Genomic DNA, 141,367 nt, shown 5'->3' with positions numbered 1-141,367 from the left:
GGGCTTTTGTTTGCTTTCCTGCTGGGATAGATAATGTCCCACAGAATCTTCCTTTGGGAATCCTTGTCAGAGGATGAAAAGAACAAGGTTTATTAGGCAGTGCCAGCTCCTATTTCGTTCAAAAAACCCGAACTGAACAAACAAAGTTACCTCTTTCTGTAGTTTGCCATGTGGATATAGTAAAGTCAGTTGACCTGCTATTCATTGATCTGTGAAAAAAGGTAATAGATTTATTTTAAACACATTTAGTTAAGATTCTGCCTAAATGGGGTGGGGGGTGGGGGATGGGGGAGTCTGAAGGAGGATAATATTGGGAGCAAAATCCCTTTGGCCCCCGATCATTGATAAGTTGATTATGACACCAATCAAACCCCCAAGCTGAAGAGCAGGAAACCTGGGGACAAGTTTATTAGGTTTTCATAAATAATCCTAGCTAGGTCTTAGAATTGCAGTGGCACTGCTCATAGCCATAACATATTCTAAGGGGCAGAGTAGAGCTAGACAATCTGATTCAAATTTTCTTACAGTCTCTAAGGAAGTCCTTATCCTGTATTCCCTGGTATTGTGAGAGCTGGACAAGTGTCACCTTTACTAGGTGGAAGCAGATTTAAAAATGCCAGTTACACCTGGAGACAACAAAATAGACTTCCTCCATCAACTTAACAATAAAGAAACTGAGAGCCAGATTTCTGAACGGGTATCCCTCACATTGATGAGGCTATGGGAGTGATGCATGGGTTTTGTCTCTCAGCAGATCATTTGCAGATTGTCATCTGGAATTTTCTTCCGACGGGTAGCATAACTCCAGCCATCTTCTTTATATTAGACTCTTTGATTTACGAATGACAGAAAACCCAATTCAAATTTGCTTAAGCAGTAAAAAAAAGTTCATTGGCTTGGGAACTGCAAAATGTCAGGCTAGAAGTAACTTCAGATGTGCCTTGATCCAGCTAAAATGATGCCGTCAGGACCAATTCTCCTGTCGTCTCTCCATCTGCCTTCTTTATTGGCTTTATTCAGAGTTCTGTTTGGTAGCAAGTGGGAAACTTGCAGCTTCAGCCCTACATCTTCCAAGGTTCATGTCTCATGACCAAGTAGAACTCCATTCCCTAAACAGTCTAGGTACAAGTCTTGGCACTATATCTAATCAGCCCAGCTATGGTCCTCATCTCAACCCCAAATAAGGCACTGTGGCTAGGAGGATGGAATTTTCTTCTGAGTTACATGCTCTTCTCCAGCACTGGGGAGTGATGGCAACTGCACCAGAATTCCATACTAGGAGAATGGAAAAGGGAGTTTAAGGAAAGGAAATGGGAAAGACACTGGTACCACAAAGGGGGCAGTGAATGCTGCATGGCTGAAAGATCACAAAGCCCAGTACATGATTTTGCATGCTTCCTGAAGAGACAACAAAGCCCAGTTCCTCCAAAGACTAAAGACACAGACTTAAGTTGAATAAGAAATTGCAAACTAAGTTTTCCACTGAAAGACTTGGGCCCTGTGCTTACATGGAAGCGATTGGAAGACAATCACTTTTCTTTCTAGCCCTTCAGAAAATAGAAAGTTTGTCTCTGGGAAATGGACTGCTGACCTCAAAAGAAATCCTATATAATAAAAGGCTAATATGCAAATAGACCGAACAGCAGAACAACTGGAACAACCGAACAACCGGTCGCTATGATGTGCGCTGACCACCAGGGGGCGTGTGCAGAATATGGCAGGCGTCGGTCGCGGTGGGATGGTGGAGCAGGTGAGTGGGGGCACCAGACCAAGGTGAGGCACCAGTTGCTGTCATTGGGGCAAGCCTCTGGTGGTTACTAAAAGTCTTTGCTCCTGTGTACTGTGGTACTGCCTGGCGCTCTCACCGCTGCCAGCGCCGGAGCCACCACTAGCACCCACTGCCAGCGCCAGTCCGGCTTGTACGCACAGCCGGCGCTGGAGCCGCCACTCACACCTGCTGCTGGTGCCTCGCTCCAGTCCTGATCACTCGGCGCCATCAGTGGGTGCAAGTGGCGGCTGCCGGCCCTGATTGCCCCTGAGGACTTCGCCACCTCCTCCTGCTCGTGAGGGGTGATTAGGGCAGCAGCTACCACTCGCATCCACTGCTGGTGTCGGCCCCAATTGCTCTACACCAATGATGGCGAACCTATGACACGCGTGTCACTCATTTTTTTGGTTGATTTTTCTTTGTTAAATGGCATTTAAATATATAAAATAAATATCAAAAATATAAGTCTTTGTTTTACTATGGTTGCAAATATCAAAAAATTTCTATATGTGACACAGCACCAGAGTTAAGTTAGGGTTTTTCAAAATGCTGACGTGCTGAGCTCACAAGGTTTGCCATCACTGCTCTAACTGTCAGCAGGTGCAAGCAGGGCTTGCGCCATCAGCGCATGGGAGTGGTGGCAGTGGAAGCGGGGCTGCCGGCAGACAGGGGATGGGGGGCCGTGGCAGGAGGGGCCAGGTGGGGGTGTGGAGGATGGGCTGAGACCCACCCCTGTGCCTACGGCAGCCTCATGGCCCACAGTTCCTTTCAAGATGCATGAATTTGTGCACTGGGCCCCTAGTGCATATATAAAACTCAGTCATTTCATGTGATACACTTTTATTTTTTGCTTTCCACCAACATGAAAATTGAGGGATGTTGTCTATTGTAGAATATTATCTAGGTTTCAGAGGCAGAGTTAGATCTAAATAAAGATATTTTCAGACACAAGGAACACCATTACTCTGGCACCATTATCAGTAAAAAGTTGGATTTTCTTAAGGCCTTTTCTTGGTCTTCTTTTTGTGACACACTTTATCTGAGGGAGATCATCCACTTTTAAATACAGTCAGATGATACTCATATCTTTCTCCAGATGAGATTCATATCCTCAACCCAAAGTATAATTAGATTCCTACTGGCATCTCAAACCAATTATCCTTAATATTGAGCTCATTGTCTCTAGTCCTGTTTTACTTACTGTGTTCTCTATCTTGGTTTACCATATCGTCATCATCAACTCAATCATCCAAACTGTAACCCCCCTCCCACTGTTGCACAACAGTTTGCCAAAGCCCTGGAACGCACCACAGGACACAATGGGACCAAAGAAAGGTTGGTGGAAGGTTCTAGATGTGAGCAAATCTGATCTTGTTATGCCACTTTTCAAATTCACCATAAAGGTATACTAAATGGATCCTGTTGAAGAACTAATTCCCACTAAGGCATTTCCATTTACTGAAAGGACCATGGGAAAAGCAAATTTCCACCTAAGCTATCATTATTCAACATTGCAAAACTCAGGCATCTTTCAGTGCCTTCTTACTTTATTTTCTAAGCTAAGAAAGATAAAACCAAGAGATTTAGTTCCAGTAATTGTAGAACCAAATAGTGAAGTATTAGATATGTTTTCTAAACTACATGAAAATTCTCATATTCCCCTTTTCCTTCATTCCCTCCATTTCTCCCTCCTCCCACTCTCTTGAGAATCATTGACCTAAACACATAAATGTCTAATAGGGGAATTTCAGGTATCTGCTAGAGGCCGCACAGGAAGAAATCTCAGTAGTGAAGCATATTACCCCACTAAAATCATACTAGCAACTGACAGCCAACTCTGCCTGCTATTAATTACAGCCTGTCAGAGTTCACAGGCTCTTGCATTTCAAAAGGATGTGTGAATTGCACACATTTTATATTTCTTAGTAGGGGCCTGCCCATGGCAATATTTTTACAAAATGACACTTTTTTTTTGTTTTATTTTTGTTAATCTCCACCCAGGACATTTTTTCCATTGATTTTTAGGGAGAATGGAAGAGAGAGGGAAAGAGAGAGAGAAACATTGATGTGAGATAAATACATCAATTGGTTTCCTCCTGTACAAGACAACCAGGGCCCAGGCCAAGAAGGAGCCTGCAACCAAGATATGTGCCCTTGACCGGAATTCAATCTGTGCCCCTTTGGTCCACAAGCTGATGCGCTATCCTCCACTGAGCCAAACCAGCTAGGGCTACAAAATAATACTTTTCAGGAAGGTATAGGACCTTATTTGAATGAAAAAATCAATAACAATAATAGTTATTCTTTACCATGGGACTATAAATGAGGTGGTACTTAATGAACTTGCAGAGTCAGGAACACTACTATGGGCACTAGCTCAAGTTTGGTTTGGAGCTATTTATTTACAAGTCCTTAGGAGACCCCAGACTCGAATGGGGTGACAGACAGTGTGGTGTTAATTTCCTTATCGCCTTTTTAAAAACCTGTTTATCAGATCTCTTAAAAGTAAACTGCCTCTCTTTAATCTACCTATGCAATATAAAATTAAGAGCCAGTTACACCACCATCAAATACAGGAAGACTTTTAAAGGATAACTGGTGATATACAAGGTTTCCTAATTGCTACACTTAATTGCAAAGAAGAGTAAATAATTTTTCAGGAGTATCTGAACTATCATTAAGTAGAATGATCAACTATGAAGTTTCCATTATTTTAATAGTGTGTTCTCTGAGGCAATCATACCTTTCCCAGGAGGAAATAGCTTACTATTTGTGGTCAATCAGATGTGTATGAAAAAGAAGATCATATAACAAAGTAGGAAATAAGATAAGACTTCAAGGAAGTAGCTGTAAGAACTCCTGAGTCGGGAAGAAGTAGAACTTTTGTAGGCTAAATGGATAAGAATTAAATGAAAGAAAAAACCAAATAAACATGAAATGGAAAGAAGGGTGTTGTGCCCAGATTTCAAGATTCCCAAGGTCCCACCAGGGAGCCAGCGAGTCCGATGCAAAAGCAAAGAGTCCTTCATTTCGAACTAGTTCGGCTCCCCGACCACTCACTGATGCAACGGTAAGCCCAGTGGCCGAAAGAGAGCGAGGCCTGATGGGATTGTGGGTTTTATAGTAAGGGCAGGGGAGGGGACTGTGGGCCCCGCCGATTGGCCAGGCGTGAGTCGGGTCTTGTTACACAGGATGTGGTCATATTGATGGCGTGCACTTCCCTTGATTATCATTGGTTAGTCCAGAGAAATCCTGGGCGTGGCCAGCAGAGGCCTGGGCCTCCAGGAAGAAGCCCCTGCTGAGCACATGGCTCTGCCCAAAAATGGAGGACCCAGGGCAAGATGGAGGGCGCAGTCCTCGCCCCCCACAGGGCGAGCTGAGCCCGGGCTCCAGGGGCCAGTCCAGTTGCCGGGGGTCCAGCAGATTGACCAGTTCCAGCCCAGACAGGAAGTCTACATCCTCCGTCTCGTCCCCGTGGGCGCCGGCGCTCGCCTCCTCCTCCATCTCCTCAGGCGAGGGCACGCGCCCCACCCCGCCGCCGCTGCTGCCACGTGGGTCCGGTCCGGGGGGCGGCGGGCGGGTGGCCTGCGCCGGGCTCCCGCCGTGGGCTGGGGAGTCGGTGCCCGAGGCCGCCAGCAGCGTGGTCAGGCTGTGCCTCATGGGGCCCGGCGGCCGGCCCACGTAGGCCCTGCGACAACTGGCCCTTTCAAAGGGGTAGGTGGAGAAACAGGAAGCGGGGCTAAAAAGGAGGTACAGAGATTGTGTCTCTAATCTGCTAGGGGAAGTCGAATGAAAAGCAACCAAGATTATAATTCGACATTTGTATAGTACACTTTAGAGTGCTCACTACCAAAGATCTAGTTTCCATTCATCTACACGATTTCTTACCTGTTTGCCCTCCTCCCCCCACCTACCCCTCTGATAACCATCAATATTTGGTCACATCTATGAGTTTGTTTTGTTCTGTTTGTTCATTTTTAAAATTCCACTTGAGTTAAAGTATCTCACTTAGTATAATGCCCTCAAGGTCCATTCATGTTGTCCCAAAATGTCAAGATTTCATCTTTTATATGGCTGAGTAATATCCCACTGTGTTTGGGTATATATGTATATACTAGAGGCCTGGTGCACAAATTCGTGCATGGGTGGTCCTCGGCCTGGCCAGCGATAAGGGTGGATCGGGGCCAGCAGCCAAGGGGGGTAGGGGCTGTGGAAGTTTGGCTGGCCAGGGAAGGAGGGGCCACGAGAGGTTCCAATGGGGGTGATTGGGGTTGGCTAGCTGGGGGGAGGGGCTGTGGGGGGTCGCCTGGCCAGGGAAAGGAGCCATGGAGGTTGGCTGTGGGAGTGCACTGACCACCAGGGGGCAGCTCCTGCGTTGAGCATCTGCCCCCTGGTGGTCAGTGCATGTCATAGCAACTGGTTGACTGGTCGTTCCAGTCATTCGGTCTTAATGGTTGTTTAGGCTTTTATATATATGTAGATTTCATCTTATTTTCCCATTCATCTATTGATGGACACTTAGGCTGTTTCCATATCTTGGCTATTATAAATAGTGCTGCTGTGGTGGTGAGCATACTGTGGTGTATACAGATGTCAGATTATAATGTTGTACACCTGAAACTTATATGATAAAACATGTTACCTCAATTTTTATCCTTTTTTGTTTTGTTGTTGTTGTTAATCCTCACCTGAGGATAATTTTTTCATTGATTTTTAGATAGAATGGAAAGGAAGGTGGGAGAGAGAGAGAAACATCGATGTAAGAGAGACACATTGATTGGTCACCTCCTGCACATGCCCCTATTAGGGGTAGGGATCAAACCTGCAACCCAGGTACATGCTGTTGACCAGGAATCAAACCCATGACCCTTCTGTGCATGGGCTGGCGCTCTAACCACTCAGTAACACTGACTAGGGCATTACCTCAATTTTTAAAAATTGAGGCTATGTAGGCTGTTTAAAAAAAAAGAAGCAATTTCCCACCTGGACTTCATTAGAAAATTCTTCACCTGATGAGGCCAAATTTAGATTCTAATTCTTTTCTGCACAGCAATTGACTACTAGATAAGCAAGGTACATTTAGAGCAGGTTTCCCCACTATTGTGGAAGTAAAAATTCCAGAAGGAAGGCTTCTCATTGGGGGTGAATGTGGAAAGTGGAAAAGTATTCTTTTCCTTCTAAGGTCAGGGGATTAATTCATTTTTCTTTGATTTCACATTTCTTTGGCATTTCCCAGGTTCTAGCAAAAACACTTTTTTTTTTTTTTTTACAATTGTGAGTCAGTCCAACAAGTTTGCTGCTGCCATGGTCGTTATTTTTGGGCTAAAGAGTAATCAAGTAATCAAGTAATCAAGACAATATAGGTAATAACATCTGCTATGAAGACATTATGGCAGAATGATGGGATGGAGTATACGTTTTCTTAAGTAGAATGAATTATTAGAATCTTGCTGTCTTTTTCTTCTCTCTTGCTATCCTTTTCTTCTGCCTATCCATTTTTTCCCCACACATTTTAGTGAGTCCATATTATGTGTCAGGAATATCTAGTGTTTATATTCTCTAACCTCTGTCCGAGATAAGAAATATAGTGTTTTGCATGGAATAGGCACTTAATAAGTTGTCTGAAAGATTTATTTTTTCACAAACTTAGATTCTATTAAATGAAGAACATATATGAAAAGAGAGAAAAGACCAAAATTAAGCATAATCAACACAAAAACAGGTTAAAATTAGATGACAGTGAGCCTTATTGGCACACATAATGACTATATCAATATGGCATTTGAAATAGCAAGGCAGTATCATTTATCTCACTCTTGTGTCTCATCTGTCTTACGAATTTGGAAAAAGCATGGCATTTTGCCAAACTTAGTAGCAATTAAAATTTTATGTATTAAGAGTTTTGACTGAAACTTGTGTATGTCTGTATCTGAGCTCTGATTGCTGGCAAGATAAAACTTCCTAGTTAAAAGAAAATCAGTTCGTAAGACTCTGAAAGAGGGAGGGAGTGGGAAAAAGAGAAAGAGAGAGAGCAACCCAATGTGCAGATTCACTTGTAAAGAATCAGGAACAGATGGACCAGCATCTTTTTAAGAAGTGGAAGGGGAAACAGTGATTGCCAGAATGCAATTTGGAGGTTGTTGCCTTTGATCCCAGAGCCTTAGTATGTTGGGTGACTAACATGCTCAGGCCGATTTCCCTGGTAAAGAAGCTTTGGATGACATTAGCCAAACATTTTTCCTCTTAATTCTCCTGGTAATAGCAATTTGTCTTTTTCAAACAGATAAAACAGTGGTGGGAATGGAGGAATGCACATGAATGCAGATACCAGACCTCTCTGCCTACCTCATATGTAAATGTCATAATAGGATTTACCTGACTTAGCAATACAGTATAGTGGAGGCACCCAGAATTCATTGTGGTTCTCACCCTCACTCACAAAGGTTTGTAGGAAAGATCAGTATGAAGCAGAAAAACGCCATACCGACACATTTGGAAAGTGTGTGTTTACCATAAAATACAAGTCAATCCAAAATTCTAGTGAAGTTTTGGGTGTCTTAGGATGTCAATAACCGATCCACAATGGACTCAAGCAGATGTTGTAACTGGTATTATCTTGCATTTCAGCGTTCATGAGTAAATTCCCTCAACCTAAGGCTTATAAATACACATTCATGAAAGAACCCACACGACTCCTTATTTTTAGGAGATTACATAAAATATTTATGTCCCGCTGTCCTCCTAACCAATTACTTTCACTAAGAATAAAAATAATACATATGAAATGTGATTAAAAATTTACCTTGTAACAAATAACTGGCAATTAACTCATTCATGTCCACATTTCTTCTTTCTCAGCCACAGCTGGGATGTATTGTAAAATAACTATCAAGTTTGAACCTTTCAGACTGGAAATACACCATATCAAGCATGGCAGGCAAGTCAAAACACAATGTAGATTTCCTATCAATCAGAATGTCAAATGATCTCATTAGAGTTTTAGGTCTATATGTGGGTGTATTTCAACTACTCTGCTTTTCCTGCATAAAAGTTTAGCAAAGATTAAGTCATTTACCAGCGACAGTTGGCTGAGGCAGTGAGTGGAAGCTTTGATGAAAAGTGTCAGTCATTTTCCAGTAACTCTGCCTTCAACTCTATCGGAGTAACCGCTGTCACTGAGATATTGCCAGTATGGCTGGAATTCTTCTGACAGGATATTCCTTCTCCAAACTTCCTCTTTGATTTGTTTGTGAGTCTTTTACTTCTATTGCGTTTACCATTAAAATGAACTTTCTGACCATCATAGCCTGGAATTATGTTTTGAAAATTATTTTGGGGGAATAATGATTTGAAAGGATGTGCTTTAGAATGTGCATAAAGAATAGTATGTAGGTAGTACACAGCTGAACAGTGAATGCCACATACTATCCCATTTATATAATACTAGAGGCCCGATGCATGAAATTCGTGCAAGGGGCTTGGCCCTCACAGCCACAGTGGCTTACCTTGGCCCTTGCAGGCTGGCTTCATCCGGAAGGTCGTTCTGCTGCCCGGTCTAATTAGCATATTACGCTTTTATTATAGATTTTGTTCCAAGCTTTACTTAAAATCAACTACCTACTCTTGTTTAGCTTAATTCTGAGAGTCCTGGGAGTAAAATATTGTTTCTGGTGTTGTCCCTTTCAGAAGCCTGAAGCAAATCCAAATGTGTGGTAGTGTGGGTACACAGCATAAACTCCGAACACCTGCGTGTGGCAACTTTAAGTAGAGCAGGAAAATCTTGGCCTTCTAAGGGTCTCAGTAACAGATCACATCAAGAACTAGTTCAACTATCTCAGACACTGAGCTTCCAAAATACTGCTAGTACTTCTTCTCTGAGGAATTGGTAATGATCAGATTCTGACGAAATTTGGAGTCTCTGAGCACGTGAACACAACTATCACATAAAACGACAAGCAAGTTTAACACATAAGAAAATGAATTTGAGGCAATGACCCTCTGTTATTAAAACAGTGAGTTTACCTAGTCTTTAATATTTTTCTTAAACTAAAAGAAGCTATTTTAAATTTGTCTTATATAAAAAATCAGCACAAGGTCCACGACTTCTGTTTGAAAGGGCCTCATGAAGTTCTTAGACACACAACACTGTGTTTTAGCTAACAATTTGGTAATGCCTGGGTAGACTAACCGTTTGTAATGAAATGTGTTAACCTGGGTACCATTGCCATCAGCTGGAGACAGAGGACTCTCTACCTCAAAACTGTCCTCTCAAATTAGCTTATATCTGTTTCAGAAATTTAATATTCATTTTAGGATTTTATGTATTGATTTATAACTTTAATGAAAGGGATGTATTAAGGAAACTGAACTGAACAGTAGAGGTATTGTTAAATATTTTGTAAATATAAAGGAACTTTATTTTGGGTTAATTTTTCAAGGAGAAAATTTTACTTAAAAATTGTGAGTTGTGTTTTAAAATCTTGAAAACTTTCGGTAGGTGAAGTATCAAGTGGCATTGATTTGAGGGGAAAAATGACATGTCAACAGATAATCATAATAGAATGTGATGAGTGTATTATAAGGATTTGTGCCAAGTCCTCTGAGAGAGCTCCTCCCCTTCCATATGGGAATTTTGGCAATGACAGCATCAGGGTGTGGGTGCATTTGCTGAAGTGATTGCAATCAGGTCAAAGAATTCAAGAACACTTGAATAGGAACTTAAAACAGTCTTCCTACTAATGGTATATTGAATATGAAGAAAATAATGTTAAATAGGATAAAAAAGACATTATTAAAATGATCTAAGAACTCACTCTGGCATTCTAATTGAAATTAAAATTCCACCTAAAATTGAATACAGTTATACTGCTTAACATTTATAACACTTGTGCTTTTTCAGAGTAATTTCTCATTGTTAACATTTGCCTTAGAAGGTAATTTAATTTTTAATATATTCATTCATATACTATTAATTAATCAATCCATTCAGTAAATATGTTTCATGCCAGATACTGTGTTAGGAGTTGATAATTCCAGGTGGAATATGACACCACTCCTGTGTTTACAGCATTGTATTCTTGCTAGAATGTGAATATTTTTTGAGGACAAAGGTATTTGAACATAAAGTTACTCACTGAATGTTTTTGGAGTGAAAAAATAAATGCATGCTTTGATCAAGTTGGCAAGAAGGATTATTTGACCAGATAGAAGTTTGGGAATGATACACTCATAGGTGATAGAGTCAGAAGACCTGGTTCTAAATTTTAACTTGGGTATACTAGTATGTTAGTGGGAAATTTACTTAACCTTTTCCAGTCTCAATTTCCTCACTGTGGGGATGAAATAATAGCGTTCCTTCAAGGTTATTATTTAGGTGGGTAGGAATTAGATTATACTTCTAATCTAAAATGCTATTTAGATGTTAGTCATTATGACAAATAAGATTCAAACATTCTATATTATTATAGTTCAACATTTAAAAAGAAGTGTCTCTATCTGTTGTAAAGCCATACAGTCTTTCCAGAATGGGTCAATCAAGAGTGCTAATCATGGCAGGATGCCAGATACTCTAGGGCAGGGGTGGGCAACTTTTTTGTGAGTGCGTGCCCAAACCAGCAAAATCTCTGACTCAAAATTCTTCTGCATGCCAACCCTAATTTTTTGAGAACATGTTATGCCTACTTGATATCTCTTAAGGTGTACGTATGTGAAGAACCTTGGAGAAATAATAAAGTTCATTTGAGCGACAAAAACACAGTATATGATGATGAAAAATACATTTATTTTTTAATGTATACGTGTTATGTAAAATTATTTATTTATCTAAGATGCACCTACACTGAATTTATCTAAAAAATAAAAAAGTCGATATTAAGAAAAAAATTGTAAATGGAAGGTTATAAGAGAGGGTTTCGCATGCCAGCAAAAGTTACTGGCGTGCCATGTTTGGCACCTGTGCCAGGGGTTGCCCACCCCTGCTCTAGGGCAAGCATGTCAAACCCATTGGCCTTGAGTTTGACATGCTTGCTCTAGGGGACATTACACCAAAGATTACATCAGAGGTCAAGACAGATGTCTCTATGTAGATGGGCAGATTATGAGGATTGGAAGTGTTGTGGCTTGGGGTAACACAGATCCCAAATAGTTGTAACGTAGGTACAATGTTCTAGGGCTGACTAACAACGAGGTAAACTTGCTCCAAGGTCATGAATGGTCCCAGCAGTCAGCACTCAGGCATCTGAATCTTGGTTCTGACAATGTTTGGAACTCCATTGAATGAGAGGTAAGGAGCCAAATGAGTTTATTGATAAAAGGGTACCATGTGTTTTGCTAAAAATATGTGAAGACAGAAGTAATTTAACTGAGGTAGGCTTGTAGGCAGTGGGCTGGATGACAGATGATAATCATTCTATTACTACTATTGCTGCCACCACCAGCACCAATAACTGTGTTGACAGTTTACTGAGCATTCTCCATTATCTCTGTTAAAACTCATGAAAAACGTGTAAAGCATGTATTTTCATTCTATTTTATAGATAAAAAACATACACTCAGATACATCAACTGTCTAGGCCATATTGACTCAGCTCTGGTATGTCCAGGTACCCTGCTATTTCATAGGAAATGCCTGCTTTTTTATGGCAGGGTGCCAGGACGTCAGGGCGTCCTGCAGACTGGACTTGGGGATGCCTTGAATTGTCTTTTACACATGTCTGTTTCCTCCCTTATGAAGTGAAAATTCCTTGAGAGAAGTAAACATATAAAAAGAAAAAAATAGAAAAAGAGAACAACAACAGAAAAGCAAAAATAGAGAAGTAAACATGATATTTTTCTCCCTTTTTATTCCATGAATCTCCAAAGACAGTATTTGTACCTAGTAGACTAGATAAATACATTTGAGCAATTAATATTATAATGAATAATATCTATTAAAAGTTTGCTTTTCTTTTTTTTTTAAATATATTTTTATTGATTAAGATATTACATATGTGTCCTTGTCCCCACGTTACCCTCTACCCCCCCACCCCCCGCTCATGCCCTCACCCCCCCACCCCCACCCCCGTTGTCCGTGTCCATTGGTTAGGCCTATATGCCTGCATGTAAGTCCTTTGGTTGATCTTTCCCCCTTACCCCCACCCTCCCCTCCCCTCCCTCCAAAGCCTGACAGTCCAATCAATGCCTCTCCGTCTCTGGATCAGTCCTTGTTCATCAGTTTATGTTGTTCATTATATTCCACAAATGAGTGAGATCATGTGGTATTTATCCGCTCTCCAGTTCCATCCATGCTGTGGCAAATGGTAAGAGTTCCTTTTTCTTCTTCCTCTTCTTAAAGAATACCTTTCAGCATTTCATATAATGCTGGTTTGGTGGTGATGAACTCCTTTAGCTTTTTCTTATCCGTGAAGTTCTTCCTCTGACCTTCTATTCTGAATGATAGCTTTGCTGGCTAAAGTAACCTTGGTTGCAGGTTCATGCTATTCATCACTTTGAATATTTCTTGCCACTCCCTTCTGGCCTGCATGGTTTCTGTTGAGAAATCAGCTGACAGTCGTATGGGTACTCCCTTGTAGGTAACTGACTGTCTTTCTCTTGCTGCTTTTAAGATTCTCTCTTTGTCTTTTGCTCTTGGCATTTTAATTATGATGTGTCTTGGTGTGGTCCTCTTTGGATTCCTTTTGTTTGGGGTTCTCTGCGCTTCCTGGACTTGGAAGTCTATTTCTTTCACCAGGTGGGGGAAGTTTTCTGTCATTATTTCTTCAAATAGGTTTTCAATATCTTGCCCTCTCTCTTCTTCTGGTACCCCTATAATTCTGATGTTGGTACGCTTGAAGTTGTCCCAGAGGCTCCTTACACTATCTTCATATTTTTGGAATCTCTTTTCTTTTTTCTTTTTCAGTTGGGTATTTTTTGTTTCTTTGTATTTCAAATCTTTGACTTGATTTTTGGGACCCTCTTGTCTGCTGTTGGATCTCCGTAGATTATTCTTTATTTCAGTCAGTGTATGCTTAATTTCTAGTTGGTCCTTTTTCATGTCCTCCATGGTCTCACTATACTTATTGAGGGACTCATTAAATTTATCGGCGGTTTCCATAAAATTCTTGAAAAACCTTATAAACGTGGCCTTGAACACTATATCCAGTCGTTTGCTTTCCTCCATTTCTGCCATTTGTGACCTGTTTCTTAGTCTCCGCATTTTGGCTGCTTCCCTGTGTTGATAGAGTGGCTTTGTGTGCTAGGTGTCCTGTAGGGCCCAGTGGCTCAGCCTCCCCAGTTACCTGAGGTGGACACTCTTGGTGCACCCCCTTGTGGGCTTTGTGCACAGTCTTGTTGTAGCTATGCCTTGGTTGTTGTAGGATCACTGGGAGGAATTGACCTCCAGGGCAATTGGCAGTGAGAATCAGCTGTGTCTGCAGTGGGAGAACTTCTGTGCTGGAGACACCCGTCTGGGGCAAGACTTGCTTCAGTGGGGCTTTGGTGCTCACTGAGACTGCACCCTGAGTGTGTCCCTTATGGATCTGAGGAGTTGTGATCTGGATGGTCCCCCTCTGACCACTGGGTACAGTGGCTCTTGGATCTAAGGAGGTGCTAATTTAGCCTCTTCCTGAGGTTACACAGCAGGAACTACGAAGAGAACTGCAGATTCCCCTTCCTTTTTTTTTTTTTTTGGAGTTTGGAAGTGCCCTGATGATGCTCAGCTGTGTAGCAATGCAAGCCGCTGTGGGGCCTTGGGCCTTCTCTTGGAAGCTCTAGGTCTATCTGGCCCGGCTGCAGTTAGGTAAGTACAGGTTGCAAATGGCCGGGGCATTCATATGCAAAAGCCTCTGCTGCAGCCTGGGCGGGGCGGGGTCTCAAGAAATCAAAAGGGCGGAGAAAGCAGCTATGGCGGAGCCTCAGCCCCGCCCTAAGGAGTCCTGAGTCCCAGTGTCCCGGCAATGGCTGCAAGCACCTCTGAGGGAAAGCCGCTCTCAAGCTCGCCCGCTGCCAGACAGTCCAGTATCTCCCCGTATGAGTCCTGGGTCCCCAGTGACTTCCCGGAACCGGATTTCAGAGCCGTGGGGAGCTTGTGTCTCCCTCTGGATTCAAAAAGACAGCCGCGTCCTCAGGTGCCAGACCCTTTCCGCGCGCGCGAGCCCCGGTACCTCTGCACTCCACCTCCGCAGCTCCTCCCGCTCGCAGTGTGTTTTTCTTTCCTTCTAGTTGTAGAATTTACACTCAGCCAGCCCTCCTGTAGTTCTGAATGATGTCCACCTTGTGTTTTTGATGCATTTATCGATTGTTGTGGGAAGCAGTAATTTCCCGGTGTTTATCTATGCCGCCATCTTAGTTTCTCCTAAAAGTTTGCTTTTCATTCAAATAGTTTATTTGTGAACTATTAGCCATCCTCCCCTCTGTGACAGATACACAGATTTCACTACTGAGCCCATTTCTTTTCAATGGTGTATCCCCCAGCCAGCACATCATGACAAGTCCCACGGCAGGCAGGACGTTCCTGAGCATGGCTCCTTGCTGACAGGTTGCCCATGACCATGACCCTCTTTTCTATAAACATGGCACATCTAATCTGCAATATATTATCCCATTTTTTCTTGCTTGCTTCTCCATTCTTCATAGTATTTCAAAACTAAATGTTCAACTTATTAAAGGGAGGAGAGACAGAAGGGAAGCATAATAGGTTAAAGTAGAATAATGAAGAAAAGCAAATTAAATAAATGTCACACTTTAAAACATTACTTGCATTCAAAATTAATTTGTGTGTCGTGTCTTTAATGATTAGACTATAAGCTTATTCATAGAATAGAAGCTTAGGTTCGACCAGAATGTGGGAGCGAAATCCATTTTTGTTGTTTATAAAGCTGCATCTGGTAACATAGGCTCTGTCTGGCTCTTGTTGTCATGCCAAGCTAGCTCTCTCCTGGCCTGATCTTTTTAGAAACCAGGTAGCAAGGGCTTCAAATGGTGATGAGCTAAAATTGACCATACCGAGTCTGATGACTGCAAAAAAAGAAAGCCTTACTCGGTTGTTCTCAACCAGCGGGCTGTAACAGAAACACCTTGGGAGCTTTTCAAGCTATCCAGGCTCACTAATCCTCTCTTTAATGAGATCTCAGAATGGCTGGTGAGGTGGCGTGTAAGATTGGAAAAAAACTTCCTAGTTGGTTTAACTCCTCATATCTTTGCTCTGACAATTGCTGGCCTAGTGGTTAAGAACATGGTCGTTGGGTTCAGTCACTTTTGGGTTCAAATCTTGGCTCAGCCACTTGCTAGCTGTGTGACCTTGGATGAACTATATAATCTTTCTGATCATCTTGTTCTCTTAAAAAATGTAGTTAATACTTTTTGAAATACTTAGACAAAATTTGCTGAAATATGTGCAAGACCTGTGTAGTGAGAAACAAAAGATCATAAAAGAAAATTAAAGAAAACCTAAATACAAGGTAGGATATATCATATTCATAGACTGGGAGATTTAATATAGTTAAGAGTAATTCTTTAGCCCTAGCTGGCTTGGCTTAGTGGGTAAAGCATCAGCCTGCGGATGGAAAGGTCCCAGGTTCGATTCCGGCCAAGGGCACATGCCTGGGTTGCGGGCTCGATCCCCAGTGGGAGGCAAGCAGGAGGCAGCCGATCGATGATTCTCTCTCATCATTGATGTTTCTGTCTCTCTCCTTCTCCCTTTCTCTCTGAAATCAATAAAGAAATATATTTTTTAAAAAAGAGTAATTCTTTATAAATGGATATATAGAATCAATCTAATGCCAATAAAAAATTTTAGTGTGAATGTGATTTTCATAAATATGACAAGTTGATTCTAAAATTATAAGGAGAGGCAAAAAATCTGGAATATATAAAACAATTTTGAAAAAGAGAAATGAAGATGAAGAATGAATGCCACCTGATTTCATGATTTAGTATAAAACTATCTTAATCAGTACAGTGTGAAATTGGCATAATGATTAATGGAACAGAATAGATTGACCCATGTTCCTTGAGGTAGGCCTGTAGTGCTATAAACTTCCTCTCAGGACTGTTTTCCCTAGCAGCTCTGCATATGGGGGTAGGTTAGATGTTGGCAGAACTTATGGGGTTACTGGGCCACAATCTCCTATTTTCCCTCAGGCTAGCCTGGGTCTGTTCTCACTGCAGAATCAGGGGCTTAAAAAGAAAGAGCTGAATGCGCAAGGCCTCCAGAACCTAGACTTAGAACTGGCATATCATTTTTTTCCACCAAACTCTTGACCAGAGCAAATCACAAGCCTAGCTCAGATTCAAGAGCTGTGGAAATAGATTCCACCTCTTCATGGACAGATCTGCAAATTTACATTGCAGTGAACACAGATACAGGGAGGCCAATAATAGGGACCATCAGTGCAATCAATCTATCATAAGATGCAATCATTAAATAGATGAGAAATGCTAAGATAACCCTGTTATAGAATGAGACCCTCTGCAAGACATTATAAGCGTTTAACTACATTCCCTGTACAAAGTTTCTTGGAAGTAATGGAAGGGTGAGGCACACTGGGGCCCTGTCAGTCTGACTTTATTTTTAGTTAGTGTCCCCAACAGATGTTCAATAAGCTGACAAGTATATACAAATTTAAAAGCAGCAGATGATATCAATTATAAAATTATAGTGTCCAGAGTAATTTTGCCAAAGGGATCAGAGTAAATAGCCAGCAATATGAGTATTCTAGAGGAATGAAGATTAATTACATAGTGTGAGAACCAGGGACTTTTGTTTACAGACAAGAAGTTAAACTCCCACAGCAGCTCCAGAGAAGACTTTTGAATTAATGGCTAATTTCAAACAAAGCATTTAATGTCACCACTTGAAATGTTTCAGCAATAAATTCAAATGGTTTAATTCTAAGCCACTTATGATTAAATTTCAAATATGCTAAGGTATTATTAGACATTTATAGGAAAAGTCATTTTCCCCCTTGCAAATTAAATGTTCTTCTTTGACAATGATTCAAGTTATGATGAGGGGTTCTTGTTTCCTTTTAATTATAGCCCAAACACTTATATGGATAAAGCGGCAATATGATCACTATTTCATTTTGGAGCCATTATTACCGAAATGCAGAATCTCTCAATCTCTAGCCCCTTCCCCCCTTCCCCTCCCCCTCAGTTTTCTTTTTAATCCCATAAAAGCATCTGTCTTTGATTTCAAGTGGAGTACCTGCTGTGCAGGATGCAATGCAAATCCAATTTGTGTGTAACAAAACCAAATGGGCTGAAATGAACTCTGCATTTTAAAGATGTTTTTGTTTAATCATCGCCATCACTCGTCTTTAATGAATGCATAATCAAGTTAAACTTCAGGCAAGAAGTGCAATGGCTCTTCTTAAGACAGAGAAAGCAAATTCCTGTGATAACCCTCATTGCTGATCTGTCTCCTATTCCTGTGTAGGTGGGATAAAAATGAGAAAGATCTTCAAACGCACTTTATGGCAAACTGTCGAGAACCATGGCACGAGCAGCAGCACTGCTCGTTTTTCCCCTGTCCCCCCCCACCCCCCCGAAAATCATAATCATTACTGTTTAGAGCAGGAGTTGAGAATGCAGGATTCCTGGGTTCTCTTTTCATCCTCCCTTCTGCATCTCACACAAGACAGGAGGTATAATAAAGTGCTTTGGGAGTTTAGAGGAGGATACAATACCAGGCATTTCTGTGTCATATATTATCTAGCTTAATGTGAGTATATAATTTGCTAATATAGAGTTTTTTTTCCTGCTAATGAAACTTCTATGGTTCTTTCTTTTAGAAGAAATCTTCTAAAATACCTCGAGATGTCAGATGACCTTAGTACAGTTATAATATTAGACAAATAGATACATGACAAACAAGGAAATGGGATGAGAGAATGTTTTATAATGACAGACCCTTAGAGGTTATCTGATTGACTTGTTTTACAGATGAGAAAGCTGAGTTTTAACTGTGTACTGACTAGTGTGGGGTCAGATGGTTAATGAGTGGGAGAGTCAGAGCGGGAACGCTGGTCTCTTGATCCTCAGTCTTTCCAAAGCAGTCCTGAAATATAACATTGTGTTCCCACAAAACAGAGATGGCAGACCTCAGAAAGGAAATCTATTCTAGAAGAATCATTAGATGAGCTATCTACATGAGCTTTATATTCAATGTTGTCTTTCCTCACTGAATGATTTTAACCCCCAAATTACACTAGCTGGTCATTGAGACCTCTTGACCCTCGGATTTTTTTATTTTCCTCTGTCCTGTCAAAAGGAAAACCCCTTTCAATATTGGTGTACCATGCACACCCTGAGGCAGAAGGTCATCTGTATAAATGGACCAAGTTGAACAGTTTATTATGTTCAGTTTTTTAACAAAGAAGTTAATGTCATCATGTACTTTGGTTTAATATGGTAGCTCACTTTGAGCCGTGGACTATGACGCAGTTATTAAAAAACATGATTTTGAGGGGAGATATACTTTCCAATTGAACTTTAAATACAAATATGCTGGCTGCCATAGGGTCAAGAGGTCTCAATGACCAGCTAGTGTAATTTGGGGGTTAAAATCATTTAGTGAGGAAAGACAACATTGAATATAAAGCTCATGTAGATAGCTCATCTAATGATTCTTGTAGAATAGATTTCCTTTCTGAGGTCTGCCATTTACAATAATTAAAAAATCACCCAAACCAAAAGTGTTTTTAGACCTCTTGCAGCACAAGAGTTTGTATCGAATCATCACATATCACTGTAGGGATATTTCAGTTGTTATCAACCTTCGTGGCCACTGGATGTCCCCACTCTTCCTCAAATGCAGCCGAGGCATCACCTAACTGGCAGTTATAAAAACAATGCATTTTGCAGGGATCCTTTAGAAAGATTCTGTTTGAGTTCTGGTGTGCTTGGCAGCACTGCCTGCACTTGGCAACTGCAGGATGGACTAGAAATGGGCGACTTAGAGACTGACTGCAGTGGAGGGAATTCTTTGGGTCACGTCACCCTGTGTCATTGCATATTTAGTTCTATACTCCTCTCCAATGACTAGTTTTTCTAAAAAGCTCTATAAAGGAAGAAAGTCTGAGGATATGGCTATTATAATTCCTGCAGGTAAAACAAACATGAATTGGGAAGAATGAGAATACGGGAGCATGCTAACCTTGCAAAATACATGAGAAACTGCTACCTTAGAGCGAAGGATATAAAGTCTATGCCATAGACTGTATGGGATTCTTCCGCATGGTAGAAGCTCTGGATTTTGATCACCTATTTATTCTCAGCAGTTGTACCTACCCAGGTGATAACTATAAGATAATTGACTCAATATTGAGCTTAGAGTTAGGAGGCCAGGATTTGAGTTTTATATCTATTACTTGCTCCGTGACATTGGACAAGCCTGCTTGTTTTCCAGGACCTCGGGCCCTTGTTTGTAAAGGAGGATAATAGTGCCGTCCCCAGATTTGTCAAGAAGCTTAAGTGATATGTTATTTATATGAAAGAGCCTAAGACTTGGTGCTTACAGAATAAATGTCCGATATATTAGGAATTTGGGAGGCAATTAAAAGTTAAAAAGGCATTTTAAATCTTCAAAACCTTTGGCCTAGTTAAAATGGAAAATAGGAAGATTTCATTTTAATCACAATACTGTATATTTTATTATCAATTCAGAGTTAATAAAAATTTATTTAACCACATCAGCTCTTCATTTTATTGGGAGGAATGGAGGGAGGGAGGGAGGAAGGGAAGGAGGAAGGGAGGGAGGGTTTCTGGGAGGGAGAATTATGCACAGCTACTGAATGCTTCACCTAAAAAAGAAAAAAAAAAGCCTTCAAAAATGGAACCCTCTTAAAAGTAAAGTACTTAGTTAGTTCTTAGGGTTTTGTAAAGAGGGAAGAAGGAGAGTTCAAAAATGAAACAAGTTTCTTTACTGAGAAGAAGCTGGAGCACAAACTGCTGTACAAGGTTGAGGAGAAGCGACTTGGCACCATCAGTCACAGGGCTGTGCAGAAGTCAAAGTGAGGACCAAGTGCGGCAGCATTCCTGCTGTTTGTTCTGGAACCGTGGTCTGAAACAGAGCATATGGAAAACTGAGAAAATTTCCTTTCTAAACAGTTTCGATCAGGCTCCCGAGTGAAGTCTTGTTTCTCTAATTCTATTCTACCACTAGACTATTCTATTTTCATTTAGGGAAAACAATAAAACTTACTTGTAACTAAGGAGCAGTCCCAGCATGCAGTTCCTGCTGGGAAAACAGCATTGGAGCCCATCAACTGGGGGAGTTTTGTGCTCACTTCCAAGCACTGATGGCCAGGCTGCTAATTAGTATTTCTCAGAGGAGGAAGCCCATCCCTTTTTTGGGTTATGTATTCTCTACCATAGCACCAATATTTCTACTGGTAACTAAGAACTGGGGTATATTTCACTGTTGGTTTCCTTTTTTGGGAAACTAATACTGTGTCTTGATTATAAGTTAGGTATGTTTGCTCATTAAAGAAATCCCAAATGGAAAACATATTGCCCATTGTGAATAAAAATAATGCACTCGAAATTAGTTTCCCAGTTTGGCTAATAAGCTTGACTTTATCTATGCAGACTGTTTCTCCACATATCCATGTTGCCTAACTGCTTGTACTTTGAAACCAATGAATAAATAAGGAAAGGGCAAGAGTAGAACTGCCAAATAAAGTCGACCCTTCTATCTGAGAATTGAACTATAACTTAATTTGATCTAATTAGCTGAGCTAATCAATCACTAAGTCTAAATTGAGCTCAAAGTTTTTTTGTGTGAATCATAATTATCTAGGGGGATTGTTTAGACAACAGTCTTGGGCATCATCCTTGGAGGTTTTAATTCAGTGAATCTGTGGTGAAACCCAAGAATCTGCATTTTAATAAGTATTACTAGTGGATATAGCCTCAGATGGTTCTTGGCCCAAACTCTGAGAAACAATGATAAAATCATGCCCGAATTATTCGAATTCACTGGAGACTAATCAGGATACTATGAGGAAACAAAGCTTCACCTTGCTCCTCAGGGAAGAGAAGCCATAGAGCAGGGAAACTGAGGGAGAGAAGGGGACCAGAAGGAAATGAAGTTGGCGGAATGTCTGTGGTATTGACTGCTATAATCATGCGTCCTGGGAAATGTAATGAAAACTTTCTCTCACTGTTAGAAAATATTAACCATTGTCTGTTTAGGACTGTGGACCTCACATAGTTTGTAGGGCAGAGGGGCCAAGATCATGCACACAGGGACCAGACTGTCTAGGTTTAACTCTTGGTTCTGCCACTTTTTAGCTGTATGGTTTTGGGAAGGTTACTTAATCTCTAAGTGCCTCTGTTTCCTGTCTATAAAATAGAAATAATAATAGTACTTATCCCATAGAGTTATTGTGAGGATCACATGGGGGAATATAAGTGAAACTGCTCAGAACAGTGCCTGGCCCGGAGTAAGTGCTAGATAAAAGTTAGCTATTAGTACTTTTCCAATTCAGTGCTTCCCTGGGAAGGAAAGGGGATGCGGATAGAGCTGGAAAATGAAGCAATGGAATGAGGTTATTGAGAACAACAACAAAAATAGAGCTTGTGAGCTCTTAAACTGTGCCAAGCCATTTTGTGATTAGACTTCAGTTACTTTAAGATGCCTCTATCTTGTAAACTTGTCTATGTTTGAACTTCTATATTTTCAGTATTTGTTTTTTATTTTGTTTTTGCTTTGCTTCTTGGGAAAGTCCTGTATGAAAAATTATCACATTGACATAGAGGAATGAGTGCCCTAGAGCATGAATGAATTCTTGAACTTGAAGGGGTCCCTGAAATAAAATGTTGCCTATATGTACTTAAGTGCATTTGTGTATAACAGGTAAAAAAATTTCCAAACAAATTCTGTGAGAGTAGTGAGCCACCATATAGGTTAACAGTCATCCTCTGAGGGCCAGCTTACCTGTGGCCTCTTCCTGACCTCACTTTCTATGATGTAGGTGAGTGGTTCTCAACCAAGGGCAGTTTTTCCCCCTCCTTCTCTGGGGGCATTTGGTAATATCTTGAAATGATGTAGTTGTTACTACTAGCGGATGCTATTGGAATTTGGTAGGTAGAGGCCAGGAAAGCTGCAAAAAAACAACAACCCTACAATGCACAGGACAGCCACTTAAATAATTATCCAGTCTAAAATATTAACAGTGTTGAGGCTGAGAAACCCAGCCTTAGAGGGAATGTCAGTAGAAGGCCAGCTGGGGACTAGGGGCAGATCTGATGAAGCTGGCACCCAGTGAGAAGTGGCAGAGTTGAGGACAAGGGAGACATGGCTCCTTTCATGCTGGGCTGCTTCTTTAACAGTAGCCTGGACTTCCTGTACTGTAGTGCCATGCCAGATGCCAATGGCAGCTAATCTTTTATGTATAAAGGTACTCCTACCAACACTGTCTTTGACTCTTCGTGACTTGGTGCTATGGGGGTATACATCTGTCATGTTGAGTCTTAACATTTACTCTACTTAAAGGTCAGATATTAGACTCACTTAAAATTTGGATGTTTGCATCATAAGCACAGGCACATTTAAATTTCTTTTTATATAGCACAGACTTTATCAGGGGAGACATTTCCTCATTTGGGTAATGGAGTCCCAATAATAATTAGCACTAATTGAGATCCAAGTAGGCTGTTTTAGTAAAAAGGCTGACAACTAAATCACTCAGGTGGTGACCTAGGGGACTAGTCTTGCGGGTCCTGGTTTTGTCACTTGAATGAAGAGGAGGGAGGCAGAATTGAATGAGATTGTTGAGTTAGTTTTCAGGAAGCATTAGATTTGTCTTAAATAGCACACTATTTATTCAGGCTACATGCCATGATCCAAACACACGCACGCACAAAGATACACACACATATACCTCTCAAAGAGAATCTGATCTATACAATTATAAATAGAGAGCAAAGGGTCAGCAAGATTATTCTGTAAATAATATAGGGTGTCCCAAAAATGTATGCACACACTTTGAATAATTATAAAGGCAGTATTTATTAAAATACATTTCATTTTCAAAATTGAGCTATCCACTGTTAAAGTGTGTACACATTTTTTGGAACACTCTCTCTATAGGCTCTGTTTAGTAGCCTGGAAACAAAATCACACATGTCTCAGTCATGTCCATACAGTGTCTTTGTTTGACTCCTACTTAACTTTTCTTTAGTTTCTCCATTATGAAAATGACCTAAATCTTTATTGTTTTCTTCTCTGTGAAAATTCTTCTATACCTCTGGAGAACTACTTTTGGAGGTGAGGTCAACGTCAGAGAGAGCTGTGAAGTTTAAAGAGATGTGAGTTCATCAGTTTTCTAGAGTTATATCTTAGTTTTCAGAAAATAGAGTAAATGTGAGAGGAAGTTATTTAGATGAGAACGTTTCTTCTAGATGGATCACAGATGAGAAAAAAAAATCAATGATAAAACTGGAGGAGTCAGGGTACTTGCTATGGAAAATAAGCTGTAAGACTTTGGCTTTGTTATAGTGACCTAAGGAGTAGACGCCAATCAAAATTTTCAGGATTTTGACAGCTTCTCTCTAATATTTCTCATGAGAGTACAGAGTAAGAAGTGATGTAATATTTCTCGAGAGTGCAGAGCAAGAAGTGGATGGTATGAGGGCAAGTTTTCCATACTCCAAGACAAATGTGGCTAATGCCAAAGCTACAAGAGCATCAGTAATCTCTGCCCTGTTCTTGTGATTTTTCCATGAGGAGAAAAAACAAAGAATTACCTGAGTTCTATTTCCAAGTTTGCCTCTCACTAACTGCCAAGAAGAAGGCATTATACTAGATGACATCTAAGTTCTCATTCAGGGCTAAGTTTCTATAAAACTTAACTTCAACACTTTTATGACAGAAGTTTCTATGAGAAATAGAGCAATATTTCTTTAATTTATATCCTTCTAACACTCAGTTCTGAACAATATCTCAAGCTCAGACCTTTTCCTGTCCAAATTCATCATTAGAATTAAATTGCTGCTAGTGAGTTCCAACCCTGAGTCTAAGCTGCTGTCACTGGAGACAGTTGGACACATCTCCTTTTGGTAAAACTAGGCCAGTGAGACCACTCATCAGGAGCCTATTTGCACAGTAGACCCATCAACTTTATGTATGCTCTGTCCAGAGAAGAAATTCTTGGAGAAGAGTGTTCTAGGCACCAAACTTGCTCTAATCACTAGCCTTGGTAGTCAACGGAATTTAAATACATAAAACCTGTTTTTTTTTTTTTTCTATTAGCATTTCCCCATGGGCATCACCAAAAGACCTACAAGTGCCTGGCTACTCTACTTTGGTATTTGTGTGGCAGTGCAGAGTGCAAAATGGGTGAACTCTTTGGCAGGGCACAAAACTGGCTTTGGTAAATTAAAAGCTTCAGAATACAGACTCTAAAGGCTCTATAAGGAGCTCTGGAGATACCTAGAGGCTCCAACAAGGGTGTCTGGTAGTGATGGTATTTGCTTGGGGAGGTCTTGGGCACACTGCGAAGCTGGACCCTAATAGTTGGTGGCCTCACTGTGGGTACATGCTGCGCTCTGCCAGCTACTTCCTCTTTAGTGGCTTTTTAGGGAGTATGTGTGTGGGGGGAGGTGGGACATAATAATTGGTACTCCACATGGGTGGAGAAGGCTCTTCCATGAAAACACATTCAATTCTGCCTCCCTCTTCTTCATTTGACGAAACTAGGCCACCCAGGGTAGGGCAGGTGCTCCAAGAATCAGAGGTCCAGGGGGGAGTTGGACAAACATAGTGTATATCTGAAAATGTGACTTCATTTTCACCCTTGTTTTCACTCTCCCTCCACTACCTAACACCTCAACTCCTCTCTCTGGCCACCCCCTGTCAGAGTGACATCTCATGGGAAGTCTGAGTAGAACAGAGCTAAACCAGCTACAATGCTGGATACTGCAATGTTTTTAAGTAATTCTTTCATGAAAGTTAGAAATAGAAATGATATTTTGGGGTCTGGGGTAATTTGATGGTAAATTTGTGATGATAATGGTAACAATGCAGGGAAAATGCAAAAAGAAGCATTGGAATGAAATATTCTGGAACATGGACATGAGTAGGGCAGATAATGGGAAAAGAGACATTGAGTTCTGATGCTATGATGAGCTTTCCATAACATCACATCAAGGGACCAGGACTGGTTTCACGGGTCTAGATCCTGTGCAGGTTCACAGGGCCCTGTGCTCAGATAGACCCTGCATTTGGTTTATTGCTTAGCTGCTGCAATCTTGAATATCTTACTACATTTATTTTTGAACTTGTGTTTGTAAGTGAAGTTCAGTGGGACCATAGAGCATGCGTGTGAACAGAGGAGTGCACGTAATACATGCCTGCCATTCCTTGGCACCCTATTTGCATATAGCATTCACGATGAACCAGAAGCACAGAATTCTAGTGAGCCCCGGTGTGTAGAGGTTCAGTGAGACTCAAAGCAAGTACAAGGCAAGCCTGTCATGTTTATGACCGAGTAAGCAGGGGTGCTGACAGTCCTGAGAGGCCATGCTTCCCCTTTGAATCAGAATCTACTTTGAATGCAGAAGGAAGACAGTGGCATTCTAAGAAACACAACTGACCAAAGCACCCTGTCAGATCATGTCTTGCTTGTATGTAACTTTCCTGTGTTAGTCAACCATTTACACTGAAAATTCTGACATGGAAGAAAAGGGAAAGAAAGGACAACCTTTCAGTCCTTCCATACTCATTGATAAATCCAGGGTAGAATGCGTATGTATCAAGAAGTGAAATAAAAACATTTGAGTTAGTTTCTGCAGCGTTTCCATTGTTCTGGTAAGAATAACATACATCTGCATGTACAGGCTACAAAGTATAATTGTGCAATTTTGATGATTCTGCATGTGAATTAAATGATCTTACACTTACATTTAAAACTGGCATTGTATAATATAGAGGAAATATAGAGGTAATATTCAGGTTAATAATTTCAACTTTTTAATTTTCCTTTTCTTGGAATCATTTAAATAGCAAAAACTAAAAAAAAACAAAACCATTCAACAAACCCCCAAACAACAAAACTACCGTGACAAGTTAGAGGAAGGCCAGAGATGAAGGAAATAAAAGTATAATGTTAGAGTGTTTATAGTGGCAATTGTTTCCCTGCTGTTGAAGCAGGGGTGCCACATTATCATTTTTCATTGGGTTCTTCAAATAATATATTCAGTCCTGAAGGGCCTGGTATTGCCTTGCTAGGGCTGCTATAACAAAATGCCAGACAGTGTGACTTAGTCAACAGACATTTATTTTCTTGAGGCTAAAAGCTCAAGATGAAGGTGCTTTCAGGGTTGGTTTTCTCTGAGGCCTCTCTCCTTGGCTTGCAGATGGTTCCCCGTGGCTGCCTCTCCACATAGTCCTCCCTCTGTGCATGTGCACCCCTGGTATCTCTTTTTGTGTCCCAATTCCCTCTTTCTATCAGGACACCAGTTAGATTGGATTAGGGTCCGCCCATATGGATCTTAAACACACTTCTTTAAAGCCCCCATCTCCACATCCAATAACATCCTGAGATACTGGGGGTTAAGCCTTGAACATAGGAATTTTGAGGTGATGCAATTCAATTTATAACTAGACTTTTCAATGGTATGAGCCAATACATTCCTTTTTTCTTTATGTCAAGTGCGTTGGAGGGCCTGCAGCTGGTGTATTATTAAATTAAGAATATGCAGATGATGACCTGCTTGATTGAGGAGGTACAAGCTGCCCACATGGAGTTGGTAGGTGTCTCCTTTAGCATCCAAGCTCTCATTTGGGAGAAGTGAAAACCCTTGGGTCATTTTGATTAAAGGTACAATTTCAATACACTCACTTAAAGGAAACAAAGTCACATGACTTATTAGAGATCCCAGAAACAGGGTGGGGCAGAGTTGGTTGGTGCAATGTGCCCAGGGAAGGGTAGTCCTTCATCCTAGGTCATGATAGAGCAGGAGATAGAAAGCAGGGTAGCAAGAACCTATTACTTATAAGGTGGTTGGAAGAGAAGTTACTAACTTTTATTGGGCCCAACTGTACATAGTTATTTTATTTTATTTTTATTTTTTAAATATAGTTTTATTGATTTCAGAGAAGAAGGGAGAGGGAGAGAGAGATAGAAGCATCAATGAGAGAGAATCATTGATTGGCTGCCTACTGCATGCACCCTTCTGGGGATCAAACCTGCAACTTGGGCATGTGCCCTTGACTGGAATTGAACCCGGGACCCTTCAGTCTGCAGGTTGACGCTCTATCCACTGAGCCAAACTGGATAGGGTGTGGTTATTTTAAAAGAGTAAAAAAATCTGTGCTACATATACACAATGGAATACTACTTGGCCATAAAGAGGAATGAAATCTTTTGTGACTGCATGTCTGGACCTAGACGGTATTCTGCTAAATGAAATGTCAGGGAAAGACAAAAACCATATGATTTCACTTATATATGGAATCTAATGAACAAAATAAACTGACAAAATAGAAACAGACTCATAGATAAAGGGAACAGATTGACTATTGTCAGAGTGGAGAGAGGGTTGGGGGGCTGGGTGAAAAAATGAAGGGATTAAGAAGTACAAATTAGCAGTTGCAGAATAGTCACAGAGGTGTGGGTTGCAGCATGGGGAATATAGCCAATTGTCATGGTGGCTACGTGTGGGGCCAGGTGGGTGCTTGAGGTATCAGTGGGGAAGGTAGGGGGCCACAATGTGAAGTGCATGGTTCTCTGGCCACTCTGCTGTGCATCTGAAGTTGATGCAGAATGGTATTGACTGTGAACTGTAATTGAAAATTTAAAAGAAAAGAATATGAAAATGGAACAAAAAACAACAGGTGCCTTGGGAAAACCAAAGTAGGAACTTGTGGTAGAATCCTAAACTGAGGTTCTTATCTAAATGTAGACTGTGGTGTGAGCAGTGTTGTTGTACTGTCAAATTCCCAGGCAGCAATTCAAAATAGCTGTTTTCTCATCACATCAAGTTAGGCTGTGTGTTTATTTGTTGTTGTTGTTTTGGGGGGGGGTCTCATCATTTAGAATTTGAGTCTAATTGAGACTGCTTCCCAAGTGCAGCCTCTCAGCTCTCTCCTCAGTCCTTGGCTCTCCATGACCAAATATTGGTAATGCTCTTAAGAGACTTCAAAATGGGGGAAGAGGGACAGATAAAGTTGCTGCGAAGTACAACAGGTGCTTATGAAAATATACCTTCACACTTTGTGCTTGAAGCTCCAAAAAGTCGGTGGCAGTGGAGATCAGGTGTCAGTCCCTTCATTTTCATAGATGACACAGACAGCAGTATGGTGACCACCAGAGGGAAGGGGGTCAGAGGAGGTGGAGAAGGGAAAAGGGGTGATAAATTGTGATAGAAGGAGACTTGACTTGGATGGTAAACACATAGTGCAATATACAGATGATGTATTATAGAATTGTACACCTGAAACCTATATAGTTTTATTAACCAGTGTCACCCCAATAAAGTTAACAAACAAATAAATAAAGCACGCTGGGGGAAATAAAATTAAATCCAGATAGCTTGGAAAGCAAATACTAGAACTCACTTTTCTGATGCTTAGAATTCTTTCCACACTACTCAATGGTATTTACCTAAATTGTCTATAGTACAGAAATGAAGGATATAATTTTGATCCCTGAATTAACTTAAATGTTTGATAAAAAAACACCTCTCCAGTAGTCTTTGATTGCAATTTTTTTAAAACAAGAATCATTTGAATGAAATATGCACCGATATACCAAGATTCCTAGCTAAATTCAACCTAGCAAAATATGTGCTATAGGAGAGTGTTTTCTCATTTTTAAACAACTTTAAAAAAATATAGAAGTAATGCAAATAAGTGCATTTCTCATTCAGGAAAAATCACAAATGCTACAATCTAAACTGAGATCTTTGTAGATGTGACTTCAATTACAGTATGTGCGGGGTAATCAATAATTATAGATGGCAACTTCTCTAAGGCAATATTGGGCTTCTGAACCAGGATTGAGATTTGAAATTTAGAACACCCTCTACCCATCCCTGGAGTCAATTCCAGATGCACGACATAGGCTTTGGTCTCAAGAATGAACAGGGAGCAGAAAAACACAACTTTACTTGCATGATTTTCTAAAGAGGAATCACGTACAGGGTGGGTGGATATTTTTTATTTATTGAATGTTCTCAGCATTTCTCATTGGTGTCTCTAAGCAGCCGAACTAAGATCAATAGAAAGGCATAAAGTTGCAAGATGGGAATGAAAAATGAGATTAAGAGTAATGCTTGTAAAAATGCAAAGATACCTGCATGAGAGACAGTGCAGCCTACGTGACCCGGACTCACTCAAGCTATCCTCTCTTTTGCACGACAGCGCTTATGCTGTGGCTTCTTTGAAAGAGCCCTTTCCAAAGTGTGGAGAAACAGAAGACGTTCTGGAGATTGACACAGTGGCAGAGAGCATGCAATTTCAAGGGAAATAGCCATTTGGTCAAAGCTGCTCTGAATAGCCATCACTATAAAGAAATGTGGCCATTTTTGGATTGGTTCTTGTTTTTCACAAATATGTTAATTCAACCAAATGAATGTTTTCATTCAAAATAGTCACCTTGGCAACACATGTATTACAAAACAGTAGTCATTGCTTAAAACAACTTTGGGATTGCTTTTATTCTTTGGGTATTATACAGAGCTAATAAATGTGACCTGTTTGCTGAGTTTTGGAACTGGCCTGTGCCAAGTTTGGTGAATAAATCCATGATTTAAGCAAATAATTTGTCTCTTTCTATCTCTGTCTCTCTGTCTCTTTTTACTTTTTTTCTTTTACAATTTATAATCAAACACGGAGAATCAATATAAACTAATGGGATTGATTTTCCTGTATGGTTTATAAAATGATGCTGAAGGTTTAAGAAAGAGTTTGAACAATGACAACATCATAAATAGAATCTCCCAAGGTGGCTATTCTGAAGGGTCCAATATTCAAGTACATTTGGTTATGTTTGTAAACACATAAACACACACACACACACACACACACACACACAGAGAGAGAGAGAGAGAGAGAGAGAGAGAGAGAGAGAGAGAGAGAGAGAGAGTTTGTATGTATACAGATTGCAGTATTTTCAAGTGCCTTGGATGTATAAAAAAAGACCTTTATTTTATATAACTCAACTAAGTATATATTCAAAGACACCAGTACTCCCTGCTTATAAACAACACAATCTAAGTCAGTTCTGAGTTTCCTTTATTTCTGGTTTAAACTCCATTAAGCTATAATTTCTCCCTTTTCCTGGGACTGATCTAAACTGTAATGTTTTCACAGTCTCACAGCAATAGTGAAGAGATAGTATCTACTCCTTGGTCTTTGCTTGTCCTGCACTGGTTTCTCCTGAGATATACAATTCACCCATTTGGTCCTTCATGCTGCTTCCTGCTTCTGTGGCCTTTATCATGACTGCAAGGCACACCGGGGCACTTGTTTTTTCTCTCTCTCTCTCTCTCTCTCTCTCTCTCTCTCTCTCTCTCTCTCTCTCTCTACCTCCCCTCATACGCTCTCTCCTTTCTCTTTTCAGAGGTAACTTCTGTAACCCAAAAAGGTAGGAACGAGGGGAAAGGTCAGTGTCTCCAAGTCTCCAGCATATCATTTGAAGAAATCTTAGGACCTCTGCCCCAGAAATCCCATGAAGCCATTTGGCCCCCCACTGCTGCCTTGCTTTAGTGGCATAGAAGAAAGGCCTATAAAGATATGCCTGGAATACAAGGATCCCTATGAATCTTGTTGATTGCTGACTGAATGGATGTAAATGCTGTTTCCCAGGGTTCCAGAAGGGAGTCTGTTGTCACTTTTTTTGCATTCCCCAAATCATTCAATAATTGTATTCTTCTTTCCACTCTCTTTGAAACGAACCCTGGAAATGGGAGTGAAGAGAAAAGGATGCGGCCCCTTCTAAGAGACCTGGCAAGAATAATTCTAGATCTCCAAGGATTTGTTATATCCATGTATTCACTTGAAGAGGCTGCCTAATGTCCCACCTTGTTTGGTCAAATTATAACCATCTTTCAGGGTTTAGATGAGACTTATTCCTTGATTCTTCCCTGGACTGTGTACCCCAGAAGTCCTTCCTGTCTTCATCACATTCGTATTATTAGGTGTCGAACTTGCTATGCCATTAGTCAGCATATATCTTTGAAATAATTAATGTGACCGTGAATAATTGAACTATTTGAATCAGGCTGTTTTGACATTTCAGAGGGTTACTGGTTTTTCTAGAGTTTCTCAGTTCAGTTATCTCAGAAGACAGGAAGTAGTGTTTTAGGCATGGCTACATCTTTGCATATCTGAAGATAGGGGTTTAAGAGGGAAAGACTACTATTCCTAAGTAACTATCCCTTTTACAGCCAAACAAAGGGAGATGATCTGGTTTTAGGATGTTATTTATTTAACTTTTCCAGTAACTGGTCTCCCCCCAAATATTTTTTGCACACATTTAAGGTCCTATTAGAGTGTTTTGGGACAATTGGAGATCTGACAAAGCCTGTAATCATATGTAAATTTTTAGTTTTATAACCAACAATCCATTTCTTAGAGTTCAGATTCCTCAGTGACCATAAACGACTTTGAAAGGAAAAATAACCCTCACCAACTAGTACAGGGAAATCTCCAAAGGACACTTTGCACAGTGAAGATTAGGAATGGCTGGTAAATCTTTAATGGGCAATTGGCTCCACTCTTCGTGGGTTTATGAGAACATCTGCACCAAACTTAGTAAATTGAAATGTTCTGCATTCTGCTGAGAAGGGTCAACTTTTTCTTCTTTCTTTTCTTCCTCCTTTCCTGTTATCCTCCCTTTCTCCCTCCATTCTTTACTTTCTTTATTTTACTTTCTCTATTACACTTCTAGCCCCCATGTCTTTAATCTAAAGATTTGCACATTTAAAGTAATTGTACTTATGATTGGCATCTGGGGGTAAGAAGAGTACTTATTTCCACTTGTTAAACCTCATCCATATCCAATTCAGCTATACATAGAAGCTAAATCTGGTTAGGAATGAAGAATAAAATCCAAGGAAGATACCAGTAGACTGGTATCTCCTCTGGACAGATGCCTTCCTTTTATCAGATACCAAAGGCAGAGAGTTACTACACATTCTCAGAGTTAAGACAAAAATTCATCATGTGCATACAGTATTTCCCCTTTATTACGTTGGGCTCAGCACAATGTGGCAGTACAGCCAATAGGAAAGATGGGAATGAGAAGATGCTAGTCTTTTATTTTAGATTGGGGGCATACTATTTAGCTATAGTTTTGAAATCTGGAGCTTCTTTCACTAGGGCAAACATATACATTCAATATGGTTTTCATTTCCTGTTTCTTTCCCTTAGTTTTGACAGTGGATCTTCCAAACATTAGATGAAAAACAAAACAAAACTGAATTATCAAGAATCATCTATTAATGGGGGCAGAGGAAGGGAGCAGGCTAGAAGGGGTCAATGGGGTATAAAGGGGACATGTATAATACTTTTGAAACATGAAAATTGAAAATTGACCTGGAACGCATGCTGTTCCCCTGGGCAGGGTACAATGATGGCTTCCTGGGTTCTTGTCCAGGTAGATTTGAAGAATGAAGTCACGGACAAAAGGTGGTATAGGAAAAGGTGGAAATTTATTGAGAAACAAGCACAGAATCCCACGTGGGGAGGGAGCAAGAGAACCTCACTAAGTCCCTTATTTTCTAAGGTTTATAAAGGCTGCAGTTCTGTGTGTCTTGATATCACCTCTGATTGGTCACTATAGCAGATCCAGAGCCCAAATCTCGAGTGAGGTTCCCCTCTTCTTCTCCCTTATTGTTTTTCTATTCCCTCTGGCCTTCCTCTTCCCTCTCTGAATGAGTGTCTTCCTTTCCTTTATTCTGTGAATGTATACCTTCTGGCAGCTCTATTATTCTGTGAATGTATACCTTTGGGCAGCTCCCAGCTTTGTAGCCCTGTGGTTCTCTCCCATGGACCCCCTAATTCCTAAAACTTCCTAAACCTGCCTATTCTATCCCTAAAAATTCTTTTCACTTTCAACAATAAAGATTTTTTTTTAAAAAAGAATCATCTGTTGAACATCCAATTGCATATGTCACTGACATACTGATAGCTTTCACAACAAGCACACCTTAAACAAAAGTTTTTAGTATGGAATATTTCAAAGATACACAAAAATAGTGAGGATGGACCTAATCCCAACTTTAGTATTTACCCACTCATGGCCAAATTTGATTGATAAGCTCTCACCACTTTCCATTACTCTAAATTATTTTGAAGCAAATAGTTATCTCAGCATTGTATCTATGAGTATTTCTATATGAATAGCCAAAGGATAAGAATTCTTTTAAAACAACATAACTACTATGCCATTATTATACCTAAAAATTAACAATAATTTCTTAATATTACCAAACATTGTCAGTGTTCAAATTTACTCCAGTGTTTTATAGTTTTAAGTATACAAGTATTTCATCTCCTTAGTAAGTTTATTCTTATTTTATTCTTTTTGTTGCTATTGTAAATGGGATTGTTTATCTAATTTTATTTTCAGAAAGTTTGTTTTTAGTATATAGAAATGCAACTAATTTTTACTTGCTAATTTTGTAAGCTAAACATTTACTAAATTTGTTTATTAGTTATAACAGTTTTTTATTGAGTCTTTGGGATTTTCCATATATAAGATCTTGTCATCTGCAAACAAGGACAATTTTATTTCTTCCTTTCTCATTTGGATGCCATTTATTTCTTTATCTTGTCTACTAGCTATGGGTAGGATTTCTAATACTATATTGAATAGAAGTGGCAAGAGTGACATCCTTGCCTTGTTCTTTTTAAAAAATATATTTTTATTTATTTCAAAGAGGAAGGGAGAGCGAGAGAGATAAAAAACATCAATAATGAGAGAGAATCATTGTTTAGCTGCCTCCTGCATGCCCCACACTGGGGATCAAGCCCGCAACCCAGGCATATGGCCTGATTGGGAATCAAATCGTGACCTCCTAGTTCATACGTCCATGCTCAACGACTGAGCCATGCCAACCAGGCTCCTTGCCTTGTTCTTGATCTTAGAGGAAAAGCTTTCAGTTTTTCACCACTGAGTTAGTGTTAGCTGTGGGCTTTCATATATTGCCTTTATTGTGTTGAGACCTTTTTTCATGGAAGAGTGTTAAATTTGTCACATGCTTTCTCTCCATCCATTGAGATAACCATGTGACTTTTATCCTTTATTTTGTTAATGTGGTGTATCAAATTAATTCATTTTCATATATTGAGCTTTCCTTGCACTCCAGGGATAAATCCCATTTGGTTTTAGTGATTCTTTTAATGTACTGCTGGATTAGGTTTGCCGGTATTTTGTTGAGGATTTTTTGCATCTATATTCATGTGTCCATACAATCCTATCAGCATTTCCAATGTACAACAAAGAAAACCAGTGCTGAGAAGTGTGCTCTGAATAAAAGATTGTATGGCCACACGAATTTAAAAAACTCTGAGTAACAAATACACTTTTTAGTGATTCCCAATGTACATAATAAAGTTTCTGAGAAGTCCTAAAAAAACCATACTAAATTGTTAGTTAAATCCAGTATTTGACTATGAACACTTTTCTTTTTCCTAATAATTCTTTGGAGAATCCACACTCTACTAAGCTAGATTTAGAGTCAGAAGTACTGGAAGCTTCACCAGTTAAATAGGCATATATCTATGGATAAGTTGCCTCACCTCTGTGGGCACAAATTTCCTCATTTATAAAATAAAAATTTGGCTAGATGTTCCTTAAAGTCTGTTTTATGTATAAATGCTTTATGACTCTGAAGATAATAGTAATTTGAAGATCATAGTGTTAGTGAAAATTATATGAAATGATTAAATGCACAGTGGAAATTCAGTAAATGGTTTCTTCCTTTTATCCTGCCTTTGAATCTCATTATATTTTCCCCCTTTTCCCCATTCACAGTACTGTCATCCTAACTCAGACCTCATTATCTCTTACCAAAATTCACTTCCAGATCATCACCAACCTGGGCTAACTCTTTTCTAGTCCCTACCGATTTATCCTCTACTGTTTTGAGTGAGTATTGTATTTGAAACATGTCTGTCATATTATTCTGCCCTTGAATTATGTGCTCCAAACAACTGCTCTAGTTGAAGGTCCAAATGACTTGCAGTTCTCAGAATAAGCTGTGTTCTTTCACACTTTGCTATTTTGCTTATGTTACATTACTTATGCTACCATTAGGTACTTGAAATGCTCTTGCCACTGCCCTTTGTTTGTCTAACAGATATCTGTTTCTCTTTTAAAAAATGCCACAGCAACATTTCTGGTCCCAAGTGAATTTCTAGCATCTCACCCCTTCTCCTGAAGAGATGGAGCCTATTTCCTGCCTCTGTAGACAGTACTTTCTGATTGCCTTAACAAATAGAATACAGAAGTGATGCTGTGTAGCCCCTGAGGCTAGGCCATAAAAGGCAATAGGGTTTCTGCCTGATCTCTTTCTTTCTTGGAGGATACTAGCCACCAAGCTCCAAAGAAGCCCCAAATAGCCCTTGTAGAGAGTCACATGAAGAAGCCCATATGGAGAGACACAGAGGTTCTTAGCCAATAGCCAGCATCAACTATTGGCCGGAATTCTCTCTCTTGCTATATATGTATATGCTACATGTATATGTATATGTATAACCCAAATATGTGGAGACATAGAGATCCACAAAAATCTCTGTTTTGTGGATCACAAATCCTCTATAACCTTGTGGTCATGTGTAGGAAATAAGGATGCTGGAGTAAAAGATGTCCTCAATGAGGCAAGTAGAGAGGAAAGTATCCTTTATTTTTTTATTTATTTTTATTTTTATTTTTTTAAATATATTTTATTGATTTTTTACAGAGAGGAAGGGAGAGGGATAGAGAGTTAGAAACATCGATGAGAGAAACATCGATCAGCTGCCTCCTGCACACCCACCACTGGGGATGTGCACGCAACCAAGGTACATGCCCTTGACCGGAATCGAACCTGGGACCTTTCAGTCCGCAGGCCGACGCTCTATCCACTGAGCCAAACCAATTAGGGCGGAAAGTATCCTTTAAGATGGACTTACTCATTAATGTGAAAAACCATTTACAATTTAGCATAAATTAGAAGTGAAAGCTGGAAGGAGAGAAATCCTTGGATTTTTTCCACCTGCTCATCTAGCCAGTGAACTTCATGGACAGTTATGCATTCAGGCTTCTTTGTCATGTAAGCCCTCTCTGTGCTACATATGGCGATCTGAGCTGGCCGTCTGGGATGTGACTCCTGCTTCAAGAGTAATAATAAAGTTTCTAGCACTCACTGTGGCTGTGGGAAGCAGACTGTTGTTGAAGTGTTATTATTAATGAAAATTACTGCTGGACAGCTTGAACTAGAAGATAATTTATTCTCCGTGAACTTCTAATTGCAGTAAAATGGTTCATTCACAGCCACACTTGTCCATCTTGTTTGTTCCTGTCGTTCAGGCATGGTTGGCTGTAATGAATTAAGGCAGAACTGCACAAGCTGCACCAGAAACAGAAGTCCGCATTTCTGGAGACACTGTGGAAACTGGTCAGAAAGGTTTAACCCATAAAAGAGAGGCTTGGGAAATGGTAAAACACATTCCAGCATGCTCATGGGGTCATAATCCATTCGTATGAAACGAGGCACCTACTGTGCGCAATGCAGTATGTCAAAATGGGAAGTCAGTGTTTCCAGATGGCCTCTCACTGCTCTCGCTTATGAAGCTCACACTTCCTTTCCACATTTCTGATAGAGAGGTCTTTCCCTTATTTTTAAAATTTAGCATATTCTTTCCACTCTATCATCTTGCTTCAAGAGATTGCTTTGGGAAAATGAAAATTGTCCATGATGATAAAATGTATATTTTCTTAGTAGTATCTTTGATGTTACAGTGTCTTCCTCCTGATTTTTGCCACATTTCATCCTCACATTGATTCCATTTTCCTCCATCTTTTATGCCTGGCAGAATTGTTCCTTGCTCTTTGCATAAATGTCACTAAATGTACTCCTGACTTGCTGCTACCACAGTAATAGGCATTTGTCATAGGCTGTTGACTCATTACTGTATTTATATGAGGTTTGGTCACTTGTGGTTTAGCAGGCTTAAGAAACAGCCTGATTCCCAGCCAGTAAATGGATTCAAACCTGTCTAAGATGGATGATAGATTAGGGTTTGGGTGCTGTCATTATTTAATACTTAGTACAGTCTCTGAGTGGACTAGTGACAGTGTATCACCTTGGAATGTGATCTTGGCTGTCAAATAGCATCCATTCTAGACAACCTTAGTGGGACACACAGCGAGAGAGAGAGAGAGAGAGAGAGAGAGAGAGAGAGAGAGAGAGAGAGAGAGAAAGGAAGGAAGGAAGGAAGGAAGGAAGGAAGGAAGGAAGGAAGGAAGGAAGGAAGGAAGGAAGGAAGGAAGGAAGGAAGAAAGAAAGAAGAGGCAGAGAGATACAGAGAGACCACATCTTGTCATCACAATCCATGATGATCCTTGGCAATTTTGCACTCACTGGAGAACAGGCCTGGAGGAATTCCAGGGGATGCCTGTGTAGATGCTAAGGAAGTGGAGAGCCTAGTTGACCTCAGATTCCCATCTTGATCCAATGATGACTGTTTTATTTGAGGAAAAGATGGTTTACATTGTGATTTAAAGAGCACTAAAAAAGTACCCATACAACCAACCATTCTTAGATGTACTCACTCCCACAGAACCAGAAATTCCGCCTTTAGAGTTATACCTTTGAGTTTAAGCAGAAGACAGTAATTATCCACAAAAGGGGAGGGCACACTATAGAGATATTAAGAATCGCTATTGTTTCAATCCAGCAGTTACTGGATGGAAGGAGTTGTATTCTTGTTTATTGGGACAGAAAAAGACTGAAATCCCCCCTGAGAATATTATAAGTATACTAGAGGCCCGGTGCACGACATTTGTGCACTGGGGGTTGTGGGGGTCCCTCAGCCCGACTGCACCCTCTCCAATCTGGGAGCCCTCAGGGGAGCCCTCTCCAGTTCAGGAGTTTCTGTCTGTCTTTGCAATCATATGAGCGAATTGTGTGAGACCCCAACTCAGTTTGGTTTGTTGCTCACAGAATAATAGAGGCATTTTCTTTTCTTTGCTTCATTGGTGGAGATTTCCTGGAAGTTTTAGGGTATCTTCCCTTTAATTTTTCCTAGACACTCTGATTTTACTTATGTCTCTCACCTTTGCTTATCCTCTATCCCCCACCGCAACAGTAACTTTGCTCCAGGCTTACTTTGCTCTAGTGTCTAGGAGATCCATCTGCCACCAGAACTATGATTCCCAGCATTCCTGGTGCTCCCGGCGCTCTGGGCTTCTGCTTCCGGTCCTGGGGCTGCCACCAGAACTACTATTCCCAGAATTTCTAGTGCTCCCCACGCTCTTGGTTTTCCTTTCCTGCTCTGTCTTTGTTCCATGACCTCCCACTCTGCCAAGTCCTCCAAGCCTCCAGGCTTCCTCTCTGCTCTCTGTCTGGTGGCTTGGTGAGCCAAGTTCCCCAAGCTGCTCCACTCTCCGCCGGCTCTCCCACCCTGCTCTCTGCCCGATGGCTTGGGGGATGTGGCTCTCTCGGTCACTGGGAGTGACCAAGGCAGCCACACTCCGCAAGCCTCCAGCTCTCCCACTCTGCTCTCTACCCGGTGGCTTGGGGGAGTGACTGAGGGAGCCACATCTCCCCAAGATGCCAGCTCTCCTGCTCTTCTCTCTGCCTGGTGCCTGTGTATGCAAATTAACCTGCCGTCTTTGTTGGGTTAATTTGCATACTCACTCCTATTGGCTGGTGAGCATAGTAGGGGATGGTCAATTTACATGTTTCTCTTTTATTTTATAGGATTATAGACAATAGCTGTACTAGAAGCAATTATGTAGAAAGGGCTAGCCCCTGGATTTGATAGCCAGACTCTTGGTCAAAATATTTACTTTGTCCATAGTGCTCATATAATCTTTGAAAACTGCTCATTGCTGGACTGGTTCAAGTAATAATGCTAAAGTTCTGTTCTCATAGAACAAGGAAACTTGACTGTTTTCAGAAGGGGTAATTCTCCTTCCTTCAATTTGTGAATCACACAATATTAACAGGAAACTTTTGGGAATCATGAGCTGTTTTTTTTTTTTTGGTGATACCATTAATCTAATAGTCAATAAAACACTTTCAGAAACCAAGAGAATTAGAGGTTGGTCAGGGAGGAATGAATGCTATAAATCAAGATTACCTGAAGGGGATATGAGAGATAAGGGATTAAGCCAAGTAAAGAGATAGCAAGGGGAAATATCCAAGAGCTTGGACAGATTTACCAATTTCTAGAAGTGGATTTCCGAGTGCTTTTCAAAAAAAAATAAAGTAAAAATAACTCTGATGAAAACATTTTCATATAATAAGAAATGGTTTCCTTAATTTTGTGTACGGCCTCAATATAGGGGCTTCTGGCTGCATTGGACGGCAGTGTTACAAGAAAAAAAGAGGAGAGAGATGTCCCTGTCAGAAGCAGATGGGGTCAGACCTGTGCTCTGTAGGTCACAGACAACGATCCCAAATCCCCTGCCTTTCAGGTCTCAGCCATGGACAGAAATAGAGCACAGAAGGCGCTTATTAGGGAAGGCTTCATTTCCCCAATCTTTTCCAAGTGAAAAATAGAGCAAATGAGTGGCTGGGTGCAGACCCTTGGCACCGAGTACCTGGGAGTAAATGGAACACCACGGGGACACAGAACCTTGCCCGCCACTGATCATATTACCAGGGAAGTACAGTACAGACTCAGCAGGCTTCTGCAAACAACGCATCCCTTTAAGTTAATTGGTGTTATAGAGAAGCTGAAATGCTCGGCTTATTTACAAAGCTACAGATTTATGTAAAGCAAAACCAATTACACTTAATGCCTAAACTATTCCAGGTGCTCAATGATAATGTTGCTAGGCACTAGAGGAGAAACTGCTGTTTGGATGCATCCCGTTCCGAATGGAAGCATGTGTAGTTACCGCAATTTAGCTAATCACGAGTGTCAATCTCAATGTGAGAATTCTAAGCTCTTTGGGTGTTTGCTTTGGGTCCACTTTATAATTCTGTAGATCTCTTTTCATCTCGAAGGACGAGTGAAAGCAGAATGAGCACTTTTTTTCTGTCATGATGTAGAAATTAAGAGAGGAAGGCACATTTTGGGGGAACAAACAAAATAAGACCCTTTTTCTAATGATGAGAGAGACTGTTCGAGCTTCGCACGTGTACTAAGGTGAAGTGTTTACTAGTAAAGTTGTCTTGATCTTTTGGGTGTTCATTAAACTCAAGTTGCAAACTTGGCATTTAACCCTCTGTAACAAAGAAAGCGTCTATGGCCTCTCAGGGGTTGGCCTCACTGTTTTGTCAGAGAACAAATGCTAGAAGATGACTGGAAGCAATTATAGGGCAAGAATTGATGTCCGTAAGAGCTAGGTGTTTTGTTTTTTTTTTCCCACTTGTCCCTAAAACAAGCCAATGAACAAAATATTGTTTGAGTAAGAGAAACACCTGGTGCTTTACAGCTGCTCTTTTGCAATAAAAAATGCATATCATTCCTAATCAAGATGAATAAATGTTTTATTCTACAGATCTAAAATAATTTAGGTATACACAAGGGAGAGCGCTTAATTGCAGAATCATTTGCAATCGGCTGATAAACCCGCCTATCCTATCCAACATGAACTGTCCTGGAAGGCAGTGGTGCTTACTCAAGCTTTGGGGAACTTAACAAATAATTCAGGTGTGTTTGTTTAAACCACTGACTCTTGGAAAAAGATTGGGGTTAAGGCAGTCTGTGGTAGGAGCCAGAAGGTTCTCCTTAAGCAGGTGGTCTTCAATCAAAATTGGACATGCACTACTACAAAGATATGGGGTGGTAGTTTTATTACTTTTTTAGAAAACGAGTTTTCACATATTTTTGCCTATATAGGAAAAATCTCTCTTGGAAGACATTTTTCTGAATGTGTTTGAATTGGTAGCAATGGTGACTCAAAAATGTCATTTGGGTTAGGAAGCAGTGGTTCTCAACCTTCTGGCCCTTTAAATACAGTTTCTCATGTTGTGACCCAACCATAAAATTATTTTCGTTGCTACTTCATAAATGTAATGTTGCTACTGTTATGAATCATAATGTAAATATCTGATATGCAGGATGGTCTTAGGCGACCCCTGTGAAAGGGTCGTTTGACCGCCAAAGGGATCGCGACCCACAGGTTGAGAACCACTGGGGGATCCTGTAAGCATCTCTATTTGATTTGACCTGTTGCTCTCCTCTCAGCACTCATTTAACCTTCCTTAATTTTTTTCTTTAAGTTCAGTATTTGTACCACTTACATTCATTTTATAACTTCTTCAGCATGTGGGTATCTGCTCTTTGTTAAAATTCTTTATTTTAGTAACATTGCGTTTCAATTCTGAGAAAATTTCCTTAGTTCACATCTTGATAGTGTAACATCAAGATCCACTATAGTCAAATCACATGTAGATTTAGTATTTTCTCAGACATAGTATACGATTGCAATGCCTGGCATATAATAAATGCTAAATAAATATATTAAAAGGAAGAATATAACTAACATACTGTTATTTTGATTTTAATGGCACATTTACTAAACTCCAAAAAATACCACATATGTTGCTTATAATGGCTGAACCATTGTAAAAAGTTGTGAAATATTATGATGTATGGGAAATTGTCATTTTGTTGTTGTATTCACTTAGACTTTGAAATTACTGTATTCTAATGGATAGCATATGAACGCAAAATCATACTAATTTATTAGAGTCATAATTAGTCTTTGTAAATGTACACAAATAGTATTCATAAAGGCACTCCATACATATCAGCTCAAACTAAAATGCATAAAGTGTTCAGCTGAGGAAAACAATGAATACTTTGCTCATAAGACAGGTGGAATCAAATATAGTTTCATAGGGCTGTCTCCCAGAGATCAATACTGGAAGAAAATTCCCGTGTACTGCCATAAAATTTCAGAGACTTTTCATGGAGGAGAAGGGTTTCTTCAGGATGACTTTCACTAATGTTCCCGGCGTTAAAATGATTTAGATTACAATATCTAAAAAAGAAAGAAAGAAGGCTTTTTTTAGGACCAGATGTATATGACTTGATAAATCATTTGTGTTTCTCCTGTGCTTGTGTACCTTTTATTACGGGGCCATACATGCTGGCACAACAGTGATGATTATTTAAGAGGACTGCTCACCAAAAAGTCGTTTATAACCAAGGAAAGGAGGTTTAGTGCATATGAAGGTGTCTCATAAGGACCTTTAGGTGGCGCTCTTTCACAACATGCAGTGAGTCTGACAGTGAGAAAGTGAAATGTGAGACCCTGTCACCTTTACAGATTTTGAGGCAGCCAGGTTGACGAGAAAGGTTCATCAGATGCACTGGGGATTTGTAAAGTTGGTGCTGAGACTATGTGGAAAACATCATTGTTGAAGAAGAAATCCATGAATATATTTCTAGAATGTGTGCCTTTTTCCTTGATCCAAGAAAGACCTGTCTTTCCTGAGTGTCTTCAAAGTGCCAAGTACCATGCTCGGGTACTAACTATACTCACCCCAACTTACTGAATTTTCACGACAGCCCTGGAAAGATGGAATCATCCCATTTCACAGGTATGGAAACTGAGGTTCTAAGAGGTGAGATAACTTGCTTAGGGTTCATATGAATAGTAGTTGGCAGAGTCTGGATTTGGAATCAGAACTCATTGTTACTTGGAGTCCTGGCCTTTTCCTTCTATGTCATGCTGCCTCTAAAGACAAACTATTTTCTTAAACACTTTTGAGTAAGCCTCAGGAGGATAGGAATCTAAGACTGCTTTATTCACTGCTTTTTCCTAGTGCCTTGACCAGTGCCTGGTACATAGCAAATGCCCGATATATATTTATTGAATAAACAAGTGAATATGGATTATAAGTCCAATTTTATCAAGAACATATAAATTTCTGGGATCAGACATCTATTTTTCGACTTGTGAAGGTTTTCAAAGCTGATTTCACCTTCTTTTCCTTCCTAATATGTTGCTAAAAATAACTGTAAGAGAAGAATATTCATAGTCATTTATATCTGACTTATGTCACTTTCGATTGTTATAGGTTATACACAAAAGATCACTGCATCATTGGCAAAATAAGTGCAGTGATAGATATAAACTTAATAAGATGTGTTTACAACATCCTATATAATAAAAGCCTAATATACAAATCAACTGAATGGCAGATGATTGGTCGCTATGACGCGCACCGACCATGAGGGGGGCAGATGCTCAACACAGGAGCTGCCCCCTGGTGGTCTGTGCTCTCCCACAGGGGGAGCACCACTCAGCTAGAAGCCAGGCTCATGGCTGGCAAGCACAGCGGCGGTGGCAGGAGCTTCTCCCACCTCCACAGCAGCGCTAAGGCTGTTTGACTGATGGCATAGGCCTACTCCCTGTGGGCCTGAGCCATCAGTTGGACATCCCCTGAGGGCTCCTGGACTGTGAGAGGGTGCAGGCCAGTGCTGAGGGACTGCCCCCCCCAGAGTGCACGAATTTCATGCACCGGGCCTCTAGTTGACTATAAAACAAACACTCTTTTGCCACCTCCCCTGGAAACATCTATACAGTGGGGCCTTGACTTACGAGTGTCCCGACTAACGAGTTTTTCGAGATATGAGCCGTCTCTCGGCCGATTTTTTGCTTTGAGTTGCAAGCTAAAATTCGGGTTACGAGCCAGCTTCAGCTACCCCACTGCTAGTTGGCGCAGCGAATGTCACAGTGAACGCCACAACATCAGCCCAGCATCACGTGTCTCACTCGTTCACTTTATGATTTGACATATGAGTAATTTGAGTTACGAGCTCTATCACGGAATGAATTAAACTTGTAAGTCAAGGTCCCACTGTAATACCTTTTAATGTTAGCATCCAATGAGGGATAGGTATTTATGCTAAGTACTACAGATATGTTTATCTAATACTTTTCAGCAAGAAGAAGAGATTTTTTTATCTGTCTACTTATTTCATCTACAACCTGGAGAGCCTCAGGTATGACATGTCACTATTTCTCTATTTCAGATTTATTTGAGGAGACTCTATACAAAGTCAGGGAGCTCTTGTTTTTTGTTTGTTTATTATTGTTTTTTGCTTTTGTTGTTGTTGTTTTTTGTACAAATTAAAGGTAAGTTTGGCCTGACATTTATGGGTAATTCATAACTGTGATATCTCAGTGACCCTGACAAGATTAGGATGGATTTTGGACTTACGCCAGGATGGCATCACACTGGATCCTTATGCAAGGTGGTAGGGGTACCTTCTGGTGCTAACACAGACCTAATGACACCTGTATATTGATGAGGATACTGTTTCATAATTATCCACTGTCCTCAAAATCTTGGGGGAAAATAATAGGTCAGGTCTTTCCTGTTCTTGATAGATGTGCCATTGCTGTTATCTGGCTCTGAACACCTTTGGGTTTGGTAAAAATTGAATTGTGATTGGATGTGTATTGTGATCAAACACTATCTGACTCATAAATAATGTTTCCACAGTACTGTCCCTGAGACACCTGTGTTTTCTCCTGTTTCTTTGCATACTTGTTGTTTGTTAGCATTTGACAATAAAAATCAGTATAGAAATAAATCAGAGTCATGCACTCCTCCCTGAGGTCACTGATATTCCCACCTTAACTTCCATACAGTTTCTTGCATAGATCTTCTGAGTTGGTCCATTTTATCCCAATGGGCAGCACATACCCAAGGCAATATGTGCCTTTCCTCTAAGAGTTGGTTCTAGCTATTTAATCTCTGTAGGCAAGTTTTCCAGACTTTTTTCTTCTAATATGTGACACTCATTCTTTCCCTTTGGAGTGGCTGATTAACAGATGATGGTGGTTATAGTCACTTTAATGGAAGGGACTGGTTTCCTATCTACCTACCAGAGTGAAGGGGTTGAGAGAGAGAGAGAGAGAGAGAGAGAGAGAGAGAGAGAGAGAGAGAGAGAGAGAGAAGAGAGAGGGAAGAGAGGGAGAGAGGGAGAGAGGGAGAGAGGGAGAGAAGGAGAGAGAGAGAGAGAGAGAGAGAGAGAGAGAGAGAGAGAGAGAAGAGAGAATTTGTTGTTCCACTTAGTTATGCATTCATTGGTTGACTCTGATAGGGGATTGAATCTGCAACCTTGGCATGTTGAGATGATGCCTGGCCACAGCTCTTACTTTAGTTCTTTTAAGTACAGTGTAACAGGAGGTGTGTATAAATGAGGCTATCTGTGTGTATCTAGCATGCTGACTAAGACCCAGGAATGCTCAACACATGGAAAATTATTTTTTTCTCCTTCTTGCTTGTTTTATCCTCTCTCTCTTTTTTTCCTTCCCTTAAAAAGTATGCATTAAAAGAGAAAAGAGATGAAGAAGATTTAGTAAGAATCAAATTCTTTCTAAATAAACCCTTATTATCATTTAGTTCGTTCTCACCTTTGGTTCCTCTAATCTCTGGTGTTCTGTATATTTTTATTTTTGCCTCCTCTGAATCCCACTTCTTTATAGTAACTCATTTGCTTGACAACCAAAGAGAAAGAATCACACATATTTTAATTTGAGCCCTGGATGTTAGCTTCATGTAGACTGGTGCTTTGCTTTTTTAATTCTATTTTTCTAGTTTCTGGAACAGTGCTTAGTAAATTGGTTGAATGAATGGATGAATAAGTGAGTGAGTGAGTAACTCCCTGAGCTAATAGTCTCTGGTCCCAGTGCCAGTTCTACCTGAACTCAGCTCAGAATCATGGTCATCTTGGCCACACCTCAGCATGAGTCTACAGCCGTGGGCAAACTACGGCCCGCGGGCCGGATCCGGCCCATTTGAAATGAATAAAACTAAAAAAAAAAAAGACCGTACCTTTTATGTAATGATGTTTACTTTGAATTTATATTAGTTCACACAAACACTCCATCCATGCTTTTGTTCCGGCCTCCGGTCCAGTTTAAGAACCCATTGTGGCCCTCGAGTCAAAAAGTTTGCCCACCCCTGGTCTAGAAGAATAAAAAGGAGGAAAAGGGGAGCATAAAGCAGAACATGAGGCCATTATTAATATTACTAACTTTCTGAGCACTTACTCATCCTTACAATTTTACAATTGCTGTTCATATTGTTTCCATTTTATAAAAGAAAAAACTGAGGTTTAGCAAGGTTAAACAGCTTGCTGAAGTTAGTACAGCTAAGTTGTGGGTTTGAATTCAACTGGGCTGACCCTAGAGATTGCCTATTCAGCTACTCCAAAACAGACAAGGGTCAAATCTTACAGTGGGGGAAAAAGTAAAAATTGAGAAATAGTACAGGCTTGTGAGAATCAGCAGATGGGCATCAGTTATGTGTTTGGAGCCAATGGATAAAGGGGAAAAGGGCCTTGCTTCAGCTTCCGTTTTTGTTGCTGAGTCTATTTTTACTACAAAGCTGAGGACATTCTTGCTGGGTCCTCTTGCAAGACTGAATTTCTTATTTTATTTTTAATTTCAGAATGAAATAGGCATTTTAGGGAAATCATACATCGTGGAGGGTCAATTTGACAACATACACTGTGGAAGGAAAAGAATGATGAAACTCATGTAGCCAATCAGATTTTTTTCATTTGATTTTTGCCTCTTTATTTTATTTTTATTAAATATATTGGGGTGACATAGGTTAAGACAATTATATAAGTTTCAAGTATACAATTCTATGATACATCCTCTGTATGATTTGGCCATTAATCCTGCCTCTCTCTTATACTGGACCATATGCTCCATGAGAGCAGGATTATAGGTGGCACTCTGCATAATTGACTTACTGACTTTGTATTTTCCTAGTTGACCACAGTACCTATCACATGACTGATGTTCCAAAGGAAACTTATTAGATGGGTAAAAGGATGCTTTAGGCAAGGGAGAAGTGATAATGGTTGGGATAAACACGACCAAATGGATAAGTGAATGGAGGGAAGTGAGGAAAACAAAGATCTGTTTTGTTCCCGCTATGTGGCAGATATTATGCTTGACCCTTTATAAGAAATTATCTCCCTAAGGCCCATAAGAGGTCATTATTATTGTCTTTATTTTTACATGTGTAGGAACAGGAGAGAGAGAGAGAAAGAGAGAGAGAGAGAAAGAAAGAGAGAGAGAGATGCATGCACTGGCAATCGACGAATGGTAGATGAAACCTATTAAGCCAATGAAGGGTCTCAGGTGACTGGCTAAATGATTTTTCCCAGTTTGTTATTGACCTTGAAATGGTCACTGCTGTTTCAAAGGCCTGAATGGAATCGGAATCTTAAGCATCATTAGATTTCTAGCTATTTATTTAATGATACTTGCTTTTAATGATAATGATTCATTCTCTTTTATTATCAATATAATTATTTCTAATTCTAAAGTAGTACTATGTAATGGAGGAAGAAAGTTTGCTATAGAACATCTTGTAGAATCAACTAAAGAACTGTTTTTATTATAAGGATCGATGAAAAAAGTGAATTCTAAATGGGACATTTCTGGCTCTGAATAATCTGTTAGATTTCTCTAATATGCTAATTTGTCCAGTCTTGGCATACAGGATTCCTTTTGGCTCAGTGATGGTTCCCAGGTCAATATTTCACGAACTCAGAAATTTTCCATCTTATCACACACATACTTACCTTTGTGAAATACTCCAGAATCCCAGGACGTTCAACAATGTTAATGATGCCAAGAAGAAGAAGAAGCTCTCTAAATTGCCTTTGTCTAATGCGTTTGGAAACCAATTGCCTGTTTGGAATAAGTGTAATTGTTATTCAACAGCAGAGTTGTAAGTTCTGTGAATATTTTATCATTCCACGATTCATAGAGCTTTATTTGCTTCAATAATACCTACAAAGCAAAAAAGCTCATCTGAAACTCATTGTCAAAATTTATTTAATTCTGTAAATAACAGTAAAATGACAAGCAAAGCACCCAAGGTAGGTGCCAGAAGAACTGGGCTGTAAAAGTAACCCTGATTATCCTATTAATTTGCAGAACCATGTTTGTCTTATTCCTGTCTAGTATGTACAATAGTGGCTGGTATGTAGGGATTGTTTAGTAAATATACATTAAATGAATGAAAAATATTTGCCATGACCAGGTAGTCTGTTGCATATGCTAATTGTAAGGTTATCAAGATAATATGTATAGATCCCAGATGTTACATTATTTTGATAACTTAGATAAATCTAGTGTTATCTTATAATTACTTGCAATCTAGTTGTCAGGAAGATATTTTTTTGAACTGATAATTAATTCCTTCAGTTTAATACTTCTACATACTTCCTTTTGATCAAACTGGTGATGGTTACATTAAATTTACATTAAATATGTAAATATGAAATTATTTAGGATTTAAGGTAATTGTTTTTATTTTGCTCCTAAATTTTGACCTTTGCTTTGGGTCTTTGCTATAACTCTCTCTCTCATTCCATATCCAAATCTCTATCTCTATCTCTATCTCTATCTCTATCTCTATCTCTATCTATCTCTAATCTCTATCTCTGTCCTTCTATCTCTATCTTTCTATCTCTATTATCTCTATCTCTGTCTATATCTATATAATCTATTTACATCTCTATCAATATCTCTATCTGTGTATCATCTCTTTCTCTACACAGTTTTTCTTCAGCGAGTTTGAGATATTATTTAATCCATTGTATGAAATATACTGTATTATATTATATATACAACAGTTATTCTATGTAATGCTTTTAAAACAGCAATGGGATCTTAGTATCAACAAATATATTACAGATATATAGTATTTCAGAATGTTTAAAAGGGTGTTCAAAAGGTAAACTCTCTCTTCACACAGAGAGCTTCAATTCAATTGGGGTTCTATATGTGCAGAATATTTTCAAATAATGAGAACAGAAATTGATCATCTCTGAAAAGTCAGATGTCAAGCTTTCTGGCATTTTATTATTATTATTTTAATAGAAGCAGCTTATCCAATGGGTTGTGAAGAGGGTGTATGATCAGAGCAATCAGTCTATATGCCAATAGACTTGATTTTCAGTGCCATCATTGGCACATGGATTGTGGGTTGCTTCCTGAACTAGAAAATGGTTCTTGGCCTCTCCCTTGACAGTGCATACTTTTAAATGGGATTTGAATTAAATGCTCTGTCCAAGGTTGATAGTCAGCAAGTGCATAAGTATGACAGTTGTGATTAATTGTGCCACTTCCCATTTAAAGCTGTTTCTCCTCTGTCATTTAACTTCTCAATGACTATTATTATGGATCAACCATGAAAATTAGCTTTTGTCCATTATAGTCTTGGACCTATAAATGAAATGTGGTATTGAGTTTAAAGCTATTTTGTAAGTTCTACTTTCCCATTTTATTAATTTGTGTTCCATTACAATAGAAATTTATGGTTTTACTGCTATATTGACATGATGCCTTCATCTGATATTTAGGAGCAGTTTCACTGAATGTTTCTCTCTATATTTGGCCATTGAATATTTTGTAGCCCTCTTAATGTGTGTCTGTGTGTGTGTGTAGTGTGTGTGTGTGTGTGTGTGTGTGTGTGTGTGTGTGTGTGTAGAAACAAAGCATTTGATTGTACTTAAATGGGGGGAGTTGGAGTGGATGGAAGTCCACGTTGAGATAACATCACACATATTTCCAGAAAGAACTAATCCATCCTGCTAAGTCTATTCGAACAGTCCTATTTTCTTATTTCTCTTGAATTAATATCCTAATCATATTTCTGCCCTTTTCATTTCACATCAGCCCTTTGCATGTCATTCGATTATATCATTTGATCACTGTGTTTCTCTGGCTAGAGTAAGTGGAGTTTGCACAGAGTATGTGATGCCTCAGAATTAACATGACATTAATTCTTCTTGGAGTATGAATTTTGGTCCTTAGTAAGTAATTGGAAAGACTATCTTTACATTATAACAAAGTCAGATGAAAGAAAAGAATGTACATTTTTTAAGATCTTTAAAGATAAAGCAATATTTCTAAAATTGTGTAATTAGAGGAAATACTAATTTATTGGGAGATAGCACCAGACCACCGGGACATGCTAGTGAGCTTTTGTCTGTCACTGGGGATACTGAGGTGGTCACAGATGAGAAGCACTGTGATTTGGTATTATGGGCATGTGGGGTGACAGAAGGATGTCTTACTAGAAAAGCGAGAGAAAGGCAGTGGAAATTTATGACTAACACAAAATAATCTCTGAGTGGAGTTATTTAAAAATAAAATGAAAGATTGCTGTATCAACTATCCAAACTCCTGATAACATTCGTATATCCCTCCTTCAATATAATTTTCAGAGTTCAGCTTTCTTCCTAATGCTGATATTTATGCTAACCCTATATTTTTGCCTTACTTAGCTATAATTTAACATTCTCTGTGTAGCTAATTTACAAGCTGAGCTTCAAGGTAAAGAGAACCATCACCTGAATTGATAGTGTGGAACAAACATTAGCATCAAATTGGAAAGAGAGGTTCTTTATAAAACCTATAGTTGCTTTATTTATATAGAGATTATCTATCTATACAAAAAGATAGCATTTGGGTATAAAAAAAGCTATAGAAAGAGCATGGGCTTCAGAGTCAGAGAGTCTTTGGATGTCAATATTGTCTATTATTTAACAGTTTTGTTGTTGGGCATTTGCCCAACTCGACCACTTTAGCCTCGATTTCTCTCTTCTAAAATGACAATAATAGCTCTCTCACTGAGCTGTTATGGGAAGTAAAAGAGATAATAGATGTCAACAATTGAACACAGAGGAGGCAGTCCATAAACATTAGATTATCTCCTCCCATCCTAACTTTTAAGATAACTCATCCAAAATCAGGTAGCCTGAGCTTGATCTTGGGCCCATTACCTGTCAGGTATTTCTTCATGTTCTGTGTGCTACACTTTTTTCTTTTTATCATTATCCCAGGACTGGCTGTAAAATGTTCCATTTAACATTGTCAGTTGACTCAGCTCTTAGGTACTATAATTTTATTTTAGTAGCTTATAAACTTTTATTGTCATAATTCACATTTGTGCCATTTTTCATCTGCCATTTCTAGTAGCTGATGGAAATCAGGAGTATCCTTGCAAAAGGAGATAAAGAGAACACTTTAGGTCTAGAATGGAACTAACTAAACTTCTTCAAATCTTAGGTTGGTTGGATAGGAAGATTAACAACATGAGAAAAAAATGTGCCCTATAAAGAGTCTGGGGAACAGTAAGTGACATTTGTTAATGCTCACAGTGAACCCATTAAACATTTTAATGTTATAACCAGCTAGTTAATAATGAGTTTAGATCACAGAAGTCCCCCAAATATTTCTTGTTCAATTAGAGTTATTTGTTAATTTTAAAAGAAACCCCAAAAACTAATTTGAAAGAATATATACACCTCTATGTTCACTGCAGCATTATTTAATATAGCCAAGATTTGGAAGCAGCCCAAGTGCCCATCAGTTGATGAGTGGATATAAAAGTTGTGGTACATGTATACAATGGAATACTACTCACCATGAACAAAGAGAAGGAATTCTTACCTTTTGCAAGAGCATTTATGGACCTGGAGAATATTATGCTAAATGAAATAAGCCAGTCAGAGAAAGACAAGTATATGATTTTGCTTATATGTGGAATCTAGTGAACAAAATAAACTAATTCATGCACTTGCGGCAGGGGTGAGGGGGAGTGGGCTTAAGCTGTCAGTTGGACATTCCCTGAGGGCTCTGGGACTGTGAGAGGGTGCAGGTTGGGCTGAGGGATCCCACCACCCCCACCCTGAGCGCACAAATTTTGTGCACTGGGCCTCTAGTATATATATAAATTGATTTCAGAGAGGAAGAGAGAGGAAGAAAGTGATAGAAACATCAATGATGAGAAAGAATCATTTCCATGCATGCCTTTTATTGTGGATTGAGCCCAATTCCCTGACTGGGAATCCCCCTGACTTCCTGGTACATAGCTTGATGCTCAACCACTGAGCCATACCAACCAAGCTCAGAGTACCTTTTTATCTACTAGATGGGATGCTGCCTGATTCACAAATCAAGCCAATTAGGTCTTCAAATTTACTCAGTTGAGTTTTGTTTGTTAACAGACTGAAAATAAATGAAGTAAATATTAACGTAAGAAAATTACAAAACAAGGCTAAGGAAAGTAAAATGAAAGGAAATAAAGATGATAGTAGAAAATCAATATATTAAAGTATAGTAGATTTAATGGGTCTAAGAGCTGATTATTACTCAAAAAAAAATGTTACAACAAGAGCCCTTGACAAATCTGGTCAGAATACATAACAAAAAAATAAGAGAAGACAACAATGTTTAGTGATGAGTGATCTATATTAATATAAAAAATCTCATAGAAATGAGATAATTACCTAGGAAAATATTAATCGCCAAAATTGAACCAAGGAGAAATGAAAAACATAATAGCAAGAAGTAGTAAGGGAAAGTTACAAAGAATTATCTGCAAAACAGACATTAGGTCCTGAATCCACCTTTCAATTTTTATGGAAGAAATGAATCTTTCCTTTAGATCTTTCCAGAGTGTAGCAAAAAGATCATCAAGTATTGATGCTACCAAGTATTATTTATTTCTTGTAAGTAAAGGTGATTTAATATTTAAAAATCTATTAATTAAATATACTATATAATGTCAGGAGCAGTAAGAAAATCAAAAGGCGATCTCAAGAGCTGTTTAAGAAGCATTCAATAAAATGTAACCTGATTTGTTTAAATATCAGAAAACAAGAAATAGAAATTTTCTTGTACTAAAGAATACCTTTAAAATTATCTTTATAAATCTATAAATATGCTTATTAGAAAAATAAGAGAGATTAATATTAAGATCATAAGCAAGATAAAATGTGATTCTCTTCTGGTATTAACATTGCCCTAGAAGTTCTATGTCCTGATAAAAACACAAAACATAAGAGGTAATGTTGGAAATATGGATAAAAATTATATTTAAACCCTGGCTGGATAGCTCAGTTGGTTAGAGCATTTCCCCGATATGTCAGGGCTGTGGGTTCAATCCTGTCAGGGCACATACCAGTACAAGAATCAACTAGTGAATGCATAAATAAGTGGAAGAGCAAATCAATTTCTCTCTTTCTCTCTCTCTCTCTTTCTTTCTCTCTCCCTCTCTTAAATAAAATTTTAAAAAAATTATATTTAAGATTAGATAATTTTGATTTAAACTAAAAGATCAACTAAAATTCTCTCATAAATTTAAAAAGTTCAGTGCAAGGTCTGGGTGGTGTGGCTCAGTGGTTGAGCATCAACCTATGAATCAGAGGTCAGGGTTCGATTCCCAGTCAGGTCATATGCCCAGGTTGTGGGCTCATGTGGGACGTGCAAGAAGCAGCTGATCAATGATTCTCTCTCACCATTGATGTTTCTATCTCTCTCCTTCTCACTTCTTCTCTAAAATCAATAAAAATATATTTTTAAAAGTTCAGTGCAAGATGAAGACAAACATTACTAATCTTATATAATAGTGATTATCTCAGTGAGTTGTGATGAGGGGAAATGATTCAGTTCATAACAACAAAATGAAAATGAGCATAAAATGCCTACAGTAACTCTGACAAGAACTGTTCAGGATATATAAGGAAAGAAGAAAATTTTACTAAACTGAATTTTTAAACATCCTATATAATAAAGCCTAGGTGGCATTATGCCCTTGTGCGATGCCCTCATGCAACATCATCACAAGATGGCCACCATAAGATGGCCGGCAGGGGAGGGCAGTTGGGGGCAAACAGGTCAGTAGGGGAGGGCAGTTGGGAGCGATCGGGCCAGCAGGGGAGCAGTTTGGTGTCAATCAGGCTGGCAGGGGAGCGGTTAGGGGACAATCAGGCTGGCAGGCAGGTGAGTGGTTAGGAGCCAGCAGTCCCGGATTGTGAGAGGGATGTCCGACTGTCTGTGGGTCGGGCCTAAACCGACAGTCGGACATCCCCTAAGGCAGTGGTCGGCAAACTCATTAGTCAACAGAGCCAAATATCAACAGTACAACGATTGAAATTTTTTTTGAGAGCCAAATTTTTTAAACTTAAACTATATAGGTAGGTACATTGTTATTAACTTAATTAGGGTATTCCTAAGGCTTAGGAAGAGCCACACTCAAGGGGCCAAAGAACCGCATGTGGCTCGCGAGCTGCAGTTTGCCGACCACGGCCCTAAGGGGTCCCAGATTGGAGAAGGTGCAGGCTGGGCTGAGGGAAACCCCCACTCCCCATGCACGAATTTCATGCACTGGGCCTCTAGTTGAATAAATAAAAAAGTTATGCTATAGGTGTTGATGGAACATGAAATATTATAAAGGCTTTATATTTTTTCTAAACTTACCAAGTTTTACTTATTAAAAATAGAATTTGGGGAAAACTGATAAAATGATTCTGAAATTCATCTGGAAATATAAACCATAGGAAATATTATTATTTTTATTACTGAAGAATAAACCATAAAGAGAAGTATAATATCTGATATGTAATTTTAATCACCAAATTGTAATAATTGCAAAAAAGGTGATACTAAATCAAGAGATAGCTGAAACTGTTGGCAGCAGATGGCATGGGTGAAATTCCTCTGATGCTAGTGGGAGGGGTTCTTGCAATATCTTGAGATAAAGAATTTTCTAAGACTTGCATTTCTGATTTCTTATAAAACAACAAAAAGGGAGGGTTTTTCATCACAACCAACTCTTCTTCAGCAGTTGAAGACCTGGAGAACAACCTCAACACTATAACTTGGAAGTTATATGCTATTTATGAAACTGAAACCCTCGTACTCTAAGTAACGATAGTAGTCTATTTTGAACCCTAAGATTCGCTCACCTCAAGCACACATGGCATTATTTTCAGTGCTATAGCATATTGCCTTCTATTCGAAGCAGATTTCTGCCATCATTTTTTAGAAGAAAAAACACAATATTTCCTCTCTTTTTTCACTAATTACTGTTTAATTTTGAATGTAATGGAAGTTTTCAAATCTGAAAATGTGCCTTTTGGAATCTTTCAAATAATAGTTGAGCATAGTAAGCAATTATTTCCCTCAGACTTGGTTAGTTTTTTTTTTTAACGCTAGTTTTTCTAATGCTAGTATCTATCAATAATCCAAAATTGTTGAGACAAAACTGAAATGGATTTTATACCTCAGTTTATTTTAGACACATCTATGCTTTTTGCTTGGGAGCAAAGAAGTATGCAATTAAAAAGGTGTAGCAGTCTTTCTCCAGGGGGGATGTGCTGAGGTGCCGTGGGAAATAAACCCTGTGCAGTGAAAAGAGCTTTGGTATCAGGAAGCCACCATTGCTATGTGATTTAGACAACTTATATAACCCTCTGAGCTCATTTTCTTCTTATATATGATGGGGCTACAAATATCTACCACTGAAGGATTGTTGTAAAGATTTAATGAAATAATATCTTTTTGAAATGCATATAGCAAGGTCTGCATGTAACTGACACTTAATAAATGTTAATTTCTTTCCTTCCTCCTTTCAGTAACCTGATTTAAATGCTTCATTTGAGATTCATAGCTCTCCTACCTGAGTTAATTTTTAAAACACATTAATTTTCATGATACCTGAAGGAAAGAATACCTAACAACTATATTCTACTTTGACTTTTCTGTCATTTTTTTCATATTTATCTAGTAAGTACTCAAATGATCACCTTTATTTCACAGATGAGGAAACAGAGGCACAGGGCGGCTGAGCTGTATTTCGAAAGTCCCTTAAAGGAGATAGAACAAATGTGTTGGATAAAATGGGTGAGCTGAAATGGGTCCCAAATCTGCAAGAGCTCAGTAGTTTGCTCTCATAACATTGCCAGCATGGACACTTTAATTTGCATTTCCACTTCTTGGGAACTGTGGATTAAAATGAAGTTGGTTTGCTGTTTTGGGGGATACTGTGCCTTTCAAAATTGTAGAGAATTCACTGTGCATTGTTCATCTGATCTGCACAGAGAACTGCAGGGTGATATTTGGGATAATAAGCTTTCTTATACTGTGAGTTTCTCCTCTTGAAGAGCACTGGGAGGTAAAAAACCATCAAGATAGTGTGTTCTCATGATGATTTCAATGAATTATCATGGAAATGAGTTTTAGAAGAGAGGTAATGCTTTGTGATAATAGCCCGATAATGTCATTAGGCATGAACTGTAATTGTAATAGCATTAGTCAAATGAATATATCTGATATTAATTTCAGCGTCAACTATTTCTATAAGGTTCTTCTTGTTAATTAAATATCAGACTTGGTATTATTAATTGAGTACTTACACATAGTAGGAACCCAGTATGTATTTGTGAACTGAATTAATAAGTCAATCTCTAAGTGGATCTACTTTAAAAAGTAAAATGTTTAATTTAAATCATTTTATGGATATAGCAGGAACTGACTTTCCCCAATATCTGCTTATTTGTAAAGTCTGTTCTCTTATTTGCAACTCCAGTTAGCTAATGGTGTAGACTTATTAATTTCAGACTTTGAGTAGAAAGCTTTTCTCATTTTTTTTGCGCATTTGGAAAGAAATAGCCTATAAGATTTACCCCAAATTACTTTAATCCAAGAGTAGAGTAGTGCCTTTCTTCCTGTATCTTGTAGTTTTTACATCATTTAAAAATCTACTGGGTAGCTTCGTACCTGCCTTGAGCACCTGAATGTCACTGGGCAAAATAATGCTTCAGGTAGTTTGGTTATCATTCTTTATCATCACCAATATTAACTGGGCCTTCAACACTGCCAACAATACCATTGTAATTAACTTAGTTATTAATAACGGGAAAGGAGCAAAGAGAAAGCCAGATATTCTAGGCATGTCATTTAGGCAGCTTCACCAGGGAACTACAACGTTACACTCCCCAGGGGTCCAACAAAAGGACTATGGATGCATGCCCAGTAAAGTAGAGGGGACTAGCAGAGGTGCTTGCTGTCAATCACACTTGGGAACAGAGATGGTTGGCCAGAATGGGCGTGGCCACTGCAAGTGGAAATTTGGGATATTTTATCCTCTGAACAAAGCAATTTGCCCTCTTGTTGCTCTTGTGCTTTTGGACCATTGGAACTCTTGCTGCTTGGGGTGTGCTCTCCTCCATTTGCTGTGGACCATGTGGACCACCCCCTACACTACACACACACACACACACACACACACACACACACACACACGACTAATGGACTGCAACTAGCCTGATGCTGTACTGGACCCAGCTCCAACACGGAAAGGAAACTCTTGATGCTGATTTTGCTTTTAGCTGTACTGAAACCCTAGCTACACTTCTATGACTGGACTAAGAGCAACGGACCCTGGAAAGTCAGGGGTGGAATTCCATACGAATTAAAATCACTCATTTTCCTATGCAAGTCTCAGAAAATTTATTGGGGAAAAGGACCCCCCACTTCATCTGTTATCACCAGCATCTTAACATTTATCTTCTAAATCAGCTTTGCTCACTCTTGCCATGAGTTCGTATTCCCCTGTTCTTTGTATTCATCCTCATCCTAATCCCCTTTTGCTCTCATGATTGACTTGCTGCTTTTTAAAGAAAATTGTGGGCCTTGAAAGGAAGGCTTCAGCGTCTTTCCAAAACCAGAGCTACCCCCACTTGCACCAGCACCATTCTCTCCTTTCTCTCTGTTTCAGTGCAGAGTAGAAGTATCCATTCTTTGATAAGTCAATCTCCCTTCTTTCACTTGCATTTTTATCTTCTCCAGACATTTTTATCTGTTAAATATGCTCAAGATTTCTCAAATAAGAAAGTATCTTGAACCCACACCCAAGTTTCCCAGATAAAATATAGGGCTCATAGTTAAATTTGAATTTTAGAACAATCATAAATTATTATATAGGATAAGCATGCCTTGAATATTGTACAAATATTTTTTTTGTTTATAGTATACCCACAATATTTCATCAGACATATTTATACTAAAAATTATTCACTGTGCACCTGAAATTCAATGTAACTGGGTCTCATATTTTTATTTGCTAAATCTGGCAAATCCTTTTACATCTCCATCTAGCCACCATTTTATTTAAATCTTCAGTGTTAACTTCTTCAAAAGAGGTGTTTAATGCAATTCCTTTATTTCTTCCCTTACTAGGTATTTCTTCACCCTACTCCAACCAGGTTCTCATTCCCCTGTCACCACCAAAGTGACTCTTACTAAAGTTATTAGTGATCATAATGTTGTTAAATCTATGAATACTTTTCAGTCTTCATTCTACTTGATCTCACAGTAGCATTTAATACAATTTACTAATTCCTGCTTGAAATAACCCTCTTTGTTATCTTCAGTGAAACATACATATGCATACACACATATGTATGTATATTAATATATATATATACACACACATATGTGTATAGATCTACATTTTTTTTTCTCCCACATCTCTGGCTGCTAATTTTCTTTATTTGGCAGCCATTTCTCCTCCATTTAACCTCTAATATTGAGGATTTTCAGGTCTAGGTCCCAGGCTCCTTTTTCTCCTCATTCTTAATACTCACACTAGGTAATTTCATTCACTTCTCTGGGTTCAAATGCTATTTTTGTGCTAAAGTTTCTCATATTTATATATCTGACCCAGATCTTTTTTCTGAGCTCCAGATATTTCTATATGGATGTCAAACAAGTATGTCAAACTTAATGTGTTAAAAAATGAATGGGTGACAAGTTTTTAAATCTATTCGTCTTCTAGTGTTCTCCATTTAGAAAATGGAAGCTTTGTCTACCCAATTTCTCTTGGAAGAATTTGGGATGCCTTCTTGATATCTCTCCTTTTTGTACCCTACTGCCCCCTGACTCTATCAAAACTATCACTATGGACTATTGATTCTACTTTAAAAATCAAGCTTATTGGGGGGATAAGGACACATTTGTAATATCTTATTCAATAAAGGGAAAAATATTTAAAAAAGAAAAAAAGAATAGGAGACCCAAAGGTGCAAAAAAAAAAAAAAAAAAAAAAGAAAAGAAAAGAAAATTTGTTGGCAAAGAGGGCATGTGAGATTAGTAGATTTGTGGGGGTCAAGACAGTCAGGCTGGGGTTTTTTTTGTTTCATTGTGTCCCCCCATCCCAGTTTGAGAGGCAACAGGGGCATTGGGAAGAACAGACACTCTAAAATCCAATAAACTACATTTTGAATAAAAAAAAAATCAAGCTTATATCCATTTATTTCTCTCCAACTGCTCACTTCCTCATTAATTCATCACTATCTAGATTTGCCTGGGTGACTTCAGTTGCACCCTTCTTACTTCTCCCAAACCATTCTTCTTCTCTTCCAAATTATATTACATCCACAGTGATCTTAAAGCCAAATAGATCATGCCACTCACCTGATGCCTTTATGAATTCTTATTACCTTCAAATTAAATAAATCCCTGTAAGCCAAGGACCCTGCATGATTTTGCTTCTAACTTTATGTGATTCTATCCTCATATTCTCTGAATATTTACTGAAAATATTTACTGAATATTTTTAGGTTACTGATCTTCTTTGAGTTCTTCTGATGTACCTCTTGATTCTCTACTTCCAAGCCTTGTTATATGTGCTCTTTACCGGAAATACTTCACACCTGTGCTTACCAAGCCAGATACAACCCATCCTTCTAGTGTCGACTTTATTCACATTTTCAGGTCCTCTTAGTGTGGACATGGATGTGATTCTAACGATCTAGATTTCTAAGTTTGCCATGCAAAGGGACCTCCACTAATGACATGGGTACATGAGGCCAAGAAGAATCTCGGAGCACTGCTTTATTTTAGCTCATCCCAATCTAGACTTGGAATTGAAGTTGAATAGGATGACGGAGCTCTTCATTTATGGAATACACTCTTTTTTGAATAATTATTAAAGTGCCATACCAGAATATTGTATCCATGACAATCCTAGCTCACTCTGAAAATGTTGAAATCTCACTCAAATTACAACAGCAACAACAAAATCATTTTTTTGTGCTTTGATTTATCTGGTGCTTTATGTTTAGTTCCTCTTCTCATAGAATTCTTGGAAGATATTAGTGACACCATTTTAGGGAAGGAGAAACTGAGTCTCAGAAAGTTAAATAATGTGCTCCAGATCTCACAGCTCTTTTTTTTTTTTTTTAAGTTTAAATTCAGGTTTATCTGACTCATGGTTGTGCCCCTTCTACCTCTTGTGAGCCAATAGCCATGAACAGTTGCTTTCCATAGTCTGGAGGGTAATTTGGGCTCTGCCCTGATACTGTTATGAACCCGAAGGCCTCTGAGCAGCTCCAAGGGTTTCTATAGAGATGAAGGCTGAGGGTGTAGAATAAATTGTTTCTGAAATGCATAACCCCATTGTACAAGGAGGGTTCTGCATCTAATTCCAACTGAAGACCATAAGCGGGGTTTGCCCATGGGAACTGTTGGGGTCCTGCCTAGTTAGCCACAGGAACTCTGGCATTAAGCCAGTTGACAGGCAGTAGAGTTTGGCTGACTAAAGATAGATTATGGGGAAGCAGGCCACTTCTTTTCCCCTCTGGGTTTAAAAATCTGTCATCTCAAAACCCATGTGAAGTTGGACCTGAGGCTTTGATCCGAATTTGAAGAAACACATCTCTGGAAAAATAAGCATGGGCCTGTGAAACCCAGATGAACACCCTTCCAGATGCATAATAAATATTTTCCTCTTTCAAGTTTACTGCAACTGCAAACTCCTCTTTCAAGAGTGACTAGGTGATTCATGCTGACATGGCTGTCAGGGGCCTCAATAATCATAGATATTTAAATGAGAATTTTAAAAGATCATATTTTTTTTATTTAAAATGATCTTGATGGGAATTAAACAGCTAAATTCCTTGTTCTTTTCCTGAATTCTGAGGAAGAAGGACTAACAGGGACAAAAAGATGTATACCTTGACCTCTTGATTCTGTCCAATTATTCCTTTTCTCTTAGACATTTTGCTTTGGATCTTTCAATCATCTGCACGTCCATAACAAAGATGTCATTTTCCACTGAATGCTATTTTGTTAGTTTTTGTCAAAAGGTAAGCTTGAACTCACGTGTGAGAAAATTGATCTGGTTGCTAATGGGATATAGTTGAAATAAGCAGTTTGACTGACTTCTTCACTCCTTTATATTAGCATTGCTACTTTTAGATAAACTATTCCTGAAATGATTAGTGTAGGAGGATGGGTTTAGTCTTGCATCTTCTCCTTTAAAGCTCTCAGAGTTAGAGATCCCAGAAGGATCAGTTTTCTCACTTGTACTGAAAATGTCACTCTAACAGCTATCTGTCTGCACAGTCAAGTTTTGAGAAATCTTTTGAATTTACCGCATTCACACCATTCTCCATCATGGTGCTAAAAATGACTAATGTAGCTTGGAGACTGGGAGACTGTGATAGCTGATTATCTTTTCCAATCATGCACTAACACTCACACACTCTCATATGCACACATGCTCAGCTGACATAAATCCGTAAAGGTTTAAAATATCCTATGTGCTAGATGGAATGTGGAGGCGTGTGGGGTGCTTGAGCATATTGTAATAGTGTTGGTTTTATTATGGTCAGCTCTGTCAAAAAATTGGCCTGGTTGTTTGACTAAACTGATTTTGTTTGTAACCAAATGGGCCACTATAATATATGACTTAATTTTATATTTAAAATAATCTCTGACATTAAAATTTTCAAATGCCTTATTTAATTTTATCTTCTTATCATCTCTGAGAAAAGTGAAGTACAGCATTTCCTTTTTTAAATAAGAGGAAATAAGAGAGATGATGACTTACCCAAAGTCAGGCAGGCACAAGGTCAAAGGACCCATCTCTTTTAAGGACTCTAATTAGTCACTATAAGTCAGTATAGGGTCACTAGATCCAAATCATATAAATGCACTTCATTTTCTTTCTTGATAAATGCTAAAGGGACTGTCATAAACAAAGCCATATACTATTCTGAGAAAAACATATGACAATGTGTCTTGTGATGTCATTCAGGGAATGATGGAGCAGTGTGGAGGCTAAATATAGTAATTAAATGAAGTGGGAGCTGATTAAATCCCAAGGGGAAGGGTTAGTTGATTGTCATTAACTTGCAGTGAGGTCTTTAGGAATTTTCCATAGGCTCTATTTTTGGTTTTGTCCAATTCAACAATTTATCAATTACCTGGAAGAAGTCTAGTTACTTGTTTCTAAATTGGCACATGACGCAAAGCTAATAAAGAAGTGAAGATTAGTAATTCAATGGATGACAGAATTAAGTTTTTAAAATGTGTCATTTAGGATGATGAGCTGACATTTATTAAGGATAAATATAAATTCATGTGTTTAATTAGAAAAATATTGTGATAAGATGAGTGAAACTGAATGGGGAGAAGCTGCTAAAAATAGAAAATACTTCAGGTTTTAATTGACCATAAGCATGATGCACTACTGAAAAAGTCAATACAATCCCTGTTGGAATTCAGAGAGAGAGAGAGAGAGAGAGAGAGAGAGAGAGAGAGAAGGTTAGTCAGCGTGACATATCTATCATGTTAAGTATTGTGTTTGATTCTGGAAACCATATTTTAAGAAAGATACTGACAAATTGTTGCTTGTTTAATTGATGGAGGGGTTTTTATAGTGAAAAATCAGGTAATCAAGCAATGTGAGAAAACTGGGGTAGTTCATCTATAAAATAGAAGAGGATCATAACAGCTCTTTATTGAGCATTTACCATATGTATTAATTACTTAATCCTAAGAAAAACATGATGAATTATTTATTGTCATTATTGGCATGAAACTGAGAAGGACACATAGCTAAATTATCTGATTCAACTCCAGAAGCTACTTTCTTAACCCTGTTCCACATTGTTTCTCTGAATGTTAATCAAATGCTTGAAGAGTTGCTATGTGGACAGAAAATTAGACTTTTTTTCTGTGGGACATAATTCTCAACGGATAGACAGACTCAGTTTGGTTGCTTTTCTGACCAAAGTCTTTATGGGGAAAATTTTCCAAGATCATTGGTTAATCAATGCACAATTTCTCTTTGGTTGCATAGACATGATTTCTGGTGAATTACAAGGAAAAAAGGATCATCCAGATAGCCCCATTAACACAGGATTTACCTTTTCTGAAGATTATCTATGGGAGCTATGATGCATTATTAAATTTGGCCTCATTGAAATACCTAATAAGAATATAATGACCAGTTTGTTTTAAAACACACTAAAGAAAGACAGCAGGCAGTATCTCATGAGAAGTTACATTCTGTAATTACCTCTTCATATAAATAAAAGGACAATTCTCAGAAATTAATGAATACAGCAAGAGTTCTTTCCTATTTTAATTGCAAAAGTGGAGCAATTAAAGAATTAAAGAAACTATACTGGCAAAACCCTTCTTCTTAAGGTTTTTGTCTCCCAATTTTCTAGTCATCAAGTCAATGTAGATATAAACATACCATAGATCTATTTTTACCTTCTGAGATGAGATATACTAACTCCACCAGCAGTGCCCCCGTGAAACAACCAAATCCATTGAACAGGGTCAAAAAATTCATCAAGGTTCCTCTGATGGTACTTGGAACAAATCTGTATGATATTACAGAGACTAAGAGAAAAAACAGGTCAGAATTAGAATAATCTCTCTAACATACTTTCATAGATACTGTTCAAATTAGTATTGATTATATTTCAAAGAAAGGTTACTGATGGGATTAAAATTACTACAGTAAGATATATTATGATCTTAAAATTTTTAGATGTCTATAAGGAATAAAATATGGCAAAATATGTCCTTGTACAGCAACAAGAAAAATTTGATCTATTAGTGGTTGGGTGTCCAAATATACTACACACCCATAAAAAAGCATGAAAATTTGCCTTGTGTTACAACCTGCATGGCCTTGAGGGTATTATGCTAAGTGAAATAACTGAGATGGAGAAAGACTAATACCCTATGATTTCATTTAAATGTGTAATCTAAAAACAACAACAACAAAGCAGAACTCATAGATACAGAGAATAGAATGGTGGTTGCCAGAGGGGAGAGGTGTCAGGTGATAGGTAGAATTGGTGAAGGGTATGAAGAGGTACAAACTTTTAGTTATATAATAAGTAACTGATGGGGATGTAATGTACAGCATGATGATCATAGTAATTTTATAGTGCATGTTTGAAAGTTGCTAAGACAGTAAATCTTGTAAGTTCTCATCATACACACATATAAATAAATCCATCAAAATTCATAATTTTTCATGGTGACCTATGGTAACTAGACTTCTTGTGGTGATCATTTTGCAGTGTATTCAAATATCTAATCACCAGAGGCCCGATGCATGAAAATTCATGCACTGGAGGGGGGGGAGGGGTGTGGGTCCCTCAGCCTGGCCTCCTCTCACAGTCTGGAAGCCCTCAGGGGCAGGAGGCAACCAGGCAATCAGGGGAAGGCAACGCCCCAACACACCTCTGCTGCTGCCACTGCCAGCAGCACAAGCCTTGGCTGGCCCTGGTTACCTGAGCCTCGGGTGGTCCTGGGCAGCTGGGCAACCGACATCCGAGGCTTGCCTGTGCCTAGGGCCGGCCCTGGGCGGCTGGGCAGCTGACATCTGAGGTTTGCCTGCACCTTGGGCAAGCCCTAGGTGGCTGGGAAGCTGCCATCCGAGGCTTGCCTGCGCCTTGAGCCGGCCCTGGGCAGCTGGGGAGCTGAGGGAACTGGGGGACACCACCATCTTGTGGCTGTGAGTGCTGTCATCTTTGAGGGCATGGCAGTCAATTAGCATATTCCCTCCTTATTGGCTGTGGGTGCCACCATCGCAAAGATTAGCATATTTCCTCTTTATTAGATAGGATTAGGTCATACACTTGAAACTAATATAATGTTATATATCAATTATACCTCAATAAAAAAGAAGTTAAAATAATTTTTGATATTATAAATAGATGAAAAGAAGTATGTATAATTTTGAACATACCATATTAACATAACTACTAAAATATGTATGACAATCTAAGGCATATATGCTGAAATATTTATGATATATATTATATCTGGGATGTAATTCAACATTATACAACAAGAAGGAACTTAGTATGCAAATGAGTGTAGAGATAAAACAAGTTTGGCTGTGAGTTGAAAATTGTTGAAGCTGGAACATGGGTACAGAGGAATTTATTACATTAATCTCTCTCTTTGTACATGCAGGGCAAAAAAATTGTAAGAAAATAGATTGAATAACAGGAATAGTTTTAGCTTTGAGTGGTTGAATTATTGGATTTTTACTTTGTCTTCTCCTTGCTTTTTTGTACTTGGCAAATTTTATTACAATGAGAGGTCATAAGTAAACATTAAAGCTCATTTAAAAAAGGAAAGTGGCACCCTAGCTTGTTTGGTTCAGTGGATAGAGCGTCAGCCTGCAAACTGAAGGGTCCCAGGTTTGATTCTGGTCAAGGGCACATGCCCAGGGTTGTGGGCTCAATACCCAGTAGGAAGCGTGTAGGAGGCAGCCAGTCAATGATTCTCTCTCATCATTGATATTTCTCTCACTCTCTCCTTCCTCTCTAAAATCAATACAAAAATATATTTATATTAAAAAGAAAAGTGGTGCTAAATCAACATATTGTGAACATTAAACGTTTAGTTTCCTTCTCTATAAAAAGAAAAAGAACTTTTTTCTCTGGAAAATTTCACTCTGGTTTAGCAGCTGCTCTTTACCCCAGTAAATTACTTGTCCAGCTCTTTTACTATTTTCATTATTTTTTAAAAAGTATATTTTTATTGATTTCAGAGTGGAAGGGAGAAGGAGGGAGAGAGATCAAAACATCAATGATGAGAGAGAATCATTGATTGGCTGTCTCCTGCATGCCCCACACTGGGGATCGAGCCCACAACCCAGGCATGTGCTTTGACCAGGAATTGAACTGTGACCTCCTGGTTCATAGGTCGAACTCAACCACTGAGCCATACCGGCTGGGCTATCCAGCTCTTTTAAACAAACTTACTAATCCTATATAATACAAGGGCAATATGCAAATTGACCCTAATGGTGGACCAACTGGGCATGACTGGTTGCTATGACGCGCACTGACCACCAGGAGGCAGATGCTCAATGCAGGAGCTGCCCCATAGTGGTCAGTGTGCTCCCACAGGGGAAGCTCCACTCAGCCACAAGCCAGTCTGATGGCTGTGAGCGCAGTGGCGGTGGCAGGAGCCTCTCCTGCCTCCTTGGCAGCGCTAAGGATGTCCAACTGATGGCTTAGGTCCGCTCCCCAGAGGGAGCGGGCCTAAGCTGCCAGTCAGGCATGCCCTGAGGGCACCTGGGCTGCCAGAGTGATGTCTGACTGCCAGCTAAGGCCCAATCCTCTGGCAGCAGGCCCAAGCTGGCAGGTGGACATCCCCCGAGGAGTCCTGGACTATGAGAGGCACAGGCTGGGCTGAGGGACCCCCCAAGTGCATGAATTTTTATGCAGTGGGCCTCTAGTACATAATATAAATGTACTAATGTTCCTTCCTGCATTCAGTTAGCATTTCTGTTTTGCTTTCTGCATGTCCTCCACATGTTTTCATTTATCATCCAATAAACATTGAAAGACATCCCTATCTGTGCCCTAGGAAATGTGCTGAGTGCTGTGACTGAGGGTGAGAAAAGGCATGGGTATTTTTTCCCTGGGTTTTAAACTCTGAGAGGGCAGAGAGCAGAGATATGCACAATACTAAGGGCAGTGCTAAACAGGCACTTGATAGCACACATACTTATTGGAGATGAAGATGATGATAGTGATAAAGAGAATACTGTGGAGAAGGACGTCAGTATTGGTGGCAAGGGGCCGTGGGTACCCCAGCTTTCCTATGCAGTGCAAATCACCATCAGGAGCCTGAGACAAGCTGCAAGTTTTTTTCAGGAAGATCCGAAGGATAGTATGAGAGAAATGTTGAAGAGGCATTGGGAAGAAAGGACTCACAGTTATAAAAAGGATTTGGCTTATAAACTTTCCTCTCTATAAATATGAAGAGACAAACAATGGGCGGAAAGACTAAGTTGGGTGATTTCTTTCACTGAGAAAAAGCAGAACTTATAAGCCGATTATTACTCTGCTAGTTAATTATTAATCCTATGCTTTTCTCTTGCTAGAACTTCTGGTGCGGTATATAATTCATGAACACACTTTGCCAGCCTCTGCCTGCTGGTTAATCTCTCTTTGGTGTCATTTTAGGCATTTTGAAAGCCTCCAGTTCACTTTTATGGGACTTAGCTTTTCAAGTCTTCGGGTCTCTATATTCAGGCATCTTCATGTTCTGATCTTTTTCAACTTTAGTAATCATCAACTTGGGCTTCATGGTATTCCTTTTAGTACACTGTGCTATGGATATTATCAACAAGTCTGTCACTGCTCTCAAATTATCATTTACTATGAAGACACAGTAAAAACTATTCAAAGTGTATGTAAAAGCTGGTCTTCTTGCCAATGAGAGCTGAAATGTGCCTCCAGGTGGAGACTGGTTAGTGTTTGTAAAAATGTTCCATCACAGAACATGCAGAATCTACAAATTATGGGCCATCACCACCTTCCTGAGGCACCCTGTACTGGAGACTCATTGCTAGAAATTACTTTTACTCCAATTGTTTTTAAACAGTTAAAATGTGTTTATTGTGTTTGGTAAGAAGTTATTTTGACCATGTGGAGAACTACCAGTGTCTAGAAAATTGAACTTTATCTGATTACCACTTTCAGGTAATTATTGCTTTCTCATATCTAAAAAGCTTCAGATTTGAATCTCATCTTATCCGATTATATGACCTAATACTTCTCTTTTATGCTATCATCTGCCAATTTTTAGGCCATTTCCCTCTATTATTTATTTGTCAGCTCCTTTCTTATCATCACACCCTCCAGTTCTAATCCTGCCTTAACTCTTGGCAGTTTTGACATACATATAGATTATCCTTTCAACCTTCCATTCTGCCAAATCTTGGTTTCTCATCCCTTGTCCTCCTTCCTTTTCAATATCATTGTCCTCCACTCTACTTTAGCCACTCACTGAATCTTGTACCCCCGACTAGGGTTGGTGAACTATGCTCAGGTAAGGTCCAACTTGACACCTACCTATACCAATAAAAGCCTATGTGGTTGTCACACCATCACACTGTCACACCATGATGCTCTCACGCCATAACAGCTCATCACCAGGAGACTGTGTGCACAGTGTGCACATGTGCGGTTGAGCGGGGCTGCGTGAGCTGTGAGGTGCACGTGGGTGGGTGGGGACTTGACCAGGAGGTGCATCGGGGGAGTAGATGGTGGCTGCTGCTGCCCAGGGCTGGCCCGAGGCTCAGGCAAGCTGCAGATGATGGCTGCTGCTGCGAGGGCCCGAGGCTCAGGCAACAAGGGCCAGGCCAAGGCTTGCGCAAGCCACAGTGGCTGCGAGGGCCAAGGCTCAGGCAGCCTCGCAGCCGGCAGTGGCAGCAGCAGAGGTGTGATGGGGGCGTTACCTTCCCCTGATTGCTGGCTCGCCTCCCACAGTGGGAGGCCAGAGGCAGCAGCAGCGAGGGGGTGATGGGGTGGTGCCTTCCCCTGATTGGCTGGTCTTCTCCTGCAAAGGGAGGCCAGACTGTGGGTTAGGACATCCCCTGAGGACTCCCAAACTGTGAGAGGGGGCAGGCTGGGCTGAGGGATTCCCCCCCCCCCCCCCCCCGTGCATGAATTTTCATTTACCAGGCCTCTAGTCCTATATAATTAAAAGGCTAATATGCAAATCAAACGAACGGTGAAACAACCAGTCACTATGATGCACACTGACCACCGGGGGGCAGATGCTTAATGCAGGAGCTGACCCCTGGTGGTCATTGCACTCCCACAGGGGGAGCGCTGTTCAGCCAGGGGCCAGACTCACAGCTGGTGGGTGGTAATGAGCGAGGGGTCCCAGACTGCGAGAGGGATGTCTGACTGCTGGCTTAGGCCTGATCCCAGAGCCTAAATGATAATAATAATAATAGCACTTGTTATAACTGCTCATTATTGAATGCCATCTACAAACCGGACACACTGCTTTTTCCTTTACATAAAATATTTCATTTAGTCCTTACAACAACATTCCCCATTTTACAGATGATGAGAAAGACTCAGAAATACAGAATAATTTTGTCAAGGTCACACAACTTCTCAGTGGCAAAACTGGGTTTTAATTCAGATCTGTCTTTAAGACCATGGATATTAACCTTTATGTTGTACTGCAAGAGTAATTCTTGATTTTACATTTTGAAACACCTTTCTACACTATGGAATTTAACTCTCAAGGAGTAGTTTATATTCCCATTGATTGTTATACTGATGATTTGATATAAAGAAGAATTATAATTATTTTCATTTTAAAGATCAGAAAGGTGAAACTTAAAGGTTAAATTAATTTTCAAGGTCACACTTGTAGTAAATGACAAAACTAGAAGTCCAAATAAAGTCTTTTAAAAAACATCCTATATAATAAAGAGGTAATATGCAAATTGACCCTCACACCCTCACACAAGATGACCGCCCCCATGTGGTCAAAAGATGGCCACCACAAGATGGCTGGCAGGGGAGGGTAGTTGTGGGCAATCAGGCCTGCAGGGAAAGGCAGTTAGGGGTGACCAGGCCAGCAGGGGAGGGCAGTTGGGGGCGACTGGAATGGCAGGGAAGGACAGTTGGGGGCAATTGGGCTGGCAGGGGAGCAGTTAGGCATCAATCAGGCTGGCAGGGGAGTGGTTATGGCAGCCGTGGGCAAACTACGGCCCGCGGGCTGGATCCGGCCCATTTGAAATGAATAAAACTAAAAAAAAAAGACCGTACCCTTTTATGTAATGATGTTTACTTTGAATTTATATTAGTTCACACAAACACTCCATCCATGCTTTTGTTCCGGCCCTCTGGTCCAGTTTAAGAACCCATTGTGGCCCTCAAGTCAAAAAGTTTGCCCACCCCTGGGTTAGGGGGTGATCAGCCTGGCAGGCAGAAGCAATTAGGGGCAATCAGGTAGGCAGGCGAGTGGTTGGGAGCCAGCAGTCCTGAATTGTGAGAGGGATTGGGCCTAAACCAGCAGTTGAACATCCCCCGAGGGTTCCCAGATTGGAGAGGGTGCAGGCTGGGCTGAGGAGACCTCTCCCCATTCATGAATTTTGTGCACTGGACCTCTAGTACATATATGTTTATTTAATTCAGAGAGGAAGGGAGAGGGATAGAGAGATAGAAATCAATGTTAGAGAGAATCATTGATTGCCTGCCTCCTTCATGCTCCCACTAAGGATTGAGCCTGCAACCTGGTGTCCTGACCCAGAATTGAACTTTGACCTCCTGCTCATAGGTCAGTGCTCAACTGTTGAGCCACACCAGCCAGGTCAAACAAAGTCTTGTGGTCCCTACCCCATGACCTCTATAGTGGATAAGTCAATTGAATTAGTCGGATTTTAGTTTCCTGACAGGTAAATCAGGGAGGGTGAGCTAAGTGATTTATATCACATAACCTGCCTTTTGTGTTTTGAATGGTATTGCTGCATTATAGGGAAATTTCCTGACTGTATTCACTCATCACCTTTATTCATTACCTTTCTTTCTATCTAGACTGCAAAATTTAGGCTGACTAGTTCCAACAGTTTTCTGGAAATAACATCAAGGAAGTCACAAACACTTGTGTGGTGGCTTCTTTTATACCTTTTTTTTTGGTATTCCTCATAGTGTCCAGTGATATCAACATCTTAGAATCTCATAAAATAATTTATTCATGCAAAATATATGCAATGAGATGATTTAAAATTATATAAAAGAAGTCTCACACAAAAATATGACTATAATTATACAAACTTGACTTTATTTTGACTTTTTGCAATGAATTGCTTTGAGATATATATATTAAATGCCCAATACATGAAATTCGTGTAAGAGCAAGCCTTCTTTCCCCCTGCTGCTGGCACCGGCTACCCTCTGGCACCTAGGACCTAGCTTCCCTCGCAGCCCCAGTTTCGTCCGATAGGTCATCCAGTCTAGTTAGCATATTATGCTTTTATTATTATAGATATCTTTATTAAACATATATAGTTAAGAAATTTGAAAATAATTCTGAAGATAATAGTGTAATTAAAGTTTTAGATACAATGAAATTATTAGAATTGCCATTTAGGATGATTACTCTAAAGGTTGTGTATTGAGTAGATAGAATGTGAGAGATATTAAAATGAGAAAGATAGGAAGTTATAAAAATAAGCTTGGTGAAGTATAATTGGGCTTGAGTTACAGAGTTCCCACTTCAAGGCAGTATAAGGAAGACAGAATATAAGACAATAGATTACACTGATAAATGTACTCATACTGTATTTCACACACTACTGTATTTCAAGAAGTCACTGAAATATTTTAATGAATTTTAAAGTGACAAGTTTAGTTAATAACAGCATCTAGACAATCCAGAAAACCTGGATATTTAATAAAGTTATTTTGAACCTGTCTTATGAAACGCTAATGATCACAATCTAGTTTAAAGACATTGAATTATCTGGAAAATTGCCTAATTTTCATTTCATTTGCATAGGCTCTCAAACTACATTATAAATGTCATTTTTGGAGGGAGTATACATGTGAATTTATCTCTGAGTGAGTGGGAGGGACATGAGAAGAGGGAAGGTAGAAGAGAAGAGTTTTCATCTGAGTGTATTGGAGTTTTCTTCTAAGTTTTAGAAAAGTTTTTTCTCCTTTCACGTATCTGACCAAATGGTTACTGCTTTGAATGAGGTTAGTAAAATCTTTCATTTCATTTACATTCAGGTAGAATTAATAATTGTTCTGTATGTGATAGAGGAATGAAGAAAAATTAAATATTAAAAAAAAGAGGGGGATAAATTGGCTTCTTCTGAAACATGGGAAATTTCCAGGCAGTGACTAGATTGCCAGCTACTTGAGGTGATGTGTTCTGTGTAGAAATTCAGTGTATCCTAACATGAGGTGATAAATTTGTTACTCACAGGCTGGGTTAACCAGTGTTTCAGCCACTCCAAGTAAAACGTACTGAAGAACCAGGTGGAAACAGGGCATGGAGGAAACAGTAAGGATTTTGCCTGAACGAAGCTGCTCCACTGGAGGGAAGTGTTTCCTGTGTATTTCAAAGAAGCCAGCTACCATCACAGACAATGCAGCAGAAAGTTGTCCAGCCACTGAAGGAGAGGAATGCAAAAGAAAAAAATATTAAAGAAAGAGCCCAAGTCAGTGTAAGTGGCCATAGCATTTCTTACACATTAACTCTAGGGAATGTTTCCTCAACATTTTTTTTTTCCCTTTAAACATTCAGGTGCTGGCTAACTGTGCTGTCTGACCATCCTTTGCAGAGGCTCCAGTAGGCTGTGGCTGCATTGCTTCCCTTTTTCCTGACTTACTGGTCATATGGCCTCAGGCAAATTATTTAATCTCATTATAACTTTCTTCAGCTCTAAGATAGGGTTAATGATGATTACTTATAGGGAGGCTATGAAATTTATTTATTTATTAAACTAGAGGCCCAGTGCACAAAATTTGTGCACGAGTAGGGTCCCTAGGCCTGGCCGGTGATCAGGGCCTATCAGGGCCTTCCGGCTGCTGGCCAGGGCCTTCCTTCGTTCTGCGCCACCTCCCCTGGTGGTCAGCACATGTCATAGCAGGTGGTTGAACTCCCAGTCTCCCAGTCAAACTCCTGAGGGGACAATTTGCATATTAGGCTCATATATATATATTCTATTTATTAATTTTTAGAGAGAGAGGAAGGGAGAGAGAGAGGAAGGGAGAGAGAGAGAGAGAGAGAGAGAGAGAGAGAGAGAGAGAGATCAATTTGTTGTTCCACTTATTTATGCATCCATTGTTTGTTGCTTATATGTACTCTGACAGGGGATCGAACTGGGAACCTTGGTGTATTGGGATGATGCTCTAACCAACTCAGGAACTGGGATATTTAAATAAGATAATGGACTGGTATTATTATAACAGTTCCTGGTAGCAATTAGTAGCAATTATTATTAAAGCTAAAGCAATAGTTTTGAACTTTTATCCTCAGGTAAGAGATGTCACTTTTGATAACTATTTTAGCTATATAGAAATAAAAAATGATGTGGGGTGCATTTAAAATAAAATGATCTCCTCATAAGTTTTTAAGAGTTATTTTTAAAATGGTTTTGAAATAATCTGCAAGCATTATCAACCTTCAGTTGTCTGCTATTTCTCTAATCGTTGCAGAAAAAGTAAAGCAGCTATTAGAGAATTAAAGACTAGAAACTTCTGTTTAGGGAAAAAAACATTAAAGGTGAATTAACTAGGTAAAGTATATAAATGGAAGCAGCTTTCTCTTTTACTTTTAAGGAATTGTCTAGGAAATTTTGGTTGAAAATGAGTAGAGATTTTGTTATAGATTTGTTACAGTTTATGTCTATTGCAACCATTCCATTTCTCAATTTATCATTCATATAACTGGACTTAATTTCATTGTTAAAGCATAGGCAAAATTTAGCTCAGTGGAATTTAGTTGAAATTTAGAGATAGTCACATCTTGCTAACTTGCATAAAATTTCAGATAAGACAAAGTTTTCAATTCAGAAAAATCAACATAGTGCTTGTTTTGTTTGATAGAGAAACTGGTAGGTAATTTTTTTAAATTATATCTCAGCATTTAAACGTATCAATAATAGTCCGTTCTTTACTGAGTTTCCAAGAAATAGAAGGCATATAAAAGGGAAGAAATATGAATAAGAAAATTTGAGAGATTATTTATTATTATTTTAATTATTTCATAAAGGCTCATTCATAATGAAGTAGAGATTTTGGTTTTGTAAATAGGTCATATAAAAAACATGAATTTCAGTATGATCCCCTTTTAAGGCCAAATTCATCACATAATTGCATTTTTCTAGATTACTTGGCACATTACAGACTCATCAGAAAGAGCTAATAGGTCAATTCAATTTAATATTTGCTCTGTTGTTGCTATATACAAGGCATTACACTAGATACAGTTGGGGGATATAAGATGAGCAATATCTATTTTCAGTCATCGCAGACTTATGTTCTATTAGGGATATAAGAGGAAGAAGTTATTTCTAGATGGAGAAGTGAGAGGAATCATTTTATGCTTTAAAGGAAGAAGGGTTTCAATAGGAAGTGGTGAAGGCAGCACAAATTGCATAAGCAAAAGCACAGAGATGTGAATGTCAAATTTTCAAAATGGTGAGAAACTCAAATTCTTGGGAATCAGGGGAGAACATAAATTAGGGTCAGATCATAAGAGGCATTTAATATACTTTTAAGGAATTTTGAAATTACTCTGACAATGATGGAATCATTGAAGATATTAGACACACATGAAAAGATTAAAATTTTCATTTGAAATTATTACTATAAAGGCCATGTGCTGGTTGATAGAATGGGAAAGATACTGAAGGTTGAAAGATAGTTAGGATGTTAAAAATAATCTTGGTAAAGTACAATGGGGGCTTGAATTATAATCAGGACATTTACTTTCAGAAAATACAGAGAGTACAAACACAAGATTCCACTGATAAAACCACAGCATCTGAAGCAAGGAACATAGAAGCAGCAGATGTCAGTGTTGACTATAAGTCCAGGTGTTTGGGAAGATGGTAGTGACAACAATACAAATAAGACCCACAGTAGACATGAAGAAAATGAATTTGATCTTAAGTTGAGTTAGAGGTACAAAAGGGTAATCTAGAGAGCAGTGCTCAGAAAACAATTGAAAATGTGAATCATAGGTCAGAACAGTGGTTGAGTCAAGAGAGAAAGATAAATGAATCATCTACATAAAATTAGAATTTAGGGTCAGGTGAAATTGAGAAATGATTGAGGAAGGAAAGAAAATAACACCTAAGCAATGCCTTAAAAAATCTTTGCATTTAGTCCAACTGTGCTCAGTGGTTAGTGTTGACCTATAAACCAGGAGGTCACTGCTCAATACCCAGTCAGGACACATGCCTGGTTTGTGGGCTTGATCCCCATTGTGGGTATGCAGGAGGCATCCAATCGATGATTATCTCTCAATATTGATCTCTCTCTCTCTCTCTCTCCCTACCTTTCTGAAGGTAATAAAAATATATTTAAAAAAATATTTGCATGTGGGGGCAAGAAAAAAAAAAAGTAAAATTACAATTAGAGAATGTCTAAGGGAAGGTTTCAAAGAGGATTATACACAAATGGGCCTTTCCCCCTACTTTTTCCTCCTTCACTCTTCTGTATCACCTCCTCTAGTACCTATATGTACTCAAGGCAGAAATCTGGGGTCCCCTCTCTTTTGCCCTATCTTCAAATATATTATTAAATTCTCTAGATTTTATTTCCAAAATTTATTGTAAATTAACTTGCTTCCCTCCATAGCCACTGCCATCATTCTAATCCAAATCATAATTTTTAAACAATACTATCTGCAACAACATATTAAATTCTGGTCTTCCTCTTTCCACTCTTGCCCATCTACAACCTGTCACACACCTAATAGTCAGGGTGATCTTATGTAAATGCAAATTCAATATTACTCTTCTGCTTAAATTTTTCCTATGGGTTTCCATACAGTTAGGATGAAATCCAAAATCCTTAACATGACCTGTATGATCTTGCCTGTTCTTTTGACTTCATTCTAATTACTTGCTACTTTCTTTTCTCTGCTACGGTTCCTGGTACCCAATCCTTCACCATGGCACAGTAACATGACATTTGGAGCATCATAGAGAGAAGAGAGCTCCAGTAAGGAAAAGAGGTCATAAACACAGGAATGAGCAGCAGAAGGGCATTGGGATCCTCAAGTTTCTGGATGACATTAGAGCAATAATTTTAAAATTCTGAAGAAAAATGACTTTCAATCTAGAATTCTATGTACCCCAATTAATTAAGTGCAAGGACGAAAAGAGGACTTTTCAATCATACAAGTTCTTGGAAAATATTCTTCCTGTGTACTCTTTCTTAGGAAGTTGCTAAAATATAAGTGATAATAGAACAGGAGGGGTAAGTTAGAGATCTAACAGGAGATACACCTGATCAGAGGGCTGTCGTTGAGACAGAGAACACCAAGCAGAGAACAAAGGCATGGGAGTCTGCAAGAAAATCTCCAGGGAAAGAGGAGCCTTGGTGCATTGCCCTATTTGTGTTAGCATTGGGGAAAAGTGAGTGATGGTATGATAAAACTGGTGGAGCAGTTTGAAAATTTAAGGAAAACAATTTTTAAATAAATAAAAAATGAAAACTCAGATACTTTTTAAGTATAGAAAATAAGATTTTATATGAGAAAAGTGAATCAAATTCTTTGGTTTTGCCATAGTTGTATGTATATAATTAATTATTGACTTAAATTAAAATATACTTATAATTATTATTTCTTAACTTAGACAAACAACACCTAAATATTTAAAAATGATTTGCCAACAGGAACTGTGGATGGTGGAGAAAGCTGGGGCTGGAGACTGTTACTTCTTGTTAGAAAGCTTTCAACACTATTTGTTTTCTAAGCTACCATGTTTCCCTCAATCTAAGATGTATCCAACTATCAGAAGAAACATGTTTTTATATATCAGTGAGGGGGAAAATGCTGCCAATCCATTATACTATGTAACCCAATATTACAGATGACTTTATACATATGTATGCTTCTTTGGACCCAATTGTCTTCCCTCAAAATTCATATGTTGAAATCCTGATCCGCAAGGTGACTTTGGAGATGGGTCCTTTAAAGAGATAATTAAGGTTAAATGAGGTCATAAGAATGGGGCCCAACTTCAGTATGACTGGTATCCTTAAAAGAATAAGAAATGACACAAGGTCTTTGCAAGCACAAACGAAAGGCCACATGAAGAACACAACAAGAAGGTGGCCACCTGCAAGTCAAGGAAGAGAGGCCTTCCTCAGGGAAAAGCAAACCTGCCTATACCTTGATCTGGGACCTTTTCCATCCAGAATTGTGAGAAATACATTTCTGTTGTTTACGCCACCCAATTTATGGTATCTTATTATGGCAGCCCTAGAAGACTAATACAGGTATGTTTTGGTTTACATAAAAATTAAGTTGCTCAAATTACAACTCATATTGTCCATGATAATCCTATGAACTTTGAAGAAAGCATTGAGCTGCTTAGGAATAACTTTTCAAACTTTCTTTGCTTTTTTATTTTAGAATTTGAATTCTATGAGAATCTTCTATAATACCCCTCATTCTAACTAATTTAGGGTAATCTAGATAAAAAACATCACGTCTAGCCTGGCTGGCGTGGCTCAGTGGTTGAGAGTCGACCTATGAACCGGTTTGATTCCTGGTTAGGGCACATGCCTGGGTTGAGGGCTTGATCTCAGCCAACCAATTTTTTTTCCATTATTGATGTTTCTGTCTCTCTCTCCTTCTCCCCTCCTCTCTGAAATCAATAAAATATATTTAAAAACAAAAACAAAATAACATCATGTGTACTTACCACCCTCACCCACTTTTGTTTTTGTTATCGCATGTGCTATGTAGCATTAGAGGCAATAGTTTAGATAAGAGATCAGCTATTATTTGTCTGTTAAAGGCCAGTAATAAACATTTTAGTTTCTGTGGGACAAAGGCAAATTTTAAAGATATGTAGATACTTATGTAACAAGAAATAGAATACATGTCTACATTTTTTAAAAATGGAATTCAAAATACTTCTTTTAGGGAGTGATGCAATTTTATTTAATTGGTGCTCAAAGTTATTTTTTCTTATTGTCGAATCAATTGCAATTGTTCATCTGTTAAAACAATTCTTAGCTTGCAGGCAGTACAAAAGCAAGTGGTAGGCCAGATTTGGCACATGAGTGCAGAGGTTAAGTCATCAGCTTTTGTTGCCTACTCCTGAATTTTAGCTCTGACCTCATGAGAAATTGTGGCATTTTTACCTGGGTCATGGCTGCCTATACATGGGTATGAAATGTGAGAGAACAGGCTTCTCTCTCTGTCCTTGATACAAAGTGAAGTCCTTAACCAGTAGCATAAGGATCACCCGGGAGCTTGTTAGCTATGCAGACTTTCAAGCTGCACCCGAGGAGGACTGAATCAGATCTGCATTTAAACAAAATCCCTAGGAGATTCCTATACACATTACACTCTGAGAAGCACTACTCCAGCATAGAGCACTCTGAGAACTGATCTAGCAAAATCCAATGAAAGATAGTTCTCCAGACAATTTCAAGTGAAGCACAAATATTTAACTTATTTATCCAGACGTTTTCAGGCAAAGCATATTTTACCTGAAGGATCTAGATAACTACATTTGCTTTTTATTTGCTCCTACACTCTGGTGCCAGTGAAAAATGACTTTTTTGAAATTCAAAACAAAGTTTGATTCCAACCTAAATTTAATCCACTCCATTTTTATTCTTAACTTCTATGAGATCATAACTCGTCCAAAGCAGAGTGCAATTTATCAGAATGTACACATTTTAAACCGCTAGTGAGCCTGTATTTACAAGATAAAGCACATGGTTCCAAAGGAGATATTATACTCAGATAAATAATGTATATTTTAATATTGGCTACGTGGTTGTAGACAAACCCATAAGCGTATTGAAGCTCTTAAAGTTTATTCTATTATCCTACCATGTAATAATTTGTCAAATTAGACCACAATGAAATAAAAGAAAGTCAGAATTTATTCAAACATTAAGGTTGCACTTACCATTTTGTACTGAAGCAAAATCCCACACTAAAAAATAGAAATGTTAAGATTCTTCAGTTACTGGCTAAATTTACTCACTGAGAAAACTATGGGTTTTTTTTATGGGTAGTCTGATGCATGAGTCTCTGATATGTAACATAACCGTAAGTGTGAAATTCTATTGAGTTCTTGAGAAATTGTCCTTAGATCCATGATTTTGGCAAGTTCCCAGAATGGGAAATTTGCTCATCTGAAAACATACTGGTAATCCAAAAACCACTCTCATAGAGACACCTTTGTGGAAGACATTTCTCACCCACCACTAGAATGGCATATATTTTTTATTTATGCTGTTTCTCTGATTACTGATGTATTTCTTTGTTTGAATTGAGCTATCTGGGTTCTGTCTTTTGTTTCTCTTTAGATTACTGGAACTCATTTCAGGAGATTCAGCTTCAGTTTGTGTTTTAATTTCTGAGAAAGGAACCGGTAACTCATTAGATACATACATGCACCTATAAAGCCATCAATTATTGCATCAGATGGTATACTAGATGGTCTTCTTCACCTCAAATATAATTCCAACATTGCTGTCAACTTTAAAAATAGGAACATTAATATGTTTTTATTAAGCAAATGAGTTAAACAAATGAGTTATTCAGACTAGATATTTACACACCCTTTTTTTTTTTAGTGTTCACAAATTTCCTTCTATCAGATATTTGCAATGGCTATACACTGTGTTATTTCTTAGGGAAAACGATCAGTTCTGAAATTATAGTAGAGGAAAAGTAGTTTTGGCAAAGTAATCCTATTTTTGGTGAAGGTGATTGGATCCCTGAGTCTATTTTTAATTTATCAAGCACCTTTGTTCTAATAAAAAAAAAACCCACAAAAATTTGTATCTCAGCCAGTTATTAGAACTGGTAGAAGTTACTGGTTATGTAAAAACCGACCAACACCTTGGCTCTACCTACATCATACAGGACTTTGAGTTAGAATTTGAATTTTCAAGTTTTTATTTTAAAGAGGAAGGTCTGGCAGATATTTGAATGTACTGCATCCACATTTCAATCTAAATGTCATTTAAAAGCCAAGATAATTGCTACCCACTGTGCTGTACACTTCTGCTTTGTGTAAGGCTTAATAACAATCTTAATTAGGCTAATTTTAGTCAGATTAATACTTGTGTGTGTCAGCACTAACTACTAAATGCCACATACGGCAGGATTTTAATTAATGCTAAACAAAGGAAATACTCATGATGCAAACATTTTTGAACTAAAAAAGGCTAAATGAAGTATGTCCAATTAACATACAGATAAATCACAATGATATCACTGATTCTAAATTTTTGGCAAATTAAGGTTGACTTTTAAATAGCTAGATCCCCTCATATGTAATGTTAGGAAAAATACAGTCTTGATGAAACTGAGCATATCAAGCCTTTGTCTTTCACAGTTCTGGAAGTCTTGGAGATTTTTTAAATAGTACTGTGACATCCTTCTTGATTTCTTTAAGTGATAAACTCATGAATGTCATATATTGAATCAGAAGCCCCTCTTCGTTGCATTGTTTATAAGATAGACTTTACAAAGGTAAGTTTATTTTTTCCTTATTAAATTTTTAGTTTGACCAACTGACTGAGATTTCCCCATTCCTCACTCTTATCCTGGGCTGTGATTATCCACATCAAACACTAGGCTTTGGCATTGTCTGCACCATCTGCCTTCTTACACATGACAGTCCTGGAAAGAGAATGACTGAATGTGGAAGGGAATGGGGGTCTAAGGAGTAACTTTCCATTGTGGTAACGAAATAATTTTTTCATTCACTTAAGAGCCTTATTTGAAAATGACAGTAAGGATGCAAAATTAACACTGATAATTTAACTTATATAACCTAATAGCTATGCATAGCTGGGAATTGGAATAATGATGATGATGATGATGATGATGATGATGATGATGATGCTCCTGCTGCTGCTGCTGCAATGGCTTGAGAATTAGAATAAGTGAATTCAGGTGACACATTATCTTTGAGATTCTTGACCTATCACATGCTGGTTTAACATGAGTTTAAGTGGGATCCACATATGAAGGTGCCCAGTTTCAAATTAAGAACTAGCAAATATTTGTTTATTCATAATTTATATACATATATCACTCACATTTTTAAGGTACTTGACTTCAAAGTGGCAAGAAATTTTAATATTAGACTAATCCAGTTATGTAAATTATGATCATAAAGAGCCATAGGTTTGTGCTTATTTGTCCTGATGAAACATCAGCTTTTATAATCATAAGCAGAATATGGAAAACTTAAACATCTAGTTTAAAAAACGAATATCATCATATTTTTTTATATTCCCATAGCAAACTATTATGCAAATAAATGCATAATCATGTAAGTGAAGAAATGAATGAAGTCTGGTTCAGAAACAACCAAATTCAGTATTCTGTACTTAGTAGAACTTGGCTCAGTTTTTTCAAATGAGTTGAGCTTTTTCTTTTTGCTGCCCAACAACTGTTACCAAGCTTGAAGGGCAATGATAATTCATTAACATCAAACAATATATCAGATAACCCTGTCAGATGTCAGATTCCCTTTATCTAGAAAAATATTTTATCTTACTTTAAGAACAGACATGACTTCTACTATATAATATTGGAGAATAGTCCAAGAGAAAGTTGCTTATGTTTAAAGTGAATTTCAGATTTCCTATTCGCAGGAAGGATTTTTAAGGTAGTATTTTCAACCATGTTGTGAAACATATTTTTCCAAAAGTTGCCCAATTTAAGAAATTCTTTTTTTGTTTATTTTTTATATCTTTATTGTTGAAAGTACTACATAGGTCCTCCTTTTCCCCCATTAACCTCTTCCAGCCCGCTCAGTTCTTCCTCTCCTCCCACCCCCCCAGGCCCTCAGCACCCCGTTGTCTGTGTCCGAGGGTTATGCATATATGCATACAAGTTCATTGGTTGATCTCTTCCCACCCACCTTCCCCTCTTCCCTCTGAGGTTCGACAGTCTGTTCATGCGTCTATGATTCTGGGTCTATTTTTGATCATCAGTTTATTTGGTTCATTAAATTCCACATATGAGTGAGAGTATGTGATACTTATTTTTCTCTGACTGGCTTATTTTGCTCAGCATAATACTCTTCTTTTGTAATTAAGCAAAATTGGAAGTTCAGACTGGATTTTCATGGTACTGTATAAAACTGCAAAAGCTTTGCCATTTTGCAATATACATTTACTTCCATGTTGTCCTGCATTCATTATTTTTTAATTAGCGTGGTGTTGAGGGTATGTATAATATCTTACTTTTTTTATCTTCAAATAATGCTGGGCATTCACTGAATACAGGTTTGGGGATTTCTATGTTGTCATACACAGAAAAAACACTTTTTGAGATCTAAGGATTGCCAAAACCTATTAATATTTATAGTTTGCCTAACCCTATTACAACAGATAATGCCAGGGTTTGGCTTAGGAAATAAATCAGAAAAGGTTATGCACTAAAGGCCTCTATAACTGAAGACAGCAAAGTAAGATAAACTAAGGTAAGGTTAGTCACTTTGAGTTCTTTCCAAAAACAAATCTACTCTGTGATGTGATCTGGAGTAATCTTGTTGAGTAACAGGTAGCACACTAAAATGTAACTTCTATAAACAGAGAATCAGCAAAAAATATAAAAATGTATTCTAGAAGATTGCATGGTCTCCACAGATCTCTAAAAAGGAGGAATTAAGAATAAGAACAGGTTAACAAAGAGGAAAGAACCCTTGAAACGCCTGGCCCTGACTATTTCAAGGGAATTATTTCTCAAGTAGACAATAAGACATCAGATTACCATTATATAATATTTCTTAAGCGTTTCCAATTCCCTTTGCTTTCTGTTTATGCCTACCAAACAATTGCAACCGATGACTCAATACTAGCTAACATTTGTGGAGTTTCACAATGTGTCAGGACTGTGCTCCAGGCACTGATGTCATCCTGAGTGATTTCAAAAGTCTTATAGAATAGAGGGTTTATCTAGGGTGTGCCTCTCATTGCCAATAATAAGTGAATCAGAAGACAAAAACGGTTAGGTGGCTTTTCAAAGTCTCCCAGGAGCAGAGTAAGGGCTGAGATCCAGATCTCTGATTCTTAGACTGATCCTGGTTTTACTGTATCAGGACCTGTCTTCTTGCCCATGTCAGTGCCCAGGGAACACAGGGAGAGGAGAGTGTGATCAGAATGGGCTTTAGTTCCTTCTCTCCCATTTCAATCAGAAAAAAATATATCTTATGCTCCATTAATTGTGTTCTAAGTATAACATCCTAATTTTTTTTAAATCCTCATCTGAAGATATTTAATTGATTTTTAGAGAGAGTGGAAGAGAGAGGGAAAGACAGAAAGAAATATCGATGTGAGAGAAACACATTGATTGGTTGCCTTCTGCATGAGCCCCGACCAGGGCCCAGGCTGGGGAGGAGCCTGCAACCGAGGTAAGTGCTCTTCACCAGAATCGAATCTGGGACCCTTCGGTTCACAGGCTGGACACTCTATCTACTGAGCCAAACCAGCTAGGGTGTCCTAAATTTATTTATTTATTTATTTATTTATTTATTTATTTATTTATTATTTATTTATTTATTTATTTTTACCAAAAGAACATGAGTAGAGCTTTTATGTTCTTAAGCATCATAACAACAACAAAATGGTAATAATATGAGGCAAAGGATGTGTTAACTAACCTCACTGTGGGTAAACATTTCAAAATATGTGTACCAAATCATCACATCGTACACCATAAACTTACACAATGTTATATGCCAGTTATATCTCAGTAAAGCAGCAAAAAATGTTGGAAAATTATTGCTATATACCTTACTATTTGAAAAACTACTATACTGAAACTGTGAATTAAAGTACTGATTTTTCAAAAACTTTGCTACTGGTTCAGAAATTAACTCTTTAGGTTCATTACTTATGTTAATTTTTAAGAACATACTCAACATTGACTTAGGAGTGAGGACTACTTTACTTGAAGAAGGATAGGCCATTTGGTGGTACTGGAAGTTTCACCATGTCTTTCTATCAGGTGTGTCTACTGAGAAGGCATAAAAGAATGGGAGGAAAATGGGGCAGACACCAATGTCTGCATAGAGATTACCTGCTATCACTCTCAAATTCACCTTCTACCCAATTTGTCAAAATCAGACTTTCCTTGTAGAGCATATCTCCAGCTTAGAGCTCAGCAGAGTATTTTTATTTTAAAAAGTTGCAAATAATTTACTTGTAAGTTGTACTTACAAATGCATGCCAACAGAAATGGTCCATTTCTCTTAGAGTGAAATAGGCAGGTGCTGAAATATTCCATACAAGGAGCCAGAATTAATAGTGGCAGGATGCTGGTGACATTCATGACTGCAATTGGCAGAAGAAATCCATCCAAATTCAGGTTGGAATTCATGGTCTGCAGATAATATCCTGAAGGAATCTATAGTTGAGGGGGCAAAGGAGCAAGCATTGACACAGTGGTTTAACTTTGGAGAAAGAATCCTGCAGCAGATGCCTTGTCTGTAACAGAAGGTCTGAATGTTCCCTAGGTCTTCAAGGTCCCAATTATGAGCCCCTAAGGGCAGTAAGAGCTCTGTGTAGTCTACTGACAATACTACTGATTCTTTATGCAGGAATCTTTTGTCATCTAGTCTATCTTCTTAATATTCCTATGAAAAGTAAAAATGGCCCTACTTTTGTGTTTAGGATAACACAAAAAATCAAATAACTTCAGTTTTACATATACCTTTTCTTTGAATAATAAAGCAAAAACCAGTAGAAAGTATTAAGTGTTTTGTTTTCTCTCGGATGTAAAAAGCTTGGGGTTAGAATAGACCCTTTAATAGTAGTTTAGTAGCATGATTTTTTGCCATGGTGGAAGCGCATAACTTGGTAGAGGCTGTGTTTGTGGATTGGCCTCATTTCTAACATGAGCCAAGCAACATGAGAAAAATACTTATGGCTCTACTCTCCTTTTTAAAATTTTTTTAAATTTTTTTTATTTGGGAGATTATATATATATATATATATATATATATATATATATATATATATATTTTTTTTTTTTTTCTCTTGGTGAGTTCCAGAACATTTCTCCCTGCCTCCCTCCATCCCTCCCTCTCTTTTTCTGTCTCTCTTTTTCTTTCTTCTTTCTTTCTTTCTTTCTTTCTTTCTTTCTTTCTTTCTTTCTTTCTTTCTTTCTTTCTTTCTTTCTTTCTTCCTTCCTTCCTTCCTTCCTTCCTTCCTTCCTTCCTTCCTTCCTTCCTTCCTTCCTTCCTTTCCTTCTCTCTCTCTCTCTCTCTCTCTCTCTCTCTCTCTCTCTCTCTCTCTCTCTCTCTCTCTCTTTCTTCCTCACTTGAGGTTATTTTCCCATTGATTTTTGGAGAGAGTGCAAGGGATGGGGATGGAATGGGGAGAGACAGAGAAACACCAACGTGAGAGAGACACATTGATTGGTTGTCTCCTGCACATGCCCCAACCCCAGAGCTGGTGATAGAGCTTGTAACAGAGATATGTTCCCTTGACCAGAATCAAACCCAGGACCCTTCAGTCCATAGGCTGACACTCTATTCACTGAGCCAAATGGGCTAGGGCTCTCCTCTCCTTTTAAATCAATGTGTGGCACTAGAGAACCAGAAAGGGAACTACATGAAAAAGGTTTGTATAATAAAGTAGCAGATAAGGAAAAAGAAAGAAGAAAAGAAAGAAAGAAAGAAAGAAGGAAGGAAGGAAGGAAGGAAGGAAGGAAGGAAGGAAGGAAGGAAGGAAGAAAGAAAAAGAAAAAAAATGCTCTGCCTCACTCCAAGTCCTCAAAGTTGAGTTAGAATGTCTTCATTTTTATTTTTTATTTTTTCTCTTTTTTTCTTCTTTTTTTTCTTTTTCTTTTTCTTTTCTTTTTCTTTTCTCATGTATAGGGCGTAACGTCACAGGAAGGCCATAGTATTCTGCCACCCGTGAGGAGTAAGCCCAAGTTGCTGTTGGATGTGTTGTACACAGAGAAGCCATTCTTCAGGCACTCTGCTCTCTCCACACCCAAGAATGTCTTCATTTTTAAAATAACTCAAATACTAACTAAAACTCTAAGCCTAACTTGGAACCTCTTATATTCCGAACCTGTTGTTAGGTTATAACATCAGAACTAAAGCACATTGTCATGGAGAAGGGGTCCCTCTACACTTTTCTAGTTTATGAGCTTTGTTGGAATAATCCCATCTTTATCATTATCATTAGGAGAAGAGAATTTCTTTAATTCCCAGTAGCACACAAAGCTACTAAGTGTCTTGGAGGAAAAGTACACCCGAGTCTTGCTCTTGATGAATGGATTCTGCAATTTTTCTTAATAGTGTGGGAACTACCTCAAGATTCCCATCTTCCCACCATCCTGGCAGGGCAGCCTTGCTCAAACATCCAGATGATAACTTCCCATTTGAAACCTTCACTAACTTCTCTATCATCAATTGTGCAATTTGAGAGGGTATAGAATCAGTCATAAGTCAGTACAGCTGTTAACCCACCAGTTGTACAATGAGCCTATTGCTATGTAGGAATGAACCACATTTTCAGTGAGTTTTTTTTCTCTATATATAAAATATGTCCTGGTGATAATTTATCTTCCAATCTTTAATTTGACCCATGGGGTTGTAAACAAGGATGTTTTGCTTGGGTACAGATGGCAAAGGTGAAGGGAACATTAGCTAGTTCAATAAACTTATTAGGCACATATCGCCCAATCAGAGGGAAATGAATGATGTATATATATATTTAAAAAGTGCTGGCAGCAGAACCACTATACGACTGAAAGGCTCCCAGCACAACCTGGAAGTTTCTGTTACTGATTTCAAGTGAGAATTATTGTTAATAGGAATAAAGTTATTATCAGCATGAATCACAGACACAGAAACCTGTTAACTTAATAATGTGGCAAATGTACTATTAATCTTTAGTGAAGCAATATTAATATATTGCCTAATCTAAGAAAAGGCTCCAGTGTCTTAAAAGCTTGAAATCATTTTGCTTCTGCCTCAAGTTGTGAAATCATCCCCTTTTAAAATTTTAAATACTTTTACTTCAGACAAGCCTCCAAGTATTCAGAAATAATTGCTATCAATAGAGATTTATTTTCACCTTTGAATAGCCAAGGAATGTCAAATGGCAACATCATCGGCCTTCATATCAACATATTTTTAATGTATGTCTTGGAACTGAAGGTTAATAATGGCAACTAAATTTAAAATGTGAAATTCTATGATGTTTTATTCTTGGTTCTTTGATGATTTTTATACTGGTGATTATTTCTTCTGGAAGCAAAAATCTAATTCCAGCCTATCCCAATGGAAGTTTCCTTTGCGTCTCTTTAGTACATTCTAATTATTTTCTTTGAAGTTTATGATAAACATGACTGTATATAATGTGGAACCTATATAGTCTTTATTTTTAACCCAGCTGCAAGAAAGGCATTGTGGGTAATAGCAGAGTGTGGGAGTTGATATCAGCTCTGTGTTGGAATGGGCGCTATGCCACATACTAGTAAGGTGACCTTGAGCAAGTTGCAAGTCACTTAATGTCTCTTGAGCCTCAGATTTAGGACGACAGTATGAGCTATGTAGGCTTGCTGTAGGGATTAAAGTAGATAATGTGAAGTCATCTTTAAGAAGCTATGACACATATAGGTTGTCAATAAGTATTCATTTTGGTTCTTTGCAATAAAATGGGCCCCCAGATTTGGTGAAATGCTTTCAAATTAGTTTATCAGAATTTATTGTAATTTGTGTCAAATTAAAAAATATATGACATTTTTCAGAGAAGGCTCATTCAAAAGAAATATCAGGTGTCACTACATTATGAAGATAAAGAATCAGTAATTTGTGTTACTTGTACAGAAAAGTCAAGGCCAGCTATAAATCACTTAGTGATTTTGTGCTCATTAATTTTTTCATTCTAAATTATTTTATGATATTAATTATCATATATATGGGTAATATTATTGGATTTTTGTGCCAACTACTATTGTGGAGTCAGGAGGAAGTTTGAATCTACTCAGTCAGCCTAGCTTTAATGCCTGTTTAGAGTAAGGGTCACCAAACTTGTCTATAAAGGATCAGATAGAAATTATATCCACATACAGATTCGATTTCAATTACTCAATTCTGCTGTTTTTATAAGTAGAACACAGTATGACAAACAAAAATGGCTGTTTTCCAAGAATGGCTATGTCCCTCCAGAATCACTTACTTTTTCTGAGCCTCAGTTTCCTTTTCAACAAATTAAGTGGTTGAGTAAGTTAATCTCAGTTTCTTTTCAGCTCTGTGGGTCTATGATATATCAATACAACTCACTCATTAGCCTAAATTCAAAGTTGGGAGTTAGCAACAAAGACAGTCCCAAGTTTCTTCATGGATTTTTATAATCATTTGATATAGGAGAATATATTAAGAAATCATAATATTTCTTCACAAGTATGTTAACCTTTGAGCATTACTACATCAAAAATTGTTTAAATCGTATACATTATAAAAGATACTTTGGATTTAGTGTTTTTCCTCTGATTTCTCCACAGCATAGGGACTGACTGATTCACCAAGGAACTGCGAGTGGGTAGGGAGAGAATCACTTGCTCATTAGTACTTACACCTAAGCGTACAGTGGGGGTGGTACTCAAATCAGCCAAGCTAGCTACTTGTTAGTAGCAGTTTTTAAAGGCTTAATGAGGGAGGAAGGCAAAACCTTTGGCTAAAGGGAGGTTGGGTAATTGCTCATAGATCTCATATTTTTATTTGCTGCTCTTCTGCCTTATAACTATGCACTCTGAAGCATTGTCGGCACCTACCAACAGACATTTATAGTTCTATGGTAGAAACAACAAGAGTCTCCTCTACCTGCCCCCACTTAGCTCTTGAAATTAGAGTCTGTAATAATTAGAAGCATTTACAGTTTAACTGCCTGACGAAATGTATGGGGGAGGTGTTTACTAGGATAAAAACAAGTGTTTATTTGTTAATATGCAATTATTTTATTGTTCTTGTGGGTAGTACTAATTACCCTTCCTTACCTGCATTATGCACATTTTGTAAAGAAGCTGAAAAATGATGAGAGGGAGAAGGGTGAGGAAACATTTTGTCTCTTCCACTTGCAGCTCACTGTAGCAGCCACCATTTTTTTCCTTCGCATGGTCTAACCAGCTCGTCAAATCTCCACGAAGATGGCAATATCGTAGACAGCATGTTTTCAATGCATTAACAAACACCCCAAAGGTTGTCAGGAGGGAGCAACCTGCAAATAATTGGAGACAGTATGTATTAGTAAAGGAATTGTTCTTCTGTTCCCAAGATGTCAATCAAAAAGATGACAATTGTATGGATGAAGGACAGTAAAGTGATTGAGAAGGCTTTAGCACCCAAGGGGTTGAATTCAAAGAAACTAAGCTCTGACAAGGGTTCTGGCATTTTGGTGACCAGCCCAAGTGGTGCTTGACAGTTGATGTAAAACATGAAAAAGGTAAGATCAATGGGAACATATTAAAAAGGGGAAGAAAGAACAAAAAAACACTGAAATAAAATTTTTAGAATCTCTCAGAAGTCTCTAATTTTAACTCATTAATGGATAAAACAACCTGAACTTTCTTTTACAGTCTTAACACAAAGAACTGGTACAATTTTTTAATATAAAGTGTTATATAAATAATCTTCACTTGTCATGTAGAAGGTGGTTTCTTATTTTGACATGGACATGAAGGGAAATGTGTTCTCTGCTTTGACTTTATCCTTGAATTTCAGACATAAGGTTAAACTTTGAACTCTTCAGATGACTTTATACATGTTGATAGTGTCACTAAAAGTTCAGATTGGATTAGTGGGTTTTTGACTTTTTCAGTAGTTTCCTCTGAGTTTATATGTCTGTTGCTTTAGTAGCAGAAGCATTTTAATGCTTTAGATGTTTGCAGTCCCTTACTGCTAATGATTTGCAATAGCATTGTTGCTTCTTTCATGATTCAGATTCCACCTTTTCTTGGACTCCTTTAGGATTTCCTAATACAGGACAGATAAAAGACCACTGTTTAGTTAACAATTCAGTTATATTATTATGATTGTTACAATTTCTTACAGAACCCCTTTGACCAGATAAATCCTTTCACAAATTACATTAGACACCAAACCATAGTTTCAGGGTAAATGGTAAAGTAGATGTGAAAACGTCTGAGTTTCTCCAAAGAAGACTGCTATGAAAACTCAAAGTAGAGTTTGGTTGTCATTTTGATTATGTTGAAGTTTCCTAGAATAAAATTCTAGATGAAATGCATTCTAAACAAGTTCATTTAAATACCATAGAGTTTTGAATTTTATATTTGAATGAAGAATATTAATATTGCTTTTTATGGTTAGAATGATTATATTGATTTGACCTGGTCTTTTCTTTGAGAATTGTAATAGATCTATTATGTCAGTCTTTGATTAATTGCGGAAGCTGGGGGCCTGGTAATTGAATATGGAGCCTTTTACCTCTTAGTCACTGAATCAAATCCAGTACAAATTATTAGTGACCAAAAATGATTACAGCAGTGGTTCTTTGGTGGCCTCTGTGAAGTGTGTTGAGAGGTCAAGTGGAAGTATGTTGGGTAGTTGCTGATGCAAGATGGGCTCATATGTGTAGTCACTATTACCTCTTTTTAGTCACTATTTCCAGACACAAATAAAAGGCCTGGGGACTGAGAAGGTCAAAGGGACAGAAGCACCTATAAGTGGCCAAGGTCTGTATCTCTTAGGAAAAAAGTAATAGGGATATCTCTTTATTATTGCAGGAAGAATTGCTCTCTTATGAGACTTTCCTAGCTATTTCAATTAGTTTACTTAAGGTTTTAGTAGGATGAGAACTGAGAATGTCTTGATGAACAGACAGACTAGAGACTGAATTTGAACAGGTCTGGGCTAGGAGGCTTACCTTCCTGACATTTCCTTATGATTTTGTCTCTTTTTCAACCTGTTCTCTGCTCAATTCTTGCAAAACAGTGCTGGGTGGATAGATAGTAGGGTTATTACTGGCATCGATTCAACTTACTCTATACTTTCAAACAGGCTTTATTATTAAATGATAACTATTTGCAGGGTGAAAGACTATTTCTAGAGATATTTTTCTCCCTATATTTAAAATTTAAGGACTTTATAAAATAATTGTTTTAAACAAATATATCTGTTGCAAAGTAAATTTTGATCCACTCTTATGCATGATAAATTGATTACATTTATTATAATTTTATTAAGCAATCAAATACTGCTATCATATTATTTCTAAAGAGAGATGGCTTAGATTAGTGCATTTTAAACTAGCTGTGTTAAAAGCTCAGTTTTAAAAAAATTCTGAACTATCATGGTCAATACATCTGTGAACTACAATAAAAATGACCTACCAAAAGAATAAAATAAGAAGCAAAGACATACCAAATATAAGTCCTTATATTTTTATTATTAGATTCAGCAAACATAAAATGCAACTTCTCATAAATACTTCTACATGTTTTCTCTCAGTGTCTGTATTTATTTTGTTGCAATAAAAAAACAGTTTATTGATCAGCACTGCTCCATGGATGAGGCTTTGAGCCGCACTGTCTTCAACTGAATACACACTTTGAAAAATGAATTTATTTAAACAAGGAAAATTATATCTGATGTGGTGCTATGAAGCAATAAAAAACAAAATGGTTAAGAACAAGCAATGATTAAGCTTGAATGAGGTCTAAAATTTGAGCCAGCACTGTGAGTGCTCATAATCGATGCCAAATAATGTGAATGCACTTATTTATTCATTTAATATACTTAAGTACCTACTGTGTGCCAAGGACTTTTCTAGGCCTTAAAAATATAGCAGTAAGCAAGACCTAAGTTTTACTGGGGATGAGAGTAAGCAAGCAAGAAAATATTAGACAAATCCAATGATAAAAACAAAATAGATAAGATAGAGACCCATTGTGGGGTTTGGTGTAGAGGAGACTTTAAAAGTTGAAATTTGAACTGAGGATTGAATAGACTGGAAGTAAATGAAGAACTTTGCAGGAAGCATATACCAGGCATGTCATGAGCTGGGAGACGTTCAGGAACAATTAAGACCAATGAGTCAGTAGCTCAGTTAGTGAGAAAAAGATTGGGAGGAGATGTGGTCCAAGAGTTGGTCAGGGATCAGATGTTACATCAAGGAAAGGAGCTTGGATTTTATCCTCACTGTTAAGGGAGACCATTAAGATGTTTTATGCAGAGTTAAGATAACATATGATGTGTATTTTTTAAAAATTTACTCTGAAACTCTGGTTGGATAATGGATTTTAGGGATCAGAGAGGAAGCTAGGAGGCAGATAAAAGGTAATGGTGACTTGGACATAGTAGTGGCAATGAAGAGAAGTGAACAGGATGGGATGTGCTGTAGAACAATCAATAGAATTTTATGATGTGAAAAGAGGTTGAAGAAATGAGAAAATTGAGGACGGCTACTTTTTCTATCCTGAACAACTGGGTGTTAGTGACTTACACTGAGATGGAAAAGATAAAAAAGGAGTAAGTTTGAAGTTGGAAGAATTAACAGTTGAATTTTGGTCAGGTTAACTTTGAGATTTAGATAACCAAGTCAAAATAGGGCCCTAGCTGGTTTGGCTCAGTGGATAGAGCATTGGCCTGCAGACTGAAGGGTCCCAGGTTTGATTCCAATCAAGGGCACATACCTCGGTTACAGACTCCTGGCCTTGGTCCAGGCATACCAGAGTTAACCAATCAATGTGTCTCTCTCATATCAGTGTTTCTCTCTGTCTCTCCCTCTCCCTCCCACTCTCTCTAAAAATCAATGGAAAAAATATCCTTGGGTGAGGATTAAAAAAAAAGTTGAATAGGAAGCCAGTTACATGAGTTTCAAGGTGAGAGGAGAGGTCTATATGAAACTGAGCGCTTGGTATATAGTTGGCATTAAAAACTATGGAACTAGAGGTTACTTAAGGAAAGAGGGTGGGAAGAGAAGAGCCAGGGTCCCTGGAATGAATCCTAGGGCTCTGCATCAATTAGGAGGAGAACACTTAGCCAAGGAGGTGGAGGAAGAGTAAACAATGTGCATTGTAAGTCAGAGGGCTGGAGAAGTAATAACCTAAATTGATCAGCTGGACTGAAAGAGAGCCAATAAGCTAGATAGAGAGGGCAAGCAAAGAAACTGTATAGTAATCTGCCTGTCTTATCAAATCGCAGAATTATCACTGAAAATTAGGAGTTGAAAACATCTCCATCTACACATCACACTGCCTCCTTGGATTAATCCATTAAACTTAATAGAAAACTCATGCCTCAGTACAAATAGTTTTGGGTGTCATGTAGACTCAGCCTTTAAAAAAATCCATTGTCATTATAATTCTCAAATTGCTTTTCTGCACCAGGAGCAGAAATGGGAAGTAACTGAGACTTCAAGCTCCAGTTTAAATGTGCAAGCACACCAGGCGTGCACATTTTAAAATAAAACAGATGAGCTATTTAAAATGTTTTATTGCAAAACTTAAAGATTGTCACCATTACTATTTAAAAAAAAAACTTTAGAAAGCAATTTTTCTATTCTTTGTACCTTCAAGTCCTTGGCTCTGATGTTCTGCTCCTCTGACCTTCCTCTAATCATGAATATCTATGCTACTTAATTATAATAAAAAAGCCTACATTGCACTCTAGATGGTAGATGCACATTTTTTCTTCTTTGGTCACCTGCCAGTTCTCAAAATTATAGCAGTGGGAAGAAATGCAAATGAAGGCCGTGCTTGACAGCTAAACATAATGGAATGCACGGTCCACATTTGAAAAGTTACCTTAAAATAAAAGGTAGCATATAAAAAAATCATTTCTTTAAGGTCACCTATGGCTTTGAATTACAGCTTTGAGGAATTTCCAATTTAGTCATCAGAGAGGAAGAAGCCAAAATAAAGATTATATACTTTGTGAGAGGGAAGAGTTTTACTTCATCAGAGTTTCTGTGATCTTATAACTTGGCAACACAAAACAAAATGAAAAAAACTAAATATTCACTTTATAGAGTATTGTGTATAGAAAACCAGTGACAAAAATTTCCTGTTACACTTTTACTAGCAGCTTATAAATTTTTTGGTCAATGTCCAAAGCAAGCTTACTTTATTGCATCTTAAAAAATTTAACATGTGGATCACAATAGGCTGGCAGTTAATGACATATATCTGTATAACTTGAATAATTTTATTTATTTAGATGAATATTTTTTCAAATATGAGATTGAAAAGCAAATGGGTGGATACTAAATAGTTGTTTAGGAATTTTGAATCTATACCTTATATACGTATATAGCATGCACACACACACAAACACAGAGAATTATTTGATAATTATATATTCCAGCAAATGTCAGAGTGGTCTTTCAATAAAAGCTCACACTTTAATTTTCCTCTTTTTTGTGATTTGGGGCTGACAGAGAGGATCTCTCTTTTGGCATGTTGAACCCATTTCACAGACTACCAGAACGGCGTGTTCTGCTTAGCTGTGACCCACAGGCCACGGAGCTCTGAGAGACAGGGTCAGAGGCTTCTGTGGATGCTGTTTTCTATGCTTCATATTTAGTATGTGGTGCAATAAAATGAGCATAATATATAGCAAAGTAAGGCCTGGGCTTTGGTTCCATTTTAGCCATTTTGTGAGGCCTTGGGTAAGTCATTTAATAAATTATGCATCTGTTTTTACACTCAGTTTAAGAATAACAAGCACTGATTGAGCATTTACCATATTCCAAGCATGTAAGACATAGGATTTTCTAATTGTATTCATACATAGGTCATTTCAGTATAACGTGATATGATAAAGATATGTAGGTGCTACAGTAGCAGAGGCAAATTTATATAAAGTCTCCTCTGTAAAAAGATAGACAGTGCTCTTCCTACCTACCTCAGAGGTATATAGTGAAAATGAAGTGACACTGGTGAAGGCACTTAATTTTTAAAAATACAACTCATTGCCTTGTGGTATTGTGTAGATTAGTAGAGACAGTGGTAGTAGTAAAAGTACTACCAAAAGTAAAATACGTTTAATTAAGGTCATTGTTAAACAAGATAGATGAATAGATCAAGGAAGGGAACAGAATAGAAACTCCAGAAATGTAAATGGCAGTATATAGTGAAGGTGACATCTCAATTGAGTGGGGAAAGTAGAGATCTTTTTTTAGAAAATCAGGTTGATAATTTGATAGTCATATGGAAAAAAGATAAATTCACTTAAAACCTATTCTAATATAATTTCCAAATGCGTCAGAGTTGTAGAGTTAAAAAAATAATATGAGCACCAAAAGAAAATATGAATGAATTCCTTTATCATCTGGGAGTGAAGAAAAATTTTCAGCATGGTTCAAACTCTAGAAGCAATGAAGGAGAAGATTGATAAATCCAATATATATATACACACACACACACACACACACACATATATATATATATATATATATATATATATATATATATATATACAGCCTAAGCAACCCTTAGGACCGAACGACCAGAATGACTGGTCGACCAGTTGCTATGACATGCACTGACCACCAGAGGGCAGACACTCAATGCAGGAGCTGCCCCCTGTGGTCAGTGTGCTCCCACAGCCAATCTCCCATGGCCAGCCAACCTCCCATGGTCCCTCCCCCCTGCCAGTTAGCCCCCCATAGGCCCAGATCAGGGGGGCTGGCTGCCTAACCTCTTGGGGTCCCTCCCTCCCCATTGGCCAGCCCCCCAATAGGCCTCCATCGCCAACCAGGCCAAGGGACCCCACCAGTGCACAAATTTGTGCACCGGGCCTCTAGTTTAATTATAAACATTAATGCCCCTCAAAAACAAAGCAAATAAACCTAATAAGTTTTTCTATGGATGATAATAGAAGAAGCAAAGTTAAAAGATTTATGACAAATGGAATATAATATTTGCAACTATTATAATACACAGGGGTTAACATCTTCAATATATAAAAATTTTCTAAAAATTAAATGAAAAATTCCACAACCCCATAGGAAAAATGCACTAGATATATGAATAGGTAGTTTAGTGAGAAAAATTCAAATTACTCTACAGCAATGAAAAGATGTTCAACTTTTCTCATAATAAGAGAGATGTCAACTATTTAATAAGGGAAAACTAAAAGAAGATAGAGATGATATTTCAGTGAAATACCATTTCCCACCCTCAAATTGGCAAAAATGAAAAGTGACAGTGTACTGTGTTGGAAAGACTATGGGGAAACAGGCATTCTCATACATTTTTTTTTGGTGAAAACATACAGCATGGTATAACCACTTTAGAAGGAAATTTGGCAATATACAGCAAAGCCATCTATGGGTTTACTTTTTGATTTAGCAATCCTACTTGTAGGAATCTATCCTAAAGACATATGGGGAAACATGCAAAGGGAGGTGCAGTTCAAGTTATTCATTACAACCTACTTAGCAGCAAAAGTAGAGAAACAACCCAAATGTATATCAATATAAGACTGGTAAAATAGGCAATGGTTTACCACACAATGGAATACTATGCAGCAATACAAAGGAATGGGGAATATTTTTATATATGGTTATGAAACAACCCCTAGATTATATTAAATGAAAAATGCAGGCAAGAAAAAGTGGGAATACTGTGCTACTGCTTATATAAGAAGGAGGAAATACATATACATAGAGACAGACACACATATAACATTTTAGTATTTTCTTTCATTAAAAAAGGAATGATAATTCTTTAAAAATACATAAATTGACACCTAACGAAATAGGAGAGAATATAGGAATATATAGACCTTGTTTTGAACATAAATTTTACATAATTACAAACAAAATTAAAATAAAACCATCTAAAAGTATAAAGAAAAATGGAACAAATGCACTTAATTGTATATAAAGTTAGTGATTTAATAAGATAGAAAGGAACTATACCAAATGACTTTGAAACATAATCATTTTAGTGAAAATTCTTAGGGGTTATACCATAAAGAAATAAAACCTGCAAGAAAAATCTTGAAACTCTTTTCAAACAATCATGTTGCTGGTGGTAGTGTTAGTCTAAGACTATTGAATGTGTCTTTTAAGATAAAGCAAATGTGCGAATATATTGCTGTTATTGAGAACTGGGATTTGGGGCATGGGAAGAAGTAGAAAAAGTTCTAAGTTTGATAAAGTTAGGTAAAAATCCCATAGCACTGGTTTTGACTAGGGCATTAGTATAATCCAAATGGTTATTCTCTTAGAAAGAAAGGGAAAAAGGAACATTTGTTCTTTTTTTCTAGCTTTGTGCACTGAAAGACCTAGAAACTGTGATAGACTAAGTAGCAATGAGAGTCCCTATTGCCAAGACTGTAGTCTCTAGATTGCATTATACGGGAAGAGAAAACAAAGGTTTTGTTTTGTTTTGCTTTGCTTTTTTGAGAAAGAGTAGATTTAAAGTTCAGGGAAGGAAATGATGACTCTCCTCTCCAAAAGCCTGACCCTGCGCTCTCTCCCTCTCTCCTTCTCTCCCTCTCTCCCTCTCTCCCTCTCTCCCTCTCTCCCTCTCTCCCTCTCTCCCTCTCTCCCTCTCTCCCTCTCTCCCTCTCTCCCTCTCTCCCTCTCTCCTGCGTGTGACCCTTCAATCCACAGGCCAATGCTCTATCCACTGAGCCAAACCAATCTGTGCTCTTCTCCTCTCTTTTTTTTTTAGGGAATAAGGGAGAGGGTTTTGAATCCATATCAAAAGGAGGGAAAAACAACTCTACTTGGACACAGCAGTCCAGGTCAGATCCCAGAGGCTTGAAATAGTGTACAGGTTCAGGAATTGTGATGTGTTCCAAGTATGGAAGTATTGGTTTTGGGTGAAGATCTGTATTATTGGGATAGGGAAAAGTTCACTCTTACACCTTTTTTTTTTTCCTGGTAGATTCAACTAAGACCACTTGTTGAGATTAAAGCACTCACATTTGCCTCTTGTTGATCACTGAGAGAGAAAGAATTCTACAGGGCCCCTACAGTTAAATTGTGAAACCCCTACATGAGGAGAGAGAAAATGAGAATATGTCATTTTTTTCCATGTCTCTAATATTCAGAAATATTCCCCTGAGAAAATTGGGGAGAAGAGACAAGGAATAAGGTTATGTGTGCCTAGCTCCTGATAAGCCTTCTCAAACTCTGAAAGAGTAACAGGATAAGCCCCTGTGGACTAAAAGGCATCTCTGGTCAGCCTCGGTCTTGAAGAATGTCTTGGCTTAATAGTCCTTTTCCAGAGAGCAGGTTGCCTAACTTAGTGAAGAAGTTGCACCATGTGTATGTTTTCCATCCCATTTCTCTGACCTCTTCCTCTTAGATTTCTTCTCTGCAAAGCCAATTTAATGGTTGTATCTCAGACTTGGGCTCAAAAACCTCTCGGATGAGTTGTCACACCTGTATACTACTCTCACCTCACCCTAGCATAACCATGTGTACATGTTTATCTAGATTAAAAGATGGTGAGAACATCAAGAGAGAATATTGGGAGAGCTATGGGTATATTGACTACTTATTATCTCATCCTAATCTCTAATTTATTATTGTAATGCTTCCAGAGCAGTCCAAATAAGACCCCAGAGGCTTGAAATAGTGTACAAGTTGGGGAATTATGATGTGTTCCAACCATAAAGTGAAAGAAAGGATGGAAGGAGATGAGGTTGGAAAAAGGGGTCCCAGGCTGTCCTCACATGGAAGTCATTAGAAAGCCTCTCTTTCCCACACTCCATCTTGACTGTCTTTCTCCCTTTCACCAGGTTCATCTATTTGCTTTAAAATAACCCCTCAATTGAAAATTGAAAACAATTCAGGCCTTAGTCAGGATTTTCACCTTTATCCTGAGAACAATAGGAAACCATTTGGCAGACTTAATTAAATGAGTGGTCAGAGCAGGTTTTCTTTTTAAGTTTATTCTCGTTGCTGCATTGAGAATGGTCTGAGAAGGAATGGACAAGAAAGATTTGGACAGAGCAGTCAGGTGGTGATAGGTAAGAGAGATCATGGTGAACTGAAGTGGTGGTAGCAATAAGATAGAAGGAGTATTGGACAGGTGTGGAACGTATTTCTAAGGTAGAATTGATAGGTCTTGCTGATGGGTTGAATGATCTTTCCCCCTCTCTGCATCCACCCCCTTGGGCATTTAACTTTGAAGTGTCCTCTGCCTCTGTCTATGAACTTGACCATGTGCCTGGCTTTGGGTAATAGAATGAAGCAGAAGTGCAAGTATGGTGCTTCTAAGTCTACAGTATGAGAGGCCTTGCTCTTTCTTGTGTTTCTGTCATCTCCTTGAGGACATTCCTAAGGTAGCCTACTGGCATGGAACAGATACGTGGCAGAGACTTGAAGTGCCCAGTCAGCCCAATTGAAACTCGTTTTCAGTGGTCGACAAACTCATTAAGTCAACAGAGCCAAATATCAACAGTACAACGATTGAAATTTCTTTTGAGAGCCTAATTTTTTAAACTTAAACTATATAGGTAGGTACATTGTTATTAACTTAATTAGGGTACTCCTAAGGCTTAGGAAGAGCCATACTCAAGGAGCCAAAGAGCCACATGTGGCTCGCGAGCCGCAGTTTGCCAACCACTGCGCTATCTTACACAAGGAAGCAAGGGAGCAGTCAAAGACCACAGAGGCTTGCCTTGGCCAGTGTGGGCTCAGTTCATGTATGGAGAGGTTGCAACTTAAATTCCTATTCGGTGCACATGCCCGGGTTGTGGGCTTGATCCCAGTAGGGGGCTTGCAGGAGGAAGCTGATTGATGTTTTTCTCTCTGTCTTCCTCTCCCTCTCTCTCTCAAGTCAATAAAAATATATTTAAAAAAACACACAGAGGTTTTTCTGAAGGACTCAGGCACCCACAAGAAGAGGACCTCACTGCCTAACTATGGAACAATTTGAGCATCAATAATTGTAGTAGATTGAAACACATTAAAAATTTTATGTTCATGAATGAACAATAATCTATTTTTTAAAAAGGCAACTAATAGGTTACCTTTGGAACATTTTGAAGCTCAACTCATGAACTTGAAAATCTAAAAATAGAAGGAAAGAAATAGATGTCTCTTTTTCTTATATAAACTGTATATCTGTATAAATAAGTAGTTGTTGAAACATTATTTCAGGTAATAAAAGCAAAAGAAATATAAAATAGCACCACTTTGCAACTCCCATTGGAGTGGTTAATTTGGGCAAAAATCATCAATAGGTACTGGTCCTGAAAACACAGAGGTAATCAGACATTCTGCCTCTTGATTGGAGTGCATAACATCATCCATGAAGGAATTTTGCCAAAAGAAATATCTGAATCTGATTAACTGTCTAGGTCTATCAGATAACTTATGGGAAATGAGGAGGAGAAAAACCTGTTGAATGTAATCAGCAAAATCTAGACTAAGGGAAACACTGTATTAAATGTTCAGATTCTTAAACAATTTTTTTTGAAAAGACAGAGGCAAAGGTGTGGTTTGGTTGGTTGTACTAGTATGTAGTCCCATGCATTGGGGGATATATGTGGTTAAAGAGATGTGTCTACCATTTAGGCTACCTGAGCCTATTTGCATTTGATTTGAATAAAGTCTAAAACAAACAAAAAAAACAATTTGAAAAATGGGAACAATTAAAGTCACTTTACAGTGACTAGGCATTTCATGTTATTAATAAATGCTCAATTTTAATAAATAAATATTATAAAAATTTTTATTGTGTGTGATAATGACATTTTGATTATTTTTAAAAGTAACATACATAATATGTATGTTATATACACACATACACAAGTTAAATTCTATAATATTTAGTTTTTGCCTCAAAATTGCCAGGAGGGATGAGAAAAAAGTGAGTAAAGATAAGTTGGTAATTACTGAAGCTCAAAACTGAATAGATGGGACTCATAAATTATTTTTTTCTACTTTTGTTTATGTTTAAAACATTCCATTATTAAAACTATTTAACAAGGGAAAACTAAAAGAAGATTGAGATTATTGATATCGTTGCAGATTCCGTTGCTCCCAAGTGTAATATCTAGCGGAATCTACAAATTCTATTGAAAGAGAAGTTACAGGGAATCAAGGAGGAAGGAGATATGTCAAGAAAACCATAAAAACCAGAAAGTTAATATAAAATGTGATTTACTTACATTTTTCTGGCTGATAAATCAGGTTACAATGCATCATATGAAGAGTTATCAGAGCCATAAGTGTAGACATAAAAGGAATAAGTAAAACCAGGACCCAAGCCCCTGAGTGCTGAATGTAAGATATTCCCAGAAAGACAACAGTCACATTTAGGTTCATGATCCAATAAAACCTGAGGTACACAGACAGACAAAAATAAAAACACCATTGAGTTACTTTAGATAGCAACTGCTTATTTTAATGCTTTTATGTAAATATAAGCTATAAAATTGTGGCATGCTAGCTCAAGTACATTTTACAAATATTATTGGATTTCTAAATAAGTTTATAGTTATCAGCTGTCTTAGAGTTTCATTATCTTTGTTTCATTTCTATTTAGAAGATGTGTAGAAAGTATATTCTCTTTTATCTAATTAGAAGTTGACAGGTATTTTCTGTATAGGGCCTGACATGAATAGATTAGGCTTTGAGGGTCATATGGTCTTCGCAGCAGCTTCTCAACTGTGTTGTGGAGCTAAAGAAGCCATAGACACCTGCATACACCCAATGAACCTGGAAAGTTACATGGTTAAAGAGTTGAATCTCTATTCCTGGGAAAACTCAGGAATCTTCAGGTTATGTGCGTATCCTGCATTAAATCAAAGAAATGCATGTCATTGAATAAAACTTTTAGTGTCTCCTCCTTGTGAATAGAATTTGTAAGTTTGGGGAAATCATCTCTATCTCTCAACCATTCCTTGGGTCTAAATCCTGCCCTTAGAATCTCATTGCAGAGGGGTCCTTAATATTAACTTAAAAAATTATTAAGGTAAAATTAAATATAATAAAATTTACCCACTTATATATATAGTTTTATGAGCTATTATAAACGTTTTAGTTGTCCAAACACTAATATACCTAAGTTTTAGAGCACTTACATTTACATTATCACTAAAATTTAAAGGACTTGCCTGATTAGACCCAGACCACTGAGATACCAAGATTATCTCACCTTTGATGACCTCAAAAGTAACTGCGTAGAGCTTAATTTCATTGCAAAATCCCTTCACTTTGCCAACCTATATAATAAAAGCCTAATATGCTAAGTGTCCGGTCATCTGTTCAACCAATCAAAGCGTACTATGCTAATGATATGCTTAGGCTGCTAAACCGCTTGCTATGACGTGCACTGACCACCAGGGGACAAACACTCTGACTGGTAGGTTAGCTTGCTGCTGGGGTCCAGCCAATTGGGACTGAGCGAGATGGGCCGGACATGCCCTGGAGCCCTCCCATGGTCCCTCCCCACCAGGGGGAAGATGCAGTGAGCTGAGCAGTAAGAAGCAGGAAGCAGGCGGGCCGTAAGGAGAGAGGGATCCTGGACTGCTAGAGGGATGTCTGACTGCTGGCTTAGGTCTGATCCCCGGCAGGTGGACATCCCCCGAGGGGTCCCCGACTGTGAGGGTGCATAGGCCAGGCTGAGGGATCCCCCTACCCCCAGGGCATGAATTTCATGTACTGGGCCTCTAATATAACATAAAATAATCATTGGGTGTTATCTGGTCATTGTCAGATTATATTGGGTGGAGTCAGATTACAAGTTATTTCCCCATTCAGAGGGATGGGTCTGTCAAAAGTGTGACCCATTGGGAATCATCCTATGGAATTTCCTATACATCTAATTGAAGGAGAGAGGAAATGAGGATGCCAAACTAGGTTGTTAATTAATTAAAGACCAGACTCCTTATCCTATCTCATTTCTCTAACTGGCTGAGGATGGAAGCTTGGCTCCCTGCTGTGCCCAGTTGGCACTACCCAGGAGAATGAATTGGAGCACTGCCAATTTCTGCTGGACAGGGGATAGAAGACCAGTTCCACTCAAAGCCTCACTAACACCCACAGGCTGGGAATCAGAGTGCCCTGCTTCTGTTCGTGTGTGTGTGTGTGTGTGTGTGTGTGAGAGAGAGAGAGAGAGAGAGAGAGAGAGAGAGAGAGAGAAAGAGAGAGAGAGAGAGAGAGAAGTATCAGATTCCTGTTTTCTGCTGATACTATGGGGGCCAGCAGAGGTGAGGGGGCAGTTTTTCCATAGTCCTCAGATGAAGTAGGGCAAGTATTGCCAACAAGATTTTCTTTCCTTCCTTTATTAGTAGTTTCATGGTTTTAGATCTTATGTAAGACCAATAAAAGACTTTGAATTAATTTTTCAGTAGGGTGTTATGGGTAATTTTTTTGGTATCCTATCTAATAAAGAGGTAATATGCAAATTGACCATCACATAAGATGGCCACCCCCATGTGGTCAAAGATGGCTGCCAGAAGATGGCCTGCAAGGGAAGGCAGTTGCAGAGGGACCAGGCCTGCAGGGGAGGGCAGTTGGGGGGGACCAGGCCAGCAGGGGAGGGCAGTTAGGGGCAATTGGGCCAGCAAGGAAGCAGTTAGGCATTGTTCAGGCAGGCAGGGGAGTGATTAGGGGGTGATCAGACTGGCAGGAAGAAGCATTTAGGGGCAATCAGGCAGGCAGGCAGGCAAGCGGTTGGGAGCCAGCAGTCCCAGATTATGAGAGGGATGTCCCACTGCTGGTTTAGGCCCGATCCTACAGGGACATCCCTTGAAGAGTCCCAGATTGGAGAGGGTGCAGGCTGGGCTGAGGGACACACCTCCCCCCCCGTGCACAAATTTCATGCACTGGGCCTCTAATATGATATATAACTATCCCAATACAATTTATTGAAAAGATGATCTTTTCCCATTGAATTTTTTGGCACCTTTGTTGAAAATCAATTGACCACATAAATATGATGCTTTGTCCTGATTCTCAATTCTGTTCCACTAATCTATCCTTATGCCAATATCATATTGTCTTCATTACTGTTTTCTACTTATTTGTTTTTTAAAAATGACTTTATTGATATAACTGACATACAATAGACTGCATGTGTTTAAAGTGTACAGTTTGATAAGTTTTGAAATGTATGCACCCATGAAATGATCACCACATTCAAGAGAATGAACATATCCATCATTCCCCAAAGTTTCCTTATATTCCTTTGTAATCCTTCCCTTCTGCCACTCCCTCCCTATGTCCATGAACTACTGATCTTTTTTTTTCTGTTGCTACAGATTTGTTTTCAATTGATAGATTTTTTTTTTTTTGGTAAGTGGAATGATCAAATAGGTATTCTGTACCTGGATTCTTTCACTTGGCATAATTATTTGGAAATTCTTCTATGTTGTTATGTTTATCAGTAGTTGATTCCTTTTTATTCCCAAGGAGTATTCCTTTATATAAATATACCACATTTTATTTATCTACTTATCTGTTGATAGACACTTTCCCGGGCTTATGGCTAATTACAAATAATGATGTTTTGAACATTCATGTACAAGTGTCTGTATAGACATGGATTGTCATTTCTCTTGGGTAAAATATAAGAGTGGAATAGCAGGGTGATATGCTAGATATATATTTAACATTTAAAATATTTCCAAATGATTTTTAAGTAGCTGTAACATATTTATATTACCACCACCAATATATCAGAGTTCTAATACCTCTGTATCTTGGGCAACACTTGGTATGGTCAATTTTTATTTTAGTTATTTTAATAGATGTGTGGTTTTATTTTGCATTTCCCTAATAACTGGTGATATTGAGCTTCTTTTTATGTGCTAATTGGCCATCTGTATATCTTCTTTGGTAAAGTTTCCATTCAAATAATTTGTCCACTTTAAAAAATGGGTTATTTTCTTATTATTGAGTTTTAAGTGTTCTTTATATAACCTAGATATGTCCTTTATCAAACATGTGTTTTACACATTTTCTTCCGGCCTATATTTTGTCTTTTTATTTTCTTAACAGTGTCTTTGAAGAGGACAAATTCTTAATTTTAATGAAGTCAAATTATCTTTTTTTTTCTCTTACAGATCATACTTTTGGTTTTGCATCTAGGAAATCCTTGCTTAACTCAAGGCCCCTCTTCTTCAGAGAAGAAATCTGAGCATTGGAGATGACTCATCCCAATTCTTACAGCTGCATTGTTTGCAGAGCCGTGAGTAGAAGCCACCTCTTCTGTGCAGTCTCTAAGGAGAGGCTACCTGGGCTGGGTGTCTTTCTTATACTTCTTTCCAGGTCTTTCAAGTTATAGATTTTTTAACACCACCATTTCCTCATTAATCCAGGGTTTAACATTCGAATTACCTTTCACTCATGCCTCTTAACATGTTTTATATAGCATTAATTATAAATATTGTCCTTTTTCTTTGGAATGGTTGTCAGTAGACTTGAGTTTGAATTACAACTCTGATAATCACATTATCTGTGATCTGAGTCTCTCTAGAATTCTGGGTCTTTCTCTTTAAAACATAGGGATTATACCTTATGCACAGAATTTTTGTAAAGATTGAAGAACACAGACAGTAGCTGTATAAGTACCAAGCAAATGTAGTTGCTGTTCATTTTCTCCAATCTTGGTTTCAGGAACAAAAAAGAGCAGTGAAATTAGAGCATAGTGACAGGAACAGAGAGTTCGAAAAGAAGGCGAAGCGCCCTGACCGGTTTAGCTCAGTGGATGGAGTGTCGGCCTGCGGACTGAGGGGTCCCAGGTTCGGTTCCGGTCAGGGGCATGTGCCTTGGTTGTGGGCACGTCCCCGGTGGGGGTGTGCAAGGGGCAGCTGATCGATGTTTCTAACTCTCTGTCCCTCTCCCTTCCTCTCTGTAAAAAATCAATAAAATATATTTAAAAAAAGAAAAGAAAAGAAAAGAAAAGAAGACGAAGCAGTTAACTGGGTCCATATCTTTTAGGCCCTTGAAGTTTGTGGTAAGGTGTTTGGATTTTATTTCTAGTGCACTGGGGAGCCATTTGAAGGCAATTAAACAGGGGGCTGAAACGATTTGATTTTAGATGAAAAGAAAAAAGGATTATTGTGTCAGCTCTCTGAATTGCAGATAGGGCTTGGTAAGGAGACCAATTGTAGCTATTGTAATCATCTGGATGAGAGCTGAGTGTGAACTGGACCAGAGTGGTAGCAAAGGAAAGGGAGAGTAGATAGATATTTGATATTGATTTGGAAGGATGTGTCCAATTAGGCTAGTCTCCTCCCTATCCTATAAACATGCCTGCTCATTTCCATCCCTGTGACTTTTCATGTTCTTTGGCTTGCCCTGTCTCACTTTCAAAGTCCCATATCAAATGTCTTTTTCTTCATTCATTTTTCTTGTGAATATTCTACTTTTTCTTTTCTCTGAAGTTCTAAAGCAAACATGCACTGTCCATTTTTCGCTTTTGTCAGTTTTGTGTTCTCACTTCTAGATCAGCAAGCTCCCTGACAGCAACACCTTATTCTTTATATCCATGTCTCCATGGGACCTAGCACAGCTCTAGTTCCACAATAAATGGATAATGAATAGCTAATTGATAATAACATGGCATCTCTGATAAAAATTCAAACAAATGACAACATCCACAAATCCAAATCTTTAATAACTGATCTATGAAAGTAATTACATATCAAACATGGCCATGCTGAGGAAACTGACTTGCTGTAGTTCTCTAATAAAAACATCACAATGTGGGTGAGGTATGAAGAGAGAATTTTCTAGGACAACTGGATAGAGTCCCTAGGCTCAGCCTCGGGTCATCCTTTCATGCTGTTGCAAGCTGCACATTCGAGTTGTGGCTGAAGCAACAGAGAGAAGCTGGAGCTGAAAGCACTGCTATATTTCTTTCAATCTTTAGGAAATTCTTTTTTTAAAAATGTTAAGTATTGCTGAGAAAATCCAAGAGGACACTGTGTGACTCTTCAGTACACCACATGGTGATGTAAGCTGAATTGTCTAAAGAGGGTCAAGGAAAATTACAATTATTGCAAGACTTAAATCTTGTGAAAGGTAGTCAGAAGCCAAAGAATTATAGGCTGAATATCTATGTATAGAAAGAGATTTCACATAAAGTACTAAATGTGTTTGAACAAATGCCACCCAACCTATTTGATTGTGTAATTTTCTGAAAGAATTACACAGTACAGGCATGTGTTATATATGTCTTTGTTGATCCATGAACAGGACAAGCCATAGATAATTAAGGCTGAAATTGTATATATATCAATTGTAAAAAAATAAAAGAAATAAAAATCCACAGTCTTCAAACTCACCATTAAGGCTCCTTTCACCTCATAGTTCACTAGCAAATTGAACATATAAAGCACCTTTCACACAGAAAGCCAGAGAGCAAAGCACTAAAGCAAAACAAATACCAGTGATTAAGGAAAATTGAAAGCAGCAGTAAAAATATGTTTCTTTAGTCTACTTTTAAATACAGACTGGGAGCTGCAAATAACTCGGAGTATATATAAGTGGTAATTTTTTTGTCTTCATGATTTTGTGGTGTTGAATACAAATAAGGAAAAAAATATTGTTAATGTAAAAGTAGCAAAAATATTTTGAGATTATTTATTTTAAATATTTACCTGAATTTGTTTAGTAATAATTTTAAAACTCACTCAATTGTTCTTAGGCTGAATAATTTTGACGTGCTTTAGACTGAGTTTAAGTGATTTTAGGAGAAATGGTTTAAAATGTTCTTTCCTAACCTGAGACATATCAAACATTCAGATCCTTAGAGCATTAGTGGACAATGTAAAGAGTTCAGAGCGAATATTTTATTCTGTGCATTGAACAGTATTTAGATAATTCACCAGGGGATTTACAGCTCTTCAAAGGGATAAAGTTGAACTGTTTAGAAGAGTCAGTGAAACACTTGGGTGCTGATTTCATGGTGAATGGCTGTTGTCAATCATTGCTTCTTTTAGCATAACCATTGGCCCACTGAAATGTTTCAAAGAATACTCTGGCAGCCATGAATTTGGAGAAAGAAGGATAAAATAGAAGTTGTACAGTTCTCACTTTTTATCTATAAATTATTTCAACAATACTGTTAAAAAAATGGCAGTTTATTACAGGAAAATCATTGATTTTGGTGAATTCACAGCAAGGTTAAAGTAAAATATATATTTCTAGTTAAGAAATTTGAGGGGATGCTACATTCTCTTCTTCCCGCTCTCACTGCCTCTCTCACTCTTTTAATGCTCTCATTCTCTTTCTCTCTCTCTTTTTAAATTCTTGCATTATTACTTATTATATTATTTTCTTTAAAATTTTTTTAAATTAAATTTATTGGGGTGACATTGATTCACAAAACCATACAGGTTTCAAGTGTACAACTCAAAACATCATCTGCACACTGCATTGTGCCCCCATAGCCCCAAGCAAAGCCTCTTTCTGCCCCATTTTGCCCCCTTTCCCACCTCCACTTTATCGTCCCACTCCCTTTCCCTCTGGCTAAAACCACACTATTGTCTGTACCCATGGGCTATGCATATATGATTTTTTGCTTAATCCCATTACCTTCTTTCATCCAGCCCCACAACCCTCTTCCTCTCTGATAGCTGTCAGTCTGTTCCATGTATCCATGACTCTGGTTCTATTTTTTTCATTAGATTCCACATTTAAGTAAGATCATATGGTATTTGTCTTTCTCAGTCTGGTTAATTTCACTTAGCATAATAATCTCCAGGTCCATCCATGCTGTTGCAACAGCTGATTCCTCCCCCCACCCCCCTTTTTTTTAAACAGCTGAGTAGTAGTCCAGTGTGTAAATGTACCACAGCTTTTTTATACACTCATCTTCCAATGGGCACTTGCACTGTTTCCAGATCGTGGCTATTGTAAATAATGTTACAATGCACATAGGATAGGATGCCAACATACTCATGTTAACAGTTGTTTACGTATATCATTTTCTCATTTCTGAGTTCAAGACCTTTGAACCACCTCATGTTTACTGATGAACATAAGTCTCTACTCACACATCTACCAAACTTAAAAACTACCAAGCAGAGCTTAACAAAAGCAGGAGGCAGCAAGAGCAATAAGAAATATAAGGAATTGTCATTCTCTCCAACCCCCCTCCCCCAATATTCTTTGGTTTCCACAGTTAACTACTGGAGAGAAATTCTGGGTGTATTTCCTGAAAGCTTACAGTGTTGGTAGAGATAAAGAAGGAGGTGCCTTTTGTTATTAGGGTGAGTGAAGCATTTGTTAAACTTGACTAGAGCCCATGCTAATAGAATTTTGGAAGGTCTAGTGATTTTTTTAAAGCTATTTATAAGTTACTCCTCATTATGCAACTCAGAGGATATTTTGAGTATTAATGAGTCTGCAGGATTATTCCATGAACTGCTTTGATTTTGTTGGCTGAAGTGTACTTTATAAATAATAACTTACTATTGCAGAATGTATGCAGATTCACATTTTGTGTTTTTTTTTCTCTCTCAAGGATTATGCAGAATTTCTCAATCAGGCAGATTTTGAAATGTGAAAAATAACTATGAATTATCAAAATTTACAAAGAAGTCTGGCACATATTAGGTATGTTCAATCATACCTAATGCTTCCTGTTCCATGCTTCTATGTTTCTGGGCATAGAAGGTGGAGGTGGGTGGGAAGGGATCAACCAAAGAACTTGTATGTATATATGCATAACCCATGGACATAGACAAAAAAGCCTGGGGCAGGGGACAGGGGCCAGCTAGAAGGGGCCAATGAGCGGGGGTGGGGGGGGGGAGGTGACATATTAGGTTTAGTTCCATTTCTTTTCAAAAATATTGCTAGACTGCTTTTGGAGTCCCCATTCCTTATGTCTCTGGGACTATTTTCAAGATCCTAAAGCACTTGCTGAAAATGTACATTCCTAAGCGACGCTTCCCGAAAATTCTGATTTATGAGGTGGGGGTGAGGATGTCAAACAACACTCAAGTGAATATTAACACAGTTTCTGGAAAAAATGCTGTAGGATAATAAAATTTTGCCTCTAGTGTTTCCTTAAGATAAAATATATTATATTTGAGTAAGTAAGTATTTAAAATTAGAACATTTTAATAGGAGACAGATATCATGTAGGGTCAATTTGAGCACTAGATATTCAAAATTTCTGGACTTTTTCAAGAACTTTATCAATATTCTCTTTGGTTGGCCCTTTAAATCATGTGTAATTCACTCTGGTAACTAGACTATGTTACCAATAGACTATGATACACAGATGTGATATGTTATCAGGTGAAGTAAGTAGAGAAATGTGGAAGTAATGTTTGAGGTTAATTTTAGTAGAATTAAAAAATGACAGTCATGCCCAGAAACATAGAAGCATGGAACAGACTGTGGACTCTCGGAAGGTGGAGGTGGGTGGGAAGGGATCAACCAAAGAACTTGTATGTATATATGCATAACCCACGGACATAGACAAAAAAGCCTGGGGCAGGGGACGGGGGCCAGCTAGAAGGGGCCAATGAGCAGGGGTGGGGGGGAGGTGACATGTATAATACTTTCAACAATAAAGATTTAATTAAAAAATGATGGTCAGGAACAGACTTAATTATCCACCTTCTTTTGCTTCTAGAAAAGATTCTGCCAAACAAAATAAAAACAGACTCATAGACACAGAGAACAAACTGACAGCTGTCAGAGGGGAGGGAGTCGGGGGCTGGGTAAAAAAGGTGCCGGGATTAAGCAACAAACAAACAAACAGACCTTCACAGACAGATAACAGTATAGTGATTACCAGAGGGAAAGGGGGTGGGAGGAAGTAAAGGAGGAATAAATGGTGGTGGATGGAGACTTGGCTTGGGGCAGTGAACACACAATACAACATACAGATGATGTATCATGGAATTGTACACCTGAAACCTATATAATTTTATTAACCAACGTCACCCCAATAGGTTCAATTAAAAAAAAAGGAAGTATTCTGCGCAAGTGTATTTACCTAGATGATCTCCGTGTGGTGACTTGTAATTGTACACCTCAGATTTTGGAAAATGCTGAAAGAGCCAAGTTCTGCTCTGGATAATGGTGCAAGGATGTTGGCAGATCATTATGCTTCTTGATTTTATGGAGGTTCGTTTCATTCTTTCAATGAGGTACACAGTTGAGGAAGATCTAGTACCAGATGGTAATGTTGACTGGGAGTGGTTTTACTCACCTACATTTGGCAGCTCTACTTGGAAGTGGTGCTTTCAACGCCTGAAACTTCCAGTCTGCACCATTTAACATGAACATTGGGAAGCTTTAGGTGGTGCAAATACAATAACACATCTCATTAAAGGTCTTGTAACTATGAACATCTGACATCTGTGCTGAAAACAGAACTGGATGCGGCCTTCAAGTAGTTATAGATTCCAGTGGTATGTTGTTTTTTAAAGACACTACTGACATTTGTTATATTAACCAGACTATTAATTTCTGGAGGCATTTTTCACTTGGAGAAATAGATTATAAGTGAACGGGCTGCCCATTTGAAAGATAGTCTACTCTTAAATGGGTTCCCTCTTTTCCAGAATTTAAACAATGATTTTAGCCGATGACTTAGTTGTCATTTAGTAATAGCAGTAATAGCTACCCTGACTTGAATACCTATATTGTGCTAGGATACTTTACTAGTATATATAAGCTGTAAATATATAAATGGCCCTCCAAGGTATTTCCATTTTGTGGATGAGAGACCTGGGTCTCTGAGAGGTTAAGGAACTTGCTAAAAACCATGAGAACTCCAAAGTGACAGAGCCAGGATCATGCCAGCTGTGTGGCTGCCCAATGGGGGTCTCTGTCGGTCTTGTCACCAGTCCCTGCAGTGTGTACAGGAATAGTTAACATTCATTTCTATAAACTGCAACAAGCAGCTGTTGCTAAAAATTTCTTTAGTTAGTGTTTAAACTGAAAAAAAATTTTTTTTAAAGCAACCAGATTTAGCCTTTAAGGAGCTTATTATTCAAATAATTCTTTTACACAGTAATGAATAACACCCTGATTCTTTATACACATTTTTAGGTGCTTTAACTTAGGTTTTAAAAATACCTAATGGCTCTTCTTGTTAGAGATTTTAATGAAATTAGGAAATAACAGGTAACCAAATCAAAGTGTGTTCATCCTAAATTTGGCCCGCTCCTCACAGCTGCAGAAATTCATTTTTACCCAATTCCCCATCCCCCTTTGCAAAGTCCTAAAGCACAAACCCATTGGGAGTCCCCTCCATCTCCCAGAGGAAATATTTCATTCATATAATGTCTCCTTTGTAACCCACACGGAGAAATGTCATTTTGATTAAACACAACTCAATGACTAAGACCACAGCACAATATATTCTCCAGAGCTATCTTCCAGAACAACCGATTGCTTGCCAGTCTTCATCCTCTAGAGTCTTATTTAATCAAAATGATGTTGCTAATTAAGGATTAAACTTATGAATAGAATAACAATAAAAGATTTTTCTTCTTTGGGCAGGTCAAGGAGGCAGAATTTTCTATAAAGAAGTGAAGAGTTCCTTCCACCTTGGGTGAAACTTCATCATTCTATGACATTTGGACTTAATCCAAAATAGGCCTGAGTGCTTTGTAATATCAATATAACTGGGGAGAGAGAGAGAGAGAGAGAGAGGGAGAGAGAGAGAGAGAGAGAGAGAGAGAGAGGGAGAGAGAGATACTAACTGCCTTGGATAACTACATGTACCTAGCTAACATTTTTTTTCATTTAATGATTTTAATATAAATTTTCTGAAAACATTTTGTCTGATGCTCTTTGGGCATTGCTTTATCTATTGCTAACATTATTCATTGTTAACGTTGGAAAGTCAGACCGTTTTAGAAAAATGTTGGCAACCCATTTCACAGAAAAGTGTGAACAAAAGATGTAATGTATCTCAGATCTGTTTGGCATCCACTGATGAATAATAAAAAACACAACAAAATTCTCTGAAATGCTCTACCTTAAGATAAAATTTCCATTTTTTTGAATTCATAATTGATAATAAAAATTGGTTCCTCAAAACCACATAAAACTGTATAAGAACTCATCAGAAGAGGCCAAGACTCACAGAAACGTGGTTTGGTTGTCAAGGAATACAAACTCTTTCAGATGATGGGGGCAATGTGGATGCAAAGCAGAGATACTGGTTGATGTTTTAAAAAATTATACAAGCCCTGGCCGGTGTAGCTCAGTTGGTTGGGTATCCTCCTGTGCGCCAAAAGGTTGCTGGAATCCCCGATAGGGGTGTGCAGGAGGCAACCAATTGATGTTTCTCATCCCTCATCCATGTTTCTTTCTCCCAGTCCCTTTCTCTTATAAATAAATAAATAAATAAATAAATAAATAAATAAATAAATAAATAAATATTGTGCAGTACTTCTATCCTTTTCATATTCTCTCTGTTTTGCCCTCTGAATGTATAATCCCTGCTAAATTAGTCCAATCCAATGTAATAACTCATAATAATAGCTACTGCTTATTGATCACCTACTATGTGCGAGGTTCTCTGCCGGCAGTATATACATTATTGCCTCTAATAAAAGCCAAGAAGAGGCATTATTATATCTCTTTAAGAATGATTATACTGAAGCTTGTAAAGAATAAATGACTTGATCGAGGTCAGGCAGTTGTGTCAGACAGATGTGAGACTTCCCTCCAGACCTGCTTTGAATGTGCTCCAAAGCCACATTCTCTGCACTATGCCAAGCCATTTCACACTTGCCCACTTGGAGGGTAAATGTATCAATGTGTTTTCAGAAGGTGCTGGGAAGTTGTGTTGCTCTGTATCCGACTTATATGTTCCTATCGTTAGTGCCTGAATCATTGTCAGGGGCATGGTCACATTGTAAATCCCCTATCCGTGGTCGGCAAACTGCGGCTCGCGAGCCACATGCAGCTCTTTGGCCCCTTGAGTGTGGCTCTTCCTAAGCCTTAGGAGTACCCTAATTAAGTTAATAACAGTGTACCTACCTATATAGTTTAAGTTTAAAAAATTTGGCTCTCAAAAGAAATTTCAGTCGTTGTACTGTTGATATTTGGCTCTGTTGACTAATGAGTTTGCCGACCACTGCGCCTGCCCTATGGTCGGCAAACCACGGCTCGTGAGCCACATGCGTCTCTTTGGCCCCTTGAGTGTGGCTCTTCCACAAAATACCACGTGCGGGCGTGCACGTACAATGTGACTGAAACTTCGTGGCCCATGCGCAGAAGTCGGTATTTTGTGGAAGAGCCACACTCAAGGGGCCAAAGAGCTGCATGTGGCTCGCGAGCCGCGGTTTGCCGAGCCTCGGTTTGCTGACCACTGGCCTAGCCCAATCAATGATGAAGAGTGGGCTATTGCCCTCAGAAGGGCACCAGAAAGCAAACAACGAGAAATCCCAAAAGAGAGAGGAATGCCATAACCTTGTTTCTCTTCCAACCGGTGCTACCTACCAGTTACAAAAAGACACTCGTTTCTGTGATCCAGGCTCCTGGAGGCTGTAAGCGCCCAGTGGACAAACGATGGCTCTTACTCCTCCCGAGCCGAGGCAGAGGGCCAGCAGAGCTACGTAAAACAGCCTGCTCTGCTCCTGTCTTGGTATGCGGTTGGTCATATGGTGACCACCTACATAGAAATCTTCCAAAGGAAAGGCAACCACAGACAACAAAGCAGTGCCTGCGGACGGGGAAAAGGAGAATAAATATGTCATAAACCAATTGAATCACCAAATCACATCACAAGTAAGGTTTTTCCTCTGAAAGTAGCATCATCATGTGATTGTCTTATTAAAATATCTGTTAACCATTTTGGAGACAGCAGGACTTTTCTAAATGTGAACATGTCCTCTAATATGTATTTTAACTAGTCTAGAGTCCTCCTTTTCCCCCCTTAAACTTGAACTATTGTTTTTCTCAGAATGTATAAGCAAATCATGCCCATTTTAACAAAATTAAAGTAGTTCAGAAATACATCCTGTAAGAAATTAAAGATGCCTGTAATCTCATCCCCAGGAAGAAAAACACTGTTAACAAGGTTTGTTTGTTCTTAATCAATAGAGTGATAAAAAAAAAAGTGGTATCTCAGACATCTCAGAAGCCTGCTAAGTAAAGCATTTTAAGAATAACAGTGTAGTTAGAGGAGAGCATAGCCTCTTTTCCTTTTCTGCTTCTCTTTCTCCTTTTAATGCCCTTCTTTCTCTCATTCCTCACGTGGGGGGGGGGGGGGGCGGTAGCCTCACTGCTGCAGAGAGGTGAGAAGTGATGTTGTGACGTAAGAGAAAGCTGCCTTTCTGAGCTCAGGTTTTAGCGATTCAGACAGAAGACACAGTTTTAACAGAACCTCTGATACTCAGTGACGGGTTGGAAATTGATGGTAGCGGTGAGGGGGGGACACAAACAGAGCACTTACATGCAGATCTGTGTAACCATGGACACAGGCATGAGGGTGGTGAAGGCCCTGGGCCGGGGCCGGGGCCAGGCTAGAAGGGGTCCATGGGGGGAAAAGAGGGCATATGTAATACTTTCAACAAAAGATTTAATTTTTATAAAAGGAAATGATTTTTAGTAAAAAGAATGGTCATGGAGTTTGATTTAAGTGTTTTGTTTGCCAAATTACAAAGCTAGAAGTTCGGTCCTAGTCTGATGATGTGCACAGGAATTTAGACTAATAGAAATGACCATGTTAAGTAATGACCATGTTAAGTAGTTACCAAGTGCTCCTGCTACGGCCTGTTACCAGGTTAAGAGCAAATCATTCAGGCCCTTGCTCAACAGCTCCTTATCAGAAAACATTCCCCGATACAGAACAGCAACCCTGTGACTGTCCAGTCCATCCTGTCCCCTTACTTGGCATGTTTTTCATCATGACACTCATTAACCCCTGTCATGGTATAAGTTTACTTGTTTTCTCACCCCCTGCACCAGAAAGTCAACTTGGGCTTTCTTCTCTGTTGCATTTGCAGATTCTAGAACAGTGCCTGGGTCAGAGTATTGATGTCAGTGAGAAATGTCCATTGAATGTTGAATGAATATTTGCCATGCAGTGGCTTAGTTTTGATTTCACAGACTGAAGCAGTAAAGAAGCTTATAACACTCTAACCCATTCGGCAAGTGATCCTTTACCACCTGCCTGAAATTGTGTGATATGTTGCATGTCTGAGAACCCATCCCTTCCTCATTCATCTCACCCACTGTGCCCCAAATCTGCATTTCTGCTGCACTTCTCCGTATTGGTGAACAGCATACATGTTTTAAGTTCCTCAGCTCAGAAACTTGGAGCTGATTTGTATTCCTCCATCATATTTATGTCATAATTTAGTTGCCTAGTTTTTAAGTGGTTTTTTTTTTTTTTCACATTCTCTCCTGAATTAACACGTCTCCATTTCCTAGACCAGTGGTTCTCAACCTTCCTAATGCCGTGACCTTTAATACAGTTCCTCATGTTGTGGTGACCCCCAATTTCATTGTTACAAATTGAACATAATTAAAGCATAGTGATTAATCACAAAACAATATGTAATTATATATGTGTTTTCCGATTGTCTTAGGCGACCCCTGTGAAAGGGTAGTTCGACCCCCAAACGGGTTGCGACCCACAGGTTGAGAACCGCTGTCCTAGACCATCATCCTGAGATTTCTGGTCTCCCTCTGTCTCCCTATTTAACCTCTCCCTGTGGTTGCCCCTCCCGTTTATTGAAGAAAAGCATTTCCCAAATGTTTTCATCATATCATCAGTGAGTCTTTGTTGTCTAGAAGGACAACTTGAACTTTTCAGCCTAAAATTCTGTTTATCAACTTGCTCTCTAGACCTCAAACAATCTTGATATTTCCCAAACATTTCTCACAATCACCTTACTCTCAAACTTTAGATATATTTATTTCTCTCTATGTAAAGAGGCACAGGGTAGTGTTTGAATTCATTCATTTTTTTAGCATACAGCCATATTTCATGATATAGAAAAAACATCTTCATACGCAATCTTAATTACTATGTGACTAATTGAAAGACCACCACTTGATGAAAACATTTCTCAATTACTCTACATGGACTTGAAAAATCTTTATAGCATTTTATCTTAGTTGTGGAGTAAATGAACTACATGCTTCACATAGCATTGGTCATGAATTTGGATTTGGGATAGGACAGAGGAAAGGAGGCATTCTAAGAAGTATAAAAGACCGACAGGTAAAGAGCTAATTACTATAAGACATAATCAGTGCAACGATATAGGTATCAAAGCATCCTCCAACACACACACACTTACTAGCATCCCTCAAATAATAAGGAAGATGAAATAAATTGAAACAACATTCTTACTTCACTGATCGCATTTGACCCTAAGAGCAAGGCAGAAATAACATAAACTATAAATTCTAATGACAACCCATGCAATTAAATTGCAAAACAATCCAGTCAGAAGAGGACACTCACCTAGAAAATGTAGACATAAGCAAACATATGCCAGTCTGTTTCTTCCCAGACATACATCAGCAAACCACCCCGCAGACACAGGGCTAAGGATCGAAGCTCCGATAAAACACAAGTTCAGAATGGCTGCCTGGTGACTGCGGTGGCCAAGCTTGACTGTGCAGAAAGGGATCATATTGCAGACGACTTCGAAGAAAGTGAACCTCTCGCACAGCTCCACCAGGAGCCAACAGATTCCAACCCGAGCTTTCCCCACACAGTGTGATGATGAGGGGTAACCAATCGGTCTTATATTTCTCTCCTTCTCAGTGCTGTCATTTAAAAGTGCTTTCTCCTCAGTTATTTCAAAGTCTACAACAGACATGACTACCCTCCTTGAATAGGACTAATGTTAGAGGCTTGAACTTGGAGATATTTTACCTCTACCTCTCTAATGAAAATATAAATAAGATCTTGGCTTTGAATTTCACAGCTCCATGCTAAGGTTTCACAGGATTTTTTTGCACACTAATGTTCATTTTGATGACCCAGGCACATAGGAGAGGAGACATGAGTATCTGATGTTCATGGTGGCCCCTGGTACCCAAATCAAATGTGTTTGCTTAATTACTCAGAGGCTAAATTAGGCTCTTCTTCCCAAAATATATCGAATTACCTGAATCTGGTTGCGTATGTGTGGGAAACTTACCTGCCTCACACTGATAAAGGTTTAAATACCGAAGCAGAAGAAGCTGGTGTTTTTTTTTCTTCCAGGAGAATTTGAGCACTAGATCAAGAAATAATTTGAGTCTAATAATTTCTGATACTTTAATTAAACAAGCCAGAACAGTACCAAGAGATAAAGCGCGCAAGGAAATCTGTTTTGAGGGGAGCAGGATACCTTATCGTTATTCCATTTCTTGTTATTTTTGGTTGGGATTCTGATAAAGCTAATTAGGTAACAAAAGTGCTAGTACATCTAGGTAACAAGCAGAGTTTGCAAGAAAGTAATTTAAATGCACGAATGAAAGGAGAAAAATATTACACGAAATCCCTCTTCCTTTAAGTTGACCCCATGCTTGTAGAGCAGCCTCGCGGAGGAAATCAGAATCAAAAGGCGCTATTTGACTCCTTATTACTAGTGAGCAGCAGGGGGGCAGCAACCATCCCATACACGCTTTGGGGAATATTGGATGTGGGATCACCCTGACCCTCCAGCTGGGTGAATGGATGTTAGCATTCTATTTTGGAAAGCAGGAGGCCACCAATTAAGCTAAAAAAGCAGCGGTAAAAGAGAACACTTTTAACATTCAGGGGTTTAGCTGCAAGGACATACAAAGACAAGGCAATGCAACGATTGGGTCAAAGTCATAATCATTCAGCACATAGGGAGTGAGGCTGGAAATGTTATTTTCACGTGGGAGTCAAAAGCAAAAGACTGATAAGGGCTTTTGACTCTGATTCTTATCTTTTGACCTGAGAGATTGGGAGCAAAACACTTTGTTTTGACCCCTGCTAATAGTCTCATTGTAATGGTAGCTATTTTCATCTGCTCAGCATCGCTTCCCCTTCTTCTGTAACAATGCCCTCTTTTTCCTTTGTGTAGAGTGATAATGCAATTTATTATCCAAACTTGGACACTTTTGTGAGTAAAAGTGAGACTATTTATAGTTATTCCTGAAAAACAGTTATAAATTGGGACTGTCTAGGGCAAATCCCAACATGTGGTCATCCTACCTTCGGGCTGGTTTCCATCTATTGCATGAGATCCCGAATGACTGTTAATCGGGGCATCTCTTTACCTCTAGCTAAGGAGAAGGGCACATGGTTAAAGCAATCCTTTCACTTTTTCTCCCAAGGAATTTTAATCATGAGTGGAGCACTTAATACGGGCCCTGGTGGAAGCTGAGTCATTAGAAGGCAGCACCCAAAAAGGAATTGCCCCTGAGGCTCTGGGGCTGAATGCAGAGCTGCTGTGGTTCTTGTGGGGCTGTGGTTCTCACGCTCCAAGAGGCAGGATTCATTTTTCCTTATGTAAAGGACTCAATTTCCAATCAACTTGGATTTGATTAAGTTAGCCACGTTTGGTTTCTGCGGCTTACAAGGAGCCTTAAGTGATAGTTTATGTTGCCCCAGATGCAAGAGACAGTTTTCCTGCGGCCTCTGGCTGTGTTTAGCCAGCAGCTGACAAGGGATTCCTGGAATGTTACAGTATTTCACAATCTAGGCTGTGCTGCCCCTCCCAGGGCCCAGTGACGGTTGTGTGTGAATTCTTTGGCTCCTCTGTGTATCCTTGCCCAAGAACAGGCCACAGGTGGTGGGAACCTGTGGTTTTGGGGTGGTGGAGTTAGGGAGAGTAACAGCATTTGCGGAGTAGAGTGGAAGCGATAGGGAAACACCAGTTTCTTATTGGTTTTTCTCAATACCAAGCTCAGAGTGAGCTTAAAGGACAAATAGCAACTCTGCTTGAGAGCACTTGGCAGAATCTTGAATGTCATCATCTTTACCAGCAAGCTTGAGACCTTGAGTGGGGATTTAGCATCCTTCAGTTTTATGCAACTCTCCCCACCCCCAGGCTTATTTTCTGTTCCTCTCCTTCCTCCCCTGAACCCCCTGAATAAAGTGATGTTTTTCTTCCATTTTAGAAGCAATGTATGTACATAAGATACAATTTGGAAAATATCTAAAGATAGATATAAAAGAAAAAAACAGTGAACATTTTTGGAGCTATTTTTTGTGTGTGTGTGTGTTAATCCTCACCCAAGGATATTTTCCTATTGATTTTAGAAAGAGTGGAAAGGAGGGATGGAAGTGGGAGAGAGAGAGAGAGAGACATCAATGTGAGAGAGAAAGATCAATTGGTTGCCTCTTACACGTGTCACAACATGGGTCGGGAATCGAACCTGCAACCCAAGTACATACCCTTGACTGGGAATCAAACCAGAGACCCTTGGTAGACTGGCCAATGCTGTAACCACTGAACAACACTGGTCAAGGCTTGGAGCATTTGTTTTCATGTTTTTCCCTTTTTTTCTTAGTAGGTTTCAAAATATATAATTTTATACAATTGCTGTATAATACATTTTCCACTCCTTTTGTAGGTAATGTTGTTAGCACTTTAACATGCCATTATGAACTCTTTGTGAACATGAATTTTTATGGTTGCATTAATGGACACATTCACTTAACTATTCTTCCACTTTTGGTAGCATTTGTCCCAGATCAGTTATAAGCAGTCTTTCTTTAACTTTGACCATGAACCCACATTTCAAAGAAAAAGCACCTTTATCAACAATACTGGAATGAACATATGTACATAAAGCTACTCCCATGCCCACACTATATTTTTAGGCTAGTTTATCAAAAACATTTTTACTGGGTTAAAGTGTGGGGAGGGTTTTAGGTGTCTTAAAACATAATGTCAAATTATAATATAAATTTCAGACTTTTTTTTAAATGGAAAAGTCCATATTGTTTTCGAACACAGAGACTCCACTTGGGAGCATGCTCTCTAAAACACAGAGCATGTTACTCTTGGAGGACCTAAAGAAGTTGTTTTTACTGGTTCAAGGTAGGAGCAGATTCAGAAGGCCTGCAGCAGGGAGCTTCAGGGATGTGAGAAGAATGAGTGATGAAGTTGAGAAGCAAAGAAAAAGCCAGATCATAAATGGCTCCATAAGACAGAATTTTGATTGGTTGTTGAAGTCATTCCTCTTTTATAACCTGACCTGTCTAACTAAATTGAATTCTACAAAAAGGCAGGGTATAAAGGATTAAAGTCTTTCATAACAAATCATTTTTTTTCTACTTAAGATCAGAAGTATGAGCAACAGCTAAGAGGTATTGACAAGACAATAATCCTCAGCTACTTGTTTTACTACCACCATCACCTAAAGTACTAGTGTAGCAATCTACACAAGAAGGGATTAAAAAAAGGAAGAACCAAGATTTGGAAGAAAATTGGAGGCAGGATTTTTAGGACTAATTGGATGTGTGGGATGAGGAAGTGGACATCAAGGATGATGTTTCTAGCATAGACATCACAGTGGACAGTGGTGATATTATGTACAAAGGGACAGATTTGGGGTAAAGTAAGATGACTCTGCTGTTTGACAGATTGAGTTTGAGACACCTATGACATATCCCATAGGCGATGAAAGAAAGGAATCAAATTCTCTTTCTTCTGTGTGCGTGGGAAGAGTTACTTCTTGCTTTGCGTGGAGGTGAAGCATAACCTCCAATGACACTTTGTGTGACAATGTTAACCATTTTCAAGGCAAAAGCAGCTTTCGAACATTACTATTTAATCACTTCTACTGAATACCATTAGAATTTCATGAGAAATTATGGGGACACTATGCCATTCCTATGCAAAGCACCCAGAGAAGGCTATAGGAGACTACAGCCAATGGTAAACATACATGATAGGACAACAGTAGACATTTTGGAGAAAAAAGTTCTCATTAAAACAAGAAAATAACTGTTTCAGTTGTTTTGAAATTAATTACTAAATATTAACCTGATTCCTTTTTGAACTTCAAGTCACTTCCTTTTTTATTTCTTAGAGTAAACTAAACAATTTGGCTCTGACTTTAACACTAGATTATATTTTCAGAAAAGAAAAATGTAAGCATTTGGATCATAATATTTGGGGTTTGCCTGCACCAATTTTAGAGAAGATGTGTAGAAGTAAGTAACCAGGGGTGGGCAAACTTTTTGACTCGAGGGTCACAATGGGTTCTTAAACTGGACCGGAGGGCCGGAACAAAAGCATGGATAGAGTGTTTGTGTGAACTAATATAAATTCAAAGTAAACATCATTACATAAAAGGGTACAGTCTTTTTTTTTTTTTAGTTTTATTCATTTCAAACAGGCCGGATCCGGCCCGCGGGCCGTAGTTTGCCCACGGCTGAATTAACCTCTATAGTACTGGTCTTAATACGTTGATGAATGTTGAAGCCCCCATTTTTAAACCAATCATTTCCTTAGACTATGATCTTGACCAGTTTAGAGACAAGGAATAGTGGCTTCCATAAGAAAGGCATCTTACTGTAGGAGAAGAGAGGGCTGGAGATGGTGGATACAGAGGTAGAAGGCACCTCTCCCTTAATTTCAAAATGATACAATGTTAGATCTGAAAGAAGGCAGTTTGGACAAACCCCGTTTACAATGGAAGCTCTGAGAGCTGAGGTGACTGGTCTAAGCTAACTTAGCTAATAGCTTGTCTTACAATAAAATGTATGCCCCATTGCTGCCGTCCAATTTCATTTCTATAACATTGTAGTTGGGCAAAAATCTGTCTTAGAGCTTTTAAGTTTGAATATTGTGAAAATTAGAATTGACCTGGACCAATAGAGCTTATGCTAATCAAATCGAAATATTGCAGAAATGCTTTTAGACTCAGGTCTACTATTGCCACAAATTTGTACAATGAACTTAATTCATTAAGACCTCAGCTATCTTATACAGTGAATAAGGACTTTAGATTAGGTGATATTTAAGGCCCTTTCTAGTTTTCTGATTCTAATTTTCTTTCCTAAAGACCTGGAAATTTACAAGAAATTTTCACATTAGTAATAGAATTATCTTCCTATATATTATTGCTTTTTGTATATGTAAGTTATGCAGAGGGCACAAGCAAGATTTAAGTATTTTAAAAGTTGCAATTACCATGTTTATGGCTAGATTTCTATGTGTGTAGTACTGTCCCTGTGGATCCAATATGAGAGGTGGAAAAGGTAGAAAGCAGAGGGAGAGCTACTGTATTATTCTCCCTGCCTGGACCATAGAGTTGAAAAATTATCCCTGGCCTTTAAAAATTTATTCAAGAGGAAAAATAAAAAAAAATTAAAAATATGGTTATAAATAGCATGTTGGTTCTGATTTCATTGTTTCTTCAAACTCTGCAAATTTTATTCTGGGGACGTTATTCAAACACATGTAATTACCTAAGCTAAGCAGTTTTTCATACTTTCAAGGCTCTTGCATTATTGCACCTGTACGACGGCTTTGTAATTCAGTAGTAATTGAACAGCAATTATTTTTCATGATGCATGTACATTTTTATATCAGATTGTTGGCAGATATTCTTTATGATGATGTCGTTTTCACTAATGAGGAAATTAGAATGAGTTATCTCAGGATGAGATGTCTCTTTCTGACTCATTTCCTAGCTCTTGACTTGGATTTTAGAAAAGTTTTTGTATTGTAAAACAGCAAAATCTAATGGGAACAATGTTATCTCTGAATTCATGGTGGGTAGGGCAAGTGGTAAACTATTTTAGAAGCCTAATAAGACCCCGTCTGTCTCATCCATGTGATGGACTCTGATATTAAACTTATGTATGTATCTAAGTATATATTTAGATTACAAAATTTCAAGAGGACAAAGACCAGACTTTTTAAGCTTTTCATAGTACTCTGCCCAATATAAGTTCTTAAATAACAGAGGCTAATTTACTTAAAGGTTTGGCATAGGACAAGAGGACAGAGGATTGGCATGATTTTCCAATGAACTTATTCACCAAATAAGCTCAATCCAAATTAGGAACAATAAAAAGTCAACATTTATTGAGCACCTTTTGTATGCCAGGCACTCTGCTTGATGCTCAGGATTCAATGGTGAATAAGATCTGATCTTTAACTTTCATTTTTCTCCAATAAGTATACTAGGTATTTTAGATATGCTATTTTTATACATATAATTATGATGAGATTACCTCTTTCATTCAAGAAATATGTATTTGTTCTGTGCTAGAAAATTGTAATAAGTAAGAAGGACCTAAGATTTCAAGGAATTCATAGCCTGACAGTAAAGACCGAAATAAAAATACAATTAGAGAACAGTGACAGTTCTCATGGAAGTACACAGGCCACTCTGGGCTAACAGATGAAGTGCACCTTAATGAGACTGTACAGAAAAGACTTTCTGGAGGAGGTAATGCCTGAGTGAAATCTTGATGAGGAGCAAAGGGTTTTCCAGGCCAAGAAGGAATGGAGGTGCATTCTGGGAAGAGGGAGAAGTGGGCCACAGGCAATGATGTGTGAAAGCGAAGAGAGCTTGAGAACTGCCGATATTTTGTTAGTACTAGAGCGAATATAAAGAGGAGTGGTGAGAAGAGTTAAATAGGGAAAAACTGTGGAGAGTCTTGTGTTAAAATAAAAAGTTTAGATTTTATTCTGAACTCAGTAGAAAGTCAGCAAAAGTATTTCATGGATTGATGAAGTAAGAATTACATTCAAAATAAAGAAAATTTTAAAAAAAGAATTATATTCAAAGAGCAATGAGAACCACTTCTCTAGAAGCAATGGAAAGAATGGACAGGGGGCCATAGAAACTGGCTAGGAGTAAAGTGATGAGAGTCAGTTTACAGGTATTTAATGAGAATAATAAACAGGGTACAGATTAGTGAGTCATGAAAGAGGGAACATTTACAAACGTTTCTGACTGATCTAAATATTTGTGATGGGTTAGAAGAAATCAATCTTGATGCCCAGGTTACTGGCTGGAGAAATTTCACAGTTCCTTGAGACACAGGTTGGTGGAGGGGGTTTGCTGTTGGATACTAGATAGGGTGAAGGAGATAATGAACTAAGTTTTGATTTGGAGAAGCCTGTGGGACATACACAAAGAGATGTTCAGAATATTCATCTCTGAAGTTGAGGAGACCAACCTGGACCAGAGCTATAGATGAACTCATTTGTTTAGTGATGCTAGATGAAACCATAAGAGTGGTTGAAGCCATTCAAGGGTGTAGGGAGAATAAAACAAAGGAAAAACAAGGTATCTGGGAGGATTTCAATACTTACAACAAAAAATAAAAAACACTGCATATGTGGAAATGTGGGGAAAAATGGGAGTGACAGTGAGGGTGGGATTTCCTGGGAGATACAGGAAGAACAGAATAGTCAAATGTCAAGTTAGGTAAGAAATAAAATATACCTTTGTGATTTAATAATAAACAACCAAGATATTAATAAACATTTTGAACAAAACCTGGCAGCTTGAAAAACACGGAGTTTTGGGGTCCCTGTGTGACTGGGAATAGCGTGACCCTCCCCCTTCTTGGCCTCTAGTTTCCCACATGTCCTCCTCTTCTCCCCCATCCCTCATTGATCAAATTTAAGTAAAAGCCAAGGGAGTTGGCAAGGGAGTTTTAGAAACAGATTTTCCAGAGGTCAGCTTTCAGTAATATAGAGCAAAGTAGGTGGAAGGCTGGGAATGGACTTGAAAAAAAGTGATACTTGAAATGGACAGAAAAATATAAACTCCATAGACGTAGGTATTGATACCTACACGTGCTGATTGATTGGAATAGTGCAGGGATACTGGCCATAGGGGATGTATAAAAGGCGACCTAATCCCTCCTTCCCCAGGTCCTTGCACACATTTGAGTGGCCTTTAACTAAGATGGAGTCAGGTATTTAGCTTGAATTTAGGCAGATAGTTAAGGTTACCAGGACACATACAAACACTGATAGAATTTGGGCAGGGGCACAGGAATATGAGCCATAATAATATTCATTTGGGAATCATCAATGTATAATCATTAGAGTCAATAGAATAGATGAGGTCATCTAGGAAAAGTGTGTATGGTAAGAAAAGATCACCAAGGACACAAATTTGTGGGGGAATTCAACAATTCTGAATTGGATATTGATAATGTCTGTTTTCATTCACCCTTCCAGATTCTAAAGTTGTCACTAAGTTGTCCATGGTAATTAGGTAAATGAAATGGAAAATTGAGATTATTCTAATATTGCTAAGACTTCTATTATTTTATTTGAAAAAGAATCACTACTTAGAGAAAGTAATGTTTGGATTGTTTAATTATTATTGTCTTATATTTTTATTCTTTTTAACAAAATAATCACACTAATGATTTGGGTTTGTTATTGGTGGAAGTGGAGTTCTTGCAGTGCCTAGAGGGAAAAAAAATTCTGAGGTGCCCACAGGAGGAGGGGTTTGTGGAAAGATTTATTAATGATATAAATTAAGGGGATTCCCTCCAAGGTCCCGTCTCTGTCCTTCCTGCCATGGAAAAAGTCCAACCATGTCTTCAGCAGGACCAGAATTAAGGCTAATGCCCCAAATTTCTGTTCCATATTAAAGTGCAGTCCAGTCCAGCATCTGGCTAGCTTAGCTTGTGTCCCCAGCTGTAGTCCATTGTAAGTGGGATCCCCCAGCCTTGGGCCATGTGGCTGCTTAAAGCCACGAAGCTATGAAGAGAGAACATGTGAATACATGGGTGACGACGGGTCACAGAGCAAGAGAAAGCAAATGAGCAAGGGCAAGCAAGAGAGGGGGGCTCTTGGGGATTTTGATTTTAACTCTCCAAGATTTCATGGGCTTGCATTGGGGTTCATTCCCTGGCCAATCTATTGTTTCCCAGACTAGACTGTCAGGCAAACACCTTCCCTGTGCCACACCCTCCCCAGCTTCACTGCATATATGCTTCTCTCCTCGTTGGTTTGATCCCTTTCCAGAGTGATCTGCCGGGAGTGGACTGGTGGTTCCCGGGGAAGTGTGAAATTGCCCAGATGACCATGCTTATAATTTCTAGCCTCCCATTTGCTCTCTTTCTATTATTGATATTAATAAACTAGCTAATTACAATGATTACAGGTTGACTTGCTTCATTTCATCATCTAGTTTCCAAACACCTCCTTTTATTTTGGCTTTTGTTTTTATAATCAGACCCAGTTAATCTGCTTTAAAAAAAGTCTACTTTGGGCCTTATGTCGGCCACCTCTACTGAGAGAAATCAATGACGATTTCCTTTATCTTTTTGTGCTGTGCTGACAGTCTCCATTTAACACGCAGAGAGCACAGAGCATTTAGTTGTTGCATTCCCTTACATTTGCAATTCATTTTCTGTGTCAATTCATGTGGTTGATATTATAAAAATCATTTTAAACCTAGTTTAACTTTTCTTTTTTAACGTTTGGCTTATTCATAATTTTATGAGCTATAAATTTTATTGCATTGTGAATTGCCTTTCCCATCTGCAGATAACTCTGAGGAAGTCCTTGGAGGAATTGCTTAGGATGTAGTGAAAATGAAAAGAAAGGGACTTCTGTTGTGATTTGGTGCATGTTAGGCCAAAATATGTCCTTGAGCAGAAAATGACCAGGGAGGAAAGATTTGGAGCTCTGTAAATCTGGTTCTATTTGAAGTATTCACTCTAGCTGAACAGGTAAAAACTTTTCACAATGTGCAGAATGAATATGAAATTTAATTGCATGGTTTGCTGAAACAATAGTTCTAATTAATTTATCTAAAAATCTTCTCTGCTAGAATCTTTTCACTGAATTATCCAGATAAGGTGTCAACAATAAGTAAAATAATAAGAAAATGGAAGTTTCTGGTTTTGTTTTTCTTTTTTTCTCTGTGTGTGTGTGTGTGTGTGTGTGTGTGTGTGTGAAATGTTTATTTAGTTTTGGCACAGATAAAGATTTGGGTTATTATGGTCATACCAAATATTTATTGAATGTTTTAGGATTCTCACACCCATATTTTATTGTTAAGACAGAAGGCAGAAATATGCAGAAGAAAAATTACATTGAATGGTTTCATGATGGGTTTATTCATATTGGCAAAGTCTAAATCACTCAAAGGATATTAAAGAACAGCTAAAATGAATTTTTGGGTCCAAGTTCTTTGGGCTTGTTGATTCAGCACAAATATAATTTTATCCATTCACTATTTAAACCTACTATTTTTATATTTCTAATCCTATATAATAAAAGAGAAACATGCAAATTAACCGCCCCTCTACCACACTCAAGCCACACCCACAAGCCATACCCACGAGCCAGTCAGGAGCAAGTATGCAAAGTAACCCAACTAAGATGGTGGTGACCATGGAGCTGGAGTGAACAGGAGGCTTGGGCTGCCCCCAGTGATGGAGGAAGCTAAGCTTCCCACCTGCCCTGGTCAGCCCTCGGCTCTGCTCAAGGCTACAAAGTTTCAATTATAGAAGATAAATAAATCCCAGAAAAAAAAGGAGAGGCTGGGAGCTTGGGTTGCTGGGGGGCATGGCCAGCCTGAAAATGGCCATCAGCCCCTCACCCAGGCTGTTCAGGCACCCCAGTGGGACCCCCACTCTGATCCGGGACACCCTTCAGGGCAAACCAGCTGGCCCCCACCCATGCACCAGGCCTCTATCCTATATAATAAAAGAGTAATATGCAATTAACCCTAACAGCAGAACGACTGGGAATGACTGGTCACTATGACACACACTGACCACCAGGGGCAGACACTCAATGCAGGAGCTGCCCCCTGGTGGTCAGTGCACTCCCACAGGGGGAGCTCTGCTCAGCCACAAGCCAGGCTGATGGCTGCCAGCACAGAGGTGGTGGCAGGAGCCTCTCCCGCCTCCTCAGCAGCACTAAGGATGTCCGACTGCAGCTTAGGCCTCCTCCCTGCTGCCAAGTGGACATCCCTTGAGGGCTTCGGGCTGCCAGAGGGATGTCTGACTGCCAGCTTAGGCCCAACCCCCCAAGGAGCGGGCCTAAGCCAGCAGGTGGACATCCCCCGAGGGGTCCCAGACTGCGAGAGGGCACAGGCCGGGCTGAGGGACCCCACCCCCCAAGTGCACAAATTTTTGTGCACCAGGCCTCTAGTAATGTATAATTATTCCCCTAGAGAGTTTAGAGAGGTCCAATATCAGAATATTAAGAAGTAGGAGATCCTGGATTTAAATGCAGCTCTTCTGATTTAAACCTTACTCTTTTAATTTTGCCACCTTGTAGGCAGTCTGTCTAATATATATTTTCACTATGTCCATATACACCAAAATGTCCCTATTATGGAGCCATTTCCTAAGCTCATTCCTCTGTCATGAATGCTTTCCCCCTGATATACTCATGTCCAACTTCTTCACCTCCTTTAAGATTCTACTTAGACACCATTGTCTCAATTAGGTTGCTGAGCTTCCTCTTTAAAATTGTTTACTGTGTCCCTGCTTCACACTCTCGAGTGACCAACTTGTCCTGGTTTTCATATGACTTTCCTGATTTTAATCCTTTAAGTGCCACATGCCAGGAAACTTCTCAGTCCAATATCCCTAACTCTGACCAAGTTCATTGCCTGTCATCTATCTTTCTATCTATCTTTCTATCTATCTATCTATCTATATCTATCTATCTATCCATCTATCTATCATCTGTCATCTGTCATCTATCATCTATCTATCCATTTATACATATATACCCCTTTCTATACACACATTTAATTGAATGTTGCTTTGTAGTTGAATTAAATTCCATAATAGAAGGAATTTTTACTGTTTTTTTCTTCCCACAGAAACATTTAAGGGCTTCAAAATAGTGCCCAATGAATACTTGTTAAATGAATAAAAACTGTACATGTCCTGGCAGAGTAGTAAAAATCAGAATCGAAAGGCCATGTTGATGTTCCATCTGTCCAAATAGCTACCACAATTATGTTTTGATTTTTATCATTTCCTAACCCATACTTACAGGTCAACTCTGAATGAGTCAGAGATTCGAAATGGCAGGAAATATAATGCCTTATATACTCGTAGCTTGAGCTGAAAATTGAGATTTATGTAATGAAAATGCTGATTCATATCAGAATTGTGCTGCAGGAATATCAGATTGGATGGAAACTTTCAGTTGTGCCTCAGTCCATTGGAGACACTGATAGAAAAATAAAAAGAAGAGAAGGAAATGATGTGCCTAGAAGAGCATTGTAAAACCAGCTTGGCATCTGACATAAAGAAGGCATAGCACAGTAAATACAAGCAGATTTAGATTCAAATTCAATCAATCAAAAGTGCTTAGGCACTTTTATATGTAGCATACAGATGAATATTATACAGTAAAAAAAAACACCCAACACCCCCCAGAAAGCAAACATAATAGAGATGGGTATGATATTAGATGGCCTCACACCAAGTACTCCACGTAAAATGAGGACCTTTGTTCAGGAAATGGTGTGATTTACCAGGGTTACTCAGATAGTGTCTCTCTCTCTCTCTCTCTCTCTCTCTCTCTCTCTCTCTCTCTCTCTCTCTCTCTCTTTAACATGGTTTCTTTTAGCTTATTTCCTGGACCATGGGTCAGTGTTGTTACCTTTCATTATCCCCCTTCCCCATTCTCATTTAAACTTGGGAGGTTTTGGATGTTCCTTCTCTTTCACTATCCTCCACATCCAATCATTTATCAGGCTGTACCATTTTTATCTTCAGATATTTTTCAGATTGTCTTATCCTTTCTATCTGTAGTGTTCCTTATCCAGTCCCTCATTATGCCTTGCCATAATTATTGTAAGAGATTTCCTACTAATTACCCAGTCTCCACTTTGGTGACATGCCAATCGCTTCTCTATTCATCTGCCATAGTCCTCTGTTTACCTCCAGAATGAAGGTAAACTCTCCAGAATGAAGCCCTTGCTCCTTGAGGAGACTCCCATTGCTCCCCTAATCTGGCCTCTGTTTTTCATCCTCAGTACTCTCTCTGCTTTAGCACTGTACTACTTGTAGTTCTCAACACAGCTCTGGCCTTAGGTTCTTTCCTTTGGCCTGTGCTGCCTCTTATTTCATGAATACCATCATTTCTAGCTGGCTAAGTTTTACTCATGTTTCAAAGATTTATTTCGGGTTTCCTGTCTTGTAGGAAGATGTCTCCAGGCTCTAGTCCATGGCAGGTGATGTGTTCTTTGTCCATGCTTCTATAACACCATGCTTCATGGAATTAAATATAATTATCTACTTACATCTCTTTCCCCTAGTTTGTCCTTCTATCCTGCACATGTGGGTGGAGTCTTATTCTTCTTCACATTGATAGCATCTGGCAAAGTGCTTGGTTATAAAACAACTGTTTGTTAAATGACCAAGTAAATGAATGAATGATTATACGACTACTGTTTTCAGCATTACATTGATGGGCACATTCAAGTCATTCATTGGTCAGCAAAGTACCTCCTTTAATTCTCTTTTTAAAAGTTTCTCTTATGGAGAATCATCTTTTACTGCACACCTGACAAATGAGTCACACCTCAGTTGTAATGAAATTTTCCTCCTATAGCCATTTCTCTGTTCTTGATGGAAGGATCCATGTTAAAAAATTTTATTTTACTCCCTTCAGACTATTGTAATGGTCTTTTGGCTGATGTCCCAGCACACATAATCAAGAGACCTCAGTTGGTATGAAATGTTGCTGCTAGAATCCAATCCAACACTAGATCAAACAAGCATATAAACTCTGGTTTTCATGTCATCAATATTAGAGATGGGAACTTATTATTACTTCCACATATACTCTATTCCTCTGGTGAGTTAAGGCAAAATTGTTCCCCTCTGGTGTTGTGTCCACTGAGTTTAAGTGAATCAAGCAACATTTCCCTTGGGAGAGTCTTTCACTGTCAAATAGAAGTGATTTAAACAAAAGAAGAAAAAACCCCTTCAATTTATATCAAGTTTTCTTCATTTGCTCCACCCTCCTTCCATCAATAAGTTCATCATTGGTGTGTATTCTAGCCTCTGCTCAGTTGAATTTTGAAGCATCTGAACTTGACAGAGCCTATCCTTTGGCCTTTTGGTTTATTTTCCTTTGTGATACTCCTTGAAGGCATTGCCTTTATAGTGACCTATTTAATCCCAGTCACTTGGAAATGAGTTAAATACTACCTCCTTCACACAACCTAAATTAGTCTAACATCTTTCCATGCAATTTATTTGTGTTAATTCCCTGCACATGCTAAAGTATATATTTCAATCTGACTACATAGACATCAGGTCCAAACAAATGATTTCAGGGCCCCCCGAGTGAATTATTGTATTGATCTATTAAATAGACCTAAAACACTTGTTTGGATTTGGAAGTCACTTGCAATCAGCAGCATTTTACTGAAAGGCTTAGGCTGTGCATGACCTAGTAGTAGGAGGCAAAGCTATGTTGCCTAACTAACTAAAGAGATTGGCATTCCAAGGAAGGCTTTTACTAATAGCAGGCTTTGCTATGAGGCTTGATGTCCATTTTCTTCATTAAAATAATCCTGGAAATTAGATTATGGACATACAGGAAATTTCCCCCCTCCTAACACTTCACAGTTACAAACTACATTTATTAGGGAGGAATTTAACACAAGGGAAAGAAAGCTTGCTGGGATATGAAGCCAGATGGACTTCTATTCAAATACTGATCCTCTCACCTTCTACCTGTGAAACATTAAAAAAGTTATTTGCTTTTCTAAATACCTAATTTTGATTTATAAGTTAGGATTAGTCGTGTAATACTTATATGATTGTTGTAGGGATTAAATGAAATAACGAATGTAATATGCCTTGGAACATGGCAGGCACTCAATAAAATTTTGATTTCTTTCTTTTGTCCCTTTTGCTAAGAAGACTATTCTACCACACGAATCAGTGAGGGTGTGTTGGAAAATGCAGATGAACATCTGGAATGAATTTAACATGCATTTTATAGAGATAGGAAATCTAGGTACACTTTATATTTAATTATTAATAAATCATTACAACTGACATTAAATAGAAAGTTTCATATAAATTCAAGATTTTACTGCCATTGCTAATATTATTATCCACTTAGTGATCAGTCATATCCCCTTAATAACTCCCTCTTGATCTATAAAGCCCTTTAAAATTTTTTTTCAGTGCATCTTTCTACCTGGAATATTTCAGGCATCTCAGACTTGCTTGTTTGTGTCAACAGCATGTAAATGTTTCATAAAAAGTTATTTCATACATTCTGGAAGATGTTTTCCCTCCTCACTTACAATTAATTGTTCAATAATATTCATTAAGTTCTTAGAGCAAGGAAAGAGAGAGAGAGAGAGAGAGAGAGAGAGAGAGAGAGTTGATGGTTAGAAAGAATATTAAAGAAGCATTATGCCCTTTGACTTGATCCTGTCTCCCAAGCTTTCATGATTCTCCAGCCTGATTTTTTAGATCCTCAAAGTTTTTGTATTTGTTTTGTATTACTGTACATCCTCCTTTATTGCCTAATTAATAAGAGCAGTGGAATCTTTGGATTTAGGATGTGGGTGTGGTATGGGGATCAAGCAGGAGGATTCCAGCATGACACCATGGGATGGACTTCTTGCTAGTCTTACCTAAGCCTACAGGAAACCAACTTGATCAAAATCCTATAGGACATCCAGGAGAGGATGAACTGCTATGTGAATTATAGTATTGAATAGATAAGTTGTAAAAAAGCTAGTGGCAACAAAATTTCTAGGTTGTTTCAAGCTACGTTATGATTTAGTGAAAATAATCCAAACTTTTTTTACTCTCTAATTGTTTTTCCAGAAGTTTTTGGTTGTCCTAGCATTTAAGTTGCATATATCTTATTTTATTTTATTTTTCATCACCATTTATCCCCTCTGTGCCCTCTTCTACCTGCCCCCTTCCACAATCACCATACTGTTGTCCATGTCCATGGACAACATAATGACTCAACATTTTTATACCTTATTATGTGATCACCATAATGTCTAGAAACCATCTGTTACCATACAAAGCTATTACAATATTGACTATATTTCTTGTGCTGTACATTACATCCCCATGGCTTATTTATTTCATAACTTGAAGTTTGTACCTCTCTATTTCTCTTTGCCTTTTTCACCTGTCCTTCCTACCCCCTCCTGTCTGGCAACCATTCATTTGTGTATCTATGAGTGTTTTGTTTTGTTCAGTTTTTTTTCTTCGATTCCATTTTTAAATAAAGATTTTTTTTTAAGATTCTGCTTTTAGATAAAGGGCACTAATCACTCTATCCTCCTGAACTAATTACCTCACAAAGGCCCCATTTCCTAATATCATGCGGTTTGGGTTTCAACATATAGACTTGTGGGGAATAAAACATTTATATTATAGCCTATGTAGTTAGGAATGGAACTGCTGAATCATAGGATGTGTTTATGCTTAGTTTTCCTCAGCATTGACAGGATAAACGTTTTTGCAAATGGCTGTAACAATTTAAATCATCACCAGCAGTGTGTTAAAGACTCTTACCTTGCTTTCAATTGACTTTTTATTTTTTAATCATCATTTTAATTTTCAAACATTAATTATTTATTTCTCACTGTGGTTTTAATTTACGTTTTTCTGATTACCAGTGAGGGTAGGCATCTTTTCACATGCTTAGGGCTATTTGTGTTGCTTTTTGCTGTGAAATGCCCATTCACATTTTTCTCATTTTTCTATTGCATTGTCTTTTTTTCTTATTGATTCTGCATATAAAAACATGTATAACAAAAACCTCCCACTCTGTGATTTGTCTTTTTAAATCCTTATGTCTTTTGGTGAATGCAAGATTTCAGTTTCAATGTAGTAATATACTATACCTATCTTTTACTTTATGGGGTGCGGGTTGTTTAAGAAATTTTCTGCTCTCTGAGGTTGCAAAGATACTCTATATTTTATTCTATAATTTCTATATTTTTACCTTTCATAATTGTCTTAAATCTACAGCTAGTAACTGATTTTTTGAATATTATGTGGGTTAAGAAACTAATTTAATTGATTACCTTATATATAATCAATTCTCCCAGACCCACTGATTGAATAACTATTACCGCCCCCCTTCTCACCTAACTGATCTCTAATTCCTAGTCCATACTCTAAGTGTGAAATTATTTTAGGATGCTATCTTTTCCATTACCCTGTTTATCTAACCCCATCTGAGTGCCACATTGTCTTATTATAGCTTTAACAAAAATGTCAGTGTTAGATAGGACTAATGTCCCACTCTCCCTTGTTCTTATGGAAGATTACCTTGGGTAGTCTTTCTTTACTATTCCATCTCACCTTCAGAATGAGATCTCCATGTTGTTCTATTGTATTTGTAGATTTCATTGTTTTTTTATGGATTAAACTAGGGGAAAATTTGGGATCTAGTTCATTTGTTTTATTTATTTTTTTACATTTACTTAAACACATTTTTTTTTTTTGTGTGTATAAGTTTATCATAAGCCTGACTTTGATACTTTTTTGCTTTATATGGGTTGTAATTTCAGGTCAAAATTAAAGAGAAAGTAAAGAGGTAACTGGTCAATAATTATTTTTAGAAAGAAGAAAAAAAGGGAGTTTTGTTGTTGATTAAAGAATAAAGATCTTCATTCAGAAAAAACAACAACACCCTTAGATGGAAACAAAGAAAGTACAAGTCATAAAATAAACATGAGGAGCAAGGCATATGCCTGATCTTGAAGAGCAAAGCAAGGCAATGAAGGCCACGCTGGCTACCACTGAATTCTGGAGCACTCCCCGAGGGAGAGAGCAGAGGATTCTGAGGTAAATACTGAGGGTGGAAAAGAATGAGTTCATTATGTAAATAGTAGTTGCAAGCCAGATGTTCATAGCTTGGGTATACCTTACTTGCCTAAGGCAGTTGTACAATGCATTTTGAGTGAGTTTTCATATCCTCAGGGGCCTTGCTATCAAATTCCAAAATTACTCCCTCTCCTCCGACAGCGTTCCTCACAACTGCTGAAAAAAGAAACCGTTAGGAAGGTCTCACATTGGGGAAGTTTTGGTAAAATGTCTTACACGCAGGCAGGAAGATAGCAGGAAGTAAGCAATTCAGATAATTACTGTCATGAATGCTGGACCATGTGAGAAAAAGAAAAGATTTTTCTTCTTAATGTTTACACTGAAGTACATAAAATGAAAAAAAGAATGCCATGGAGCTAATTTTAAAAAAACTAAGCAGGCTTTTACCTGTTCAGATCTCATAAAAATCAAAAGGACGAATGTGACTTAAACTTGCTTTACTGAAGCAAATTTTCACAACCTGGCATTTAAATTAAGCTTTGGGGCACTCAAGTAATCCCACAGGCATATAAAAGCCGATACTATATCTGCATCTAAGTATTCTGTTCTGGGATTTGGAATCCCAATTGGCAACCTGGGAAAACCATGTTACTTACACTTGCTCAGACGGTCTCTAATTAGTTCTTCTGACCCTCTTGTATACTAATAAATGGCCCATTACAAAACATTAAAACTGAACTCCTCCTATTAAAAATGATTTCCTTGCTAATGGACATGAGCTAGGTTTAATGTACAATGTTGATTAACATTAGATTGTTTTAAAAGTACAGTGAATGCTTTCCAGTATGAAGTGATTGTAGCACTAATTAGACTTTCTGGTTCAGTCAGTTAGCTGAGAGGGGGCTGAGTCTTCCAACAGTGGTCTAAATATTGCTTACATTCTTAGTTTGTTTTTGGTCTATTAATTTTTGATGTAAAGAGCTGAAAACTCTAATGTGAAATTGTATAATGAGCCTTGTAAATTATGAGCCTAAAGAGACTTTTAGATAACCTCATCAGGTCAATTTTCAAGTTTTATTTGGCTAGTGATGTGAGTAGGCTGCAGCAATTGGAACTTCTTTTGGGATTCTGACAGCTTCGCAGCCCATCCAAGGCTCTCTCTCGGTACCTAATAGAGTATCACACGTAATAGATGTCCAATGACTACATGTTACATTAATATTGTAAAGTGGTTCTGAGTGACTGGTAATTAATATTTCTGAAATGCTTATCTAAAAATCAATAAACACATGTTTATTGAGCACCTACATGTGACCAGAATTGTGCCTGGCAAGCTGCACAGAATTTTTTTTTTTTTTTAATATTTCTTTATTGATTTCAGAGAGGAAGGAAGAGGGAGAGAGAGATAGAAACATCAATGATAGAATCATTGATTGGCTGCTTCCTGCAGGCCCTACTGGGGATCGAGCCCGCAACCCAGGCATGTGCCCTTGGCCAGAATCGAACCTGGGGCCCTTCAGTCCACAGGCTGATGCTCTATCCACTGAGCAAAACTGGCTAGGGCCAGAAAATTTTTTAAATGCATTAAATGTGGCTCTATGAAATAGTATCATAGGGACTGGATTTTAAAATTTATTTGAGATAAGTATCTTAGACTGGGAGTTTTCCACAAAACATGGGGCATAGGCTCAGTAACTGCATGCTATTCCAAACGTGGAATAGGAGGTCAGGGGAAGTTTCTACACAACAGCCAAATTTTTGTTGTTGTTCTGTTGCTTTTCCCCCCTGAGTTGAGATGGTGAGAATTTTACTCTCTGAACTAGTATTTATGAAGCGCTGGGGAGTGCCAGGTGTCCTGCTATGTCCGAGGCACATAGACAAAGCATTCTGATTGCCTTTCAGAAGGCGCCGTCCGATGGGAAAGAGGGTGACATGCTAACAAATATAACAGTAAAATGGAGTAAGCATCCCCAAAGCTGTTCTTACAAGTTTAGCCTGACTGACCTCATCTTCCTGCTGAGCTGGGCTTTGTCTATCCAGATGGAGAAGCAAGAATCCTGTGACTAGACAGGGATACCAGGTGAGATCAAAGGAATTGGTCAAGGATGTTGAATAAACAAACATACAGGAGGTAGGAAGCAGGACAGAGGAGATATTTATCGAATGGCCTGAGGTCTGGTGGAGCTTTGGGGACTTGGTCAGGATCCAGTTTATAAGAGCTTCCCAATGGCTCTTTCTATTTCCAGCCTGAACTCAATTATTAAGTAAACCTTCTTCAACATATAGCACATTTGTGCGCTCCTCCCAAAGGTCTCTCAGACTCCTATTTTACTTTTGCATTATTCCTTTTTTAATTTTATTTTTCAATTGCAGTTGACATTCACTGTAATTTGTATTAGTGTCAGGTGTTCAGCATAGTGGTGACAGTCATATATCTTACAAAGGGGTCCCCCTGATATTTCCAGGACCCACCTGGTGCCATACATAGCAATTACAATATCATTGATTACATTCCCTATGATGTACTTTACATCCCCATGACTGTTTTGTACCTATGAATTGGTACTGTTCAATTCCTTCACCTCTCTCACCCAGTCCCCAGCCCCCTCCCATCTGGCAGTCATCAGTCTATTCTCTGCATCTACGCAGATTTCTTATTTTGACATTTGAGATCTACTACAGGTTGGCCCCAACATACAACTTCAACCTACAAAAATAGCATTTTGGTATGTTTTAACCATGTAACTTTGTTTCCCTGCTCCACAAATATAATCAAGTTTAGTCAAGTTTGATTCCTTTATTGTTACTGTGTCTTTTGAAAAAATGCTGCTCGTTGTTAAAAGCCCTTTTCTAATACTGCTCCTCTAGGAGGCTCTTCCTGGCCCTCTTTCACTCCCTTTCTCACCTCAGTGCACACTGTAACTTATTTCTCTCTATAGTATCTTATAATTGTTTATGTACATATATGTCTTATAATCATTTTTATACATATATATTTTTAACTTCCTTAATTATAAGAGATTCTTACTGTATTCAACTTTTGTTCTCCCCCCCCCCCACTACTCTTACAGCAACTAGCATAATGTAAGACCATAAATAACAGTGATCAAAAACAAAATTAAATGCTTGATGGAGCTGATAGTGAGAAACTTGAAAATCCAAGGCAGAAGTGAAGTGTAGGAGAGATGTTGAGTTTTTCTCTGCTGTAGGATTGGTTGAAGAATCTTCCTCTCTCTTACTTTTTCTGTTGCGTGTGTGTATGTATTTCTGTAAGTGTGTGTGTTGTGTGTTGTGTTTGAAGGTATTAAGATTAGGAAGTCTCTGCTAAAAGCATTAATAGCTGTGCCTATGCAAAACCATTATACCCTTCTTAATTATAGGATAACTAGAGGACTGGTGCACTGATTCATGCACCGTTGGGGGGCATGGTTTGCAGGGATTGGCCCACTGTGGGAGTGCCATTCATCTCAGTCAGCTGAGTGGCTGTGGACCAGCCCTCTGAGCAGCTGCTCCTGCTGTGAGAGCAGCCGCTCATCCCAGTCAGCTTAGCAGCGCTCCCACTGTGGGAGCACATTGACCATCAAGGGGCAGCTCCTGCATTGAGCATTTTCCCCCTGGTGGTTAGTGTGCATCGTAGAGACTGGTCGACTGGTCATTCCGACATTTGGTCGCTGGACTTTTATTATATAGGACAACCTAATATAAAACCTTGTAAATAATGAAAAATGCCTTTGTTGGGGATTCCGATGTACAAGTTTTCCAACAGTTTTGATGGATAAATACAAGAAATTTATTTAGGAATGGAGCAGAATATCTATGGATATAGGTAGAAAATTTGAATTCAGTACTTGTAAAAGGAAAGATAAGTATGAAAAAAGTGAAAGGCAACATGAGTTTGAAACACTCTGCCCATACATTCTAAGTGGTGCTAATCTACCTTTGCTAACATGTTTCTGCTCAGGGTGCTTTTCTCATAGCTATACGTAGGAGAGTAAGCATCTTTTTCAATGTGGAAATAGAGTCCTAGAAAGATCATGTAATATGCTCTAGCTTTTGCTCTTTCTCCCTTCACCATTTAAAGAGAAACTCCTTGGGAATTAGGAACTCATTACTTCATATATTTCATACTCTTGCTCTATTCTATTTGCTGGCTAACCTTATAACCCCAAATCCTACTCTAAAATAGTGAGTTGTTCAGTTGCAGATTATCTTATCTAATAGACAAAATTCCTTTTGTTTTGGCCCCTTGTCTTTCTCTGCTATTTCATCTAGAAGCTTTACAATATTACTATTGATCTCCAGTTAAACTAGGCCCATATCTGTATCATTATTACTGTCTTTCTGATAAGAAGAATGGGGCCCAGAAAATTTATGAGACATTCCCAAAGTCACTGGGATTTGGGGTTTATGGGTTGAAATGTGCCCCCAATTCCCACACTCGAATTCATGGCCATTAGTCCTAACTCTCAGCACTTTAGAAGGGAATGGGCAATAGATGCAATGACCTTATTTAGAATTATAAGGTCATTGTAGATGTTATGAGTTGAGATGAGCTAAGTCGAGGGGCTCATAATCCAATATGACGTGTTCTTATAAAAATAGGGAATTGGGAGACAGACACACATACACGGAAAATGCCACATGAAGATAAAGGCAGAGTTCAGGGTGATATTTCTATAAACTATAAAATTCCAAAGATTATCAACAAACCCCCCAGAAGTGAGGGGAGAGGTGTGGCATATATTCTACTTCACAGTATTCATAAGGAACCAACATCTTGATTTTGGACTTCTAGCTTCCAGAATTATGAGACAATAAATTTCTGCCTTTCAAGCCACCCAGTTGATGGGACTACATTATAGCAGCTCTGGCAAACTAATACAGATTCCAGCTGAAGCACTCAGATACTGTGTTCTTTCTACTATATCACAGCTGCATTTTCTGGATAGATGTCACTTTGACTCGGGTCTTTCAAGGTCTAGGTTTTTTATGCAAGGTTATTGGGAAACACAGAAGAGGAAATGACTTCTTCTGCCTGCGTGTTTCTTCTTGTCGGCCTCCCTTTTCCTTTCCCCTCATGCTTGCTTTGCTTTAACTCTGATTTTTAGAGAACCTGGGCTAAGATATTGCACTTGCGACAGGTTGAAGACTTGAACTACATGAGCCACATTGCAGATGGTAAAGAGTGGTGGAGCCCTGGCTCAGTGGATAGAGTGTTGGCCTACAGACCAAAGGGTCCCAGTTTTGA

At 38.5% G+C, this 141,367-nt stretch overlaps 1 protein-coding gene and 1 non-coding gene across 2 annotated transcripts; both read right to left on the bottom strand.

Moving 5' to 3' along the window:
* Positions 1-42,755: 42,755 nt before the first annotated feature.
* Positions 42,756-118,234, bottom strand: SLC15A5 (solute carrier family 15 member 5). Its single transcript, XM_036298470.1, has 9 exons — positions 117,874-118,234; positions 114,897-115,119; positions 101,636-101,805; positions 89,536-89,756; positions 84,741-84,927; positions 72,773-72,961; positions 64,267-64,398; positions 48,483-48,591; positions 42,756-42,903 (listed from the first exon to the last, which is right to left on the bottom strand). The coding sequence occupies exons 1-9, from the start codon at positions 118,232-118,234 to the stop codon at positions 42,756-42,758; spliced, it is 1,740 nt and encodes a 579-aa protein (XP_036154363.1).
* On the bottom strand, positions 86,394-86,522 carry LOC118652382. Its single transcript, XR_004966616.1, has one exon. It is a non-coding gene; the product is annotated as a small nucleolar RNA SNORA11 (small nucleolar RNA).
* Positions 118,235-141,367: the final 23,133 nt, after the last annotated feature.

This window comes from Myotis myotis, unplaced genomic scaffold (assembly GCF_014108235.1).
Source record: "Myotis myotis isolate mMyoMyo1 unplaced genomic scaffold, mMyoMyo1.p scaffold_m19_p_3, whole genome shotgun sequence".
In the NCBI taxonomy this organism is placed as follows: Eukaryota; Metazoa; Chordata; class Mammalia; order Chiroptera; family Vespertilionidae; genus Myotis; species Myotis myotis.
Note: the sequence above shows the minus strand (reverse complement) of the source record. Positions and strands in the feature narration are given on the sequence as shown.

Coding starts and splice junctions, on each gene's coding strand:
- SLC15A5 (XM_036298470.1), bottom strand. CDS start 118,234: ATGTCTGTTGTAGACTTTGAAATAACTGAGGAGAAAGCACTTTTAAAT. Junction 84,928..89,535: donor ACAAAATGTGCATAATGCAG/GTAAGGAAGGGT, acceptor CCTCAACTATAG/ATTCCTTCAGGATATTATCT. Junction 64,399..72,772: donor AACACTGGTTAACCCAGCCT/GTGAGTAACAAA, acceptor TTTTTCTCTTAG/TCTCTGTAATATCATACAGA.